We start from the raw sequence: 144,179 nt of genomic DNA on the forward strand, positions 1-144,179 counted from the left end.
TACCTCGCCTCAGTGGGCCACCACATGCACTACAGGCACCCGCCAAGCGGGTGGCGGTCTCAACCCCCCCACCCCACCCCTCACTTGCGGGAGTCCCCATTTCCGGTTGCTCAACCGCGTGCCGCTCCCACAGCACCGCCTGTGTCTTTCGCGACAGTCTCTCGCCCTGTTCCGGAAGCGGGTCGTTTCCACTCATCACTCATCACTCACGGTCCAGTTTCCGGGCCCCCCTCATGTGCCATCCATCCGCCTGTTTCCACAGTACCGTCTGTGCCTGCACCACCATCTTTTCGTGACATACAGTCAACTATGCCAGCTGCTGCTACTACGGATTCACTCACCTGGTTTAAATCCGGGCCTACTGCACCAGCCTCTGACTTAACCTCAGTTCAGCTGCTACCCCAGGAGACACTGAAGCCACTGTCGTCTCCCCCTCCCAGCCACCTGCCGAAGCTATCGCCCTTATACGAGGACAACCAGGTATCATGGTTTGCATTCGTTGAGCATCTGTTTGAGTTACATCATGTGTCTGACGACAACTCAAAGTTTCTCTGCCTTGTCACACACCTCCACAACCACTCGGATTCGATTTGTGACCTGTTCCTTTCGCCGTTGCCTGCACCAAAAAATGAGTTTGCAAAGAAGATTATAATGGAACTACTTGCCCGCTCGCCACAAGAGTTAATAAGCAAGATTCTCTATGAGGAGCATCTGGGGGAACACACACCCTCACAACTCTGGTGCCACCTTCGATTGTTCGTGAACAAGCATACCAAGCCTGATGCCACACTGTGGGCTGTGTGGTCTGCCAAACTACCTACTGATCTACAGACCCATCTGTTACCACACTCGTTCGAGTCCATTGGCTACCGCCTATGCATTGCTGACCAGTTGTATTCATTGCTGCAGCAACATCAGCCAGTTCATTCCACACCATTCATCAGCACAGCCACCCCAGCAAACCGACCTACAGCTGGCAGAGGCAGGGCTCACTCCACCATCACCTCATCTACTTCTCCTGGCAGCGCTGGCTCACTCTCTCGGCTGTCCAAGCACTCTAGAATCACCCACACACGTTACGTACCAGTCTAATTACCAGAACAAATCAACGAGGACAAGCCACCCCCACTGTCGCAATCTCCACCTCCTCCTCACCCTGCTCACCCTTTCTGCTGGTACCACAAAGTGTTCGGCGACAACGCTAAGAAGTGCAGGTTGTGATGCCAACACCCAAACGCCGACCACAGGAACTAAGAGATGCCGAGTCTGTGGGAAACCTAACAGGCGTCCTCTTACATTACACTCCATCCGCCTGGCCGAGTTATTGTCTCTATGTGACTGACTTTGCGTTAGGTCTAGCTTTTCTGGTCGACACTAGTGCTGACGTGTCGATCATACCTACCTCGAAGGCTCCACCCACTTCTTCACAGACGAAGTCACTTCTATGAGCTGTCAACACAACGACATTATCTACCTCAGGCTCAGTAAAGGTTACGGTGACCCCATCTCCTTCTCTACATTTTCTGTGGACGTTCTATATTGCCAACATCGATGAACTGATCCTAGGTATGGAATTTTTGTCTCATTACAAACTATCTCCGAACGTCATACAGGGTTCAGTGCTCCACCATTCTACAAACACTCACATACCGTGCACCCACACCTATGTCCAACGCTCTGTTTCCACCACAACATACGATATCATATGTGAGTGCTCCACCCTCACGGGCAACATTATGTTCTGCGTTACTGACCTACTGTCAGAATATGACTCGGCGATGCATCTCCACCAGGACAACGAGAAGCTGAAACAATGCATCTCATCCACTTACAGTGAGCTTGTCATGGCTCAAAAATGGGTCAAATGGCTCTGAGCACTATGGGACTTAATATCTGAGTTCACCAGTCCCCTAGAACTTACAACTACTTAAACCTAACTAACCTAAGGACATCACACACATCAATGGCCAAGGCAGGATTCGAACCTGCAACTGTAGTGATCGCACAGTTCCAGACTGAAGTGCTTAGAACTGCTCAGCCACTTCAGCCGGCTGTCATGGCTCATACCTCGCTTCTGCAACTGTAGTCCACGGCGCCGCCACCTAAACTAGAAAACTCGGCCAAGTTTCAAACAGTGCTGCTAATGACTGTCGCGCACATGGTACAACCATGCCCATCTCTAGGACAGCTACCACGCATGTTGATAAACATTCCCACTCTTTCACTCACCGGCCACATGACCCGGCGGCCATTGTGGCCCCACGCCAGCGCTGCTCTCGCCCACGCCAGTTATCCAGCACAAGGTTCACAGCGAATAGTCACCGCCCGTTCCCTTTCGCTCGCCGCTGCACGCGCTCCCACCCCTCCCACACAAGCGCACGCCGCGCTCCCGTAAGCAACATGTGACATCCGCGCTAACAGCTACACCTCGTCGCGCCCTACTCGTCCAAAGACCCAGCGCCAGGATGTTAACCAATCTCATGTGCAGTTCACAGTTTCTTCCGTCACTGATGGAATGACACACGAGATAGTTACCACTGCCAGCCCTCCTATTAGGGATAAGGTACGATGCCTCAACCCTATCAAGCTGCTCGTCACCTGGCAGTAGATTAATGAACTTTTGGCAGCAGGTGTTCTGCAACCTTCAGACAGCAACTGGTCTTCACCAATCCACCTCGTCCCCAAACACGACAGATCTTTTCGAATGTGCAGCTATTACAGACGCTTAAACGCTCGTACCATCATGGACAATTACCCAGTGCCGAACATCAATGACTTCACTCATATGTTATCGGGCGGCACAATTTTCAGTGTTATTGACTGTAAATGTGCCTACCACCAAATTCCCGTGGCGCCAGAAGACATTCCTAAGATGGCTATTATCACGCTGTTCGGTTTATTCCAATACCACTACATGTGGTTCGGCTTAAAGAACACGGCGCAAACGTGGCAATGTTTCTTTGACTCTTATCTTGCGACAGTTCGAGTTTTGCTTTGCTTATCTGGACGACCTTGAACTCCAACGGTGTCGAGGTCAACAAGGACAAGTTTCAGTTGCGCCAGGCGTCAGTCTCCTTCCTAGGTTACACCGTCTCTGCTGAAGGAATACAGCCTCCCAAATCTCTTGTGCAGGCTATCACGTCTCTGGCGCCCCCGGGTACTTGAGCTACGCCGTTTCCTTGTCACCATCAATTACTATCGTCGGCATCTGCCTTCCGCCGCCACTGTTCAGGTGCCCCTGACAGATGCGCTATCAGCAAACAAACTTCCGGTATCAAACCCGTCTCTCGGACTGCTCTGATGCTAGAGGCCTTCAAGGCTCTGAAGACTTCTTTAGCTCAAGCTGTGACACTCGCCCACCAGACCCCTCGGCCCAGCTGTTCATCACTATGGACGCCAGCAACATCGCGGTGGGGGCAGTGTTGCAACAACACAAGGGAGACACGGTTCCTCCCCTTGATTTCTTCTCCAAGAAACTATCTACGGCTCAGAGAAAATATTCTGCATTCAATAGAGAGCTCCTTGCTGTTTACGAGGCAATTAAACATTTCCGCCCCGACGTTGATGGACGCTCGTTTTTCGTCCTCACCGATCACAAACCACTGGCAGAAGCGTTCTGCAACCCCCTTGAGGACCCATCCCCTCGACGTTACCGCAACTTTGACCTGGTTTCTCAATTCACAACAGACGTCTGTTACATCAAAGGTGCAGATAAAGTTGCTGCGGATTTCTTCTCATGGATCAGTGCTGTTTCCCGCATCATTGATCTTTCCAATCTAGCCTCCCTCCAAGCTTCTGATGAACATTCTGAAGCTCTCCTACGAGACCCACAAACATCACTTGTTTTCACAAAGGCTAAATTTCGTGGCGTTTCCGACGAGGTGTGGTGTGATTCTTCGACCGGCACCCTACGCCCTTTACTCCCACCTGGGCTGCGCCGACAGTTTTTCAATGCCCTGCATAATCTAGCCCAACCAGGTGCTCGAGTCACCACACATCTCGTGTCAGAACGTTTTGTTTGGAAGAATATCAAACGAGACTGTCAAACCTGGGCACGCAGCTGCATCACTTGCCAGAGCAACAAGATCAGCCACCACACCTCCCCACCTCTGGGCAAGTTCGACAATCCCGCAGGACGATTCCGTCACGTACATATTGATCTGATAAGGCCTCTTCCTCCTTCGAAGGGCCGTAGATATATCTTATCAACTATCGACCGTTTGTCTCGCTAGGTCGATGCTGTTCCTCTCCCTAATATTACTGCCGAGACAGTAGCCAAGGCTTTCATTGGCTCATGGGTCGCTCGTTTTGGGTGCCCAACCATTATCACCACCGATCAGGTTCGACAGTTCGAATCCTCCCTTTTCACCATCCTCTGCAATATATGCGGTATTAAAAAATTACACACTACTGCCTATCACCCACAAAGCAATGGGTTGGTGGAGAGATGGCACCGCACCCTCAAGATGGCCTTCGATGCCATGATTGTCTCTGGTCAGAAGCTCTCCCGTGGGTGCTACTTGGCCTATGCTCGACCTATAAACTTGACCTACAGGGGACTATATCCGAACTTGTTTTTGGCGAGAATCCGGTCTTACTGGGAGAACTTATTCTTCTCCCAGTTAGCGAGGATCTTCCCCCCTCACCAGGTTTCATTAGCCGATGTGCACGCACACGCATTTTCAACAAACGCGTTTGCACCCGCCCATCAGTCACTCACCGCCCAAGACTTATGTTCCCACTGCACTCTCTGAGTGCTCCCACGTCATGCTGCGTGATGATGCGGTTAGGCAGCCTCTTCAACCTCCTTATCTTGCCCCCTACAAGGTCCTGCGGCCGGGGGACACGACTTTTGATATCAGGATTAAAGATCACACACAGACAGCTTCTCTGCATCGCTTGAAACCGGATTTTGTCGACCCTGATGGTCTCACACAGCCGCAGTCGGACTCTGCAGATGATCCACCCTTGATCGAGAACAAATACGTGCTCCCATCAACCTCATGGCACACCTCTTCAACTGAAGACTGTTCCCCACCGTTCGCTGGTTTCCCAACATCGCCCCCTGTTTCACCCTGTGTGGGTTTCGCGCCCTCCACCTCCAATGTCGGAGACACTCACACCTACTATCAGTTTGCCCTGCAGCGTTGCCGCACCAAGTGAATGATGTTTCTATAGTGACGTTCGATGACCGAATGCTCATTCTTTTGACAGATACCGAGGTCCCGCCATCGGACGGTCCCATACACATCAACATTACACACAACCTCACACTCCTGCGCAAGTGAGACTGGGCATCTCTACGTGCTTTCATTTCTACAGATGGCTCAATCCACTTAAGGGCCACACACGCCTCCACCATGCCGTTGACTGCCCCGCCCGCTTAATCCTGGGCTGGCCGCCATCTCATCCAGCCACGGTGACTGACTGACTACGAAGTGGACCTGCCTCTCGCCACTCAGCCTGCACAACCCACCTCATTCGAGATGGAAGTACCTGTGATGCACCTGCCTATGTGCATGATTTCCACCAATGTCGAGGACCACATGCCCTCGCACTTGGACATCTGTAGTACTCTGTAATGCAGAGGGAGGGGGGGGGGGGCTGTGTGGCGTCGATAGTTCGTATCGACCACGAAATTTAATATCTGTGAACTCTAAGTGCTATGTCGAGCCTCCATCTTAACTTTACTTATGTCAGTTCTTTGTTATACTGCATTCTGTACAGACAGTGTCAAGTGTAAATATATACGAGCTACGACATATATGGGAATTAAGTTTTCTATATCCTGATTACCGATCCCGTTCCCATAAATGAAAGGAGACAATATCGCTACCTTGGAAGAAAACCGGCACAACTCGAAAAATGCCGATTTTTCGCTCATGTCATCACCAAAACGATAAAGTGGAATACTTTTATGTGGAAGAGTGTCACAAATGCAACTGGCATATTCGGCCACTAGAGAGCAGTTATGTCAGTGTTGCATTAACAGAACCTATTCCGACAATTGGAGAAAGAGTGTCGCATTGTCACTTGTACTGCAGCGTTCAGCCAGTGCTCATGCAGATGTTGGAAGAAAAGGGTCACGTTTTGAATTATGTCTTGTTCTCCATGTGAAAGTACGTAGGCACAGAACATTTATATGATAAATAATGTCTTATTTTGAGATGTGACAGTTTCGTTTACAAAATGAGATTAGATGCTATTTCCTTTCCTGTTTTATTTCGAGATGTGCCACTCTTCTCAAAAAATATTCATAACCTTTTTTCGAAACTGTAATGTCATGCTATAATATTTTGTCTTGTGCCACTCTTGAACAAAGAAGTACATATAGTGATGAATCTGTTTTAGTTACAACAATGTTGGCTAGTTCACGAATCCCACTAACTGTCACGTTAGCTGTCAAACGAAATGAGAAAAATGCTACAATTTGGGAGCGTCAGCGTCCAAACAATACCGAAGAAAATGCATAGCATATTATGACCAGCTCTCAAGGTCGGTTCTGTGCAATGATAAATCACGTATTATGTTAAGTACGTTTTATGCAATTCACGTGAAAGGTACATACTTATTTTGTTTCTTGCAGCTGTTCCGATACGCTGTGGTGACATTGAGGTTTTACAAGTCAGTAGCGTTTTGAATGATTCTGATGATCAGAATGATAACAACCTCAGCACATACACATCTGCTGTATTGTATTGTATTGTATTTTTATTGATCCAGGCAATCATAGTATTGTCCAACTGTACATATGATATTGGACAGGTCAAGAGAGCTATTTACAAGTAATTTTTACAAATTGATTTTTACATTATTTTGTAGCAATGAAATTATCTATCTTAAACAAAACAGTTAATACAAATCATAGAATTGTAAGGTTGTACATATGATATTGGACAGGTCAAGAGAACATATTTGCAAGTAACTTTTAATAAATTGATTTTACATTATTTTGTAATGAGGAAGTTAGCTATCTTTAACAAAACAGTAAATACAAATGTTGTATGGTAAAATACAAACAGCCAATACAAATTTAATAGTAAAGTAGTCCAGTGTATTTCATAGACATGCGCAGTATATGATAATCCAGTATATTTCATAGACACGCACAGTATATAATTTTCAGACCTAATTGAGCATTTATCATAAAATTGTTTACCATTTTAACCCCTTTCAAAAAATGATCAACTGCATAAAAGCAATGGTCCAAGAGATATTTTTTTAACTTATGTGTGAAGGCTCTTGGGTTCTTTGTTGCTTTGATTTCATTTGGTGAATTATTATTCATTTGTACTCCAACATTTAAAACACTTTTGGTAGCAGGTAGTTCTGGACTGAATCATATGTAGGTCAGATTGCTGCCTTGTTGCATAGTTATGAATATCTCCATAGAATTTTAGTGTGCAGTCATTGTTTAACAGGTATGAATTGACAAATGAGATGATATTATACAAATTTTGTGACTGATTTTTTGAGTATCCTTAAAATGTAACACACAGTTGATAGCTTTTTTGAGATATAATTTGTGTGAGTCTCCCACTTAAGATTTTCTTCAAGCCATATGTCAAGAAACTTGACAGAGTCCAGAGTCTTGGTTATTTAGAATCACATAAGGCATTTCTTGTTTTTGGGATGAGAGTCTGAAATTGATGGACGTTGTTTTCTGTATATTTATGATCAGTTTGTTCTCGTTGAACCATTTGCTGAGTGACAACATAAGCAGTTTAATTTTTTGGTTGTGGCCCTCTCTATCAGTACCTGTTATTAGTATGCTCGTTCATCGGCAAATAATGTGGTATGTCCTGTAGCAAGCTTCCTGCTTATATCATCAACGTATAGCAGAAACAGTATGGGTCCCAGGATTCAGCCTTGTGGCACACCATATCTAATAGGCATTGTGTCAGAGGAGTGGACAGTAGATTGATGGGTGGTTGTATTCTTTTTTTCAAAATTAATCTCAACTTTTTGAAATCTGTTTGACAGGTAAGATTCTAACCATTTGTTTGCAATTTCTTTTATACCTTTATTTGCTAACTTCTTAAGGTGTATGGTATGGTCAATTACATCAAAGGCTTTGGATAAATCTAAAAAGATACCAGTAGTGATTTCCTTACTATTCAGTGCTTCTAAGGTTTTGTTGAGATACTCATAAATAGCTGTGGTAGTTGTCTTTTGCTTTCTAAAACCATGCTGGTGTTTTGTTAATAAGGATAGTTTATTAGTAAAGTCTTCCAATCTGGTGTAAAATAATTTTTCAAATATTTTTGAGAATGAGCTCAGTTGTGCAATGGGCCTGTAATTGGCTACATCATTTTTAGGGCCCTTTTTGTGAAGTGGGGTAATTTTAGAAGTCTTTAGTAGGTCAGGGAAAACTCCATTTGTAAAGGATGCATTTATTATGTAGGTTAGGGGTTCTACAATGGATTCTCCACATTTCTTTACAATTAAATCAGGAATGTTGTCACTACCACTGGAGTATTTATTCTTTAGTCCTTTTATAGCTGTAAGTGCTTCAGTATTGGAGACTTTGTGAAGAAACATTGATGCCTGTACTGGTATGGTTTCTATTAGTGTTTGGTGTTGAGTATTCGGTTTGTGGCAGTTGTTCTTTATGAGGTTTTCTGCTATTTTGCTAAAATAGTCATTAAAACCATTTACTATTTTTTGGGGATCTGATGTGACTTCATCATTTAGGTTTAGTTTTAATGTTTTGTTTATAACATGCTGCTTACTGTTTGTTTCATTTTGTACAACTGTCCACAAGCCTTTTACTTTATAGTTAGATTCCTTTATAAATTTATCATTGTATAATTTTTTTGCTTGTTGGATTACTTTTCTGTAGATTGCAAAATAGGTCTTACAATATGACCTAAACTGATCATCGACTTCATGGTGTTTCATGTGATTTTTTAAGTCATGCTTTTTTTGGCTGGAAATCCTTATCCCTTTTGTTACCCATGAGTTTGTGTGCTTGTTTCCGATTGTCCTGGATTTCAATGGAAATGCAGTATTGAAATGGTGGAGAAATGCTTCATAGAAGGAATTAAATATGTAGTTTACATCATTTTCTTTATAGAACTCTGCCCAGTTTTCAGCCCTTAACAGATAGTTAAAAAGCCTTACATTATCATTATTAAATTGCCTTTGCATTTTAGTTATTGTGGGATATTGTCCTATGTAATTTAAATTCGCCGTTTGTATTTGGGCTTCATGGTCACTGTAACCTGTGCTCATGACTTCGACTGAGTGGTGTAGTTTCCCTGTGTTTATGAAAATCTGATCTAGAGCTGTTTTTGAACTTTTTGCGATCCTGGTTGGTGTGTTTACAGTTGGGGATAGGTTGAATGAATTTGCAATATTCAACAATTCATCTTTGTTTTTTTTCAGGTGCGAGGAAGTCAATATTAAAATCTCCACTTTTTAATACATTTTTATTTAGTGAGTGAATTTTTGTGAGTAGTTCTTCGAGGGAGTGTTTGAAGGTTTGGATGTTCCCATCAGGGGCTTTAAATACATTCAGTATCAATAGGTTACAGTCTGTTAAGATAGTTAAGGAGAAATCAAAGTCTGTTTCTATTTGCATATTATTGTACTTTGTGAGGCTTTTGTATCTTAAATTTTTTTGACATAGATTGCTGTAACACCTCCCTTACTTTTGTTCTGACAAGAATAACCAGCTAGAGTAAATTCGCCAAGTGGTGTTTTTTTAATTTTGTCTTCTGTTAACCAGTGTTCAGTAATACAGAGAACATCTAAGTGTGACTTTGTTTTTTGGAAGAGAACTATTTCTAGTAACTTATTAAACATTGACAGTACATTATGGTGTAATATTTTAAAGGAGTGACTGTTTTCCAATGGAATGATTTTTGACACCACTCACCAGGTGGTTTTCTTGTAGTTTTGGTTCATGAAGATTTTGCTCTGCATCTGTTTTCCTTTGGTTTGCTGCTAGCAGGGAGCTACTGGTGTTCTTGACCATAAAAAATCCTGGCTGTAGGCTGGAGGTCGGCGTTTTCGTGTTGAAGATCTTGTCACAGTTTCCAGTGGTACTGATTTGGAGTGTGGCTGCACATTTTTTGCTCTTTCCACTTGGATGTCGTGGGCTGACTGATTTGTGGCACTTGATGAGATTTTTGCATAGGATGTTGGTGGTGACTTGGTGCTGACTGTGGATACCTTCTTCTTTTCTAAAACTGTTTCTGATGTTTTCCTTGATGACCCTGACTGCATATTCACTTTTGTTGTTGTTACTGATGGCTCTTCAGCTCCTGGTGTTGTTGTTGGTTCAGCTGCAGTATTGCTCATTCTTCTGAGATTGTCCACCAAATTAGCTTCATTGGACCACAAATATGCTTGATGTCCTAGTGTAACTCGTTTTATGGCACTTCTTGTTACCAGTGGACTTTTGATGGCATTCAGCAGATTAACACACAGTTTCTTTTTCCCATTTTTATGTAAGTGAAGCCCATACCTAGTGAAGTCTTTCCTTTGGAGGAAGTTATTTACATCTAAAACTCTGATGTGTTCACTGTAAGATGCCTTTTACATCAAGTAACTGTTCATTTGGTAGATTTTGCAGTTTTAATTTGACATGTTATATCTATATGCTATTGTGCATAGAATTAGTTGTGTGTGCCTAGTTTTTGCGATGGTTTCATCTAGTGATATCAAAACCACGTTTTGATCCATTAATATCGTTTGCACCAGCTAAGACGACAACACAATCATTTTGTCCTAGACTAGACGTTTTGTTTTGTATATTGCATGTTGTTTCTTTGAATATAGCATTTGGCTTTATCAAAGATGTAAATTTATAGCTGGTTGTTGAAATTTCGTTCAGTACTTTTGCACAGTTCGTACCGTGACTATCTGAAAGTAACAGTACCTGTTTTTTGTTATTCGTAAGCTGACTCATGTTCGTGTTTGTTTTCAACTTACTGCAGTCATTTTTCTTAACCATTTTTAAATTACACGAGAAGTGTTCAGAAGCACTTTGTATGCTACCTTTGTTTACTGTTTCACATTTTTCATGTTCACTCTTACCTTTGTTTACTGTTTCACATTTTTCATGTCACTCTTCTTCAATGGAGCGTCATTTCTTTTGTTAGTACAAATATTTAAAACAAAATCACTGTACAAATTTCGAACTTTTTCCTTATGTGGCGGTTCAGAAAGGTTTTTGATCATGCTTTCCAGTAGCAGAGCATGTTGTCTTGTGGCTTGGAGTTCTTTCTGCAGTGTTTCTAATACATTGGTTTCGGGATTTTCACGATACATTCCAGTCGCATCTAGATAACCGTTGCACCTTGTTCCACAAGCACACGATATGTTTTCAAGATTTTGTTTCGCAAAGCAGTGTGGATGATACCACATATGCATCACTGGGCATATTCTAATACCGCTTTTTACTATTTTATCACACGATATGCACTTTGTAGACGCTAAATAGTCATAGTTTACCGAGCGATTTATTACTACATCAACACGCTGAAAACGATTGTAGTGATCCAAGTGAAAACAGTACCTCCACGTTTTTGATGAGTGTTGCAGATGAACTTTTTCAGGATTTTGATTCCGACGACACAGATGCTGACCATAATTTTGTTGCCTATTCTAGTGACTCATCATCCATTTCAAATTCACAATCTGCTCAAAGAATTACAAAGTCTAAAGAAGGGGGAAGGAAAGGTAAAAGAAAAGTATCAATTCCACGTAAATCTGAGAATAAACTTCGAAAGAGAAAGAGGAAAAAAGAGGAATGTTGACAAATGGCAAAAAAACGAAAGCAAAATTCTAAGGAACTGTGGTAAAAGTTATAAGTCTACAAAGAAAATACAAAGTGGCGATGGAACAATTGAAAGGACTCTAGTAATGAGAGAAGCTCCGAAAATAATGCCTCCATGTGGGCAAAAGTGTCGGCTTGGATGTTCAAAACAATTTTCTGATGAAGAGAGACAAAATATTTTTCAGGAGTACTGGAAAATGGGAGATTTACAGAGGCAACATGATTACATCGCTGCTAACGTGACAACTGTGCAGTGAAGGTACCATTATCAGAAGGAAGATAGTCAGCGTCATCTTAAAACTTGCTTCTTATTTTGATGATAATGGTGAAATAGCAAGAGTTTGTAAACAGTTTTTTACTGCTACTTTAGGTATAAGCGGACGAATGGTTCGGACTGTTGAGGAAAAGAGAATTTCTGCTCAAGGAGAAGTTATTTCCACTGATTTATGGGGAAAACATGGTAAACAACCGACTGTGTCAGCAGAAATAAAAGAAAACATATCAGCTCAATTCCAAAGATTCCTAGTCACTACTGCCGTGCCAGAACTGCTAAAGAATATTGAATGTGGTAAAACAATAAGTGACCTTTATAGAGATTATAAAAAGATGTGCGAAGAAGAAAAGTTGGAGTATCGTAATTATCTCATGTAGTACACAATTTTTACCAAAGAATTTAATCTGGCTTTTTTACCCCAAAGAACGATCAGAGCGAGCTCTACAACAAGTTTGAAAATGCATCTAATGAAGAAAAACAAAAATTTGCAGTTCAATATGAGAACCATTTGAAAAGAAAGATCTATCACGAATTGAGAAAGAGAAAGATAAGAAATCTAGTAATATAGTAGCAGTGTATGACTTACAAGCTGTATTACCATGTCCTGTGGGTGATGCCTCAACGTTTTACTACCTTTCCAAACTGAACATTTTCAAGTTCACTATTTTTCAGCTTAACACAAATTCAGTTAACTGCTACGTTTGGCACGAAGGACAGCAAATCGAGGTTCTGTCGAAATTACTTCCTGTGTATGGCGTTATTTAGAACAACTGCATCAATAAAGGGGTAATGAGTCAAGCAACAAAAACAAAATAGAGGTCACTTTTTATTCAGATAACTGCACCAGTCAAAATAAAAATAAAAAGTTTATTACTATTATACCGTAAAGCTATACTGACTATCAAGTGGATTAAAGTCATAACACACAAATATTTAATCTCTGGACATACCCGAAATGAGGGAGACTGTGTACATTCTAATACTGAGAAAGAGATCAGGAAAGCTCAAAAATCTGGTCCTATCTATGTTCCTGATCATTATGTGAGCCTAATAAGGTCGGCAAAAAAAAATTGGCGTGTCATATACTGTGCACAAGCTTTGTTATGACGATTTTTATGACTTTCAAAATGAAGGCTTGGAGATCAATAAAAGGAATACTGACAAAGAAACATTCAAGATTTCTGAAGTTAAGATTTTTAGGATCAACCGAGATAAATCACATGAGTCGACGTACAAGAACTCTTATAGTGAACAAGATTTTGAAGTAATATTATTAACTAATAATCGTAAAATAACTTGATCACAAACATCTGAAACTGGCAAGCAGAAGGTGTGTCTGGCAAAAGCCTATACTACTAATAAAAGTGTAGCAGATGCTAAAAAGGCCTAACTGTTGCAGTTAATACATAAAAATATAGTTCCAAAATTTTAATTTGGTTTTTTTCAATAACTTGTAGGATAATTTTCCTGTGCTAACTATTTTACGTAAAATCTAAAACAAACCAAAAGAACTGAGTTGATTAATTTCTTGATTTGATTCAAATAATTTGTGGATTGTTATGTTATATTTTTTATAAATAAATATTTTCTTATAATTATTTCTGTATTAAATTATTTATTTCATACCCTGCACAGATATAAGAGGTGAAATTTATATTTTTGTGTGTCACAAGTCAAAGCCCTTTAACTAAAACTGAAGTAGTTTTCTTTGTAGAAAAGTGTCACATATCGAAGCTCTTAGGGTTAATTTATCACTCAGAATGAAAGAAAAATATGTAAAAGTTACCTCTGAGTATGTACTACTTACAAAGAAAAAGACAGTGCTGATGTGATTTCATGGAGAAAAGTAATGTTGAGTGAAACTTGTTATCTTTAAGTGGAGTTTTCTCTAAACTAGTGGTTTTAGAGATGTGCCGGTTTTCCTACAAGGTAGTGATATGTAGAAATCAGAAACCCAAGGATTCTACCAATTGCAGGTCAGATACCTAAACATAACTTGTAGTGTCCCATAGGGGTTTGTTCTTCGCCCAGTCCTTTTCAAATTGTTCGTCAATGACCTCCCAGATAAATTCCCTAATTCTAATTCTTTTTTGTATGCTGATGACACAAATATTTTAATATAAAACTAACATAAATTTTAATATAATATATATACTGTCACATAAAATCTTTGTTTGAGACAAACTGACTGCTAATAAACACTCAGAAAACTAAGTAGATGAGGCAGAATGTTGCCCTCTTCAGGGGAGAGATACACATTGACAAAGACGAAATTTTCAGTGTGCAGAACACCAAATTCCTTGGACTGATCATCAGCAGTACTCTAAACTGGGGCCTGCATGTAGAGATAGTTGCAAAGAAGTTCAGAAAAATGTGATACCAACTCAGATCAGTAAAATATTCAGCCAACACTTTTAAGCTCGTATACCACGCTCTCTTTGAATCGATTACGAGCTACGTTCTAATTTTCTGGGAAAATCGTTCTGAATCCAATACAGTTTTCAAATTACAACAACTAATGGTCAGAATAATGGCATCAAAAAGCGGAACTGAACATTGTAAACCACTGTTTAAAGCATTAACAATACTGCCAATGCCATGCTTTTATATAATGGAACAGGGTTGTTTTGTACCTCAGCATTTAGCTGCCCTATGCACAAATCTAGATTGCCACACACACAACACTAGAAACAAATCTCAATTAAAAATTATAGCACATGTGGTGTCACCGCCAGACACCACACTTGCTAGGTGATAGCCTTTAAATCGGCCGCGGTCCGTAGTATACGTCGGACCCGCATGTCGCCACTATCAGTGATTGCAGACCGAGCGCCGCCACATGGCAGGTCTAGAGAGACTTCCTAGCACTCGCCCCAGTTGTACAGCCGACTTTGCTTGCAATGGTTCACTGACAAATTACGCTCTCATTTGCCGAGACGATAGTTAGCATAGCCTTCAGCTACGTCATTTGCTACGACCTAGCAAGGCGCCATTACCTGTTACTATTGATGCTGCAAAACATGTACCGTCAAGAGCGATGTTCACCAATTATGGATTAAAGTTAAGTATTCCAGCAGCTATGTACGTTTTTTGTTTGTCTCATTTCCTTGACCTGTTCCAGACCTCACGCCAGCCTGCGTGAGCTAAAATGCGTGCCTTTCGGCTTCCTCTCATAGTGGGTTGGTTGTCTTGCCAATCCACAACAGCATATAGTATCAAATTACATGGTGATGGTTTTAAATATATGGGCATAAAAACTTACAACAATCTTCCACAAGATTCGGGATTGCAGCCGGATCTCGACTTCTTACCACGGTATTTCGGCTGACAACCTTACAGCCATCTTCAGACGAGTGTTTGACACTGGAGATTGCTAGTGCAAGTCGCTCTATTTATACGTAAAAGTGCCGCAGGCGCGCATGCGCAGGTTACCGTAGCATGTGCGCCACCTGTCGATTCCAAGGCCCTCTACAATATTACTGCATCTATGTAGCGCAAACGAATGCGTGAAAAAAGTAAAACATACACGCAGACGTGTCCAAAACAATAAAATGCAAAATTTCAATATTAAAATTAAAATTACTTGTCGCTCGACATGTCAGAAGCCATAAAAAGTTTTCTTTTGGTTGAAATTAAAGAAATCAACGGGTCCCAGGCCTTATTCAATAAAAAGCGAAAAACTTTACAGCCGATATAACGGCGCTGTTTCACCATGCCCTGTCCTCTACTTACTTTCTATTTAATAATGAATATTTTGAGCAACTTGACGGTGTTGCCAAACTTTTATATGGAAGGCTTTGAGGAGAGGGCTCTCGATTCGGCGATGTTGAAACCAACAGTCTTCTGGCGGTACGTGGACGATACCTTTGTAGTGTGGCCTCACGGTGAAGAAGAGCTTTCAGGGTTTTTACAACATCTGAATTCCATCCACACAAACATTCAGTTTACGATGGAAATTGAAAAGGATGGTTGCCTACCATTTCTGGACGTCATGGTTAAACGCAGGGTGGATGGGTCATTGGGGCATTCTGTCTATCGAAAACCCAAGCATACGGATCTGTACCTGCAGGCGTCAAGCTGTCATCACCCGTCACAAACTATGGGTGTCCTTCGAACGTTGGTGCATGGGCACATGTCGTGTCTGATAAAGACAGCCTTGTAGACGAATTAGAGCACTTGAAATCGGTATTTCAACATAATGGATATTCTGCACATCAGGACAGTACTGCTTTAAGGAGGAAAAAACGTGACCACCCACAAGATCAAGAGGATAAGGAGGTGTTTAAGTCCAGAGCATTTCTCCCATATGTCGGGAACATTTCATCGAAAGTAGGCAGAATTTTAAAGAAACATCGTGTGAAAGCAATCTTCCGGCCACCTACAAAGACTCGTGCTCTTCTGGGCTTAGCCAAGGATGATCTGGGATTATGGAAGGCTGGAATTTATAAAGTACATTGCGATTGTGGGAAAGCCTACATTGGTCAAACCACACGCACAGTACACGACCACTGCGTTGAACATGAGCGCCACACTCGCCTTTTACAGCCCAGTAAGTCGGCCATAGCCGAACATTGTATTTCCACAGGACATACTATGGATTATTCGGCCACGAAAATCTTGGCCCCATCGAGATCCTTCTAGGATTCAGTTGTGAAGGAATCCGTGGAAATACGTTTAGCGGAAAATCTCATTAATCGTGATGGCGGCTTTTTATTGAATAAGGCCTGGGACCCGTTGATTTCTTTAATTTCAACCAAAAGAAAACTTTTTATGGCTTCTGACATGTCGAGCGACAAGTAATTTTAATTTTAATATTGAAATTTTGCATTTTATTGTTTTGGACACGTCTGCGTGTATGTTTTACTTTTTTCATGCATTCGTTTGCGCTCCATAGATGCAGTAATATTATAGAGGGCCTTGGAATCGACAGGTGGCGCACATGCTACGGTAACTTACGCATGCGCGCCTGCGGCACTTTTATGTATAAATAGAGCGACTTGCACTAGCAAGCTCCAGTGTCAAACACTCGTCTGAAGATGGCTGTAAGGTTGTCAGCCGAAATATCGTGGAAAGAAGTCGATGAGATCCGGCTGCAATCCCAAAATCTTGTGGAATATTCGATACGCTGGGAAAATTTCAAGAGTCATTACAACAATCTCTCATCAGAGATCAATACAATTAACAACTTGAAGGAAATGAGAACTGAACTATAACAAATTTGTATTAAATCACTGTTTTACTATGTTACTATGTTTCTTGAGACAAAATTCTAATTTCTCCTTACAGCTCATCTCCTTATATACAATGTAACTTTGTTTAGCTTGGTACTTTTTCTGTCCATGCTCTATGCGTTTGTGTGGAAACCTAAACTTTTTAATATGGAAGTGAGTTTTCCCATTCGTAAAGTATTTTTAGTGTATACTTTTGAATTTTCATGTTATTTGTTCTGTCCACGTTCTTTACTTTGTATGTAAACCTGAACATCTTCATATGAAAGTGTGTCACCTTCACTGTCTTTCTTTAGTAATGAATTAATGTCCATGGAACTTTTGTATTTCCATGTTATTTGTTTTTTTAATGTGTACTTTTAAATTTTCATGTTTCTTACTCTGTCCATTTTCTTTACTTTGTATGTATACCTGAACACTTTAATACAGAAGCGTGTCACCTTTACTGTTTTACTTTAGTAATGCATTTTAATGTATATGGTACTTTTGAATTTCCATGTTATTTGATTATATGTTTCTTTCCCTTAATAATGTGAACTTATTTAGAAATATTGTGCATTTCTGAATTTTTTTTGTAAATATTGTGCATTTCTGACTTTTTCACAAGATATCCACCTATATGCTTTTCTGTTTCTTGGCATTACATATGTATTATATGAACATTTGTATACTTATAATATCAGTGTCATAATCATTTTAACCATTTATCATCTCAGCTCCATTCTTGACTTGTTCTATATCATCATGTGCTTCTCTGCTCACAATCTACGATCTACAGGGTAAATAAAGTTACTATTACATAATACAGTAAGTAAATGACCTCTTTTTGACAGTTTCATTTAATTTCAATATACTTGTAGTACTTCCAATGATACTAAAGTGTGGTTGCAGGCTGTAAAGATCAGTTCGCCTTCGTGTTGCGCGCAGCTTAAATATTACTGAAATTCGTATGTCCCGCCAAAGCTTGGTTCGCTTACTAAAAGGTCGACTCGCTTCGGAAACGTGGAGCCGCAGTTGCATGTCAGGCGCTAGACACAAATATGGTGCTATGGTATGAGAGCGTTATCTTTGAAATTCTGATTAGAAGTGTGTTATGTGACGTGACAGACGGAGGAGATGTATGAACTATTTTTGTAGTAGAAGTATCACTTTTTTTTTCTAAAAGAAGAAAGATAATATTGCATCTGCAAGGACAAGGGAATAATGTTCTGTATGACGCAGCTGTTGATTGTTATGATTGTTCAATGCAAATGTAGGTTATGTTAAAAGGTCCATCTGGATGCTTATGTTGTTATGATACTTATCGCACGTAATGGTTTCAAGAAAGGACACAAAAGTTTTTGTATGGTCCATGGATGTATGATTGTGTGGCTAAAGTGAGATTCAGTTATGAGTAGTTTCGGATGATACTGTAATAGCTGAAGATGTCTGCATAATTAAAGAGTTTCAATTTTACGTATTTGTTACACGGCTTGGATTGTATATACAAACAGGTTATAGTTAGCAAGCGATGGCTGTCGTCGTGGAAACTACCATTGGGGACTTCACAGTTGACCTATTTACAACAGAACGGCCAAATAGTAAGTATTGTTGGTAAATTGTTTCCTTATGAAATTTCCCCGGTTGCTCCCCTGCCGTCCCTTTCATGTTGGTGTTGTAACCTACTGTTTCAGTTTAAACGTGGTTAACAATATATGTCATTACTGTACGAAGCATCCTTCAGTTTCGTGGCTTATTTTTTAACATTGCTCTGGATTTTAGAAGCATTTTGGAGGCATTTTCGTTTTTCTCTTTTCATGTTAATTTAGAAAAGTGTATGATGCTACACTTAATTATTTTGTTGAGCCCATTACCTGCCATATGTTCAGTATTATATTCCAGGATCTATTTCAATCTTTGTTGCAGCATGCTTGAACTTCTTGAAACTCTGCCGAATAAAATACTACAACTTCTGTTTATTTCATTCAATACAACACAACTTTATAGCCCAGACGGGGGATCCGACTGGGTCTGGAAAAGGTGGAGAATCTGTTTACAGGTACAGTTGTTATAAATTTGCAGCATAATAAGCAAGTGAGGTGAAAATCAAATATTCATGTTGTATTTCGTTTTTAGCAAAATTCACGGAGAAAATGCCAAGTATTATGAAGGGGAATTAATGCCTAAATTGAAACATGATAAGGCAGGTTTGTTGTCAATGGTCAGCTGTGGAAATAACATGTAAGTATTATTTGTAATAGGCTGTGTAAACGCTGTAGGAAATTGTGTGATATAGTCTTTTAACTGAATGTGATGTTGAAGGTAAAATCTGTGGCAGTAGTAATAATATGTGCCAAAAAGATGTTAATTTCCTATGGTAAAATGTCTGATCTGTTAGGCTGACAATTTAGATACTTCTCTAAGTGGTGTAAATCAAAATTTGTCACTCATGAGACTAAAAAGAAATTTGTGCACTCACTTGCTAATTTCAGAAAGTGGTAGGGGTAAACTTTTTTCCCTCCTTGTGGAATATTTCGAAATATTGCAGTGGAAATTCCATGATGGTTACAGTAAACAAAAACATCTGAAACTATCTACGTATCAATAAGTAACTCATATCATGTACGTAGAAACGTGACAACACAATGAGATTATTGTCTTTCAAGCTACCACCTTTTTTCTAGTGAGCCTCTTCTTTTTCCAATGTCTTGCATCCTTCTGTAAATGTAGTTTAGAGCAAGATTCTCCCGGATTGTGATAGCCCTGTACAGTTTTCTTGTATAATTGACTCAGTTTTCCCAGTGCGCACACACACACACACACACACACACACACACACACACACACTCTCTCTCTCTCTCTCTCTCTCTCTCTCTCTCTTTCTCTCTCTCGCTCTCTCTGCCTCTGCCACCTTGTGGGGTATGCTACAGAGCAGTAAGTCACAACAAATATTTTATTTTCTCGTTTGTTGGCTTAACCAACTTTCAGCCAAATTATCACCCTCCATCCTAACTTATATCTCGAGGTACATTACAAATCCGCAACTCATCATCGCAATCTATATTCCCAAAAAACGTTGGCACAAAAAATTATGTTGCCGGTGTTCAGTTCTCTTCTAGTTGTTACATGTGCAAGGTTACATGCCACAGCATTTCATTCGAAGTATAAAATTTTAACAGCAGAAGACAAATCAGTAAGAGAGGAAAAAGTGCAGAAACTTGGGAAGATTTTGGTCAACTGCTAATCTGTTGATATGTGAGCTACAGAATCGATGAAGAAATGTACCACAAAATTTAACTGTCAGTATCACCAGTTAGAACAAACGCTTGTTATGTGGTAAAATTCTTGTGGTGTTCAGTGACTTGATCAGTAAAAATGAAAAGTTGCAAAAAGAACTTAAGGCCGAAAGACAGTGTCAAGAACATGAGAATTATCCAAGGCAGGTTGGAATACATCCCATAATCAATAGTAATTTATATGGTTAGCGAAAAACATTGACGATCTTACAGTTCATTTTTAAACTGTTAGGTAGTAGCAGTTTCAGTTGATCAAAGAAATTGATTTATGACATAGTCTGAGTTTTATTTTAGTTTGAAAGTTTGCAATGCACTAAAACTGCTAGGTAGACTATAAATTCAGTAGCCACACCATTGTAAGTGCACCATATTTAGAGAGATTGTGTACAGTAACCTGTGGCAGTTACTCAAGAGGTGTACATCGTTTTGACTGTCTAGTCTGAAATTTAAATTAATTTCTTGTGTTGTAGTATAACAACAACATTGAGCTGTGCAGTATATTCTAAGCAAAGATCAAATGCTGAGCACATTCCAGCATATAGTAGAGGAAAGGAGTCTGAGCTAGAACTATCCCATTTTTTAGCTATGGATTCTATGGCCTTATGATCACCGTATTGCAAGGTCAAAATCGTATTTTAGCCACACTGATTAAGTAAACGATGATTTCCTTAAATTGTTATGGGAAAATTTCATAATGCTTCCCACAACAAAGCTGTCAATAGACTTTAATATGGTATCATCTTGATCACACTGTGCACCTAATGGATAACATGGAACCAGTTATGTGGTTTACTGTTATATCAGCTGTGGATCACAAATTTCCTGCTCAATTTTTCGAAGATTAACATATGGATCTACACGAATTAATGCAGCCTCAACAGACATTCTCTCATCACTAATTATCATTGACAAATCAGTTGACGACGTCTGGTGGACATCTGGAACCCAGAAAAATGCATTGAAATATCTACATATTTAATCCCCGAGACATCTTGTACAGTGTGTGGTGGTGGCTGCTTCTCATACCACTACAATATCCACTTTTCCTGCCCCATTCATTAATAGTCCATTGAGAGGGACTGTTGATAAACTTCTGTATGAAGTCAAATATCTCTGATTTTCTTGCCTTTATAATTTATCGAGACATATGGGGGAGGGGGGGGGGAAGTAAATTATCCACTGTTCGTTGTTGAAACCTGTGTCATGGAATTTCAGCGGTAAACCTTTCCACGACAGTCTATACCTCTCTTGCTGTGCCTGGACTGGAGGTTGTTGAACATCTCCAAAACCACTTTGCCCTTACTTAATGATGCAATGATGAAACCGTCCCTCCTTCATTGAATCTACTCTATCTCTGAGTTAAGGTGCATCCACACGATGCCTTTTTTTGTGTTCAGCTGTGTGCATATGCATAAATTTCAAACAGCGCAACTATGCTGCACATGCTTCTCGCTTTCAGTGGAAATCTATATGCGTTTTGGCATTACATATGAACAGCAACTAACAATTTTGGATTACATAATTTCACAAAAATATATTAACCTCATATCGTATAATTTAAAAAATAAGTCTATAAATTAATATCTAATTTGTCGATCCATTCAAGGGCTGCCTCTGTCACTTCAAAGAAGTCTTCCTAGTGCCCATGGTAGGCTCTTCTGCAACAGGTTGTCACAATGTGATGGATCGTCTGGTATTCATTTCCACAGTCACAATGAGAAGATGAAGCACTTCCCCATTGGTAGAGGTTTTCAACACAGATGCCATGGCCTGCGCAGATCCGATTAATTGTTTTCCAGGCACATCACATTAATTCCATACCGGCTGGTCTTGTCAGGTCTTTTCAGGGTCTGATGATCCTCATGGGCAATTGTGTTCCACATTTCTGTTCACTTATGTTGATACTGAAAGTAGGTGCCTGTGGCGATTCCGCCAATAGGATAGATGGTTGCCTAGATGCCAATCAGTTCATTTGGAGTGCAGGAACATCAGAGTGCATTGAAAGCTCAGGGATTTTAAGTAACTTTGGGTATTGCTTGAGGAGGGTGTTCTGTCTTCGGAGGTGTGGTGGCGCAGTGTTGCTTAGAGATGGTAACCATTATAGAGGAGCAGAGTTGATGCACTCTGTTATTGTCCTCATTGCTGCATTTAGCTCTACATCAGTTTTTCTCACATGTGTGCAATTAAGCCACACTGGGGCACGGTATTCGGCAGCAGAATATACCAGCCCTAAGGTGGCGCATCACAGTGTCGTAGCTCTTGTGCCCCATGAGGTGCCACTCATCTTCTGTATGACGTTTTTGGGTGATCTCAGCTTTGCTGCAGTGTTTTCTATGTGCTTCCTTCAAGAGAGGGTTCTATCAAGAGTCACTCCTATATATTTTGGAGAGTCTTACTGGTGAAGGACCTGACAATTAAAGATGACATTCAACTTCGCATTAGCAGCTTACTTCAGTCTTCGTTGGATTTGGTATCAGTCTCCACTTTATGAAGTATTAATCTATTGTGATCAGATCTGTGGATAGGATCTCCTCGCCAGCTTCAAGAGTTCTCTGTTGGGTGGCCAAGGCCAGATCGTCTGCATAGATCAACTTCCTTGACTCTATTTCAGGGAGGTCAGATGTGTACAAGTTGAACAGGATTGGTGCCAAAACTGAGCCCTGAGGAAGACAATTATCAAGTTTCTTCTGTCTGCTTAGTTGGTTGCCAAGGTCTACTTGGTAGTACCTTTGATAGCATGTTGTTTATGAGCCTGATTGTGGTTTGGCAGTGTATAACTCTGGTGAGTTTGTACAAAAGTCCTTGTCTCCATACTGTATCGTAGGCAGCTGTAAGATCAGGTCCGAATCCTGCCTGTTTGATGGGGATAACTTCATGAATCTTTGGAGTGATTCGGTTGAGGATGACTCTTTCCAAATGCTTGTAGGAGCAGCTCAAGAGGGCAGTTTGGCGATAGCTAACAGTTTTGTTCGCTTGTTTACCTGGCTTCAGTATAGCTATGATCTTTGTTCTTTTGAATGCTTTTGGAATGTTCCCTGATAGCATAATATTGGTGAAGAAACATACAAGCCATCTAAGAGTCCTATTTCCACAATTGATGAGGTACTCTAAATGTATCCCATCAAATCCTGGAGCTTTGCCTTTTTTCATTTCTTTGATTGCTGCAGTGAGCTCATCTACAATGAAGTCTCTGGAGTATGGGTGCCTTCTGCTTCAAGTTTCAAAGCTTTTTCTTAACCATTCTTGTGTGTGGCTTATGTGAGGGTGCTTTGACGAGAGAACTTATTCTATTCACAATTTGGTCTGGTGTTACTGCAGAATCTTTTCGGGTGGGAGGTTCAGCCGTCATTGGTGGTTCAGTAGGACTGATACAGTTCTTCACATACATTACTCCAGCCTGGGATACATTCTCTCTGGAATTCTCTAGGCATGCATTTTTTTTTTTTTTTTTTTTTTTTTCTGTTGTTAAAAGTGCTACGATGAATCTTTCATAATTTTCACCTAGTGGTGGGATCCATGTGATCACTTTATCAAGTTCTTTGGAGAATTTAGTCCAGTTTGCTTTTCTGAAGGTCTTTCTTGGTCTAGGCATTGATCTGATTACAGGAATTTTAATTCCTACATCTAGAATTACTGGCTGGTGTTGGCTTTTTGGAAAACCTCCAAGGACTGACCTCACTGGATGTAGAAGTTGTCCCTGAGAGTTCTGTGTTACAAAACATAGGTCAGGCTTGGAATCCTTGTTCCAGGCTGCAGATTTAAATGTTCCCTTGTCCTTTGAGCCAAAAACTAGGCTGAGGTTGTTATTTTCAGCCTAATTTGCTAGGTCCTCATCATTTTCGTCAGTATTGCTGTATTTACAATTGCTGTTGAAGTCGTCGATATATACACTTGGATGCAAGGAAATGGGAAGAACATGAGCAGGTCAGTTATCTGCTGGAGGCTTCTAGTCATTTTTTATAGTAACATCTTCAACTTTAACTGACACATTCGCAGTATTTTGCATGGAGTTTGCAGATATCAGATGCGCATTTTCAGTGTTATTGCATATATAGGTAGCACAGGCTTAGGTCTGGTGGTATGTAGTTCCACGGACTTTGTAGCCACCTACATGTCCTCTTGAATACAGTCTTTGCTCATTGTTCTTGAATGACTGCCACATCTACATTATTTTCGAGTAGTGTAAGAGAGAGATGTGATTTAGATCGGTTGAGCCTTCAAAATTGAACTGTAAAATTTGAATGTTATGGCTCAGGTGTCTGGTTGGTTGGCTCTGAGAAGGACCGTTATGAAGTAGTTTAGCGTTCATGTTTAAGCCAGGAGATCTGTAGTAGATAAGTCTGTCTGCCAGCTCTGATACTCGTTTAGCACCACCCAGGGGATACGTGCAGCGTAAGTTGTGCTGCAGACACAAGTATCTTCATCCCCCATAATGTCTGTTGACTCCGAAGGAAGTGTGCGTGAATTTATAGATGGTTACAGACAAGGAAAAATTGTATGGAATGCTACATCGAAAGATTATTTGAATAAAAAATTGAGGTGTGATGCCGTGAGTGTCAAGTATTGAAGAAAATGTCTCTGACCATATTATTGTAAAAATAATGTGCCATAAGGACAGGTAGGAAAATAGTGAATAATAATTTAGAAATTTATAAAAAGTGTATTTGAAAAATGTAGACGAATATTCATGCTATGGTGGCTTAATAACACAACTGAGGAGCATGACATGTGAAAAAAATTAAATGATGGGCTGTCAGTAGCTCCTCAACAAACTACTGGAAAGACAAGTGAGGTACATTGATGATGTAAAAAGTATAAAATTTGAAAACACAACCTCCCTTCCAGAGGATATTGACACCGATGAAGTCCAAGGATGTTAATCTACATATAATCAAAGTTGTTTAAACAACTCTTTTATTAAATTAAATTGAAAGTTAATTAACCCTCACATAACGACTAAGCGTCTCCATTGAATATTTCTGAGTTTCAGGAATAATTGTGGAAATTCTTTGTTTTGAAATGCAAAATAAATATTTCAAACTAATATGTAAGTTGCTGGTTACTAGCTAACAAAATGTAATGTGCAGTTTCCCAAGAAGAAAATCTGAAATTTCGCTGTGACCTTTAAAATTTGGAAACAAATTGTTGTCATCACATTGTATTTATTGTACCTCTATCATTTAGATAATTCTTTACCTGTAGTCACTTTTGCCTTGTCTTTTTATTGCAATAAATACAGCACAAGCTCCCAAGAAAAGAAGAGGAATGCGTAGCAAACATCTTGCGTATTGAGGCAATGTGTAGACATGAGAACACTCACAATGGTCACTCCACTTTAGATTCGCTGATAACTTCGATGTTGAGCACCTGCAAAATCCAGTCCTTCCACTTTAGGTTTCATACGCACTGTTTTATGATAGCTTTTCCTTGCTTCACAAGTGCCTACAATTTTCTTGGGCATGTAATCAGAAATAGCCTTCTGCGCAAGAGTCTAGTCTGTTGGAAACTGAGGTTAATTCCAAGCTACAACTCCAAAGGCTCCTGGTTCAATCACTAGCTGGAGTTGGAATTTTTTCGGTCACTTATTATTACTTTCATCTCTGGCAGTGATTATTAATGTGAAAATTCTGAAATTTTGCTGGTAGTCAGAGTCTATGTTAAATTGTATGTCCCCAAATAAGTGACAGAACAAGTCAATTAAAAGGTCAGAGGAAGGCAGGGGCATCAGACATGGTCATAACTATTACAGCAATGCAGTGTTCCAACCAATATTCGTGTTGTGAACAGCTGTACTGTTAATAAAAGATTAAAAATTATCAGTGTTATTATTTGGGACCATACCAGCGAACAGAGCCACTAAAAATGTATAAAGTTTGTCTCACAAAAATGTTTCCTGGAAAGTGGTTAGCTGTGGAGGAGCAATCACATCTTTAGTCATCATACACAATTTAAATAGGTGTTACTGTTATAAAAATGGTGTAGCTTGTATTTTCACCCCCTTTGTCTTCAAAAAGTTTTCTCTGAAATCTTTGTCTCATCGAACGTGCATTTTTCAACATTCTTCTTTTTCTGAAATGATTAAAATCGGATAATTTTCTACATACATCATCTGGAACCAATTATATCAGTTGCAGGACATGATTTTGCCAGATAACTACTGAATCAAAAGCAGCTGCACTTGTTATTCACTTTGATTGGGAGAAAGTACGTTTTAGAAAGTTTAGTGGTAACTTTAACTTAGTTGTTGGTTTGCTAATACTTACAGAGAAAAATAATCAGATTTTTATATTTTAAATTTTGATGATATATTTTTTCATAGGTATTTCATCTTGACTTTTTGTGCCACAAAGGTGTGCATGTTCAGTTTTGTGATTTTTAAGGTTTGGATCACAGTTCTTCATAACCCTCGCAAAGGATCTTCAGTCCCTGGATGGTGAGCACTGTGTCTTTGGAGAGATAGCAGAAGGTCACGAAATTCTTCTAAAGTTGAATGAAGCAATTTGTGATACCGAACATAGGCCTTACCAAGATATAAGGTAAGTTTATCAGCAGAAAGGCTTCCCCACATTTGAATCTTGCTTTCACTTGCATTCCTGTGTCTCAGTTGTGCCTCTGTACCATAATTGTTCTAAATAAATGTAAAAAATAAATAATTGTTAAGAAGAGAAGCAGCCACATGACAGTCCCCAAAATGGGAACTTGACCAATGCTGCCCCCCCCCCCCCTCCACACACACACACACACACACACACACACACAAAAACTAGCATTAACATTGTCTTTCAGATTTTAGAATCTCATTCATCAGAGTAAAGATAGTAATACAAAATTGTGTGTGCACAAATATGCAAGGGTAGGAGAAATCGTTCTAAACTCTGAACAAGAGATTTGAAATGAAGAAATGATCTCAAATTAACAGTAGAGGTAACAATATTCAAAATTGAGTCTACAGGTTGTAATAAGTGACAGATAATTTATGAATCAAGGATGAGACTTAAAACTAAATCAAACTGAATTCAAATCTCCGGTTGCAAATGCTTATTAACGAAAATGAAAAAAAAACGAAATATAATAGGAGGAAAACTTGGTGAAGGATGAAGAAAAATATTTTAAAGTGGGAAAAGAGGGAAGAATAAAGGACCACAGGAATGTATTTTTCAAACACAAAATCAAATGAGCAAGCATAAGTTGGGACAGCCGACGATAATGCTGAATATAGCAAAAATATATGAGTGAAGGCTGTTAAGAGAAATGTAATAAAAAGAGACTGGGCCAGGTAGACGGTGAAGCAAAGTACAGTTCACGAACTTTCTATTGGGACAGCTTCAGATTTTTGTGCATGAATTATGGAATACGTAGCTCTATTCCTCATGTGTAATGCCACAGGGAGAGGAGAAGCAATGTTATCCATAAAAGAATGACATGTAAAGCTGTACAAGACTGAAAATGAAAATGCTTTATGAACCAGAAGTTGTTTGTGTTGGTATATGTTCCTACTTCATGGTTATCATTTTTCACAAAAATCTGAGATTAAAAATATATATCAAGTTTCAATGTGTGCTTTTGATTGGTAGCAAAATTTCCTTATTTAAAATTGTTAAAATAAAAAAGAGAAGCTTGTGGCACGTGCAACTTGATTGAACCTGAAACTGGGGCTGAAGGTAATGACTTTGAATGACTCTTGGGAGCTCACTGGGAGAACTGGATTTTGGAGGAAAGGTTGAGGTTTGTCTTGAGGTTGTGAATTGCCAGTGTAAGGTCTTCTTGTTTTTTATAAAATAATACTACGGGAAATTGAGCTGTACCTGCTACGCTTGGCAAGTTTGGAAAATGTGGAACTTGTTGAGGGTTAAGAACAAGTTTCTTAGAGAAGTGGAGAGGAAAACTAGTTCGTGGTATCGCACAAATATCTAAATGGTGTGCAGTGTGTTTCTTGAGTTTGCTGCCAGACATTTGAATAATGTGGTTGGCAGGTAAAGTGCTGATAGTAGCAAGATATGGTGAGCAGGGAGCAGCTGATTAGTGTGGAATTGGCAGGTTAGTAAAGTACTTGAAACAGTAAAGAAACTGTGTAAATTGGAATTTAGGGAGATGGCATTTGTACACGTGGGAGCATAGACAGGCAATCACGCGTGACCTCATTACCATTCGGAGATGAAAAGGTTGAGAGAATTGAGAATAACCAAATGTAATTAGGAAACCATGAAGTGTATTACAGCTACATTTCACTGTGGTGTCATGTAATTTTAAGTTAAACTTGAGGTAATTTGTGAGAAAGCCTCTGTGAAGCATTGTGTTAGCAAACTTGCATACCAGTAAGTGCAGTGTAGCAGCATATTGGTTAAAACAACATCTGCACAAAAGGATTGTGAGGTGGGCTACCTGTGCTCAGCAAGGCAGACAGACCAAGCGCTGGATAGTAGTGTGACAAATACTCCTTGATCCATATAAAAAGCTGTGAATTCTGAAGCAGATTAATTCGGAATCCAGCAGCAGCACCACAGTGCCATGGTCATTGCTGGGCAAGGGGCAATCTTCACGTCACTTAGCTCCACGGATGTTGGAACGATTTTCGCTCAACAATTGGGCAGGCATTGTGGGTGACCATCTGATTGGGGCGGTCCATCTCTACCTTCTCAACTTACTGGAGCAAATTATCTTTATGTTTTGCAAGAAACTCTAACCAGTCTGCTCGAAGATGTTCCCCTGGACATACAACTACCCGTGTGGTTGCAGCATGATGGGGCACCCGCACGTAACAGTCGTGCTGTGTGTGGATATTTAAATGAACTCTTCGACAGCCGGGTAAATGGCAGAGGTGCTCGTAGGACGTGGTTCCCACGATCACCAGATGTCATGCCACCGGACTTTTTCCTGTAGGGATTCGTCAAGGTTCTAGTTCACCCACCCAGATGGGAACCATCTAGAAACGAAGAGGAATTAACAGGTCGCATTCAACATGCCGCCAGTCACATCAGGGCAATGTCAGGAATCTATCAAAGAGTTCGGCAAAACACCGTTCAACATTACCAAGCCTGTGTCATGTCAGAGGGTCGCCAATTCGAGCACCTGCTTTAAGTAAACAATGTCCTAGCTACAAAAAAGGCACTTTTCAGGGCCGACACAATTTGTAAAAGACTTTCTGTATGTGAACTAACAGCTGTTGATGGGTTTGTGGTTTGTTCCTGGTAGGTCTTATGATAAAACTACACTGGATGTGTTGGGACCCCAGCGGATTTGCCCCCAGAGTGGAAGGCTGGTGCGAATGTGTGGGCTGCCTTGGGTGCATCACGATCTCTGGCAGGCAAAGCATTGTTCCAGAGCATCCGGCAACAGGGCAATCGGAACACTTTGCACAAAGTTTCCATGCTTTAAAAATTGTGCATTGTAAACCTAAGCAACTTTAGTAATTTTGGCTCATACTGGCATCAGATATCCAGTTTTTCTCCACCCTGTATAAGCGGTGAACTGAGTAATGATTCAGGAGGGGAAGCTAAGTTTAATCATTGTTTCAATGTGTAGTAGTAAAAATGGGCAGCCACTTAGGCAAGAGTAGTTAAGTTGTGGTAAGAAGTGATACGATAATATTACATTTAAGTGTTTCCTAATTTGATTTTGTGCAGAGCAAGGTATATGGTTCATTAACTAAGCATTCTCATTTATATTTGCGTAATTTGTAAGAGGTAATCATTTCGTGGTCAGTACGATGAGAAGCAGGGTTTTTGTTAGTGCAAGAGGCTACCTACCACAGAGAGGAGGTATACAGAATTTAAGATATGAAATAGATAAGGTGCTGGTGGACAGTGCCAAGTGGTCTAAGAGATTAGGGGCACTTGATGCTGAGGTGAAGGAAAGAACTTATCACAAAACTACAGAGTGTAAGGAGAAGTTGCGGAGAGAGCACACTGACTGTTTGATCGAAAACAGGCCTCATGTGAGGAATATGTTGATTACGAGGAGAATGAAAATAAGGGAGATAGAGGAAGGAAAAGGAGGAAACTGAATAGGAGGAGCAGGCTTGTGGATTGTTTATCTGTTCCTGCAGGACGGCCGACTACCACTAATGTAGGTGAACCTTTCGGTCTTGTGAAGAGGAGGGAAGAATGTTGTGGGCGGGTGGACAATCGTTTGACTGGGAAGGTTAAAATAACTGTAGGTAGTGTCACAATAAATTTTGTGGGAACTTTAGTGAGGCACTGAGTAATGATGATGATGAAGTTAAGGTGAGTAATGTAGAAGTGCCACCTCTGATACCAAGTGTAATTGTGTAGTCTGAGGTAGCAGGAATGAATATGGACTGTACTGAAGCGATTGTGGGAATAGCAACAGGGTTGATTTTAAGTTCAGTGTCACATTTGGTGATAATGGGTGTTGTGTTGAGGCAACAGAACCTGTGCCAAATACACAGGGCAGTATAGGTGCTGGTGATTTTTGCATTGTGCAGAGTGGAATTGCAAAGAAAGTTGTTTTAGGTACTAAACAGAATGCACAAGAAATTGTTGATATTTATGCAGATGTTATGGTAGAAATGGTAAGGGAACATATATTTGCTCAGAAACAGGGTGAATGAAAGAAAATGAAGAGATGATGAGTTTGTAGAGTGGATGATGAAGTTAGCAGGGCTGAATCTGCTGAAGAGTACATCCCAGTTCAGTATGTAGCACAAGCACAGGTAGTGGGTCACAACCTTGCGGGGCAAGCATTTGACATGCACAGTGAGCTGTTTACAGCACATCCGCAATCTGATGTGCACGATGAGTATGAAGTGGGTTAAGGGTAGAACACAAGCCTAAAAGTAATCATTCTGACTGAACATCATGCCAAAGTTAAATTTCAATTGCAGATAGTTTTTGTCACTGTAGAGCTGTCATGAGGTGTGTGTGTGTGTGTGTGTGTGTGTGTGTGTGTGTTGTAGTGGACAAACCAGTTTAACCTTGTACAAATTCACATGGAACAGTGCAACCAGGCATCAGGAAGTTGTATTCATGAGGTGTGTGTGTGTGTGTGTGTGTGTGTGTGTGTGTGTGTGTGTGTGTGTGTGTGTGTGTTGTAGTGGACAAACCAGTTTAACCTTGTACAGATTCACATGGAACAGTGCAACCAGGTATCAGGAAGTTGTATTGTGTGGACATGGAGACCAGGAAACCAAGCATTTTAAGGGGAATTTAGCCTTTAATGGGCACTACATTGGGAGGAATAAGTGGGACTACTTGTTTAAGGGGGGTAGGACATAAAAAAAATTGATTAAAAAAATTAATTTTTCAAAAATATGCTTATTTTGTAGTGCACATCTTCCTGAATAATTTGATGTATAGAACATACATACTTTAGGAGTTATAAGGTATGTAATTTTGGTCTTAAGTGTATGAAGGTGCAGTGCCACGCCCCTCTGTACAGCATTCTTCTGTCATACCTAAGTGTATTTCGCTTTGTAGAATTCGAATGTAATATTTGTGCCAAAGATAGTCATACATGAAACAAAGGACTATTGATATCGGTACTTTCTTTGCTGCTCTCAACCTGCATTGTTTTGATCACTGGTTTTGTTTGCTCTATGTTTTGAAAGGCGTGCAGTGTGGTGCTGTGATCTTCGACACCATTTTCATTTTGCTGTGTTGTTTTGTGTTCGTTTGTGGCATGTTATCGCACAGGATGCCTAGAATTCGTTGCTTCAGTCGTAAATGTCACCACGGCAACAGATACACAGTAAAGGGTGTTACAACAAATGTTACACCAGTGGCTCAAGACTGCAACCTCCCAGAGCCAGTAGACAATTCACCACCGAGTACTTCTAGAAGGAAACTTGTTTTTGGTGCTAATGAAAATGGAGGCTGTGAATCCGAAGGTTCATGTAATATTATCGTTGATGGTAACATACTGTCACAATTAATATTGGACAGTGTTATGTGCTTTGGTGTTCAGTGTGTTTCTTTGGTGGAAGATAAGAATGCCAGGAAAGGCCTTGCTATGAACTTATCTGTGATACGCAGCAAATGCAACGTTGGTGGGTTTTGCAGGAAATCTAAAATCGCAAACAAAGGTTATGATGTAAATTTGAGGGTAGCATATGGCATGCGCTGTATTGGTAGGGGACAGAAGGCAGCAAGAACACTTTGTGCAGTTGACACTGTTAAGGTACTAGATGTTGAAGTGCTGAGTAAATTTTATCATAGTTGTGTGAAAGGGATTGCAGATCATGTATGTAATATGAACTATAAAGGCTCAAGTGGAGGTATGGAAGTGCAGGGAGTTGTAAGCTTGTTTACCAGATCTGTTGCCTCCCGTGGCCTGCGTTTTGTGAAGTACCTTGGTGATGGTGACAGTAAAGCTTTCCTTGAGTTTCAAAAGTGTGCACCATATGGAGCTGAGACTATTGTGCAGAAGTTAGAATGTGTGGGATATGTACAGAAAAGACTTGGCACTAGACTTGGAAGACTGAGACAAGATTTGTCGGGGAAAAATTTATCTGATGGGAAGGGAATAAAAGGGAGAGGGCGACTGACAGATGCAGAAATTGACAATCTACAGACATACTATGGTTTGGCAATAAGAAGGAACACAGGGGACTTGAAAAATATGAAGCAAGCAGTTTGGGCCTTATAACTTCAACAAAATGTCCACAGACAATAACCCTATCCACAACTTATGCCCAAAAGGAAGTGTATCATGGTGTGGCTACCAAAGGTCAATTGCTGGTGGTGAAGAGTATCATCATAGGAATTCTCTACCAACTGCTGTAATGGAAGCCATCAAACCTATATTCAGGGACCTTGCAAATGAAAACTTACTGAAGAAATGCCTTCATGGTGGTACCCAAAACCCAAATGAAAGTTTTAACCAATGTGTATGGGAGAGATTGCCAAAAACTGTGTTTGTGGGAAGAAATGCACTTGCTATTGATGTTTATGATGCAGTTTCATGTTTTAATGACAGTGTGCAAAGCAGGAAATATGTATTAGAGAAAATGGGAATTAAGCCTAGAGTGAACTGTATCAAAGCTTTGTGTGCGATAGACAGAGAGTGTGTAGTGAAAGCAGATAAATCATTTTTGGAGGTCATGAAATCAAGAAGAGTGCATCATGGGAATGTGAAGAGGAAGGACACTGATATTGAAAACGAAAAAGAACCTGCTTATGGTGCTGGACAGTTCTAAAACTATGCCAAATACAAGCAGAAACTTTAACGGCCATTTTCCGCAAAACACAATTTTGTGTACTTGGGTACATGTAGCTTCCAAAATAAATATCCTATTACTATCAAACATGGTATGCTTATTAAACACAAATTCCTTAATAGAAAACTCTAGAATTTTCCAAATCTATTAAAAACTGGGATAATTAACTATAAAATTTGAGTTTTTTCTAAACATTAAGTTTAAAATGTAATAACTCAGTCATTTTTTCATAAATTAAAGGAGTATGAAACTCTAGAATTTATTTAAGTATGATTTGTATGCTGTGGAAAATTCATTGGAGAATCTCTCTTACTTACGAAGAAAAGTGTACCTAAAGCAATTAATGCAGCCAATGGTAATGGAAATAATGATAGAATTTCACATATAAAAAAAATTGCTTTTGTTATGTTTTTCAACGTCCACTACTATCAGGGTGAATCCTGAATACTTCTTGGTCATGCTGACAAATTTTTATGAATTTATTTGTAAAAGTATAGACAGTGGAAATTAAAATGTCCTGTGGTGCCTCTCCTGCTATAAGGCGGCCTGTTTGACATCCTACCCCCGTAAGTGCTGTGAATGGTAGTGATGTATGTGGTTTTCTTGTGAGGGAAGGTTTGGTAGTATGTTTTCTTGAAGAGTCTAAGAGGAACTGTTCGTGCAAGAACAAGTTGTTCAAAACAATGAGTCAGAACCACAGGACAGACAGATGGAATGCCAAGCGAAAGAGCTTTGAAGCTGATATGTTAAGGTATGTGGGTAATATTATAGTTCAAATATCAGAAAGAAATGAATTTGTTAGAGCTTAAAGACGATTTGAAGCATGGAGAAAACTATGTGAGAACAAAGTTGTTCCCACTGCACAGATACAATAATTATAGATGTGTTGAAAGATTTGCAAAGGAGCAGTCGTAAATTTAATATAATAAATGTGTAGGGTTTTAAATTGCTAGTCTAGTATGATCATGAGGTGTGTCACTTGTTTCATAAAAAAAATGGTGGAAGTAGTCGAGGTGGGGAACTGGTCCTGAGCAAGACACAAGAGGCCGGGCCTTCCCCGTGAACAGGGGCACTGTAAAGTCACAATCTAGTTTTAAATGAAACCTGAAGGAATTTGTAAAAAATCCACTGTGATGCATTGCCTTAGCAGGAAAGTGCAGTGTGGCAACATATTGATTATGACAACATATATGCAAAAGAATTGCAAGACGAGCTAGCTTTGCTTGGCAAGGCAGGTAGGATTGTGTCATCACAACAGGGTGAGACCCATGTTGCGAGCTACATGACCAGGGGCGGATAATAGTGCAACAAATGCACCTCGAGCCATATAAATAGCTGTGAATTTTGATGCAGATAAATTCAGAGTCCAGCAGCAGAACCACCATGATGCCAGGGCTACACTAGATGATGATACAACTGGGCATCGCCGGCTGCAGTCGTGGGTTTGAGACCAGATTGGACAAACTGCCTCCTGCACTGAGTGTCCTTGTGGACTTGGTGATACAGTGCTGCCCACAGCTGCCATTGCCAGACTCCTTCCCAGAGGCAGCGGGTCGTATCCCCTGCACGGCAGACTTGGTTCACCACCGCGGTGGACACAAGCCAAGTCAGATTCTCTGTGTGCAGCTGTTCCACAGCAGAATACAGTTGCAACAAATAGAAGAAATGCATCACTGATATTGGGACCACGACTTACTGACAGACTTCCGTCCACTACCCGGCTTGACACCAACAACACAGGGCACCAACACCTATGGGTGCAATTTTCACCAGAGCAGAAGCCAGCCACCTGCTAGACATTGTCAGTCTGAGTCGCTGGAGTGGGGTGTGTTTGTGTCACATTGCTAATGACATGGTGTGTAATTGAAGTGAATAAAATATTTCTCTTGACCACCAGTGTGTCACTGAGCCCTAGGGCACTCACTCCCACATTCTACATCACATAGTTTATGTTACTGTACCAGTTCTGAGTATCAGTAGTTTCCAGGAGTCTGTGGAACAATTTTTGGCCTAAGGCCACATAAAAATATGTTGAGGGTCACACTGTTTTGGCACAATCATAGGCCAGGCATGTTCCAGGGGCTGTTAAAAATTAGCTGACATTCACTATAACTTTAACTCTTCTTTTGCTCCAGTAACAATGAGACTGGGGATCTGCCTCATGCAAACATTTTTGTTTATTTGCTTTCCCAAACTAGTTTCAGTGAAATACTGTCATCATCAGTGGGTTTCTTTATTCAAGTCATTGCTTTCCCCCACCCCACCCCCCTCCCCCCCTCCCGCGCCTCCCACCCCTTCCAAGAATACAGCATGTCATGTTAGTTGACCATCTTCAGTCGCACAAATTACACAGAAAAATCATAACTTTTCACCTTGGCAGTAATTGAAATATTTGAGTGATTGCCAAGGCAAAATGTAATGCTTTTTCTGCATTATCTGAGCAAGTAAAGCTGACCAACTAACACGACATGCTGTGTGCTGAAGAACAGCAACAAACATATCAATTATGCAATGACTTTAAAATAAAAAGAATAAACAAATCTACTGATGATGGTGGTATTTTGTCTAAACTAGTTTGGGTAGCCTAAATAAATAAAGAAAAGTATTTGCCTCAAAGTGGATCCACAATCCCATATTAAAATTACTGACCAGTCGAAACTGGTACAGACATATACATATTTTATGTAAGTATTTCACTGTCATAAACTTTTAAAATGAAATTAAATGAGCGTATGATATTGAAGACCAGAAGTCACCACCTGTCTAAGTTCGGCTGCCGAGTTGTAAGCCTTTTTCAGTTGACGCTGTATTGGACGACTTGCATGTCAGTGGTGACAAAGTGATGATGCTGACAACACAACACCCAGTTTATGAACAGATAAAATTTCCAACCCAGCCAGAAATCAAATATGGGCGTGCTGAATGGCAGTCAAATACACTGACCACTCAGCTAAGGGGGCACTTTAAATGCCATTAAAAATGTGCGCATTGCATTCTCCAACAGTAATATGGGAAGCATGAACACATCCATTAGAGACATCAGACACCAGGACAGGATGAAAGTTGAATCAACAAGTGCCAGACACTGGAGTAAGTCCAGTCTGGCGAACGGCCAGAAGTATCAAGATATACTTAAGATGAAATTATCACTATTTGTAGACGTGAAGTTTAAAATGGGGTGAAATTAACTTCTCATTGTGTATAATACTCAAATTTAAGTTTCAAAATGTCTTGTCTAGAATGTCCGGTTGCACAAAATTGCAACATTGGCGATAAGCAGTTCACACAAGAAGAGAACACGAGCATAAGAGCTAATGAGAAGTTACTGAAACAAATTAGGGGAAAAAGAAATTCGTGGCACAATTTGACTAAAAGAAGGAATTAGTTGATAGGACACATCTTACGGCGTCAAGGAATTGTCAGTTTAGTAATGGAAGAAAGTGTGAGGGGTAAAAATTGTAGAAAGAGGGATGAATACAATAAAGACTTGGAAACAGATGTAGGATATAGTAGTTTTCCAGAGAGGAAGAGGCTTGCAGAATGTAGATTAACATGGAGAGCTGCGTCAAATGAGTCTTCAGATTGAAGACAGCAACAGTATATGAGTGATTTTTTTTTAGAAAGGTTTAAAATGAAAAACTGGCCATGGGTGAGGAGGACTCACACACTGAGGGTTCGTACAATCTTCATTATGTATATAGACAGTTCATCCATTCTGGTAAGACTTTCGAGAATGTTTTAATTTAAAGTTTGTGGTCAGACAACAAATGACATAAGTTTTCTTTCTTTTCTTCCCCCCCCCCCCCCCCCCCCCCTCTCCCCCATGTGAAGTAATTACACAATGAATTTTCTGATTTTTATTTCCCCCCGTTACTTGTCCAGTTAAACCTTAATTCTTGCCAAATTTTCATGATTGTAGGCCAGTGGTACATACAATGTATGTTTTGATGAGTGGGTTTGTATCAAAATATGTGACACAAATGGCCGGTATCTTTTGATTGCGTTGAACTTCGAAGCTAACGTTTAATACACTGCCGAGGGATGATAGGAATTACTTCGTGACATTAATTTCAACCTGATACGTCAACCATTCCTGTGAAAAGGGGTTCTTGACAGACAGTCAGATAACAGGCAACACCTTTTTCACATGTTATAATTACAAATCAAAAATTTATGGTTTTTTCATTTGGTTGTACTGCGAAACATTATTTCTTGCTTAATTTCACAGTTCTAGGTCAATGGGAAATACTGTGAGTGAGTTTTGGAGTATCAGAATATGTGACAGAAAAGGCTTTATCTTTTGACTACATTGGCCTAGAAACTTAAGTTTTATACAACATCAAAAGATAATAGACCTTAGTATGTGACATAAATTTCAACTTTATTTGTTCACCCTTTCCTGAGACAAAGGTTTTTAACAGTCAGATTGACAGGCAACAGAGTTAGTCTATAAAGGGCCGATTGAGATACGGAAGCTTAAAATAGAAACTGTATCAATCTTTGTGAATGTAATGTCATAGAGCCAGCAGAGATTGGGCTTTAAAAAACTGGGGATCCCAGATTTGAATAAGTTTTCATCTTTGGGTAGTTTGTAGTATCAAAGCTGGATATTGATATACACCCTCCCTCCATAACAGCCTCCTCATTAGGCTATTTGATATAACTTCCCTCATAGGCATGTCGGTAGCTTAGCTTACTGCAAAAAGACTATCGAGAAACTCATTTGCTGTATGTTGTTTCAGCTCCCTCACTCAAAAACTTAAATGTGAAACTGAAAGTAGCAGAGTGAACAGAACTACACAAATGTAAGTTATCATCTAGTAAGCAAATGATGCACTTTTATTGTGGGGGGGGGGGGGGGGGGGGGGGGACAGACAGTCTTAGAGGTGACACTTCGGATGAATTTGAATACACAAACATTCTGTTATGTGCCAGAAAATATTCTCATGTGCAACACAAAAGACTAAGGTTCTTTTCTTACTAAATACACCATACTCTCTCCTAACCTCAGTGTCTCATAACTCGGGATTTTTCAAGTTGCTGTACAATATATTGAGTATAAAAATAACAATTCCTCACGGAAATCTGTAAATTCACAGAGAGACAAATGACATGGCCAGTGTTTACCTTCAGAAGGTACAGGTACCAGTACATTCATTATTATACTTAAAAATAAAACAACAGTACTTCTAGATTCAGCTTTTGGTACCACAAGTGAGAAAGTAGGAAATATTTGTGACATGTTGGAGAGTATTGCATCTCACTCAGAACACAAGCTAAGAGGAACCCACCTTGTATTAGAAGAGCCTTGCTTCTTCTTTGTACTAGCACATTACTTCGTAGTTTGAGTTCTGAATGACTACCTCTCCCTGTCAGTGTTTCACCATTCTCCTCCTCCTCCTCCTCCTCTTCCTGTTTAAGTATGAAGAAGGAGCCTTTGGTACCAAAAAGCAGAAATGCTCTTGTTTAGTTTTGTGGATTTGAGTTGGGTATACTGGTTGGTGTGTCTTCTGAAATATGTATTTTCCTTCTATCATTTAGCAAACAAACCTACACTGGTTTTCTCCCAGAAACATTTGCATTATAATTTTCTGTCATCTCTCCCGTAATCCCCTTCCCCAATTTTCCCCACTTTGTTTATCCATGTCTCTATGAATGTCATATGGTCGTAAATATGTCTCTTATTCTTACTAATGCCCACCTTCACTTCAGTTTGATGCATAGTTGTTTTCATTCTTTGTATCTTCCTTTTCATATACAAAAATACAATCCACTCCTAAAGCTCTTCATACCTCACAAACTGGTTCGCTTCCCATCTTTCACGCTCGTCCCATTCTCTCTTATCTATCTTTGCACATAATCCACCCTGTGAGTGCTGCTGTCAATGTTAACTGCCTCTCATTTTGTCCTTACTCTCCAATTTGCTCACTGGTTGATCAGTATGAGCTGGTTTGCTCTTTTGCGAAACTTCTCTGCTTCTGTCCTAGCCACTGAATTTTCCATTGACATAGTGTTCTTAGTGGATATTGATATTTCTTTACCTTTCCTTGAATGTAAGGCTTCCTCTTTTGTCTATGTAAATCTGCCCAGTATGCAGTATCTTCATTTAAATTAATAAAAATATGAGTACTACCACTTACCTTTAGTTTTCCCATACTATGTTTTTTACTGTTGTTATTAACTGCACTGTAAGGTGAACAATTCACCAACATGACTTGTTTGATCTATCAATTACGAGTGCAGTGACATACTGTGTGACATAGCCCACTGTCAGTCAAGCTAGGTGCCCATGCTGAGGTTAGGGGGCTGACTTTCCATCTATGTATTTTAAATTTTGTAAATTGGCCAGACAAAAAGAAAAAATGAAAATAACGAATGTATGAAACTAATATTCCACATGCTCAAGGATCTCTGCCTAGTGGGTCCTGAAGTGAACAGTGTATAAATTCTGTTGTCCCATGTAACATAGGATGTATACAGCCTGGGAGATCTGGGAAAAACACGGGAATTTTTTAGGATTTCAGGAATTTTTCATTGTTTTAGTTTTCAGTTAAATTTTTGTAGGATTGACTTGTAAGAACTGATAAGCTAACAAAGAATTTTACTTTAGCCCACTACTGCTGAATAATACTGCAGCAGTGAAACATAAATCAGAGAATAACACCAACATAAAACTTTAGTTGCAAAGAAAATGGATTATTTACACAGTGTGCACACAAGTCTGCTGACGCCGAAGTGTTCAAGGCTTTCGGACAAAGATTATACGTGCTTTTGATGTGTGTGATGTTTACATTTCTCACAGGTCACAAGAAAATATTATGAAAGGTTGCTGGGGAAGTGTTACTTTCAAAGTAAATTTCCTTGCAAGATGAATTATATTATGTTTGAGAATGTGCAGTGCATTTCTTAAATCACATAGCATTTAACTCCATTCAAAACTTACACTTTGAGAATCAGCCATTTAAAAAATTTTGGACCCAGAAGGCAAGCCATTTATGCCATTATTTAAAATTTTACTGGCTCATTTGTGTTTGATATGACTTAGCAGTATGATGGCAAAAGTATAATTATCTTTCAAAATAGTGCATTATGAGTTATTGAGCAATGTCACACGTAGTCATCTTTTCTGTAGAAAAGTCGAAGTGTTCTGGCATGCAGAGAGATATGTTGTGATAAGAGCAATACCAGTTCACTTCTTTTCTACTTGTTTTGCCAGTGAATTGTCTCTTGTTCTCCAAACAGCTGTAACATTCACTACTGCTTCTTTCTAAGTAATCTTATAAATAAGCAACAGAAGGGGCAGCACCAGTCAAGTGACAGGTAGCGGAATGTCCGTACCTTGCACCCGTATGAAATTAGTACAGTTTTAGAGCTAAAACCTGTGTCAAGTGCAGCTACTATATTCGCTGCTCTAGAATTTGCTTTCAGTAAGGACAAGTGTGTCTTTTACCTCTTTCATTCCTCAGTTTTTCTGATTTTAATTATTATTTATATTTAAATACAAAAACTTGCCATTTAATCATTGTTAAAAGACCCTCAATTACTGTCTTTCATTTTAGAATAATAAGAAATTTTCTCCATAAAATATTTTTCCGATTTTTACAATCTTTTCTTTACAGATTTTCATGTTTCTAAATTTTACCTCTGGTCATTCTTTATTTTAATAATTAATTTCTTAAATTTGGTTTATTTTTCAAATATTTTTTAATAATGAAAGATACTGTTTAAAATGTATATTTAAACGTCTTTGGAAGTTAGCAGTTTAAAATAAATAACTCTTTCACATTCATTTGTTTTAAAAACATTTTATTAAAGAAACCTTTTATTATTAGACAGTACAACAAATAATTTAGAAGTAAGTACCATAGTTTAACAACAGATAGTATAGTTTAGGAATTGACTTTGGAGAATAACTCACTTGGAGCTCTTTGGGAGAGCACTGATTCATTCGTAATAGATTCGTGCTGTATCTGAGCGTTTTGGATGGTCCTGTCAAGTTTTGCATTCTCCTCTTTAAGATCTCTGATTTCTGCATCAGCGATCTTCCTTTTAGTCAGATCATCCTTCTTCCTGGACGACTCATTGTTTCGGTTTTTTGAGGTCTTCAGTGTGTCGACCTTTTGAGTTTCTTCCATAGTACATACAGTGAAACCTCTATATAACGATTTCAAGGGACCACAAATTCTGAACACTGTATAGAGGAAAACACTATAAAGAGGAAGGCTTCCAAATAATAATTGTAAGTCATTACTAAAGATCGGAATACCACTAATCAGCTTTGACAAATGGTGCCATAGATGACATTTTAAATTTTTACAACACCAGAATATGTTATTCATTGAAAATGATCAATGTATCAAATGATTAGTTTTTTGTAATTAAAACATGGGGCCCGGTAGGTGGATGGGTGAAAGTAAATGGATCAGTTTGTACTGTAAAAAGTTATATCAGAGTCTTAAGATCCAAGGTGACAGGTGGTATCCCATTCTTCAGTTGACCCACTTATAGAATATGAGCCAAATTTTGCTTATGATATACTGAACAATTACAAAAAAACACGGTAAATGGTACAGATTAAAAAAGAATTGTTACAAAAAATTATTTTAATAATTAAATTATGAAACGGAACTTAAATTTGCACAAAACTCTAGGAACCCATGCACTCTGAAAATCACATACCTATGATTTTTTTAAATATTGAAGCAAGCATGTTTGTTTTCTATTTCTCCTAAGCACTATGGTAATCATTTCTTGCTCAAAATGAGAAAGTTGAGCTACTGTTCTGTTCTCAAGTCTGTGGGCCATCATGTATCTCCTGAACGTTTCAAAGGCTTCAGCTGCCTTAGTATATGAGGACACAGGGTCATCTTCCTTGTCACTGTCACTTTCACTACCAATATTATTCTCCAAGCTTCTCTATGCAGTCAGCTCCTCAATACTTTGTACTCTTGTGGTTCCCACGTTGTCATCCACAGACTCAAAAGTTCTCAAAAGTGACAATCACTGCCTATTAATTCCTGAAACTCTTGCAAATCACTTGCAACATCTTCCACAGGAGCTGCCATCTCATTCTCACAGAATCCCACTTTTCTGAAACAGGTTTTAATAGTTTCAGCACTGACTTCCCTCCACGAGTACTGAATTAAATTCATTGCCTGTAAAATATTCAGCTTCAGTTGTGAGGTCTGGTGGCTTCCCGGTTTTCTTTGATCCATCAAATTCAAGGCCTTTTTTAATAACAGAAACCTTCTCTTCCACAGAAATGTTCTTCCAATTTTCACTCATGTCATATCGAAGACACACTCTCACTAGACACACGAACTGTTTGCTGCTCAACTCACACAACACGCTATGAATACAAAGCATCGACTGAAATGGTGCCAAAAAGATTGCAAGCAGAATGTGCGTCACATGTCACGTGACCGGCTCGTGCCACTGACATATGAAACACACTGAGCGCGGGCTTTCTGAGCCGGTGCAAACTGTGAATCCGCGGAACGGAAAACTATACATCTACATCCAGTCACTTAAATGTTATAAAGAGTTAAATAATTGACCAGGGTTCCAAAAATATGAGCATTACATGGGAGAAATTGTAATATAGAGGTAATGCAGTAAAGAGGAAAATGTAACATTGTTTATATGGGCTTATAGTCGGGACCAAAAAAACGGACGTAATATAGAGGAAAACATTATATGGAGGAATGTTATAAAGAGGTTTCACTGTAAGAGACTTCGTTATAGGCACTCGGGCTTCGCCATGTGTCTTGACTGCATCATACACCAATCTTCTGCTCACTACAGATTCTTCCCCCATGTTCTCAAAGAGGCACTCTTTGTTCAGTGAGAATCCTCGTTCCACCGCTGCTTGCCCTGCGACAAAGTGAGCACGATATCTGTTGCCTTCTGCAGTTCATGGAACTTTGAGTTCTGGTTCTTGAGACATTTTATGCAGAACTCATCCAGCCATTCCCCCTTGTTGAATGTTTCGAATTTTGTCTTGCAGTTCTTCTTTACAACAGAAGCTTATTGTGCTTCTGCTTTATCAGCACATCCACCGCCTAACCAATTGCTCTCCACCAAAATCTGTAGAAAGGAATTAAAACATTTGGGACCAGCATCCCTGCATGCTATGGTGGGATCAAAGCAGCTTACAGCTTTTGTCATCCTAAAGTCTAGGGGAGATTTCTCCATCAACTTTGACATGAGCTTAATCATTCCTCTTCTGCATTTGTTCCGGAACTTACTGATTTCAAGGGCTTTTGGAGACATGCACTTCGAAAACTCATTTTTGACGGTGAACCCAATCTTAACACAGTTCACACCCAAAAGATTGAATTCTTTGTCCAAATTAACTGACGGGGAGACCTTCATCGGCTTGACCAATTGTGTCATCGTTATCTCCATTATCTCTGTCATAGCAGAGTGGAGTAATGGTGCTAGCGGCCAATCAGATTGTAAATCCTTTAGACAAGGTTTCAAGTCTCCAGCAAGAGCCTTGAAAAATGCAGTTTTCCGACTGAGTAGCTTGTCCTTGAGGTGATCTTCCACTACCTTGTAGCTAGCACATTTTGGTTTGTTTTTGTCTCCCAGCTTTGCAACAAATATTTACAGAAATGGAAGCATTACTATAGCTCGCTCAGCAACTTCCACATTCTCCAGCCATTGGATTATGCAAAACTTTAAGAGAAACAGTTATGATTCAATTGTCGAAATACACAGAGCTCTTCTGGCAGGGATATCCTTAAAAAGATTGTACACGGCACATAAAAACTGAATTATCATCCACTGTGTTTCCTGTATTGCAGACTGGAAGGCGCCGTGAACAACATGGAGCCCGCACATTCCAATTTCCAATAAAACTGTGCATACCCCTTCAGCTTCTTTCAAACAAATTTTAAGTTCCCTAAAGAACGTGAGGTTGATGTTAGAGCCGTCCATTGATATTTGTAAAAGTTTTTTCATTGTTTCGCCAGGAATCTTTTTCATGAAGGACTCTAGTAGCTTAGCTGCCATCGAACTGCCTAGAAAAGCTGATGCATAGTAACGGATGCACACTAGATTTGTTTTTGTCCCAATAATGCACTAAAATATCCTTATGTATTCTTTTGCTCACCTTGTTCAAGAATTCATCAAAACAAACAACAATCCGTCATGCATTTACGAGGTCAACTTTAATATCAGACTCAAAAAGGGGAGCAAGTCCATATTGCACGATCTAACCGATTTTGCCCATTTGTAAACGCATGCTCATGGCCACTTCACTGTCGGGGAACATTGCAGGGAAAAGTAACACATCGTCCGCAGAACTACGCTGTGACTTGTGTGAAATGATGCACTCCAAGCACCACAGTATTTCCGCCTTTGTTACTTCATCTGATCAGTTCCTCTTAGTTTATCCCTGGGTTTTGATGTTGCAGTGAGCTCCTTTTTGATGTTGCGTGAGCTCCTTCTGCGGAGGCGCAACAATTCGTAGCCACGCTGCTGTTGTTGGTCTGGCTGAATCCACAAATGAGGTAGTGGAAGTAGAATCTATCTGCTGAATCACTGTGGGTCATGTGTAGACATACAAACTTGCTGTGATTCTCATGGCAGCTGCTTTCGCAACATGCTGCTTGGATTTTGTCATGTGACTTGTAAGAGCTGATCCTCGTATAGTACGGATATTAATGAGGGTCCCTGGAAATAATCCATACCTAACACTATAATGGTCTGCGGATACTTTCACCAATCAGTACTTGAGTGCTGGATCTGACCGAAGTTCTGAAGGCTGGGCGACATATTCGTTTGCCACCTTTTAGGTCTAGCTCACTCCTTACAGTGAGGCTCCTCCTCTCCCTCTACCTCTCCCCCTCCCCCTCCCCCTCCCCCTCCCCCTCCCTCTCCCTCTGTCTGTCTGTCTGTCTCCATCGGCTGCTATTCGTTACTTGCTCTCAGACAGTTTGTTGTACACATACTGATTTTAATTTATAGCCTAGATTCTGCACCAATGTACATGTTGATTTACTTGTAGAGGAATGATTTACCTGCTTAAGTTTAAAATATGGTGTTACTTCAAATCCAGTATATTGATCAGGTCACTTTTTACGTATTCGTCTGTACCTAAAAACATAATAAACGCTCTTCAGGTGTTATTGTGTTCATGTTAAGTTTGCTTCCTGTCTTTGATACACTTGCAATCCCCCCTCTCCATATTTTTCTACCTAATCAAGTACTACGCAGTAGAGGAAACGCTCTGGATGACAATTCAGTTTTTATGTGCCATGTAAAACCTACTTAAGGATTTCCATGCCAGAATACTTCTGTATATTTGGACCACAAAATAGGAATGGTTGCTCTTGAAATTTTGCGTGATCCAATGGCTGGAGAACGTAGATGTTGCGGAGTGTGCTTTACTAACTGCTTCCATATCTGCAAATGTTTGTTGCAAAGGTAGAGTAGAAAAACAATCTGAAATGTGCTAGCTACATGATAGTCAAAGATCATCTTAAGACCAAGAAGCTCAGTCAAAAAAATGTGTTTTTCAAGGCTCTCGCTCCAGACTTTTCTTCTTTAATTATTGACCAACTTACATTATGTTATTGTTCGCACTTCCCCATGCCAGCTAGTATTTTCCTATAATACTCTCTCTACATATACCAAGTTTTTGGCATCAGGTGTATAAACGGTAATTGTTTTGTTTGTATTTAATCCCATTCACAGTGACTGTATGATTATGGCATTTCATGGTATTGTGATTTTGTGCAGACATGATGTTATCTGCTAAAAACAATGGCTTATCTCATGCTACCGATTGCTGGCTCGCTCACTTCAACTCACCATACCATCTCAACTTGCAGCAGTCTCTCTTCCCCTTCATCCAGGCACTGGATCTCGTTGCATTGACCAGCTGATGCCATGGTGACTGCTCCTATTCTGTCCCATCCTTCATTGCCCCTCCAGTCCCAGCCAGGCAGAATGCAGAATGCTCACAAAGATTCCTAGACCTTGCTGTGAGTGCTCACAGCCGTACATCAGTGGGTGTTTAAATATTGTGCAGTATATTCAGAATTTTGAATAAAAACAATGTAAAAGTTGTTGCATCACTCTTCAAGAAAACATGACACCAACTGCAGCTACTTCGTAAAGGTTCTCCTGAATTGCCACAGCCTTGATCATGAAATAAAAATTACGTAAATTGTGTCATTGGAAAATGGCTTATGGGAAGGTTACAGGTTTTATACTTCAGAGCACTTTAGGAAATGAAACCCAGCAAAAAACAACGCATTTTGGAAAGATCTTTGATTCGCATTGGCATTTGAACTGCATGTTTGTGTAATACGAAAGTAGAAGTACGAATTACACAAAATACAGCAGTTTACTTTGCAAAGCACTTTTCGGTTCCTTCGTAACCACATTCTCCAAGGAAAAACAGAAAAAAATTGTAGATGCCCAATATTATATGTGAAAGTTTAGCTTTTCGTGAAGCTATACTGTACTTACAGTACTTTAACCCATTAACTTTTCCTCTTTATATGGTCGCGCTACTTAACCGTTATGTTGCTATTGGCTGATTACATAACATGTCGTATGCTCTGAATAGCTGCTGTCATTGGCTGGTGAGATCATGTGGCATGAACTGTGATTGGCTGACAAAAGCACATCGTTCATTGCAATCTCTATTTCAGAGCTCTGGAAACTATTATGCTGTAATTGGTGGAATTTATATATATATTTTCGCAATACTAAAAGAAGCTGTGCGCATATTGTTGCACATCAAAGATCTTTCCAAAATGCTTTGTTTTTGCTGTATTTTGTTTGCTAAAGTGCCTGGAAGCTCTACTCCGGTTTAAGACCTTTACCATTTAAAGGACTGATAGGTTTTACATCTCCGAGGGAAAGTATACTGTCGCTTAACACGGATAAAATTTATTTTCATCTGCTTTATAGTGTAATTTCATCCAGGGAAAAGTGTGTTTTGGATCGAAACTAGTGGCTAGAAAAGACAAAAAAAGTTGCATCTTAAGCTGTGGCAGCTCCTGCACTGTTTCAAGATAGGATTCATGAAAAGTAAGTACAGAATTAGGAGAGACAGAAAAGGGGAGTCCCTCAGAACAGCACATCAGGAGGTTTCATTGTATCTGCCTCTCTTATCAATGTTGAATAATAGATGTGCAATTCAAAATCTGTGCCTCCAATCAGTATGTTCATTTAATTGATCCTATCTTCTTGATTTTATCATGTATTTAGGTGTTTCTCCATTAGCTGAATTCAATTTCCATATTTACTCTAACCTTTTTGTGGAGTAATTTAAATGTCAGTTCAGTGTAGAAGCCGTAATGACCACTCAGCCCTTTGAAGTATAAGATTGTGAATACATCAATGCTTATAGTTATGTAACACAACACTGCACTCCATAACTTTCATAAGTCATCTACACTTTACCATTACACAGCTGACACACCAATCAGCCAGAGATAAACAATAATAAATTGCCTTCCATGTGATGGAATGGGACATTTGCATAAAATTTTAACTTGCTTCACACTTCAAAATTAAATTTCTGTTGAAGCTGGAACACACTTTCTCTAGTCATAAAATGGTAAAGGCTTAAATATAATTTTGCTAAAATAAAATTACAGAAATGTTGTTATTTAAATAAGTAAAAATAGACATCTGGTGGAGTGGGATTCAGGATATAAAATCCATCGTGGTAACACACTGTAAAAAATTCTATGAAATTGCACCCAATTGGATTCTGAAATTTTTATCCTTGTAAGTATGAGTCTATAGTTCAGTCAGCATTAATATTTTTTAAATTTACATATGTGTTTTTTAACTTTACAGTTATTTCTTCAACTGTTGAAGTGGGTCCAGTAAGAAACACCTTCATTTTGACCTGTTTTACTTTTGAAAATATTGGTTTGCAACATAAAAAGTGTACAAACTGTACGTATCATTGATATCCAAGCCAGAGAATGAAAATCTTCGTCGATAGTGAATATCATGCATATCAAGAATTTGAAAAACATCAGACCACAGAGCCCGCACACTACTATCAGCTTTAAATGTAAATTTGTGTGATTAACTAAAAGAGTTTGATACTGGTCTGCCAGCTCATAACAAGGTAGTCATCTTTTAATAAAAGCTAGGTGTCAGGCTACACAACAAATCAGCCTGCCACCACATGTACATCCCAAAACACTATTCAACATTTCAATGACTGATTCACAGCCTTTGTCCTTCCCATCAATATTAGCTTTTCTGAATTGCTGAGTCGTGCACATGGAAACTCTCCCTACAATATATCCTACGTTCCTGTAACTCTCTTGGCTTCAACCTTCTTTAGTTATTGTCCTTTAACCACCTATGCCCTTCTGTGTTCCCATTCCACCAACACACCCACAGTCTTTTTACTTCTCTCCTTTTCCACTCCCCCACCCCCTCCCCTTCCCTCACCCTCTGTCTAACCTCCTGACTGCACTTAGCTGCCGTACCCTCTCCCCACCTGTGTACCGTCATCCACTGCTACCCTGCTATCCCACTCCCTCACCGCTGCAGCCTCCTCCTTACCCCAATCTCCAGTTTGTGTCTCCCATCATACACTACTGCTTGCAGTCTAGCCTTGGCATCCAGAGACTATGGTCGTATGTGTAAGCTGCCATTTTGTGTGTGTGTGTGTGTGTGTGTGTGTGTGTGTGTGTGTGTGTGTGTGCGCGCGCGCGCGTGCGTGCGTGCGTGCGTGCGTGCGTGTGCGCACGCTTCTATTCTGATGTAAGCCTCTTTGGCCAGCAGCTTTGTTTGACAGCCTTTTTATTGTGGCTATCTGCGACTCAGCATGTCTGCTATATGGTGAGTAGCAACTATCCTTTTCATAATGTTGTCATTAGCCCATCATGGATTTTCCATTGTTTGATTGTTCCAATAACTAACATAATGCCAAAAAGTATTGTCAGTCTCTCTTCCTATTTGTTCACAAATTACTTTGTACACCAAGTTACTATATTATTATTATTATTATTATTATTATTATTATTATAAATTATTCATCTAGGGATCATCTTTCTATGATAATGGATTTGTGATCATAATAGCTACAAAATATACATACATATAGAATATATATGTGTGCTTTGTGAGGATAGGACATGGGGTCAACTGTGGCCTTGATGAAGGAACCATCCTGGGATTTGCCTGAAATGATCTAGGAAAACCTAAATCAGGAGGATTGGACGGAATGAACTCCATTGTCATTCAGTTGGTACCTGTTGTATCATATTCTTTGTTATAAACATAGTTTTTCTCTTCATTGTTGCACACATCAGGTACAACTGCTGGTGACTCCAGAACTGTGAACTTTCTGCTGTGCCCCTTACAATAACTCAAGTCCATTCAGAGAGCTTACTCAAGGCTCTTATTGCCACTAGTGACTTCTGAACCATATACTTTCTTCTGTGGCCTCCAGCCTCTACACTAATTCATCTGTTTGGAAAGATGGCTGTAGGCCTGTACACGTGTCCCTGTTCTATGTGCATGTCTTCATGTCCTCCCTTCAGTCCACTCAAAAAACTGACTCAACCCCCTCCCTCCCCCCCCCATCCCCCCTCCTCACCGATGAGTGAGATACTGAACTTGGGAATGACAAGACACTACTATCATGCACTATAGATCTTGGTACATCGAATTCTTGCAAAAGCATCACAATGTTGTAATGCAATAAGGTGTTTTAGTTATATCCTTTTCAGCTCTAGTAGCTGTAGATGTAGGAAGTATGCAGCAGACCTCAGCAGTTACGGTGGCTAGGACAGTTGCAAAGTCTAAGAGAAAGAAGAAGGTTCTGCTGTTAGGTAGTTCTCATGGTAGAGGTGTAGGCCAGCAGTTGCAGGAAGTTTTGGGGAGTGAGTACCAGGTCACCAGCATTGTGAAGCCTAATGCAGGATTGGCTCAGGTGACTTTTAACATAGGGGGGTTATGTAGGGATTTTACTAAAGAGGATCAGGTAGTGATTGTGGGTGGGGCTGGTAATAGTATTGATAGGGATGGGGAGTATGACATAGATGGTGACCTGGAAAAGATAACCACTCAGACTGGCAACACGAATGTGCATTTCGTGGAACTGTTTCAGCGTCACGATCGGCCTCATCTTAATACAGCCGTCAGGCGTAATAACATGAGACTTGGGGGTGCGCTGATGACAGAAGGCATGAGTCAAATTTCAGTGGTGTTGGTGGAGTCTATCAGTAGGATGGGTTTCACCAGACTTGGCCTGCACCTCAACAGGTATGGGAAGGGGAGGTTGGCAAAACTTATAGGTGACAGCATAGGTGGGCGTGGTGGGATCACTCATTGGAAAATTCCGGTAGTTGTGGGTGTTAGAGCTGTACCTTTTTTAGATTGAAGTCAGCTGATAGGTATTCCTGCTTAAGGGAAGTCTCTCTAACAAAGAAACCACTTTCTACAAAGCTTGGGTATCCGATTAATGAGGGAATTAGTATATTTCATCAAAATATACAAGGTATTAGAGATAAAGTTAGTGAACTGCTTATAGATGTTGACTCTGAAATTATTGGTATATCTGAACACTTCTTAAATAAGGAGATAATTCAGAGGCTTCCTTTACCAGGATACAGGTTGACTGGCAGCTTTTCTAGGAGCTCTTTGCGGTGTGGGGGAGTAGCCATGTATGTGAAAAATGGTATCCCATTTGAGTCAATTGATGTTTCAAAGTACTGCACTGAAAAGGTGTTTGAATGTTGTGCAGGTGTGGTTAAATTTAGTGGAGCTAAACTTCTTACTGTTGTTATTTATAGATCCCCAGACTCCGATTTCACAACATTTTTGCTAAAGCTAGAGGAGGTTCTTGGTTCACTTTATAGGAAATACAAAAAGTTAGTTATATGTGGTGACTTCAATATTAATTGTATAAGTGATTGTGCAAGGAAAAGGATGCTGGTAGACCTCCTTAATTCATATAATCTTATACAAACCGTATTCTTTCCAACGAGAGTGCAAGGGAACAGTAGAACAACCATAGACAATATTTTTGTTCATTCGTCATTATTAGAAGGGCATTCTGTTAGCAAAAAGGTGAATGGCCTTTCAGATCATGATGCACAAATTTTAAGTCTAAAAGATTTTTGTGCTGCAACACATGTTAAATATAGTTACCAACTTTTTAGGAAAGCTGATCCAGTTGCTGTACAGACTTTTGTAAACCTTATCAAGGAACAAGAGTGGCAAGATGTTTATAGTGCTGATACAGTAGACGATAAATATAATGCCTTCCTCAAAACTTTTCTCGTGCTCTTTGAAAGTTGCTTTCCGTTAGAACGTTCAAACAGGGTACTAGCACAAACAGGCAGCCTGGGTGGCTGACTAAAGGGATAAGAATATCTTGTAGAACAAAGTGGCAATTATATCAAAACGTTAGAAACAGTCAAAATCTAAATGCAGCAGCCCATTACAAACAGTATTGTAAGGTGCTTAAAAAAGTTATTAGGAAGGCACAAAGTATGTGGTATGCAGATAGAATAGCTAAGTCTCAGGATAAAATTAAAACCATATGGTCAGTCGTAAAGGAAGTGGCTGGTCTGCAGAGACAGGTCGAGAATATAGAATCGGTGCGTAGTGGGGATGTCTGTGTTACTGATAAGTCGCATATATGTACAGTACTTAATAATCACTTTCTGAATATAGCAGGTGAACTAAATAGAAACCTAGTCCCAACAGGGAATCATATAGCGCTCTTAGAAAAAAGTGTTCCGAGACTGTTACCTGAAATGCTCCTCCATGATACTGACAAGAGGGAGATTGAGTTAATAATTAAATCACTAAAGACCAAGAACTCTCATGGATATGACGGGGTATCTAGCAGAATACTGAAGTATTGTTCCACGTATGTTAGCTCAGTACTTAGCCATATCTGTAACTTTTCCTTTAGGAGTGGTCGGTTTCCTGACCGATTAAAGTACTCGGTAGTGAAGCCACTTTATAAAAAGGGAGACAGGGATAATGTTGACAATTATAGACCTATTTCTATGCCATCGGTGTTTGCTAAAGTTATCGAGAGGGTTGTATATACAAGGTTACTGCAGCATTTAAATTCACATAATTTGCTGTCAAATGTACAGTTTGGTTTTAGAAATGGCTTAACAACTGAAAATGCTATAGTCTCTTTTCTCTGTGAGGTTTTGGACAGATTAAATAAAAGGTTGCGAACGTTAGGTGTTTTCTTTGATTTAACGAAGGCTTTTGACTGCGTTGACCACAAAATATTACTGCAGAAGTTGGAACATTATGGAGTAAGGGGAGTAGCTTACAATTGGTTCGCCTCCTACTTTAAGAACAGAAAGCAGAAGGTAATCCTCCGCAATATTGAGAGTGGTAATGATGTTCAGTCCCAATGGGGCACTGTTAAATGGGGCGTTCCCCAAGGGTTGGTGCTGGGGCCACTGCTGTTTCTTATTTATATAAATGATATGCCTTCTAGTATTACAGGTGATTCAAAAATATTTCTGTTTGCTGATGACACCACCTTGGTAGTGAAGGATCTTGTGTGTAATATTGAAACATTATCAAATAATGTAGTTCATGATATAAGTTCGTGGCTTGTGGAAAATAATTTGATGCTAAATCACAGTAAGACTCAGTTTTTACAGTTTCTACCCCACAATTCAACAAGAACTGACATTTTAATCAGACAGAATGGGCATGTTATAAGCGAGACGGAACAGTTCAAGTTCCTAGGCGTACGGATAGATAGTAAGCTGTTGTGGAAAGCCCATGTTCAGGATCTTGTTCAGAAACTAAATGCCGCTTTATTTACCATTAGAACAGTATCTGAAATAAGTGACATTTCAACACAAAAAGTAGTATACTTCGCATATTTTCATACGCTTCTGTCATATGGTATTATTTTTTGGGGTAATTCTTCTGATTCAAAAAGGGTATTTTTGGCTCAAAAACGGGCTGTTCGAGCTATCTATGGCGTAAGTTCGAAAACCTCTTGTCGACCCCTATTCAATAGTCTGGGAATTTTGACATTGCCCTCACAGTATGTATTTTCTTTAATGTCGTTTGTTGTTAGCAATATTAGCTTATTCCCAAGAGTTAGCAGCTTTCACTCAGTTAATACTAGGCAGAAATCAAATCTGCATGTGGAATGCACTTCCTTGACTCTTGTGCAGAAAGGAGTGCAGTATTCTGCTACATCCATTTTCAATAAGCTACCACAAGAACTCAAAAATCTTAGCAGTAGCCCAAACACTTTTAAGTCTAAACTGAAGAGTTTCCTCATGGCTCACTCCTTCTATTCTGTCGAGGAGCTCCTGGAAGAGCTAAAAAATTAAGCAAATTCCAGTGTTACATTCTTGATTTTCTTTATTTAAACTAACGACTTGTCGCCTGAATATGTTTCTTATATTTCATTTTATCTGTTTCTACAATCGTGTTATAATTTCATGTATTGACTCGTTCCATGACCATGGAGACTTCTCCTAAACGTGGCCCCACGGAACAATAAATAAATAAAAATAAAAAAAAAAATAAAAAAATATTAACTACTACTCGAATCCTCCAAGTAGTCTTTGACTATGTAGTATATGTTACTTCTGAAGAATATATTGGCAGCCTTTTTACACGGATATATTTTAGTAACCTTCTTAATCACCATGGGTAGTTTATTGTAGAGTTTTATTCCCTGATAGAAAATGCTGTTCTCGGTTGTTTGTTTGTTTTTCCTTTGTAAATGTCAGTTGTCCAAACTGGCTCTTGTTCCAAGATTATGTATGGGACTATTAATGAAATGGTAATGTTTTTCCTGATGCACAATACAAATTGGTAGGTGTACTCTCCTGGTGCAGTAATGATGCCCTTTTTTAAATAGTTATTTGCAATGAGGCCAACTACTGCATCTAATACTTAGTCTTATGGCCCTGTTCTGCAGTTTAAAAGTTATATCCATGTTCTGTGCCATCGATTCCTAGAAAAGAATCCCATCACTAAGATTTGAATGTATGTATCAGTAGTATGCCACCACAAGATGTTGCAATTAGTAGACTAATTACAAAACCCAAAGAGCAAAGTGTACCAATGACATTCTTCTTACCAGCATATTTGTGTGTTCAGTCTGTGTTAATTGACAATCAGTATTCATCCCTGAAAGCTTCGTGTTTGCTACACAGTCAATAGATTTATCATTTATGTTTATTGTGAAATTATTGTTTGCACTCTTAATGCTGAAGTGTGAATTGTGTGTTGTTTGTTTTCTTTATGTTCAGTGTTAATTTGTCACATACATCTGACCTTAAATATCCTTGAGGGTTTCATTTGCTTTCTCTAATAGGAGTTCTGGTGTTGTATCAGTGACAATGATGTTATCATAAGCAAAGTGAACTTTTTCTTCATGTCTTATTCTGTCTGGATCCATATGAGCCAGACTGCACCTGTGGCTTTCCAAGGCAGACTGTCAGACAAATTATGGAAGTGTACCCTCTTATTTTGTACCCTGTAAACACCCCAGACATCTTGAAGGCTACAGCGGATTATAATGTATGTAAATTTGTAAATTATGCATATAATGTTTTATATTGTATTTGTATTTGAGAAGTGGTGTATAATCGTCATATGATTAATAATAATGAAAATAATGCCTAATAATACTGTCTGGAAAGTCATTGATGTATATTAAGAACATAATTTATCACATTACACTACCCTGAGGTACACTTTTATTTGTATCTTTCTTGACCGATAGTGGTTTTACTAAAAAAAATTATCTACAGCAGATGGGTGTACCCTCCCTACCTTCTGCACCTTGTTTTTCATGTAAGACTGAAACCACTCATTTGCTAATCCTCTTACATCATCTAGTGCTTCTAGCTTGTTTAATAGTATTTTATGATTAACAGTGTCAAAAGTCTTTTGAAACTCTAAGAATATGCGTGCAACAGAGTAATCCTTGTCAAGTGCTTCAAATACCACTTTCGTGAACTGTGTTACGGCATATTGTACTTCTCCCAATTTGGAAACCATTTTTTGATTAGTTCTGTATGGTTTAACCATTACTTGTGGTTTCATTGTTCAGTACTTTTAAAAAATTATACAACTTCACTATTATCAATAGAGGACACCACAAATCTCAGACGTCATGGTTTCTTCCCATTCAACCATGTAAGCAATGGCTTCAGTTCATGTTAGACTGTAGTATTTTCTACATCAATAAATATTATGTACTCTGTGACACTTTGGACGAATGGTACTTGTTGTTAAATGGTATGTAACAATGTGGTACTTACATTCACACTTACAATACATTGTTACCCATCTTACATTTGTTCCTGATTCCTGTTTTGTAAATTTTAGCACTAGGGATGAATTGTAATAGATGAAATCTAGATCTGCTGTTCTTTTTTCCATTGTCTGTGTTCAGCAATTACTGGCCACAATGGCATCATATGGATTCCAGTCGAATTAAGCTATGCTTCATTATAAAGATTGTATTTATTGATATATAACTCACTAATCTATCTTTCATGGTTGATTCAGTTATTTTGGAGAATGCAGGAAGTAGTAAAACTGGCCTGTGGTTTTCACTATTCTCCACATTCCCTTTCTTTCAAGGGTACCACTCGTTGATCACCTCTGTAGCCAAATGGTTAGCATCACTGCCTTCAATGTGGAACCCTGGTTTTTTGCTACCTCCTCAATTTTTTCTGATATAGGGAGGTCTGGTACAGGGTCTACTCAGCCCGTGTAAGGTCATATGAGGAGCAACTCGAATAACAAAGCATGGAGATCATCTGGATTCATCAACTGGTAATAACAGTTGGAGGGATTGGCAACATGCTGATCACATGTCACATGATCATAAATCACTCCTTGTACTGCATTGTAGGGAGTAATCCCCCAGCTGGAACAGGTCTAAGGTCTAATCCGGAGTGATGTTCTGATTTTTTACATGTCACATAGGTTTGTGTACTCTGGAGAAATAGCTGAACTAAAGAACTTGTTTATTTTGTTTCTTAATGGGACTTGTATGTTCTCTGTGCATGCCTTCGGAACAGAGACTTGAACCTTATCTAAATGTGCTGACTTCATGTTTTATAATTTCTGTATTGGCTTCCTGACATCTTTCCATTACAGGGTGAAGCTGACATCCAGTAATCCCCCTCTCCCCCTCTTCAAGAAGGTCGCTTCTTGTTAGTCATTATCTACTGTTATGATTCGTCCAATGAAGTGCTTAATTGAATTTTTGGTTGCATGTTTATCAATTTTTTCTCACCTATTTGATTATTAATTTCATTATTTAGTGTGTGCTTAGAAATAACTGTTGCAAATTTCCCTGAAATAAATTCGAAAGCATTTTTGATGATAGAATGTTCTTCATAAATTATTGTGCACGGGGACAGAGCTTCCACGTAGTGAACAGAGTGAGTGTCATGTATTGCATGGATGTAATGAATAACTGCTTGAAGTAAAAACTTAAGACTGTTCAACTTGATCCTTACGACAACTCTCTCTCTCTCTCTCTCTCTCTCTCTCTCTCTCTCTCTCTCTCTCTCTCTTTCCCAACTATATAAAATGACACTGCATTTCTCACCTGATATTTTATATTTTCCAGCCAAAACCACATGCCATACCATTCAAGTTCACCACCAATCCATCAACACTGGCTTTCCCTGAACTTCATTATTTATTATGCTTAGCATAAAGAATACTTCAACCACACCAGGACTATTTATACTTGAAGAAATATTAAGAAAAACAAACAACCTAGTAAATATCAATCTTTACTAAGTATATAAAAATTTGAATCTCTCCATCTTTTCAGAAAGTTTTTTTAAGTTTGTAAAAAATAACTAGAAATTCATTATAATTAGGGAATAACTAGCCAACTAGAATTTCATTAAAATTAGGGAATAATTAGCATTTTTCAGTGTCTTCAAACAAGTCTTTTTAAGCTGTGACACAGTGGGATGACTAATAAGAAATATGATTTGATTTTCCATGGTATTTCTTACTGATTAAATATATTGCACTGAATATATCATTAGTACTTTTTTACATAACATAAACATTAATATTTTACTGTGACCGAATGGGACAATAAAACGGTACATTTTTTGATTACATTAAAAGTTATGATGGCACAACAGTTGAATTTTACATATTAGTAATAGAAGTACTAAAGAATTTATAAAATACACACAACAAATTAATCATTCCTTACCTTCTGAAACTTTTGTTCAATAGTTTGCTATCCTACCAACGGATACCTAGATTCATATCCACATTTACAGATAAATTTTATTTGTATCTTTCTTGACTGATAGTGGTTTTACTAAAAAAATTATCTACAGCAGATGGGTGTACCCACCCTACCTTCTGCACCTTGTTTTTCATGTAAGACTGAAACCACTCATTTGCTAATCCTGAACAAAGTAAGAGCATATGGACTATCAGACCAATTGTGTGATTGGATTGAGGAGATCCTAGATAACAGAACGCAGCATGTTATTCTCAATGGAGAGAAGTCTTCCGAAGTAAGAGTGATTTCAGGTGTGCCACAGGGGACCGTTGCTGTTCACAATATACATAAATGACCTGGTGGATGACATCGGAAGTTCACTGAGGCTTTTTGCAGATGATGCTGTGGTGTATCGAGAGTTTGTAACAATGGAAAATTGTACTGAAATGCAGGAGGATCTGCAGCGAATTGACGCATGGTGCAGGGAATGGCAATTGAATCTCAATGTAGACAAGTGTAATGTGCTGCGAATACATAGAAAGATAGATCCCTTATCATTTAGCTACAAAATAGCAGGTCAGCAACTGGAAGCAGTTAATTCCATAAATTATCTGGGAGTATGCACTAGGAGTGATTTAAAATGGAATGATCATATAAAGTTGATTGTCGGTAAAGCAGATGCCAGACTGACATTCATTGGAAGAATCATAAGGAAATGCAATCCGAAAACAAGGGAAGTAGGTTACAGTACGCTTGTTCGCCCACTGCTTGAATACTGCTCAGCGGTGTGGGATCCATACCAGATAGGGTTGATAGAAGAGATAGAGAAGATCCAACGGAGAGCAGCGCGCTTCATTACGGGATCATTTAGTAATCACGAAAGTGTTATGGAGATGATAGATAAACTCCAGTGGAAGACTCTGCAGGAGAGATGCTCAGTAGCTCGGTACGGGCTTTTGTTAAAGTTTCGAGAACATATCTTCACCGAAGAGTCAAGCAGTATATTGCTCCCTCCTACGTATATCTTGCGAAGAGACCATGAGGATAAAATCAGAGAGATTAGAGCCCACGCAGAAGCATACAGACAATCCTTCTTTCCACAAACAATACGAGACTGGAATAGAAGGGAGAACCGATAGAGGTACTCAGGATACCCTCCGCCACACACCATCGGGTGGCTTGCGGAGTATGGATGTAGATGTAGATGTAGAAATTACTGTGTTTTCATGTGTGTTTTATACAATGTAAGCATCTTGAACTTTGCTCCAACAAATTTACATACAATAATCAAGGATTTAATTTTTTGTGAATTTGGTTTTACTTTTGGTGGAATGGCTCTCCACTAAGGCACTATCATTATTCCGAAATTACTTTCAATTGTGTCGAAGTGGAGTTACCCATTTTTCACCAACTTTATATGAATAACATTGAGCAGCACTTAACTTAGTGTGTAGCAACAGAAAATATTTCTCAATTTGCAGAGTGTAGTAATGCTTTCACCGTGAAAGTGCATATTGATTGAGTATAAAATTGGAAAGACTTTGCATGAAGTTTGATTAGTGCAAACATTAATATGAACCTACATCCCCTGATCTGTTGCTTATTCTGAACAACAGTACTTATTATCCTCTTATTTTTCCAGATGAATTGATCACTTATTGTGTAGTCAAATTTTTATGCAGACAGTTCTGAATTAGTTGTGAAAGACAAGCACTATTCGTATAATGGCTGCATTTATACAAATGAACAGACTAGAGTGGAAAATATTTCATAATGAGTAATACTATACTGTATGTAAGGTTGAAATATGTCTTCTTTTTTAGGATCACTCATACTGTTATTTTAGAAGATCCATATGATGATCCTCCGGGACTAATTGTGCCCGATTCTTCTCCTCTGCCAACTAAGGAAAATCTACAGGTTAGTGCTCCTTGGTAACTTTAGTTCCATATTTTCCTATAATTGTTTCATTTTATCAGAATTTTCTTTGTATATGCTCCTGAAATTATTACGAAGTGTCAGTAATGTAATACATTAATGATTTTGTCACAGTTGTTTCCTGTATATAAAAATCGTCTTGTAGATAGATGCATTTCTAAGGGATGTTCTCATTGCGTGAAGAGGACATTCAACAACTTACAGCATACAGTTCATTGTCAACAGCTGTCAGTGTTTCTACTGTGATTGAAAGTGAAGAAAATCCTGTTTCGTGCTGTTATTAAACATTTTCATTGGATGGGTTGGACTGCCAGCAAACTCAAAACAGAATTGGGTGAAGTTCACATGGACTCTGCACTATCATTGAAGACCATTTACTTTTGGATTAATGAATTTAAACATAGTCGGACGTGCCCAGAAGGTGAAGCTTGCTCCAGCTGTCCAATTGAGATCACCACAAAAGAAATCATTGACAAAATCTGTGATATGTTAATGCGAGACCATTGAATAAAAATTTATGAGATTGCTGAGACAGTGGGCATTTCAGCTGAGCGAGTACATAATATCCTGCACCGATAATTGGCTATGAAGAAGCTGTGTGAGTGGTGGGTGCTGCAGTTGCTCACCGTCAACCAAAAGCACATCTATTACAGCATTTCGAAACAATATCTGCTGTTGTTTAATTGCAGTCCGCAAGACTTTGTTATGCTGATTTATGACTGTCTACGAAAGCTTGATCTGTTATCAGACATGCGAGGCAAAATGGCAGTCAAAACGGGTCAGCGGAAGCATCCATTTCTTCTTGTCTGCTTTGACCCATGATGTAAGGGTGCCATGGTGTGTGATGTCATTAACCCTGCTGTTCTGTTCGGGTCTATATGACCCGAAACGAATATGAACGTTATTTTACATTATGTAAATACCAATATATATTTATGAAACTTTGTGACTTTGTCTGAAAATGGATGAGCAGCATGTGTTTTAAAAGGTTTTAAAAAAGTTTAAGAAGTTTGGGCTTCAACTGTAATAGTTGCATATGTAATGTTCGGGTCATAATGACCCGACACAAATATGTTTAGTGTAACTCGTATTTATTTCTAAAATCTGGAAATGGCGAAAATTATTTTTGTTGTGTTGTGTGGGAATAGTGACTGCATCATTCCAACTTACTCTCAACAATCACCTAAAGCTCCATGCGTTCACAACAATGGGCTTGTTTGTTGCTTTCCCCAGGAAATAATAATTGGCAGTTCTCAATAATTGGAATGCTTTGTTTCTGCCCAGTTTGACTTGTGACACCATGGCGATGAGACCATTGAATGATCGTGAGTTGGAAGAAATAGTAAATGCCTCACCAGATGAAGGATCACTTTCTGAGTTTGAAGATCACATCAGCAATGCATCTGAAAGCGAGTGTTCCGATGACAGTTACGACAGTCCACAGCCCATACAAAATAGTGTAGAGACTTTTCTTTCTAAAAATGGGAATATAGAATGGCAGTTGCATCCACCAGCACAACATGGTCGCCTACCAGCTTCGAACATCATCAAGAGTACCCCAGGAGTTACCAGGTATGCAGTCAGCAGAATATCTGATGTAAAATGTTCATTTGAAGCAGTATTTCACACAGCGCTTCAAAATGAAATAATAGAGATGACAAATATTGAAGGGCAGCGAGTTTATGGTGAACAGTGGACAGATATTGATGGTTCTGTTTTCCATGCATACTTAGGACTCTTACTCCTAGCGGGTGTATATCGATCTCATGGGGAGTCTACAAAAAGTTTGTGGGATAAAGATACTGGGCGAAACATATTTCGAGCAACCATGTCTCATGAAACATTCTGTAAGATATCACGTGTCCTGCGATTTGACAAGAAATCTACTAGAGAGGAAAGACGACGTACTGACAAACTTGCCGCAATTCGTAGTATTTGGGAGAAGTGGGTAGAGGTCCTTCCTAAACTGTATAATCCAGGAGAAAATGTTACTGTTGACGAGCAGTTAGTAGCATTTAGAGGTCGCTGTCCATTCAAGCAGTATATCCCAAGTAAACCGGCAAAATATGGGATCAAAATATGGACCATGTGTGACAGCAAAACTTCATACGTACTGAAAGCCCAAATTTATACAGGAAAGGTGAGTGGAGCGGCACCAGAAAGAAATCAGGGAATGAGGGTGGTATCTGATCTCACTTCTGAGTTACGTGGTCAGAATATCACGTGTGACAACTTTTTTACGTCGTACAATTTGGGGCAGCTGCTTCTGAAAAGGAAATTGACTATGTTGGGAACTATACGGAAAAATAAGCCGGAGCTTCCACACAAAATGACCAACAAGGAGGTACACAGCTCTTCATTTTACTTCACAAATGACACTACTGTGGTTAATTATATTCCTAAGAGACACAAGAATGTTGTACTTATGAGCACTCTCCACCATGATGCGGAAATCAGTGACAGGGCTGATAAGAAGCCAAAAATGATTTTGGACTATAATTCAACCAAAGGTGCTGTAGACACGCTTGATCAGTTATTAGGTACATATACATGCAAACGAAAAAGTAATAGGTGGCCAATGATAGTTTTCTACAATATTCTTGATGTTTCTGCTTATAATGCATACGTTTTGTGGATTTCGGTTGACCCTAATTGGAATGCAAGCAAATTGACTAGAAGGAGAATATTCTTGGAGGAACTTGGAAAGTCACTGATAAAAGAACATATTGCATCAAGAACGCATTTCCCAAGAACAGAAGATTCTTTGAGAATGGTCACAAGCATCCAAAACCCGAATGATGTGGGTGGTGTGTCAGAATCGGTAACAACAAGAAAATCTACAAAACGTGCACGCTGTAAGTTCTGTCCATCAAGTAATGACAATAAAACAAACATGGTGTGTGGAAAATGTAGTAAACATATTTGCAAGAAACATGTAACCTACTTGTGTCCACAGTGCAAGCAGTAAGAAAAGAACTGTAGTATTTTATAAGATGATTGTATTGAAAATTCTGTTGTTTCAAATTTATGTGAATACTTGTGCCTAAACTACAATCAGTAAGAAGAGAGGATTCTAAAGTTGTAGTGCTTTCTATGTTGGAATGTAATAAAAAAACTGTAGTGTGTTCTGTACTGTAGTGTGCTCTAAGATGAATATCTGTAATGACAACTGTCTGTTGTTAGAAAATGTCAATACTTACGTCTAAACTGTCAACAATAAGAATAGAAGTATGGAAAAACTGTAGTGCTTTCTAAGTTGAATGCCTGTAATGGAAACTGTCTGTTGTTTCAAATTTATGTGCATATTTAAATGAAAAATATCCCTCAATAAAGTTGTATGCATTGTTATTATTATTATTATTACCATTATTATTATTATTATTATTATTATTATTATTACTAACAAGGTACTGGAATAGAACAACAATGTCGATAGCTAAAACTGTACCAAAATTTATGTTTCTAAAGCATTTTGATATGTCGGGTCATATTGACCCGAACAGTATATATGTCAAGTAAAAGTGAACAGAACAGCAGGGTTAAGGCACAGAGTTTGAGTTTTTTTGTTTTTGTAGATGTTGTCTTATTGTGTTTGATGGCGCTGTGTGTGTGTGTGTGTGTGTGTGTGTGTGTGTGTGTGGGCGCGCGCGCGCGCGCGGGGAGTAAGTAAATATTTTTTTGTCTATTTTTTTCAAGTTGTAATGTTTTGTGTATTTATTGTTCATTGAATGTGTTTTAATGTACGTAGTGATGTTTGCCTTTTTAATTTTTGAGGTGTTGTGGTTTTGTTTTTCGTAGTTGTAGGCGTTGGTTTTTTCATATCAATAGTTGTGGTTGATCTATATAGGTCAAGGGCAATGACCGATTCCAATGTTCATAGTTTTAAATGTGGGTATTGGTGTTTTGGTATCGCCAGCTGTGGTTGACCTGTATAAGTCAAGGAAAGTGTCCGATAACTGTAGATTTTGTATTATTATTATTGTGTGTGTGTGTGTGTGTGTGTGTGTGTGTGTGTGTGTGTGTGTTCTGGGATCATGGTGGTGGTGTTGTCCCCCCCCCTCCTCCCTCCCCCCGTGTTGTATTTAGCTTGTCCTCGTCATAAAACCCCCAATTTCCTGCAGTTCTCCCGTTAGTTTGATTGTATTTTTGGAGGGAGATGTTATTGTCTTATTTATATATATTTTCATGTTTGTTGCTGTGTGTATGTATTGACATCATAGACGCCATATTGGAGATGCTTAGAATACCCATTTCTGCCATATTAATGACATCATGGGTCAAAGCAGACGGGTGGAATCGGACACTTCTGTAATCCCATCAAAACAAGGGAGAAAGGCTGCTGAAAATGCACTGAAGAAAGCAAAGGCCATTTTATCAGGTGGTAAGGTGTTTTGAGATCCCCAAGGATTAATCCTCAGAGATTATGTGGAAAAAGACAGAACCATACTGGACCCTATCACGTTTCATTGTTTGGAGCATTTGAAACTAGTGTTGCTGAAAAAAAGACCTGGGTTGGCACACAAAAAAGGTGCTCTTCCACCAGGATAATGCACACATCAGTGATAGAAATGGCAAAAGTGCACAGATTGGGCTTTGAATTGGTTCCTCATCCACCCAGTTCACCAGATTTAACCACAAGTGTCTTATTCCTGTTCCCTAACTTAAAACTTTGGCTTGCTGCAAAGAAATTTTCATCGAATAGGGAAGTGATAATTGCAGTCAATAAATATTCTGCAGAGTTTGATAGAACCTGTTTTTCTGGTGGGATGAAAACTCTGGAGGATCGCTGAGCCAAGTATACGAGGGAGGACCCAAAAGTAATCGGAATCATAATGCTGCACATTGTGTACTTGTAGTAGCAGGTTGTGCCGCCAGAGGGTTGTAGTAAGAGCTCTGCCACGCGGCGTCACTCAACAGTGAGAAGTGTGTTTTTTTGGCAGCTCTTTGACTGTGTGTAAAGTGCAGACGTGACACAAGGAAATGGGTAGTTCTTACGAACAACCTGCGGCAGTGAAGTTTTGTTTCTTGCTCAGCAAGAACGCAGCAGAAACTGTTGTGATGATTCAGACAGCCTACAAAGACCATGCTCTTAGTAAAACGCAAGTGTACGAATGGTTTTCTCGGTTTAAAAAGGGAGAAATGGTGGTTGAAGATCAGCCCCTTTCCGGTCGACCTTCAACTGCTCGAAGCGAAGACAACATCGACAAAACCCGAGATCTCATCAGTGAAGATTGACGCAGGACAATTGACCAACTCGAGAACTTGTCCGGGTTGTCCTGGAGCTCAATTCAGCGCATCTTGACCATCGATTTGGGGATGCGAAGAGTGGCAGCAAAATTCATTCCGTTCTTACCGGAGATCAAAGGGATCATCGTGTTCAAGCCTGTCTCGAAATGGACGCGTTCAGAGATGATCCACATTTTTTCAACAAAATCATTACAGGTGATGAGTCATGGTACTATTGGTACGATCCAGAAAGTAAACAACAGTCATCACAATGGAAGTCAGCTGGCTCATCTTGACCAAAAAAAGCTCAACAAGTGAAATCGAATGTGAAAACGGTTTTTTTTTTTTTCCATCAAAGTAATCGTACACTCTGAATTTGTCTCTGAAAACCAGAAGTAAACAAACAATTCTATTTAGAGGTTATGAAGCGGCTTCGCAGAAGTTTGTCGCGAAAACCTCTGGCTTTGTGGGATTCTGTCGTGTGGTTTCTGCATCACGACAACGCTCCTGCGCACACGGCTCTCAGCGTTCGCCGGTTTTTGACCTCAACGAAGACGACTACCTTGACCCACGCGCCCTATTTGCCGGATTTAGCACCCTTGGACTTCCTCCTATTCCTGAGGGTGAAAAGAGACTTTGAGAGGGAAGCGTTTTGCGGATGTGGAAGACGTAAAACGCAATGTCATTAAAGTGCTAGCAGGTATCAAAGAGGACGAATTCGAAAGGAGCTTCGAACACTGGAATGAACGTTTGACAAGTGTATTAATGCTAATGGAGATACTTCGAAGGAGATTAAGGTTGTATTTTAAAACAATAAAGTACGTGCTTTCTAGAAAGAAATTCTGGTTATTTTTGGGTCCCCCCTTGTATACCCTCCAAGGAGACTACATTGAGAAGGAAGGTGAGTTGTTTCAAAACAAACATTTTTATTGCATTTTTTGTTAGATTTAACAAACCACCCTCATAAGTATTTGGCAAGTATTTGTACATAGTTTTTGTAAAAAGCCAGTAGGATGAGTTTATTTCCTTGTCTGTTAAAAATTGTGCAGGCTTGTGGTGTGGTGCAAAATTGACTTCTGTTCAATACTCAGATGTATTATTATGGTATCAAGTGTTACTGGAGATTTCAATTATTCTATGGTCAACAATTTTATGTCTGGTTATGCACTTCGAAATTCTCTGAAAAATAATACCAGTGCAGATATGTCCTATGGGTCCTACTTTAAGCACTGTAGCACCTTCAGTCATCAGCTGAACAGAAAATAAAGAATGAGCCACAAAATGAAGCGCATGTTTACATTAGTTAACAATGCTCTTCTTACCAGTGGTCAATGCAAGAGAGAGCTAGCGGACAGATTCATCCTGTCTTCTGAATGGCTGGTAGGAATTAAGTGAAAATGAGAAAGATTTTACTGCCTTCAGTTATGTGCAACATCAGTTTCATTTGATATTATGGAAATATGAGATGTTTTCAAAGAAAGACCGAACTTTTGAAACAGTGCACCAACCAACTGAATCAGCATGCTGCAGCTCCTGAATGCATCTAGTGTCAGTTTACACAACAAACTGCCATTACGTCTGTTTAACTCAACTGTTAGTTGCCGAGTTGCAGTCGCTGAAGTGATCATTGGATTAGTGACAGTGTAAGAGCTTGTACAATGTGTGTATTTTAAATTATGATACAAGCGAGGCAAAATTCTTACAGAGGCAGTTTGTTTGCGTAGTCAGGTCCACAGTGAGGCTTGTGTAAGTCACACACACAGTGCTTTGGGTGGTTTAAGCATTTTGAACTAAAAAAAAGGCACACAAGTTGGCCGAATATCGAGGGGTGGTGATAGTTCCATTTCTGGAATTGTGGGAAAACTGGTATCGTTACAGTGCACTAGCTCTCTGGCGAAATATCAGACTCCTTTTGGGCCCCATACACCCTGTTGCTATTCACCGGACCTAATCCCAGCAGACTTTTCCCTGTTTCCCAAACTTAAAATTGTGTTGAAAGTACATTGTTCCTAAACAACACTATAATAAGAGACCTATTCCAAACAAGAGAAACTTCAGCATTGGTCGTATAAATTTGAAACCATTTTTTGTTATTGCGGATTGATTTCAATCACAGAGTAATCATCCTCATTGCTAAAATAAAATAAAAACACGTGAAGTCAAACCTAAATGTTCAATTCACAAACATGTATGTCAGTTTACAGTAGAGAACATTGAGTTTCACAAGGTACGATACGTACCAAGATGAAGTCCAGCTCACTCATATAGTCATGCACCAAATATAATTTCAAACGTAGGTGTTAATAGTCAAGAACTTGCCAACTAGCAGATATGATTCAAATTGAGTAAGCTGCTTATGAAAACCTAAACAGCTAAGCTCAGCTCCATGTTTATAATGGTTGTCATCAGCATTCTTTTTTTATTGAATAGATTTATGATGCAGAGTATTTATTTGCACAGTAGGAGACAATAGGGACAATAGGTTGTACAGAGATTTATATTAAATAAAGTACAGAATCATAGAGTTAAAATGTATTGCCATAAAAACATAGTGCAAGATAATATGACCACAACTAGTGATAACTAGATTGTTGAATGGAATTACAATCTATTCCAAATTGCTTATGTACCAATAGAATCATCTTTCCTAGAAATATGTGTTGAAACCATGATACCAGTAAAACTGTAGCAGACATTTAAAGTACATATATTTCTTATTAAAATATCTTGTGCACATGGAACCGAAAGACAAAGCAAGATCATACAACTATGCTCGCTGGCATATCGAACCCAAACAAATCTGTTTCAATGTCATTTCATAAATCGTCTACATGTTAGTGTGGAAAAATTGTAGATGCAAGACATTTTATTCTTTCAGTAAACCAGTGTTTATATTATGTACAAGCTGTTGTAATATATTTACTTGCAGATGCTGACCATTAGATGTATTGATACTGTGCGGTTTTCATGATGTTAATATCAACTTTTTACACTAAGAAATTTACATTATGAAAAATGTTGTAACATAGTTTGATGTTTCGAAACATTAGGAATATAATGAAGACCAAGTTACCAAAAGAAATGTGTACAGCCAACTGTATGGAAAATATTCTCATATTAGGAGCAACTATCGTGGACCCATATAAGCATTCACCCAAAGTTACATTTACGTGTTCCTGGGAGATTTAGAGATGTTTCACCTTGTAACTTGGGGAGCCAGTCAGCCCATGAACAACTTCCAAAAAAGAGTGCTTGGGTTTCCCTTGTTTGCAATACTTGTTGTGTGGCCATGGTGCACAAAATTCCTAATGGGAGAAAATGCACAGTCCCAGAAAATGCATTCCAGGAGGCTTTGCAAAAATTGAGAAAATGTTGGGCATGTTGTATGCCTCTGGAGGGGACTACTTTCAAGGGACAGAGTGGAAAATGTACTACAGTGAGTGCTAATGATAAGGCAGATTAACCAAGACAGTATTAGATTTTGTTGTTGGTATCAGTGGAGATTCGAAATCTGAGAAGTCCAGAGAGGATAGCAGGCTAGCCAGAGATAAGAGTAAACACATCATATACAGTCCAAGGAGAAGCATATGGAGGGAAAAGTGAAAAGAGAGGAGGGAAATATATGTAACTAATGTATATGCTAGGCACTGAAGTCTTGACTGACATGTTGTGCATTATGCTCTACAAATAAATAGCCTGCAATAGGATACTTCATGGTGTTGTCTTCCAGAAAGTACAGACGTGGTACATAGTAACGTTTGTGAAATGCATCATTCTTGTTATATTGAAGATCAATGTGATGATTCTGTTTCCTGTATTACAATGCTTATCATGCTGCAACACTTGGTCAGAATATGGCTGTAGATTGCAGCTGAAACCAGCAATATAAGTAAAACATGTGATAGTTCCCAAGTTAACACATTAGCCTTTTGTAGAGCATACTGTAGAAGACAACAGCCAGGACTTCAGTACCTCCCTCTCTCTCTCTCTCTCTCTCTCTCTCTCTCTCTCTCTCTCTACCTCCCTCTCCCCCCCCCCCACCTCCCTCTCCCCCCCACCTCCCTCTCCCCCCCACCTCCCCCCACCGCCCTCCCTCCCTCCCTCCCATTCGTGTTCCTCAAAACTTGGCAGGTGGGAACTTAGGGAACTTACTGTACAACATGTGCTTCAAAAAATGCAGCCATAGTCTGACAAACGTAGTGAAGCTCATAGCTGAGAGCACTTCCCATTGTGTCATATATTAGGGTTCCTTCCCATTCCATTCAGATAAGGAACACATGAACAACTGCTTAAATGGCTTCATAATAACTGTAATCTCATCTTCACAATCCCGGTGGAAGTGATAAGTTGGAGGCTGCAGTCTATTCCTGGAATCCTCACTTAATGGTGGTTCTTGAACCACTGTAAGTAGCCTTTCATGGTGCAGTTTATGCCCATTGTCAAGTGCCTGCAAGCTCGTGCTTCACAGCACTGTCTCAGCCTTCTCACATGAGTTAAACAAGCCTGTCACCATATGTGCTGCCATTCTTTGTATACATTGTGGTTTGTAAGCAGTTTCCTTTGTACACTGACTGCATTTTCGCAGTATCCTACCAATGAACTGAGTCTGCCACCTACTTTACCTACTGTCAAGCTTATGTTATCACTTGATGTTATGTCCTTCGATATTGTTATGCCAGGGGGCTTGTATTAGTTCAGTGATTCCAGTTGTGACTTATTAACATTGCAGTCAAAATACATTCCATTTTTGCATTCCATGAAGTGCCTGCTTTTACATTTGTGGTCATGTAACAAGTTGCCAATCTTCGCATCACTTTGAAGTCTTATGTAGATCGGTCTGTATAGATGATTGCATCATCTGTAAAAAAAAGTATGAGGTTACTATTGATATTGTTGTTAATATACAACATGGACAGCAAAGAACCCACCCCACTCCTCTGGGGTACACCTTAAGTTAGTTCTACATTTATAAATGCCAATTCATCAAAAATTATATGCTGCATTCTCACAGCACAGAAATCCTCAATAGTTTGGTACCCCTCACATAATTAATAGTCTCGTTAATAAACATTAGCTGTGATCCATGGCTTTCAGGAAGTCATGTGAAAAAAGTGAGAGTCTTGTTTCACGACATGTCTGGAATCAGTGGTGGTTGACGTGGAAGCGTCATTCTATTCAAGGTATGTCAATACTAGAGGCAGGAAAAATCAGTTAACTGTGTGACTGAATTTTTGTGTTATCTTTTACCAGTGTTGGTGGTGTTTCTTCCAATGTTTGTATTATTTTTCTGCCAGTTTCTTTGTTATTTTTTACCAATTTCTTTGTTATTTTTTACCAGTTTCTTTGTTATTTTTCACCTGTTTGTGTTATTTTTCGCCAATTTGTGTTTCTTTTTGCCAGTTTGTGTTAGTTTTAACCACTTTTGTAATGTTTCTGCCAATTTGTGTGTTTTTTTTCTCCTGGTACTATTTTTTCATGGTGTCTTTGAAGCTCTGCATGTTTGTTAGTTTCATTTTTCTATGTGTCCTTTGGCATTACAGTGAAAATGAAAATACATCTTACAAATTTAATTATATTTACATTGCAAACCACATTACTTCCTGGGCAACCTCGTATATTTAGTCAGTGAACACATGTACTGTGAGACTAGCTAATGCTGTCAATTGCTTAAACAGCTGCATGCAAGAGGTACATTTGTGGATCCCATTCCTTAATTCTAATGCTTTCTTATGCACAATGAGTACTTTAGTGTAAATGAGGACTACCCCAAAATATCATCCTGGAGGACATTATCAGGTGAAATATGTCAGTATACTGATTTCTACACCCACATAGTAAAGATTGCTGTAATTACATGGTATTGTACACACAGGCTGAGATTTGTTGCTATATGGGTCCACAGCCTTCATGTAATTTTTAAACATTGTTGTATACGTGGGGGGGGGGGGGGGGGGAGATTGTTGGATTCTCTTTACGAGAACAGTGCACAGGAGGTCAAGCAGTCAGGACCTGTAAGCTGGCATCCAGAGCAGCTGTTAAATGACAGAACAGGAAATTAGGTAAAATAAAGAAAATATATTTCAGTGTACGGTATACAAGGCACCTAGGGTCAAAAGTTACAACTTTTAGGCCAGTCTAGGAGGTCGAACACTCAATAAGTAGACAGTGGAAGGGGAGGTAGTTCATGTAAACATGTTGGTGGCTGGGCATGGAATGCAGAGCCAGAGGCTCTGCCTTATAAGAAAGACGTCTCTTCTGCTTGAGGTCTGGATCATGAGAGAGCAAAGCAACTGTGTTCTGCACTGCAGAATCCTGCAGAGTCCACACACGCCATTGGCTAAAACCTATGGCATGAACTCGCTAGCAGTTTCAGCAGAGAGCTCAAGGCTTTTATTGTCAGCAGCTGTAACTGAACAGAACTGCCTCGATTCTGAAAGGCAGGCAGCTTGTGTCACATTGGCACAATGGAAGTTGTTCTGTGAGATAACTTGTAAAGAGCCTTTGAAACAGTTCTTTTTAAACCAATTCCCTAAAATATTCCTTGACTGGCTGGTAGCATGTACAATTATCTGTGCAAATTTCCAGCATGCTGTAATTATTGTAGGTTAGGAACTTCAGTTAATCAGTACAACAGAAAACCAAGCAAAATTGCAAATTTCACTTTTTTTATTCACTCAGTGACTAGTTTCGGTCCAGTGTCCATTTTCAAATCATCGTAACTCATAATCAGATACGGTATTTCCAAAAATGTGCAAACAAACAGCTATAGTGCTTACAGTTTCAACACGGTTTTTAATTTTGAGAAATAACCATTTTTGGCTATCTTTTCTGATGATTTGAAAATGGGGTCACCACATGAAACTAGTCATTAAGTGAATAAAAAAGTGAAATTTGGTGATTTGGTTGGTTTTTGTTGTACTGATTGTTGTTTTTGCTTACAGCTGTCAAATAATTTATTTTTTATTTATTGCAATTGCAATTTTGAGTATTACTACACATCATCAGGCAGAAGTCACAAATACAAGTACCCACATAGCTATAAGTACAGCTGCTAGTCCAAACATCAAGTGAATAAAAACAATGTACAAGTCATAAGATACACAAATAATCACAAAACCATAAAAATATCATGACAGTAATATATTTCCTATGTTTGTGTGGTCCCACTTGATAGTTGTGTACCAAATGTCATATTGGTAGGGGGAGGGGGAGGACAAGTAGAGAAGAGGAAGGGACAATGTTGGTACACTGGCGGGGAAGGAGACATGCAGGTGGAGGACAGAACAAGTGAAGTTGGAGGCCAAGGGGTTACTGCTATGAACGCTATGTCACAGGGAGAGTTAAAACGTTTACAATTCAGAATAGATGGTATCTGCGGGAAGAATCCATAATTCTCGCCACCAACACCAGCTATTCTGAATTGCAAAATTTTGAACAATCCTGGGTCTTTCTGGATTCTTCCCGCAAACACCGGGTGTTGAGAACTCTCCCTGCAACATATCCTTCATTCCTATACCCACCCTCACTTCAGCCTTCACGAATGCATATCCTCCAACTGCCTATCCCCTCTCTTCCCACGCTCCCACTCCAGCACTGCACATGCCTTCTTTCTCGTAAGTGCACCTACATAATCCTTACCCTTCTCTGCTTCTGTCCTCCCAACCTGCCCCTTCCCGCTTTCAAGCACAGTCTCCTGATGCTACGCCTAGCAGGTCACCATCCATCCTGTCCCCACCACATCACTGCACACTCCCACAGGCAGCAGTATCACCTCGCCCCACTCCTATCCTGCTACCTCTCCCGACCCCACTTCTTTTCTGTACCCCCGTGTAAAGATCACCATTCACATCAGACACTGTTGCAGTCAGGCCATAGTGCCAGGTGATGACAGTCGCCATGTGTGTGTTTTTTCTTTTCGTTTTGTCTATGTCTGATGAAGTACTTAGTCCAGCATCAAACAATGGAAAATCCAAGATGGAATGTTACAATATTATGAAAAGGAAAGTTGCTACTCACAATGTAGTGGAGGTGCTGAGTTGCTTAGTCCAATAGGTAATAATATCTAGCTGCCTTTTTCATCGTGCCTATCTGGTCACACTCAGTGCATCCTCTATGTGGTGACTAGCAATCCATCCTTCTCATATGGTCATTATTTCATCCCAGATTTTCCGTTATTCAAAGCAATGGACATGTGTTCAAATCTACTTGTTGCATTCAAGCCTTGGACTTTCTCTCCCCAGTTCTGTTCAGTACCACCTCATTAGTTAACATGGTTTACCCATCTGATCTTCATACTGGGAGACTTCAATGCCCATCATGTTTCGGGAACTCGACCTCTACTTGCCCTCGGGGTCGACTTTTGGAAAGCCTCTTGATGTCTCACAAGCTTTGCATCCTAAACACAGGTACTCACACTCACTTCTTTACTGCTACTTTGTCGTTCTCAGCCATTGGCCTCTGTTTCTCCAGCCCTCACAGACTCTGTTCAGTGGGAGGTCATTGACGACCTCCATTCCAGTGACCACTTTCCACTCTGCATTCACCTACTTGATGGAGCACTACATGAAGAGAAGCTACTGACATGGCTGGTCAGCAGGGCTAACTGGTCGCTGTTCAGCCAGCTAGCTGTGTTCGAACATTGCAACAGTGTCCAGGAATAGGTGGACCATATCACACAAGTGATCCATCGTACCACTGACTTACCCATCCCAAAGGCCTCAGGTCATCTTCCGAGGCAACCTGTGCTTTGGTGGATAGTTGAGTGCCATTCAGCCATTCGGAACAGGCGTGCAGCTCTTTGACAATTTAAAAGCCACCCTACGGCAGACAACCTTATAGCCTTTAGAGTCATGAGAACAAATGCTTGGCGTGTGCTTAAGGAGAGCAAGAAAAGATCATAGTAAGTATTCCTGGACTCCATCAACCATTCCACTTGTTCTACAGGTATGGGAAGCCATCAGGAGGATTTCTGGTGAGCGCAGTCGTTCACCAATAGCTGCAGAGTTGACACGAGGCTGTCTTCAGACAGCCACTGGAGACATCGCTCAGATGCTGGTGGAGAACTTTGCACATACTATTGAAAATGCCAGCCAGGCTCCGGCGTTTCGTCGCTAGTGTGGAACTTGAGAGAGGAGAAAATTGAACTTTGGTTCCATGATTCCGAAACTTAACAACTACCCTTTCTCCCTGTGGGAGCTGGAATCAGCCCTGTCTGAGACTTGTGAATCTATTCCTGGTCATGACCAGATCTGGCACTGCATGCTTAGATGTTTGCCAGCAGTGTCGAAAGAAATCCTCCTGGAAAGTTATAAATCTTATATAGCAGACAGGTAACTTCCCCAACTCGTGGGGAGAGGCAATTTTGATACCTCTCCTCAAACCAGTAGAGGACCACACATGTCCCAGTAGTTCTCAGAGTGTCACCTTAACGAGCTGTGTAGGAAAGAACCTGGAGTGAATGGTTAACTATCATCTGACCTGGCTGTTAGAGACCAGGCTTAACGAGCTGTGTAGGAAAGAACCTGGAGTGAATGGTTAACTATCATCTGACCTGGCTGTTAGAGACCAGGCAACTCCTTAACCGCTCTCAGTGTGAATTCCGAAGGTTTTGGTCCACTGTCGATAACCTGGCCCTGCTAGAGGCAGCTATTCAGCAGGTTTTTCTATGTAGACATCACTGCGTTGGAATGTTCTTCGTGTATGATCCTACTTGGCGACACTGTATTTTTGCTCAACTGCATCAATGGAACTTTTGTGACCACCTCCCCATCTTCATCCAGTCTTTTCCTGTCTGCGCTGTTTTATGACCCACGTGGGTAACTCATTGTCAGATTGTTTTGAGCAGGTGTCCCTCAGGGCAGTGTTTCAAGTGCTACCCTCTTTGCCATAGCCATCAGCAGTATCACATCTACTGTAGGGTGTCCAGTACAGTGCTCCTTATTCATGTACAGTTTTGCTTCTTTCTGTTCCCTCTCCAGTGTTGCATCAGCGTGGTGTCAGTTGCAGCTTACAGTGCAGATGTTAGAGGAGTGGACTGCAAAGACAGGTTTTCAGTTTTCTGCAGATAAGTGTGTGTGTGTGTGTGTGTGTGTGTGTGTGTGTGTGTGTTCATTTTAATCATTCACATCATATTTTTAATTTACCTGCCTTGCATATGAGGGATACCATCCTAAATTTTAGAGATTCAGTGCAATTTTGGGGCCTCATTTTTTACTTCAAATTGTCACAGTTGCCACATCTGAGAGACCTTAAAGCCAGAACCGTGAGGGCACTGAATACCTTAAAGTGCCTTAGCCACAGGTCTTGGGGAGCAGACAGGGGCGTCTCCTCCAGTTTTATAGGGCTTTTGTGCGTTTATGGCTGGACTAAGGGTGCTGCACAGTGTATGGATCAGAGAGGCCTTCCTATTTGAAGTTCATTGATTGTGTCCACTATGAGGGACTCGGGCTGGCTACAGGTGCTTATAGGACCAGTCCCATGCCCAGTCTCTGTGCGGAAGCCGGGAAACTGCCACTTACCATCTGGTGACAGCTCCTCCTGGTGCGTCAGGCATGTAAGTTTCTCGCAGCTGCGACTTCACCTGCACACCATACTGTTGCTCATCCGCCTCTGGACTGTCTTATATCAAACTGTCGATGAGCCACAATGCTGTTTGGGTTCCGTGTGCAACATGTACTGAAGTCCCTCAGTGCGGAGCCAGTACAGCTCCAGACCCAGGGTTTTAACCGCCTGCTGCCCTGATTACTGGAGAGGCTCAGAGTGATTTTAGATTTGTTGGGGTACAAGAGAGATTGCAGTCCTGCTTCCGTTTTTAATGCGACATTTTCTGGCATGTTATCTGAGCACCACAACTATGTAGCTGTTTTTACAGATGGGTCGAATAGGGGATTCTGCTGGTTGCTCTGTTGTTTTCCTGGATCGTTTCCTCAAGTCCGACTCCCTCAAGCATTTACTGTCCTTTATGCATAATTGTCTGCGATCTTGCGGGCACTGTAGCTGATGAGACATTCTTCCGGTGCTAAATTGCTTGTGTGTTCCGATTCTCTAAGTGTGCCCTTCACTCGTTGAAAGTTTGTACCCAGCAGATAAAATAGTTAATACCATTTAGGATAACCTCCTCCACTACAACAACTGAGGAAGGAGGTGGCTTTCTGCTGGGTACCAGTGCACATCAGGATTGCTGAGAATGAAAGGGCAGTTCTAGCAGTCAAGGAGGCATGTCTTGATCTGCAGATGTTTCAGTGTGCTATCCCCCTGCATGCTATAATCTCAATGTTGATCTCATAGAGTCTTGGGTCAGTGGGAGGATGAGTGGCTGGTAGTAAACAACAATAAGCTCTGTTTAGGAACGCCCACAACACGGATGTGGTGTACTTCCTTCCAGCCCCGTAGAAGGTTGCAGCTGCAACTCCGACAGTATAATAAAAACAATGGTAGTACCTTAATGTACAGACTTCACACTTTGTGTTCATACATTGTGACTTCATTAACTTCACATGGCTACATAGAACAGATGTTTCTGTACTTGCCATTGCTTTCAGAGCTAATTTTATACGGTGTTTCTATTTTTCACTGTAGTCATAATTACCATGGCTGTTTACTGGATCTTTTAATTTTACACACACCCTAAAATTATAGCCCTCTTTAATTTTCTCAGTGTTTGAAAATTTCCTTTTTACCATTACACTTTATTTATTTTAAACTAATGAAATGGTTTTGGCTGTTGAAATAAAAAATTTTACTCTCTCCTGTTTCAGAATAGCCGCATTGCACCAGATGAGGAACTGGATGAGACGAAGGGTCGTTCTGCCGTAGAGATCGAGGAAATCAGAAAGGAAAGGGAAGCAAAGGCTCAGGCAACTATACTGGAAATCATAGGCGACATACCTGATGTTGATGTTGCCCCTCCTGAAAATGTACTTTTTGTGTGCAAGCTAAATCCTGTGACCACAGATGATGACCTTGAAATCATTTTCAGCCGATTTGGAAAAATTAAAAGGTAGTTACTAATATCGTGCAGTTAGTTGATCTACACAGTTTGCTGTTCCTTACATTTGTTTGTTAAAATTCACAATATTGTAAACCTAGGCAGTGTTGTTCTAGATTTCATTCAGTCATAACCACTATACAAGCTTTTTAAACATGAGATAGCTGCATAAAGTTGTGTATAAATATTTCAAGTTCTGTGTCCCAGATACACTGTTTGCTACCATAAGTCCGTGCATGATATCAGTATGTTCCAAAAAGCTGCACGCAAAACTGCCATTTTTCGGGGACTAATATATGGGGTTTCTATTGATAACAGAGATAAGGGGTAAAATGTTTTGGCGTAGCAACCATTGGTACACCTGTCACAGGAATGAGCACTATCCTACAGTACAGAATCAAAATTTCGACATTACACACTTCCTCCAGCTCAGGAAAATTGAGCAAATCAGTTGGTTTCATTTGCATTAGGTGTGGTCTAGGTTGGACCTTAGGCAGTTTATAAAAGCACCATTTATTCATGGGTGTTGCTGAGAACCCCCCTCAAAAGAGAGAGAGAGAGAGAGAGAGAGAGAGAGAGAGAGAGAGAGAACAGTTTTTCGGGTATGAAAAGTACCAACTGAGGGGATGGCAACTTCTATAATTTCTGTTTGACATATCATTGAAATTTTTAATATGGTGTTAAGATGATATTGTCACAGAGCTGAATAGCTCTGTGCTCTAGTAGTTATGATACTACACTGTTGCATGGAGGGTCGTGAGTTCAAAACTCATCTGGACTGTACAGTTTTAATTTCTATATTCGGTCCGCGTACACTCTCCAAGTATCCACAAATGTCAAGAATCATTGTACTGGAATGTTCTGTAGCTGTATATATACTGTATGTGTTCCGGCTGGAGGCAGATTACTCCTTGCTCTTGCATGTGCAAGTACTGAAAAACCTTCGGTAAGTGAAGTTAGTGTTCGTCATTCATCTAATTACACCTTCTTCTACGTGACATTATTCTGATGGAGGTGCTGGGTATTGGAAATTGTGATAGCGAACATTATCGACGACACAATGGCTCCCATTAGGGCACGACAGAGCCGCCGTTTACGTGGCGAGAAACCTGAGTTCGAGCCATATTCAACAGATCGCAATCTATCGGAGACGGAAGAAGAAGAGGGTGTTACCATGACAGCAACTGTGTGCCACCAACTGAGACATCTTTCCGGGTTCTCTGGTGAGAATGGCCAAGGTCCAAACAAGTGGCTGAAGGTATATGAGCGGCATATAGCCAAATTAACAAATGGGATGTCACCGTGTGTTTGGCTAACGTATTTTTCTACTTGGAGGGCACTGCCAAGCAATCGTATGAGGACGAGGAGAAGTTCACAAGCTGGGAAGTATTCCAGGCGGAACTGCGCAAGTATTTCAGCGACACGCGACAGAAGTGCAAGGCTGAAGATAAATTAAAGTGCAGAGCACAGTGTCCAGGTGAAATTACAGCATCTTACATTCAAGAAGTCTTGGAGATGGCTCCTAGAATGAAGGAGGAAGATAAGGTTGCACGTCTCATGAGGGGTGTTGCTGAGGACATGTATCAAGCCCTACTCCTGAAGAAGGTTTTGACAGCAGACGACTTCATAAAATGGTGCCAGTATATTGAGGTAATGTATCAAAACAGAATTACATGCAAGAAGTTTTAATGGCTTCCAAACGTCGTATCGATGTCTGTAATGGAGGAAGAAATTAATTTCACAAGTGTTTGTCAGATAGTGAGAAAGGAAGTTTAGAAGGAACTTGGATTACACAGCGACCAAAAAAAATTCAAGAGGTCGTAAGGGAGGAAGTGGGACAGAAATTGAACCCAATCTCTCATCTTTCATTTCCCTTTAAAACGGTGAAAATTCGAGACCCAGGCAGAGTTCGTTCCTACAATGCCGCATGAGGAACCTGTTTGGGCACCAAGGAAGACTGACCTCTGGAGGACCCAGGATAACCAGCCATTATGTTTCCACTGCAGATGACCAGGACATGTGGTGCGCTGTTGTCGAGAAAGGCGGCAGATATTTGATGACGCCCACATCATAAGACAGCAGACTGATCTTAGCCAACTCCAACTCCAGGTCGACAAAGGTGAACAAGAATATGTGGGTGCAGGATGGCGTAGTTCACCATCGCCGCAAGCTAGCCACTGGAGAGGACGCTCCCCAACATGCCAATCACCTAGCTGCCGCAACCTGGAAAACTAAAGGGTGCGACTTTCCTTGGAGTGAGGCCACCGAAGAGAAAAAGCACTACAAAAATGATAGGAAACTACATCGATGGGTGGCCGACCAACCCAAGCTCTTGTGGACTCTGGAGCATCATATTCAGTCATTTCGTAGAAGTACCATTGCCAGTTGCAGAAAACAGTATTCCTCGACAACAAAACATCTCTGCTGAAGGTGGCTAATGGTAAATATGTAAAACCTACAGGAAGATGTACCATTCGTGTGGGTGTAAGTGGCCATACACAGCCCTTAGAATTCATCATTTTACAATAATGTAGTCATGACGTCATTCTCGGATGGGACTTTTTGAAATCCTATCAGGCAATTATAGATTGTGGTCGCTCGAAGTTTATACTAGACAAGATGAGATACAGTGGATAGGAAGATGCACATCTGAGAGTGTGGAGACTTTGTGTGCTGGATGAAGTGATCATTCCTGCAGTCAGCGCTAGAAAGGTAACTGCCACGTGTCATGCCATGCATCAACCCATGGATCTTGTAGTGGAATGTAAGAGAAGCATAGCACTGAAGAATAACTTGGTCATTCCCGGCCTCTGTCATCTCATTTAAAAATGGATTCAGTGAATTGTGGATAGTTAACTGTCGCCGAGAAAGCAGATCCTTCCAAGATGCATGTGCATAGCAAACACTGAGCCATTAATTGAAGAACAGCTGAGCATCATAGAAACCTCCCATGCTGAGTCTGTGGGCGAAATTAGTGCTACCACTACGAGACAGGATCTAGCTGCAGATCTCACTAAGGAACAACAGAAGAAGCTACTTACCATTCTTCAAGAGTTCTCTGAATGTTTCAATCCACAGGTGGAGAGCAAATTAGACAAATCAACGGTGAAGCACCGGATTAGCACTGGAGGCCATCAACCAATAAGCCAGAGAGTATACCGTGTGTCAGCAACAGAGCGTTGAATAATTCACAACAAGGTAGAGAAAATGATGTAGAATGACATCATGCATCCTTCGTAGAGCCCATGGTCGTTACCAGTGGTCCTTGTCAGGAAGAAGGATGGCAGTTGGCACTTTTGTGTTGATTACGGGAAGCTTAATAAGATAACTAAAAGGTCGGTTACCCTCTTTCACGAATTGATGATAAACTAAATTGTCTGAAGGGGGCTAAGTTTTTCTCAGCTGTGGAGATGTACTTGGGATACTGGTAAATCGAAGTAGATGAGATTGATCGTGAGAAAACTGGATTAATCACCCCTGAGGACCTGTATGAGTTAAGGTAATGATGTTTGGTTTGTGTAATGCAGCAGCAACTTTTGAACTGATGATGGATAATCTTCTAAGACATCTGAAGTGGACAATGTGTCTTTGTTATTTAGATGACATTATAGTGTTCTCAGATACATTTGATGAACATATAAAAAGACTTAGGGCCGTTCTTAAGTGTCTCCAACAAGGTGGACTGAAGCTTAACCCAAGAAAGTGTCTCTTTGGAGCATAAGAAATCAAAATACTTGGACATCTTGCGTCAAATGAAGGCGTGTGGCCAGATACAGAAAAGGTGAGATCTCTAATGGAATTTCCTACTCCTAAAAGTATTAGAGATGTGAGAAGCTTCCTCGGATTATGTTCTTATTACCATCGTTTTATCAAAAACTTTTTTACCAAAGCCAGGCCTCTCCAAGAGTTGTTAAAAGCTGATGCTAAATTTATCTGGGGTGGTGCTCAACAAGATTCTTTCGATGTCGTGCGAAAAGCTCTGACAACTGACCCTGTACTTGGTCTTTATGATGAGAGAGCACCTACTATACAGAACCACACACAGATGTCAGTGGGTATGGGATTGTTGCTGTACTGGTACAAATTTCGGTTGTAAAAGAGAAGGTTATAGCTTATGCTTGTAGGAAACTTACGAAAGCCAAGAGAAACTATTCAGCTACAGAAAGATAATGTCTTGCTGTGATCTGGCCCATGTGCGGATTTCAACAGTATCTCTGTGGAAGGCCATTCACAGTTGTTGCAGACCATCATTCACTTTGTTGGTTGACAGGTCTTAAGGATCCAACAGGACAACTCACCAGGTGGGCACTATGTCTTCAAGAGCATGACATTACCATAGTGTACAAAAGTGGAAGAACACACCAAGATACCGACTGTCTCTCAAGAAACCCTGTGTGAAGACAGTGACTGTCTCACTGCACTCCAGTACCCCTCTGCTGAGCGGAAGAAGGGTGCCAAGAAATCTCAAATTATGCTCGCCTTAAATCAGTCAGAGGATGTGAAAGGACAATTTAAGGTAGTTAATTGATTACTTTGCAAGAAAAACTTTGATCCATTTGGAAAGAGGTGGCAACCAGTGATTCCTAAACACGTGCGCCTAGATGTTCTACAGAAATTCCATGGCACACCTGAGGCCGGATATTTAGGATTTATTAAGACACACAATAGAATCCACTAGAGAATTTTCTGGCCAGGTGTATTTAGGAGTGTCTGTCACTGTGTGTCGCACTGTCAAGAATGCCATAGGAGATAGGCAGTTGCTCAGATGCTACCTGGCCAACTCATACCAATTCCACCAGCCGAAACGCCATTCCCGTGTGTTGGGATTGACCTCCTCAGACAATTTCCAATGTCAGCTAGTGGCAATAGATAGATTATTGTTTGCACTGATTATCTGACACACGATGCCATTACAAAAGCTGTGAAAACAGCCGAAGCATCCGAGGTAGCCAAATTCATCATGGAAGACAGTGTATTAAAACACGGTGCCCCAAGGTCGTTAATTATGGATCAAGGGAAAGTTTTCACTCGAATCTTGTGACAGAGATAAACTGTCGGTGCAACATTACTCATCACATGACGACTGCCTACCATCCACAAACTAACGGTCTTACTGATTGCCTTAATAAGACCTTGGCCGACATGCTATCAATGTTTGTCAATGTTGAGCAGAGCAACTGGGATGAAGTGCTATCTTTCGTGACATTTGCCTGCAACATTACCAAACAAGACACCACAGGATTTACGCCATTTTTCCTGGTGCATTGGCATGAGGTGACTATGACGATGGACACTGTGTTTCCTTTACATCCTGATGACATGGACGGCTACATCGGCCAGGTGTTGACCAGAGCTGAGGAAGCTCGGCAGTTAACTTGACTCTGATCGTCGAAGGTATGACGCGAGCCACCGCCCTGTTGTCTACCAGCCTGGTGACCTCGTCTGGATCTTCGCTCCTATTCAGAAGGTTCGTCCCTCTGAATAGCTCCTCAGGTGCTACTTTGAACCTTATAAGGTTGTAAGACAGTTGTCTGATGTTACTTATGAAGTTGAAGATTTCAACCCCGACTGAGACGAAAGATCAGAGATACGGTTCATGTCCTTCGAATGAAGCCCTATAAGGATCCTGCAGCCTAGGATAAATTCAAAGTTCCAGTGACAGGCAACAAGCGGAAAGGTGACGAAGAGCATAGCGGCAAAAGAAGTTCGAAGAAGATCACTGCCAGAGCGAGAATCAGTCATCAGGAGTCAGAGTATGCAGGACCGATGACTCGTTCCCATACCAGGAAGACGTAACACCGAGACGCTGTTCTCTTAATGAGGGAGCAATGTTGCAGAAGAAGCTGAGTAACACCGTGGTGTAATGGTTACTATACTAAACTGTTGCATGGAGGATCGTGAGCTCAAAACTCATTGTACTGGAATGTTCTGTAGCTGTATGTATACTGTGTGTGTTCTGGCCGGAGGCAGTTCGCTTCATGCTCTTGTATGTGCAAGTGCTGAATAAACCTTTGTTATGTGAAGTTAGTGTTCATCATTCATCTAATTACACCTTCTTCTACGTGACCATATTTTTATGCAATTTAGAAACTTTTTTTTATGTCGTTATCAGTTACCTTGATCCACAGGTTCAAATTTACTTTAATGCACATAAGGTATGCATGTAATATCTGGTGTGAGGCATAAATGTTGTTTTAACTGACTTTGTGAACTCATGGCAAGGGTTCTAGGGTCATCGAGGGATTCTGAGGTCACAAAACTATGGTTTGTCACCATTTTTCATCAATAGAGAGTTATGGCAAGCTGTCTGTGTATAGTGGGCACTTCACATCTGTAAGAATATGCCCTAAGTGGTACTGCAATGGTAAAAAGCCGGCTAAAAACATGCCTGAAAAACACTTAAATTCCTGCAAAAAATTTTGTAAAACTGGAAAGACTGCAAATCCAGTAAAATATGCCTAACAACATTTTTATTCTTTTAATATGAGCAAAAGTATCCAGAAAAAAAGTAAAACAAACCATTTTGTGTTAAACTTGTATTATACGTAATTATTTGTTTTTTGTATGCGTCAAAGTATGTAAATGTGTCAAAATATATAAATAAACTGACAAAACTTAATTGACCTGTAGTATTCGTCTTATATAAGCAGCACACTGTACTGTAGCAAGAAAAGAAGGGAACCAGCAAAAAAAAAAATTCCCCTGTCAGACCACAAAAAAGGCAAATACGTTCCTCTTTTAAAGACTCTGACAGAACAGTGGGAAACCTGTTGCCTTGATCCTCATTCCCCCTTCCTCACCAAAAGTTTTGGAATGAAATTCCCCCTTCCTCACCAAAAGTTTTGGAATGAAACATACTTCCATTTTTTTGTTATGAAAGAGACTAACAGAGAGACAGTGACTGTGGAAGAGAGAGCAGAAAGTGTCAGTGGGAGAGAAAGACAAAGGAGGTAGCGACGGTGTGAGAGAGAAAGTGACAGTGAAAGAGAAAGAGAGATGAAGACTATAGCAGTGGGAGGCAAAGAGAGGGGAGATATTGAAATTCAGTTTTGTGAGAGATAGTGGCAATAGAAGAGAAAGAGAGATGGGTGGAGACAGGAGCAGTTTGAGCAAAAGAACGAGGAGACAGTGGAAATGAAAAACATAGTTGGGTGGAGCCCCTACATAGGCTTCAGGGGTTCTGGTACCTCCCAAACTGGCAAACTTTAACATGTAGGTATAGGGGAAGGCACATTTTAGACCGAAATTTTAAACACTTGGTTATAGGGGAAATACCCTTGTCAGATCCTCCATAACTTTTGAGCTACCTTGGTATCGTGAAGATAGTGTTAGTGGGTAGAAAGACAAAAGTAGACAGTGTAAGTGAGAGACAGTGGCAGTGGGACGTCCTATAAACCAATGCCAGGAGGAGGAAACAGTGAGAGAGAGAGAGAGAGAGAGAGAGAGAGAGAGAGAGAGAGAACAGCAGTGAGAGGCAGATGCCAAGTATGAAGACTCAGCTACCAAGCGAGGCTGGGTAAGAGGATGTAGAATGTTCTGCATTAACACGTCAAAGACAATATTTAGTTTAGTTCTTTAATAGCTGACAAATTTTAGAATAATAATGGCAAAAAAAAAAAGAGCGAGATGAGTTATTGAACAATTTCTTCCTCTTTAGCTTCCAAAATTTCCTGCTCACTCATCAAACATGATGTGTTTGTAGCAGAATTACAGCAAACTGTGACACCTAACAAGTAAATGCACAAAATTAAACATCAGTGTGATTGCATATAGGCTCAGCCATTCACAACAGCAGCTGATGTTTCTTTTGAAATAATTCTAGGAATTGACAACAGAAGGCAGTTCCTGTCAAGTGGCAGGTAGCGAGATGTATGTACATTGTTATTATGTAAAATGAGTCTTGTTTTCAAGCGATAGGTGACTCACGTGTTAGAATATCGTGGTCCGAGCTGTATGTGGGTATGGTCTTATGAACACATCGATGTGTCTCCAAAGTGATGACCGAGCGAGGTGGCGCAGTGGTTAGCACACTGGACTCGCATTCGGGAGGATGACGGTTCAATCCCGTCTCCGGCCATCCTGATTTAGGTTTTCCGTGATTTCCCTAAATTGTTTCAGGCGAATGCCGAGATGGTTCCTTTGAAAGGGCACGGCCGATTTCCTTCCCAATCCTTCCCTAACCCGAGCTTGCGCTCCGTCTCTAGTGACCACGTTGTCGACGGGACGTTAAACACTAACCACCACCACCACCATCCAAAGTGATGAAAGAACACAAATATGCTCGTGTGCAAATATTTTTGGTGAAGTACACCCACCTTGTTAGAGTTTTTTAAAGAACATATTCACCTTTTCCGCTCTGATGGGAGCATTTTTCCACTGGTGAAATAATCCTGATGACATAGTTTGTTCACACAGCTGTTGTAAAAGATGACCCAAAAAGCAGCATTTCTCTTCAGTTTTTGCTTTCCTTTTTTACATTAATATTTTACAAATGTGTTACAAACTCATGATTTATGTTTGCGTTAGTAATATTGACCGTGATCATAGTCACAGATGAAATTATTTTTTATAGCAGCATCATGATTGTAGTGTTAATATATGAAAAGTCACTTCAAAATATGCTGCCTATGTCATTCGGTTTCATAACAGTACACCACACACTGTAACAAGTGGAAACGGAGGAACTCCATCTGTTTAATGCAATATTTAATATTTTTTGCTAGGAAGTAATTTGCTTATGTATTTTTCATTTTCAGCTGTGAGGTAATACGTGATAAAGTGACTGGAGACTCTCTGCAGTATGCATTTGTAGAATTTGAAGACCGGAAATCATGTGAGGATGCATATTTTAAAATGGACAATGTTTTGATTGATGATCGAAGGATACATGTTGACTTCAGCCAGAGTGTGGCAAAGCTAAGATGGAAGGGTAAAGGTGAGTATTGTTTGAAGAAATTAAATACACACACACACACACACACACACACACACACACACACATACAGTGGAGAGGGGAAGGGGGGCATACAAAATCTGAGCATCTGCTATGCCACACAGGTTGTGTGGATTGTCCCACCCAATACTAGTTTCCTTAAACTTGCCCTCTGACACATCCTCCCTCTGTTAAAACATTCTCCTCTCTTTTTCCATTATATTTTTATTTATTATGTTTCACTCAAGTATTTTCTTTATTGCTTTCACTTTAGATCTTCATTCACTCCTTCCCCTCTGTGTTCTTTTTTTCCAATCTCCTTTTTCTCCCCGTTCTTAATTGCACTATTCATTCCACTTTCTCTTAATACACCTTTAGTTCTTCCTCTGGCATCTTCTCTGGACTGAAGCTAATGCAGTGCTCATCAATACACTATCTTTGTCCCCCCCTATTCTCCCTGATTCCTCCCCCTTTATCTTTGTCTGCTCTAGTCCTCACTGCAGGACACTCCCTCTGATTCTGGGATCTGAGTGAGCTGCCCATCCTTCTTAATCTTCGCCAACCTTTCCCTTTTTCCTCACCAAGGAAGGAACTAATTGTTCCAAATGCTAGGATAGTGTTATGTCCTTTTTATATGTGTGTATTGTTAGTAAAGAAGTTTTTCCTTCATGAAGGTATGTGTGTGTGTGTGTGTGTGTGTGTGTGTGTGTGTGTGTGTGTGTGTGTGTGTGTGTGTGTGTATATATATATATATATATATATATATATATATAAAAATAGAGGGAAACATTCCACGTGGGAAAAATTATATATAAAAACAAAGATGAGGTGACTTACCGAACGAAAGCGCTGGCAGGTCGATAGACACACAAACATACACACAAAATTCAAACTTTCGCAACAAACTGTTGCCTCATCAGGAAAGAGGGAAGGAGAGGGAAAGACGAAAGGAAGTGGGTTTTAAGGGAGAGGGTAAGGAGTCATTCCAATCCCGGGAGCGGAAAGACTTACCTTAGGGGGAAAAAAGGACAGGTATACACTCGCGCGCACACACACACATATCCATCCACACATACAGACACAAGCAGACATATTTAAAGACAAAGAGTTTGGGCAGAGATGTCAGTCGAGGCGGAAGTGTAGAGGCAAAGAAGTTGTTGAAAGACAGGTGAGGTATGAGTGGCGGCAACTTGAAATTAGCGGAGATTGAGGCCTGGCGGATAACGAGAAGAGAGGATATACTGAAGGGCAGTTGGTCCCTATGAAATCCCCAAACCACCTTCCCTACCCTCTGGCTCCTATCCTTGTAACCGCCCCCGGTGCAAAACCTGTCCCTTGCACCCTCCCACCACCACCTACTCCAGTCCTGTAATCCGGAAGGTGTACACGATCAAAGGCAGAGCCACGTGTGAAAGCACCCACGTGATTTACCAACTGACCTGCCTACACTGTGATGCATTCTACACTCCTGGAAATTGAAATAAGAACACCGTGAATTCATTGTCCCAGGAAGGGGAAACTTTATTGACACATTCCTGGGGTCAGATACATCACATGATCACACTGACAGAACCACAGGCACATAGACACAGGCAACAGAGCATGCACAATGTCGGCACTAGTACAGTGTATATCCACCTTTCGCAGCAATGCAGGCTGCTATTCTCCCATGGAGGCGATCGTAGAGATGCTGGATGTAGTCCTGTGGAACGGCTTGCCATGCCATTTCCACCTGGCGCCTCAGTTGGACCAGCGTTCGTGCTGGACGAGCAGACCGCGTGAGACAACGCTTCATCCAGTCCCAAACATGCTCAATGGGGGACAGATCCGGAGATCTTGCTGGCCAGGGTAGTTGACTTGCACCTTCTAGAGCACGTTGGGTGGCACGGGATACATGCGGACGTGCATTGTCCTGTTGGAACAGCAAGTTCCCTTGCCGGTCTAGGAATGGTAGAACGATGGGTTCGATGACGGTTTGGATGTACCGTGCACTATTCAGTGTCCCCTCGACGATCACCAGTGGTGTACGGCCAGTGTAGGAGATCGCTCCCCACACCATGATGCCGGGTGTTGGCCCTGTGTGCCTCGGTCGTATGCAGTCCTGACTGTGGCGCTCACCTGCACGGCGCCAAACACGCATACGACCATCATTGGCACCAAGGCAGAAGCGACTCTCATCGCTGAAGACGACACGTATCCATTCGTCCCTCCATTCACGCCTGTCGCTACACCACTGGAGGCGGGCTGCACGATGTTGGGGCGTGAGCGGAAGACGGCCTAACGGTGTGCGGGACCGTAGCCCAGCTTCATGGAGACGGTTGCGAATGGTCCTCGCCGATACCCCAGGAGCAACAGTGTCCCTAATTTGCTGGGAAGTGGCGGTGCGGTCCCCTACGGCACTGCATAGGATCCTACGGTCTTGGCATGCATCCGTGCGTCGCTGCGGTCCGGTCCCAGGTCGACGGGCACGTGCACCTTCCGCCGACCACTGGCGACAACATCGATGTACTGTGGAGACCTCACGCCCCACGTGTTGAGCAATTCGGCGGTACGTCCACCCGGCCTCCCGCATGCCCACTATACGCCCTCGCTCAAAGTCCGTCAACTGCACATACGGTTCACGTCCACGTTGTCGCGGCATGCTACCAGTGTTAAAGACTGCGATAGAGCTCCGTATGCCACGGCAAACTGGCTGACACTGACGGCGGCGGTGCACAAATGCTGCGCAGCTAGCGCCATTCGACGGCCAACACCGCGGTTCCTGGTGTGTCCGCTGTGCCGTGCGTGTGATCATTGCTTGTACAGCCCTCTCGCAGTGTCCGGAGCAAGTATGGTGGGTCTGACACACCAGTGTCAATGTGTTCTTTTTTCCATTTCCAGGAGTGTATGTGAGAATGACCAGCAACAAACTGTCCATTCGCATGAATGGACACAGGCAGACAGTGTTTGTTGGTAATGAGGATCACCCTGTGGCTAAACATGCCTTGGTGCACAGCCAGCACATCTTGGCACAGTGTTACACCGTCCGGGTTATCTGGATACTTCCCACCAACACCAACCTATCCTAACTCCGGAGATGGGAACTTGCCCTTCAGTATATCCTCTCTTCTCGTTATCCGCCAGGCCTCAATCTCCGCTAATTTCAAGTTGCCGCCACTCATACCTCACCTGTCCTTCAACAACTTCTTTGCCTCTACACTTCCGCCTCGACTGACATCTCTGCCCAAACTCTTTGTCTTTAAATATGTCTGCTTGTGTCTGTATGTGTGGATGGATATGTGTGTGTGTGCGAGTGTATACCTGTCCTTTTTCCCCCCAAGGTAAGTCTTTCCGCTCCCGGGATTGGAATGACTCCTTACCCTCTCCCTTAAAACCCATATCCTTTCGTCTTTCCCTCTCCTTCCCTCTTTCCTGATGAGGCAACCGTTGGTTGCGAAAGCTAGAATTTTGTGAGGTGACTTACCGAACAAAAGCGCTGGCAGGTCGATAGACACACAAACATACACACAAAATTCAAGCTTTCGCAACAAACTGTTGCCTCATCAGGAAAGAGGGAAGGAGAGGGCAAGACGAAAGGAAGTGGGTTTTAAGGGAGAGGGTAAGGAGTCATTCCAATCCCGGGAGCGGAAAGACTTACCTTAGGGGGAAAAAAGGACAGGTATACACTCACACACACGCACATATCCATCCACACATACAGACACAAGCAGACATATAATTTTTCCCACGTGGAATGTTTCCTTCTATTATATTGATATCTCATATATATACTGGCAGGTCGACAGACACACAAACATACACACAAAATTCAAGCTTTCGCAACAAACTGTTGCCTCATCAGGAAAGAGGGAAGGAGAGGGAAAAATATATATATATATATATATATATATATATATATATATATATCACACACATCAGTTTAGGACTGTAGAAACGTAGAAACATGCAACACTATTCTGGTACTATGACTTAGGTTAAAGAAAATATAAACTACATTTATAGCATTTGTGGATTTTAAGAAAATGTTTTTGATCTACACTCTTTGAAATTCTAAAGGTAACAGGGAATAAAGTGGAGGTAAAAAGATTTTTCAACTGCAGTTACAAGAATCGAAGGCTCTCAAAGGGAAGCAAAGGGAAGACATTATTCAGCCTGCACATTGAGCAAGTTGTAAAGTAACCTCAGTAGAAATTTATAAATGGAATTAAAGTGCAGTGAGAAGAAATAAGAACTTAGATGTTTGCCAAAGATATTGTAATTTTGTCAGCAATGGCAAAGGATATGAAAAATCTGTTTATCTTAGTGGATAGTATCTTGAAATGAGGTTGTAGGATGAACATCAGTGAAGGGAATGGAATGGAATGGAATGGACTGGAACTAAACAAGCTGATGCAAAGAGAATTAGATTACGAAATTAGACACTTAAAAAAGTAGATGAGATTAGCTATTTGAGTAGCAAAATAATTGATGATGGCCAAAATCAAAAGCATGTATTGTTTGGTGCGTAAGTTCTTAGCGATTTTCCGTAAGTTTAATAAACACAGCAGATACATCTAACAGAGACTTTAGTCATCAATGGTCAAAATCAAAAGCCAGTTTTGGGCTGGTGTGTAACTTTGTAATGATTTTCCATAAGTTCATTAAACACAACGGGTACTGATAGCAGAGTTTAGTCATCAGTAATATAAATTCTCTTTCAATATTACGATAAAGGATAGTTGTTGCTCACCATATAGCAGATATGCTGAGTTGCAGATAGGCACAACAGGAGGATTGCCAGGCAAAGCTTTCGGCCAAACAGGCCTTCATCAGAATACACACACACACACACACACACACACACACACACACACACGATGCACGATGGTGCATGTGCAGTCGTAACTTACATCTTACATTCACATGACCACAATCTCTGTCTTTGTTTGACAGTCTTTTTGTTGTGCCTCTCTGCAACTCAGCATCTCCACTATAGGGTGAGTAACAACTATCCTTTTCATAATATTGTCATTATTCCATACTGGATTTTCCATTGTGTGATATATTCTCCTTCACATTTTACAACAGTCTGCCAATGCCGGTGTAACTTCTCAGTTCTGCAACTGTAGAAATCACTTGGTTCTGAGGTAAAGAACTCATTGAACCATGTTCAGAGCACATTTTCATCCTGAAAGGAGGTTGTTTGGTATAGTGGAAAAGTACACAAGATCAGATGAATAAGGTTGGTGCAGAATGACTTCCCAACCCAACTTCTGTATAGTATTTTTTGCCAGTCTTGCAGAATGTGGACAGGCATTATTATGTAGTAGCATCACCACATACAGTCTTCTTGATCATTCCTCTTGGATTACGTCTGCAAGACGTCTCAGCTGTTGACAATAAATTTCAGCAGTGCTGATTACACCTCGGGGGAGCAGTTCATAATACATAACACTGCCACTGTTCCACAAGATGCATAACATTATTTTTTGTGGTTCTGCTTTGATTTTTGTACAGGGGGTTGCTTCTTTGTTTGGGCTCAACTATTCCTTTCTTTCCCTTATGATATCATAAGGACAGCCTTTCTCTTCACCAGCAATGATAAATGAAAGGGATGCTTTGTATTGTTCATGAGCCAATTGATGATGAGTAAGCAGAGATGCACATATGACCCCCTGCTGATTTTTGTAGATTTTGGCTTACAGCATGCAGTACCCATACACCCGATCTTTGAACCTGCCCCATTGCATGTGAATGTTGCACGATGGTGGAATGGAGTACACTGATGTAGATCATTCCGCAGTAATGAGTTTAAACGATCTTTATCAAACCTCGAAGGTCTACCTGAACGTGGATAGTCTCTAATGTCGAAACAATCCTCCTTAATTCATGCTATGAATATTAACTTGTCTTTTTCTTTTCTGGTAACTGTGATATTTAGAAGCTTTTTTGTGAAGCTGTACTGGGAACATTGAGCAAATTTAGGAATTCTGTTGGGAAGTTTATGCCTTCACCTAGGCTATCATTGTATCAATTGATTTAAATATTTTTTTTTTTTTTTTTTTTTTTTTTTTTTTATTCCTGTGGTGTGTGCTGATTCTTTTTTGGTGTCATTTTTCTGTTGCTAAAATGGTTTACATATTCATCCATTCTATGTTTATGTAGTTTATCTGTGTAAGCAAATACACTTTTTCAATTAATATGATGGCCATTGAAGAAATAATTTTATTTTTTACAGTTGTTGATAAATATAAGGTAACATCCTTTTAGGTGCTTCAAATTTTATGTTTTTCTGCATGTGTGCAAAGTTTTGAACAATCCTGACAGATGGAAGAGCTGCAGCAAACCATGAAAATGTTGTCTGTGTAAGACACTCATTACAAGCAAACCAATGTAGTGGAACTCTAGGTTGTGTATGAAGAACTGTTGTGAATATCCGTAAACGTTTCTGTACCGTGTATGGCAATTATGCAGTTGACAAGAGGACTATTGAGTAATAGTTAAAGAGAATTGAGGCATAAGGAAGTGTAGAAACAGTTGCATCCATAATTAACCACATTCAGTATGTTTTGTCACAGCCACTGCTGGCAACATGACTATTGTGTGGATGCCGTTATTTGAGCTGACTGACTCATTACGACTCATTTGGCTCTACAGCCGAGTGAGTGAACAATTATTGAGACACTCGTATATTCAAAAGTGTGCTCAAGACATGATGTTCTGTTTCCCAGAACTATCAGAGAAGTATAAGACCAATGGAGAGACCTTTGTAACATATAGTTACAGGTGACAAAACATGGGTGCACCACTTTGAGCCTTTATCAATAGGGGATACATGCTCTTATGCAATAATACCGCAAGTCCATAGAACATAGGAGGCTGTGTAGAAAAATAGTACATGTAGAAGAAACGTTGGCTGATATTGTCACCAAATTCTAACTCTTAAGAATAAATATGTTCTGAGGAAAAAAAGTCAGGCATTATTTACTGAACAAGCTTTGTATATATGGGCTTGTAAACGTAAATCCCAGTTAATACTAATTTTTGTATTAAACAAGTTTGTAAGAAGTAATATGGGACTTGTTCTGTCTTTTGGAACTGTGTAAAGTCTTATTTGGACTAGACACATTGATCTTGATTTAAAGCATCTACAGTATCTATTTCTTGGCTTCTACATCAATTCCCTGCAGTTTTCTATACACAGGTGTTCGATATTTAGAACACAACACTGCACTGACACACAGTATATGAGCAGATTAATACTAGTTATAATTGGTTGTTTGTGTGGTTTACAGACCTAGCCTGCTGCTTCTGCCAATTCATATATAATTTGACTTGTTCCAGATCTCAGAAAGCTACTTCATGACAGTCCTTATGGAAGATGATTTTGTGAGAATGAACGAATAGATAATTGTGTGAATGAATGAATGGACATTTAATTAAAAAAAGTAATATGAGGAAGAACTACTTTGCAATATCACATGCAAGGAAACAATATACCACTCACAAATACAAATTTCTATGATGTTTGGCATTTAATGAAGAGTATCCATAAAGAGTTAAATTGTGCTTTGAAATGTACATTACACACTGTCATGGGACAGTCGACAGAATAAGTTTAGTTCACCATCTTGGTTTGGCCAACAAAAACTGCTATGGTTTTTTCAACAGTAGTTGTGACATGTAAAATCAGTAAGTGTCATGGACGGTTGTAACTGGAGAAATGTTCAGAATGGTGAAGGTTAGATCATTCAAGGACAGCAGCTTACAAAAATGTTAAGAATTGTGAAGGTTAGATTATTCAAGGACTGCAACTTACAAGACTTTAATTTTATTGAAACAAGAGTGACTAATTACATGAAAAACCCAGATAAATAAAGGCAAAGTTAAACAGTTAAGATGAATTGTCACAATTAAATTCCAACAACATAAGATTTTAAAATCTGACACACCAAAAGTACAAGAAATATAAAAACAGAAATAAAATTCATAATATTTTTATCACTTGTTGGAGATGAGAGAATGCTTGACCAAAAACAGAATCCATAAACCTGCTACAAAAACAAATTCTACTGTTATTCTTATACTCGTGTACTAAAAGTACAATAGCTAGAGAGTACCTTTCAGAATGTGTGCCTTTTGTACTCCATTCTTGTTCCTGTGCTCCAGGAAATACTGGTCACTTTTTATTTGGAAAATCTAATTTTCCTACATGTTGTAAATTTCATTGCCCTTTACTGAATCTTTTCATTACTGTTCATTTTAGGCCGTGGAGTGGAGCATTTGGATGATGAGGGTAATCCAAGGAAAGATGGTGATATTCATTACAACAACTATGTAAGTAAACAACTGTTTTCCTTTATGTATTAATTCCTGATCTTAATTTTAACTCTACTCAGTGAGGTGTGTGTGTGAGAGAGAGAGAGATCTCTGGAGGAGGACTTTCCTGTCTTTTGGTTTCATACTTTCTGTGTGCCTGTCTGCTTCTCTTAACACCTCTTCTGTCTAGTATGTTACTTGAAAGTAATACACAAATTTTAGCTGGTAACAGAAGTGTGACTGTTGTGATTTAGCAACAGTTTTATAATTGTTCTTACTCTGAGAATGCTACACAGATATTTCTGCTATCCCAGATTTAAATTTTATTTTTTCCTTAACATAAGTGCTAAAGATACATAGAACAGTCGTTGGAGTCCCCTTAACGTTCTTCCTGATCCACCTTTGACTATTAGAGTGGTGTCAGAAAAGTTTAAGCATCCTGTCCTTTTGTGCAACATACACACACAGTTTAGAAGTAATTATAGCAAATAAATAATCTCTATTGTTGAGGCAGCATAAGTTGATCCCTGAGAGCTGGAGTGGGTTGCATACAATAATTTGTGGGCCTACCTCAACCTGTAACATAATACAATTTTATAAACATCTCTATGGCAGCACCTCAGTGTTGTCACAGCTCTGGTGACAGCTGTTGTTGTCACCTGTAACCATTAATGCTTCACAGTTGAAAGCTGGCAATAGCGCTGCAAGCTGTCTGAGACCTTTCTAAAGCATCTTGACTGGCAGTTTTGTGTCACGTGCGACAAGTCAGAAGAAAATAGCAGTAGCAAAGAGACTAATGTAATAGATAATGTCAAGTCTGAATCAAGGTGATGGTGAACTACTGAAGCTAACAAGTACCTGTGAAAATATTGACATTGTCTGTTCTTCTCATCGAAGGCTCTGTTTGGGAACATTTGAAGATTGACAAAAAATTTGCTGATACACTCTTAATAAGCATGGTAAAAAGACTATTAAGAAATCGGAAAGTTGTTTCCTTAACCATGGCAAGTAAATATAACAGCAGCACTTTACCGTTCCCTACCGCTACCCTGCTATCCTTCCTCCTCCGCACCCCAGCCTCCTCCTTACCCCACCACCCAGCTTGCTTCTCCCTCAGGTGCACCTTGCTCACAGTCAGCCAGAGACTGTGGTCGTGTGTGTGTGTGTGTGTGTGTGTGTGTGTGTGTGTGTGTGGTTGGTTGGTTGGTTGGTTTTGTCTATTTCCCGTGAAGATCTTTTTGCCCAAACACTTACTTGTTTGACAGGCTTTCCTTGTGCCTGTCTGTGACTCAGCATCTCCACTATGTGGTGTAGCAACTATCCTTTTAATAATGCTCCCATTATTCCATCCTGGATTTTCCATTTCTTGATTTTAAATATATTTCCATCTCTTGATTTTAAATATAAAAGTCCTGGATTTATGCCAGGTACTAATCTTTGTACACTCCTGGAAATGGAAAAAAGAACACATTGACACCGGTGTGTCAGACCCACCATACTTGCCCCGGACACTGCGAGAAGGCTGTACAAGCAATGATCACACGCACGGCACAGCGGACACACCAGGAACCGCGGTGTTGGCCGTCGAATGGCGCTAGCTGCGCAGCATTTGTGCACCGCCGCCGTCAGTGTCAGCCAGTTTGCCGTGGCATACGGAGCTCCATCGCAGTCTTTAACACTGGTAGCATGCCGCGACAGCGTGGACGTGAACCGTATGTGCAGTTGACGGACTTTGAGCGAGGGCGTATAGTGGGCATGCGGGAGGCCGGGTGGACGTACCGCCGAATTGCTCAACACGTGGGGCGTGAGGTCTCCACAGTACATCGATGTTGTCGCCAGTGGTCGGCGGAAGGTGCACGTGCCCGTCGACCTGGAACCGGACCGCAGCGACGCACGGATGCACGCCAAGACCGTAGGATCCTACGCAGTGCCGTAGGGGACCGCACCGCCACTTCCCAGCAAATTAGGGACACTGTTGCTCCTGGGGTATCGGCGAGGACCATTCGCAACCGTCTCCATGAAGCTGGGCTACGGGCCCGCGCACCGTTAGGCCGTCTTCCGCTCACGCCCCAACATCGTGCAGCCCGCCTCCAGTGGTGTCGCGACAGGCGTGAATGGAGGGACGAATGGAGACGTGTCGTCTTCAGCGATGAGAGTCGCTTCTGCCTTGGTGCCAATGATGGTCGTATGCGTGTTTGGCGCCGTGCAGGTGAACGCCACAATCAGGACTGCATACGACCGAGGCACACAGGGCCAACACCCGGCATCATGGTGTGGGGAGCGATCTCCTACACTGGCTGTACACCACTGGTGATCGTCGAGGGGACACTGAATAGTGCACGGTACATCCAAACCGTCATCGAACCCATCGTTCTACCATTCCTAGACCGGCAAGGGAACTTGCTGTTCCAACAGGACAATGCACGTCCGCATGTATCCCGTGCCACCCAACGTGCTCTAGAAGGTGTAAGTCAACTACCCTGGCCAGCAAGATCTCCGGATCTGTCCCCCATTGAGCATGTTTGGGACTGGATGAAGCGTCGTCTCACGCGGTCTGCACGTCCAGCACGAACGCTGGTCCAACTGAGGCGCCAGGTGGAAATGGCATGGCAAGCCGTTCCACAGGACTACATCCAGCATCTCTACGATCGTCTCCATGGGAGAATAGCAGCCTGCATTGCTGCGAAAGGTGGATATACACTGTACTAGTGCCGACATTGTGCATGCTCTGTTGCCTGTGTCTATGTGCCTGTGGTTCTGTCAGTGTGATCATGTGATGTATCTGACCCCAGGAATGTGTCAATAAAGTTTCCCCTTCCTGGGACAATGAATTCACGGTGTTCTTATTTCAATTTCCAGGAGTTTATAATGTGCTGTAAGGACATTTTATCTCCTACATTATATAACTTGCAAGGGTGGAAGAATGTGAAGTTGAAGATCTGGAATATACACCAGATTGATTGACGCCCTTGAAAAAAATAATGAAAGTAGTGTATTAATTGAAATCTCACTACTTAAGGTTACCAAATGAACACAAGAGAGGCTCCCAGAATATTTTCGATCTGTGTTGCGTCACATGGCATTAAAATTCCAGTGAACAGCATCAAAAGTACAACAGTTCCAGTAGAAAATATGTCTGAAGAACATGACGATGCTAAATGCACAGATTGTAATAGTTTAATGCAAATAGTTCAATAGAAGTTTAGCAGAAATTGTGTTCAAGAAAATTAGCAACCACTTACCTTAACACCAACTTCATGGGTAAAGAAAAATCCAAATAGTTTTTAACACAACTTAACGTATGGTAAAGAAATTAAGGACATTACTAAAAGAAGACAGTATTTTGTCAAGAAGGAGCTATAAAGTGGGACACAGAATAGGTATGGAATGGCTTTCCAGACTCTTTCTACTACAGCAATGATGTAAGTCGAATTTCTGCTCATAAGAGATTGTCTATCTGCTGCTTCAGAAAATGGCAAAAGAGTGTGTAAGACAAAAGCACTCATTTTATGTAAACTGAAAGATGTATACTTAGCTTTCAGAGAAAATTTCCTTCCAATAAAATTGTTTTTACTAAATTTTGTGAACTTCATCGAGAAGAATGTGTTACAGTGCTCTAAACAGTCTTGGAATGCTTAATGCATGAGTGTGCGTGTATCATCACAATATAAAACTGATGATGCATGCTTCACACGCAGAAGTATCAATGCTTAACTTTTACAGGAACATGCTTGCAATCTGGAATGGCAAGCTTCTGACATACATTGGATACATTAATGAAGACAGTTGATGAATTTATTGAGTATCTCGTCCAAAAACTTCAAAACTTAATACAACATTATTACATATTGAAAGCTCAGGATTGCTACTTATAAATCAAGCGAGCAAACACTCCCTGACACTTCTTGCATTATTATAGTGGATTTTGCAGAAAACTATACATGTTTGCTTCAGGATGCTGCACAAGGGTTTCAATGGCAGAACATTCAAGTTACCCATCAGCCCTTTGTTGTGCGCTATACAGCAGAGGATGTCATTGTGTTATAGAAGCGATTGTTTGCAGCATGATACAAACACAGTCTATGTTTTTCAGAAATAATTCTCAACTATACTCTGGGACAAAAGCCACACATCCAACACTTACTTCAGTGATGGCAGTTTTACATCATATAAAAAATTTAAGATCTTTGTAGATTTGTGCCATCACAAAAAGGTCTTGAGGTAACTGCAGAAAGGAAATTTTTGTCACTAGCCATGGCAAAGCAACAAGAACAAGTTTACAGCGTCCATATGACAATCACTTTTTAAGTCCAAAAGACCCATTTACATTTGCCACAACTCATCTTCCAGGAATGCAAACATTTTGTGTTAAAACAGAGGAGATGACAAAAATTATCGAATATGTTACAAAATTGATATGAAAATGGTTTTGCCATTCCTGGGACAAGACTTACATCATTTTTTCAAACCACTGATGGAAGGAGATTACTGATAAAGCATGTATCATCAACTTATTAATTAATGTGAGTTCATCTTGGGTTTCAAAACCAAGTCTCCATCATTATCAAAGATCACTGTCAAAGAAGAAATGTTCATCAAATCTATCCACTGTAACAAGTACTGGCAATATTATGAAAAGGATAGTTTGCTACTCACCATATAGTAGAGATGTTGAGTCGCAGACAGGCACAACAAAAATATTACTAAACATGTAAGTTTTCAGCCAGAAGGCCTTCTTATGAAATAGACAACACACACACACACACACACACACACACACACACAGCCCTCTCACACATGTGACCACTGTTTCGACCCAGCAGCCAGAGGACTAATATTTTACAATTGGCTGTTTCTTGTGATCTATTGCCACTGATTGAACAATACTGGAACTTCTCACTTTTTTATGCAGAATATTTTAACATTAATGTTGATTTACAGACTGACTTCCACTTCCTCTGCAGAGTATCAATGTAATGTTTCTGCAGTTTGCTGTAATTTTATCAGTTTACTACTTTAGTGTAGAAGAGCATAAGCTGCTTACAGCTTGATGTTTTGTTTACATTGTTCACCAGACTGTACATTTTTTAGTAGTAATGATCCTACAACATTCCCTGATGTACCCTCGAAATGACTTCATGTTTTTCCCTGTGAAAAAGAATGTGCGGAGTTCTGTCTGTTAATAAGTCTTAAGTCCAAACTCAAAGCTAGCTCAGTATTTCATAAGATAAATTTATTTTACTAAATGAAACTGCATCTTACACCTTCCAGAAGTCAAGGAACATGGCATCAACCTGCATGCTTCTATCTATGGCATTCTAGGTTTTGTGGACAAACAGAACAAGCTGAGTGCCATAAGATTGTTGTTTTCTGGAAACCAAGTTGTTTCCAATAGAACAGTTTTTATCACTTGTAATATGTCATAATATTTGATTTATCACTACATCTACTATACTTCAGGTGTAAAGAGGACTACTTATCAACTGGCAGAAGTGTTGCGTTGTCAACAGGTACACATAAAAGTGAAAGAAAACTTGCTAGCTTACAGAATAAATCGTACCTCGAGCTAGTGTGTGTGTGTGGGGGGGGGGGGGGGGGGGGGGGCAGGCAGGCAGGCAGTGCACACACACACACACACACACACACACACACACGCACTCTGTGCCCCTATGTCGTGCCAGCTGGAAACACAATTACTCTGAAAGCTAGCAAGTTTCCTTTCCCTTTTGTGTGCACCTATCAACAACTCAACACTTCTGCTATTCAATGAGTGGTCACCTTTACTCCTAATCATTCAAATTCTACCTGGTAAAGTCAAGACTTGCAGAGAAAGTCGATAGTTGACTACTTCCTGTATGATAGTGAGATGAATAGGAACATCATTGACGTTAAGATAATACCATCAGAGGGCTTGGATAGTGACCACCATTTGTTGGTAATGAACCTGAGAGGGACTAATGATAATAAAGGGACAGAAGACCAGGAAAAGGAGGAAGAAAGCTGGCTACAGTACCTTTAAGTAGTAAAGGAAAGCATCCCAAAGGATGAACCAAAACCAAAAACTGTAGAAGAGGAATGGGGTAGATTCAAGGGAACATTAGTAAGTGCAGCTGAAGCAACATGTGGGAGGACAAGCAACAAAAAGAGATGGACAGAAACACCCTGGTGGAATGATAAAACAAAGGATGTAGTACAAAAGAAGAATGGAGCCTTTATGGTATGGTTCCAGAAGAGAACAGTAGAGACAAGAGAAGAGTATCAGGCAAGCAAGAAAGAAGCAAAAAGAATAGTGGCAGAGGAAAGAAGAAAGTGGATGGAACAGTGGAGCAGAATGATGGAGGAGGATAGCGAAGGCTCAAAAAAGGTGTTATAGGAGATGATTAAAAGTGAGAGGATGAATGGTACGACAGATTATGCTCGAATGGTGAACGAAAGTGGACAAGATGTAGAGAATAAGGAGGAACTCAAGAATATGTGGAAGGAGTATTTTGAATAACTCCTGAACCCGAATGAAGACCTGGATGAGGAGGAACAAGCCGAGGAGAAAAAAGAGAAGGAACAGCAAATAGAAAAAGACCTTACATGGGGAGTAGTGGAAGACGCATTGGAAAAGATGAAGGGAGTGAAGTCACCAGGTCTGGGTGAGCTAAGTGTAGAGATGGTGAGATCAGCAGGAGTGGTGGTGGATACAATGGCTATATCGAGTAATGAAAATTGTGTGGAGACAGACGATGATCCCAGATGGGAATAATAGTCCTGATCTTTAAGAAGGGAAATAGAAAAGAGTGCAAGAACTCGGGAGATAACATTGATGAGTTATTGTGCAAAGATTTTTTAGAAAATTGTGGAAGCACGAATTCGGGCAAAATTAGAAAGAAGAATCAGAGAAGAGCTACATGGCTTCAGAGGAGGAAAGTCCACGGTGGATCTAATTTTTGCTGTAAGACAACTGCAGGAACAGCAAAGTGTGGAAAGCCCTGGAGAACAGAGGAGTAGCAAAACATTATTTGGAGGATAAGGGAAATGTACCATGGAAGTGTGAGCTGTGTGAAAGTGGGAGGAGAGAGATCAGCTCGGATTGAACAGAGGAATGGCTTTAGGCAGGGAAGTGCACTTTCACCATTACTCTTCATTGTTGAGATGGATGATATAATGAGTACAGTAGCACAAGTAATTGGTGAAAGGAAGATGAAAGCTGTGGTGTTCGCAGATTATCTGACGATTTGGGGGAATAAGGAGGAGGAAGTACTAGAGCAGTTGGGCGTATGGGAGTGAACAGTACAAGAATACGGGATGAAATTTAGTATAAGTAAGAGTGAGATGATTACCACAACAAGAAAGAACGAGAGAGGAATAACGGGAATAACAATTGGTGGAGAACAATTGAGGAGAGTGGAGAGTTTCAAGTACGTAGGAAGCCTGATACAGGAAGATGGGAAAAACCGACAGAGAAATAAATGAGTGGGGGAGAAAAGCAGAAGAATTTCGGAAGAGTGTCAGAAGCCTGATATGGAGCAAGGATGTACCCCAAATCAGTAAAAAGGTTATATACCAGACATACTATGTCCCGATCCTGACATTTGCATCAGAAAGCTGGGTTATCAAAGGAAGAGAGAAAAGCAAAGTACAAGCTCGTGGGATGAAATTCGTGAGAAACAGTATTGAGTGCCAAAGATAGACAGGTTAAGAAATAAGAGGATCAGAGAGTTAATGAAGGTGGAACCATTACAGGAGGAGATAGAGAAATCAAGGCTGAGATGGTACGGAGAGGTTAAGAGAATGGAGGAGAAGAGGATACCTGGGAGGATTCACGAGATGAAACTGGAAGGAAAGAGACCCAGAGGAAGACCGAGAGACAGATGACTGAAAGGAGTTAGAGGAATGAGTCCAGAAGAAAGATTGAAATGTATACCGCGGAGACAGGCTGGACAGTGAAGGGGAGGCATGTTTTTAGGGATAAGAAGTGCAATAGTATCGAAGGAAATTTGGGTGAAGGTCATGGTTAAAGCGGGCTCAGACATGGTAATCGGATATCTCTATAGGCCGCCTGGCTCAGCAGCTGTAGTGGCTGAGCGCCTGAAGGGATAATTTGAAAAATATTTTGAGTAGATTTCCCCACCATGTTATAGTTCTGGGTGGAGATTTTAATTTGCCGGATTTAGACTGGGAGACTCAAACGTTCATAATGGGTGGCAGCGACAAAGAATCCAGTGAAATTTTTTTAAGTGCTTTATCTGTAAACTACCTTGAGCAGTTAAACAGAGAACCGACTCGTGGCGATAACATATTAGATCTTCTGGTGACAAACAGACCCGAACTATTTGAAACAGTTGACGCAGAACAGGGAATCAGTGATCATAAAGCGGTTACTGCATCGATGATTTCAGCCGTAAATAGAAATATTAAAAAAGGTAGGAAGATTTTTTCTGACGGCTCAACACGAAAGTTTTGTGTCATGTACAGATAGTGTTGAGGATCAGTGGACAAAGTTCAAAACCATCGTACAATATGCGTTAGATGAGTATGTGCCAAGCAAGATCATAAGAGATGGAAAAGAGCCACCGTGGTACAACAACCGAGTTAGAAAACTGCTGCAGAAGCAAAGGGAACTTCACAGCAAACATAAACATAGCCAAAGCCTTGCAGATAAACAAAACTTAACGCAAAGCGAAATGTAGTGTGAGGAAGGCTATGTGAGAGGCGTTCAATGAATTCGAGAGTAAAGTTCTGCGTACTGACTTGGCAGAAAATCGTACGAAATTTTGGTCTTACGTCAAAGCGGTAGGTGAATCAAAACAAAATGTCCAGACACTCTGTGACCAAAATGGTACTGAAACAGAGGATGACAGACTAAAGGCCAAAATACTAAATGTCTTTTTCCAAAGCTGTTTCACAGAGGAAGACTGCACTGTAGTTCCTTCTCTAGATTGTCGCACAGATGACAAAATGGTAGATATCGAAATAGACGACAGAGGGGTAGAGAAACAATTAAAATCGCTCAAAAAAGGGAAGGCCACTGGACCTGATGGGATACCAGTTTGATTTTACACAGAGTACGTGAAGGAACTTACCCCCTTCATTGCAGTGGTGTTTCGTAGGTCTCTAGAAGATGTAGCATTCCAAAGGATTGGAAAAGGGCACAGGTCATCCCCATTTCCAAGAAGGAATGTTGAACAGATGTGCAGAACTATAGACCTATATCTCTAACGTCGATCAGTTGTAGAATTTTGGAACACGTATTATGTTCGAGTATAATGACTTTTCTGGAGACTAGAAATCTACTCTGTAGGAGTCAGCATGGGTTTCAAAAAAGACGATCGTGTGAAACCCAGCTCGCGCTATTCGTCCACGAGACTCAGAGGGCCATAGACACAGGTTCTCAGGTAGATGCTGTGTTTCTTGACTTCTGCAAAGTCGATACAGTTCCCCACAGTCGTTTAATGAACAAAGAGCATATGGACTATCAGACCAATTATGTGATTGGATTGAAGAGTTCCTAGATAACAGAATGCAGCATGTCATTCTCAATGGAGAGAAGTCTTCCGAAGTAAGAGTGATTTCAGGTGTGCTGCAGGGGAGTGTTGTAGGACCGTTGCTATTCACAATATACATAAATGACCTTATGGATGACATCTGAAGTTCACTGAGGCTTTTTGCGGATGATGCTGTGGTATATCGAGAGGTTGTAACAATGGAAAATTGTACTGAAATGCAGGAGGATCTGCAGCGAATTGACGCATGGTGCAGGAAATGGCAATTGAATCTCAATGTAGACAAGTGTAATGTGCTGCAAATACATAGAAAGAAAGATCCCTTATCATTTAGCTACAATATAGCAGGTCAGCAACTGGAAGCAATTAATTCCATAAATTATCTGGGGGTATGCATTAGGAGTGACTTAAAATGGAATGATCATATAAAGTTGATCGTCAGTAAAGCAGATGCCAGACTGAGATTCATTGGAATCCGAAAACAAAGGAAGTAGGTTACAGTACACTTGTTCGCCCACTGCTTGAATACTGCTCAGCAGTGTGGGATCCGTACCAGATAGGGTTGATAGAAGAGATAGAGAAGATCCAACGGAGAGCAGCGCGCTTCGTTACTGGATCATTTAGTAATCGCGAAAGCGTTACGGAAATGATAGATAAACTCCAGTGGAAGACTCTGCAGGAGAGACGCTCTGTAGCTCGGTACATGCTTTTGTTGAAGTTTCGAGAACATACCTTCACTGAGGAGTCAAGCAGTATATTGCTCCCTCCTACGTATATCTCACAAAGAGACCATGAGGATAAAATCAGAAAGATTAGAGCCCACACAGAGGTATACAGACAATCCTTCTTTCCACGAACAATACGAGACTGGAATAGAAGGGAGAACTGATAGAGGTACTCAAGGTACCCTCCACTATACACCGTCAGGTGGCTTGCAGAGTATGGATGTAGATGTAGTAGACTGGACCAAGGTGAAGACGGAGAGAAGGTGGCAAGACAGAAGATGGTGGAGAGGCCTATGTTCCATACAGACTCGGCCAGAGGCTGGAGACTGACCAAGATAGTGACAATGATTCAGTACACCAGTCTTCTCTTTGTTATTGTTAGATTACTTTGGTTTCAATGTGATCACTGAGTGACTGTATGGATGACAGTATTTTGACATTACATAAGATGAAAACTTCTTAGCATTTTTTATCAGCTTATCGGATAAAATTTTACTTCAAATTCATCAACAGCTACATCTGCATGACTACTCTGCAATTCTCACTTCAATGCCTGGGAGAAGATTCATCATACCACTTTCAAACTATATCTCTTCCGTTCCACCCTCAAACAGTGCGCGAGAAACACAAACATTTGAATCTTTCCATGCAAGCTCTGTTTTCTCTTATTTTATTATGATAATTATTTCTCCCTGTGTAAGTGATGTCAACAAACTATTTCCTCATTCAGAGGAGAAATTTGATGATTGAAATCCATGAAAAGATCTCGCTGCAATGAAAAACGCCATTGTTTAGTGGTACTCATTACTTGGTGTGAATAAAAATCCAACTGTGTTTCACAAGAATGGTATTTTCTGAATCAGGCTGGCTCTATGTTAGTAGACCACTGTCTTTGAAATGTTGCATAATGCTCAAACACAACATATGTTCCAAAATCCTTCAACAAATTGAAGTTAGTGATATGGGTCTGTAATTCAGTAGATTAGTTCAGTTTCCTTTCATGTGTATTAGTGTGACCTGTGTGACTTCCTGGTCATTAGGTACAGATCTTTTGTCAAGTGAGCAGTTGTTTATGATTTCTAAAAATGGGGCTGTTAACATACTTTGGAAGAAACATAAATGGTATACAATTTGAACTGGAAGACTTACATTTATTGAATGACACTATTGCTTCACTACACCGAATTTATCTACTTCGAAGTTACTAATGTTGGCAGCTGTTCTTGATTCAAAATCTGGAATATATACTGCATGTGCTCTCGTGAAGGAATTTTGTAGAACCGTGTTCAGTAACTCTGCTTTAGTGACTTTGTCATCTGTCACTATTCCTCTTGCTGTCACACAGTGAAGGTATTGATTCTGTCTTCATAGAACTCCTGTTGCTTTCCTTCTCTTATGCTTATTTTTGGTTATATTCAGCTTTTGCTTCTCAACAAGGCTTTAATGCAAGGAGTATTAAGAATGTAAGCAGTTAGAAGAGGGTGCTAAGAGCAAAGCATAAATGAAAGCATAAAAAAGATGAGTGTATCATTTTCCAGTAGTGAACTAAACAGCTACAAGCCACTGATTTGAAATTACACTTACTTTTATCCAAACACATCTGCTTAGCTTACAATGCCACTATATGACAAAATTACAATTCATTAAGTCTTTCGACTCTCATTCCATGCAAATTTGCTGCTGCTTTTCCTCATCTCATTCCTGTCAGATCCCTTTAAAAAGTAATGTTTTGCCCTCCCTTCATTTGCAGAATGGTTGTTAAATAGTTTATTGTCAAGATTGCAGGCAACTTCAAATTCACTGGCACTGCTGCCCTCTCCCTTGGAAATAGTATTTTTTTATATATATATATAAAGCAGTTTTATTGGTCTTGCTTTCTGTATAATTTTTGTGTGTAGTTGGAAATTATTTTTCTTACATGATTCCTTCTTGAAGTGTGCATTAAGTGATGGTATGAGAGTTTTTATTGTTAGGAGTGTGGTCATAAGCTCTCGTGTTTTTTGACCTTTCTATCTCAGCCAACATCTGCTTGTTTCATTATTTGGAAAAGTTATTCTCATTACAAATTTTCATGTACGGTGAAACCCTGATTTGCCAGACCAGGTGAGATTGTAGATCATCCGGATTGTCAAAAATCTGGATAATCTAGATGTTCAGAAAAAACTGAGATACATGGATTGAATGCCAGAAACACAGACATTATATCTATTTTCACATAAAACACAAATTGTACACTGTTTTAATCTGAATTGTGACAAGCTTTACATGCTGAAATAATTGGTAAGTTTCTTTAGAATCAGATTCATGTCATATATGTGCAGCATGATCACACAAATGTTTCACCAGCAGTATTTCACCCTAAATTGTGGCAACATGTTGTAGATTATACACTATGATACTTGGGCCAAGGAACGAAAATACTTTTGTGGTTTATAGTGGACCTGAATATGGCATAAGTGTTGCACAGAGTCAGGTCATTTGAAATAAACTTCTTTGATGATATGGCTGTTGTGTTTCATTTTCTTTACTTATATCGTTAGCCACTGTCCTACATCCGCGAGAACGATGGACTTTCAGAAGCAAGTTCTTTCTGGCTCATGTTCCAAATAGACCATTATTTTGTCCAGCTGGGTTGTTCCATTTGTATGTGTCATCATCCATAATCTCTTCAGATTGAGCATCAGCTATGTCAGGTAATTGATCATCACAGTTGTTGCTGTCTGCACGTACAGGAACTGTGACAGCTTTGTCATCAGAAATCATACTGTAGCTAGTGTCATTGTCATTTCCCAGCCAGTCATTAACATCTATGCCTGAGCTTTCTGCAGGATTTGCAAGGGCTTCGATGAACTCTGCACCGATATTGCCACTAATTTCTAAATGGTTGGGCATATATTCTTCCAGTACATTGATTTTTGACTCTACACTATTATACTCTGTAAATTCATAAATTTCAATAGTGTTAACACACCATTTTCCCCTTCTTCTTCAACAAATTTTGTGAGCAGCTGCCTCTCATGCACATGCTTAATATTTTCCAGGAGCCCCCTGTGCATTGGCTACAACATTGACATTTTGTTGTGAGGCAGTAATTTTACTGACCAATTCTCTACACCAGGATGGATGGAGCATTGCACAGCCAAGAATATGGCAGTCAGATGCAGAACTTCTTCCTTTAGAAATATTGTTACACTTGCCACAAAAGCTTCAAAGAATTATCTTTTAAAACAGCAGCCTGCCTATCCACATATTTTTGTGACATAAGATACTGGTGAGGAGGGATGATTCACATTTATGAAAGTATGGGGATTGTTTTATTTCCCCATTAACAAAAGAGGGATTTTGTGTTTCCCAGATACATTACTGGGAGCCATAATTGTGACTCTTTTCTCCTTATTCTTTTTCTAGCATTTGGAGAAGTGTCTAATCAGGAACCTTATGTCTTGTTGGATAGCATCTGACAGGAAAGAACTTATTGATTGACATTGTGAACTTGATTTAGAGTCAACTTATCAAATGGAATAAAATTTCTGAATTTTTTTTTAATTTTCGGGAGCTACTGTGTCTGCTGAAATGCATTTACCAATCATTGACTGCTACCATATCCTGCATCGATGTTTCCACCTTTGAAACAAACCTTGGCTGGCTGAGAAGTTTGGATCACTATTAGAAAGCTTCATGTTTAAACTTATTGCTTTTTCGTACAGTATGGTGCCTGACACTAAACACCACTCTTCCTCTTTGCACTAAACCACATTGAAAGGATGCCCTCTAGAGTTCTATTCTTTGTTTTCGTTACTGTCCCATTACTCTAAACCGTCTTTTGACATCAGTTTCAAACAAAAGTATTAGTTTTTCCAGTTGTCTTTCCAATCTAAAACCGTCAAATTTCAAATACCAAATTCAGCAAGAATGCTGTTTAGCAATTCTCCTTTATCCATCCTACTCAATGTATCTAATTTTTTGTCTGTGGATGCTGCTGTCTTTGTATGTCATTTTGGACGCTCAATAAATGGGAACAATACATGTCGTGTTAAAGCGTTACCTGACACTTTGTCAGAATTGTGTGTGGCAGCTGGCTGAATCTGAAGTTAATGATTGCCACCATCAGTTGTTCTCACAATTACTTTTGGAGTATCAACTGTACTACAGTTACTATACAGGAGCAAAATGTTCCAGATGAATGAGGGATCTGGATTAATGAAGCCAGATAACTGTTAATAGTTCTTGACAGTTATGTGAACTATTCAAATCTGAAGACTACTGACTGGTGCCCCATAGCTGCAAGTTTTCTTTTCCTTCTGTATGAAAATATAGGCAGTTTCTCATAAAGTTTCCTTATTTTTTCAGCAAATATTTCTGAAAAGAAACTTGGATCATTCCAGATAACACCAGTGAAATATAGTTCAATAACTTCTTTGTATTATGATTACATATTTATGGCATCACAGGTTCTTCTTTTTACAGAATATGTAATAATTGCTTGTGCATCTGTTTGATTTGCAGAGACCTGACAATGACAGGAACTCCTCGAGACGGGAAGATATTCGAGACCACGGAAGACGGGAGGACGTGCGCGGTGTTTCCGATACCCGGAGTTCCGAAAGAGACAGAGAACGAGAACGCCGCTACTACAGTGAGAGAGAGCGCAGGCATGGTGGAAGTAGTGGCAGCCGTGACAGGGACAGAGAGAGGGAGCGAGGTAGAGATAGGGATCGAGATCGGGACAGGGAGAGGGACAAAGGAAGAGAGAGAGACAGAGAAAGGGACAGGGACAGGGACAGAGACAGGGACAGGGATAGGGATAAGGACAGAGACAGGGAGCGGGACAAGGACAGGGACCGCCAACGTGACAGAGAAAATGATAAAGATAGGGACAGGGACAAAGGTGGCAACAGAGACAGAAACAGTGATAAGGATAAGGATCGTGATAGGGAGGAAGATAAGGACAGGGAGAAGGAGAAAGATAAAAACAGGGAGAAAGACAGAGAAAAGGAAAGAGAGAAGGACAAGGAAAAGGACAGGGAAAAAGAAAAGATGAAAGAGAAGGAGAAGTTGAGAGAAAAGGAGAGAAACAAGGAGAGAGATAAACATCACGTGAACAAGGAATACATTGAAGATGATGTTGGAGATCATGCTAAGGAGAGAGATTCTCAAACGGAGAGTGGAAGGATTGGTGGGAAGACGTCCAGTAAGGAAGGATGGGAGAGAGCTGATGAGGAGCGACTGCCCAGGGAACCGAAGAGAAGTGATGGCAGGGAGAAATCTCAAAACGTAGAAGGTGGAAGTAACGTGAATGGTGCACAGCTTGCTAGGAGAGACAGCAGTGGTTCCAGTGAGGAAGGCACCAGGAGAAGAGGGGCAGAAGCTGTGGAGAAAAACAGAAGTACAACTCCTAAGACAGTAGCTGTCCATGGATCGGACAATGGTACTGAAAGAGTCAAAGCACACCACAGCAGAGATGACTTGTCAGATGGAAGAGACAGTGACACACAAAAGGCCAGAGGGAGTGATTCTGCCAGAAGAAAAGAAAGGCCAGGGACTCCTTCTGGCAAAATGAGCAGGAAAGGGGGAGAAAATAGTCATCAGTCTGGTGCCAACAGCAGAAGCAAAGGACCAGGAGATGCGACATCGTCTGGCGAGCATAATGTGAAGTCGGAAAGTCAGCTCCAGAAGAGACCGAGAAATGCTGCTGCCACAGAACACAAAGATGGTGGTGCCTTGCAGAACAAAGGTAAAGAGAACTCTCTTTCTGAGCCTCAGAAGAAGAAAAGAAAGAAGAGTGAAGATAGTTCTACAGACAGTAATTCAGAATCTTCGAGTGAGAGTGACAGCTCATCTGATTCATCAGAAGATAGCAGCTCAAGTTCAGAGGTGCAAAAAGGAAACATGCATCACAAAAAGAAAATCAGACAAAAGAAGCATGCAGTAATCGCAAAGAAAGTCAAGAAAAGGAGAAGAAAAAAGAAGAAAATTAAAGGAAAGAAAGGAAAGATCCTAGATAAAACTAAGAAGAAGCCTCGCAGAGGTGAAGATGACTCGGACAGTGATCGATCCTCATCAGAAGACGATAAAGTTTTGCGTGCAGACTGCAAAGCGAAGAAGCGCAGGAGGAGAGACGTCAGCAGTTCGAGCGGTACTAGTAGTAGCAGTAGCAGCAGCAGTAGCAGCGACAGCAGTGTGTACAGCAGTAGTTCCTCCTCGAGCAGTGGCAGCAGTAGTGGGTCAGACAGGCGGAAGAAACAGAAGAAAAAGATCAAAAGAAAACACAAAGACTCAAAGAAAAAGAGGAAGAAAAAGAAGAGAAAGATTGTAGCTACACCAGTGAAACGTCGCAGGAAAATCATACGAAGTCGTCGCAGTTCTAGTTCTGACAGTGACTCAGATGTTTCTAACGCTTCTTGCGGAAAGGATCCCGATGCCATTGCTCGGAAGATCAGACAGTTACAAAAGAAACTACAAAAGAGTGAAAATCACTCTGCAAAGACAAAACATCACAAGGTAGTGACTAAGAATGCAAATGACTCAGACTCATCAGTTGAGAGTGATACTGCAGCCTCAAAGGAGATACGTCAAACAAAAAAGAAAACTAACGGGATTGAGAACCACATTCGAAATAAAAAAAAAGATCACCACAATCACAGAGGCTCGACAGCCAGTGACAGTGCGAGAGAGTCTGCCACTTCCCGCTCAGCTGATGCTTCATCTGCTACTCCTCGGCCGAAGAAGTCAGCTAGAGCTGGCTCTCGCTCTGATGTGTAGTCACCCTGCATTCAGGATACACCATCCATTTGTGCTCATTGGTTTCCATTTACTGGATGCATTTGTGATCTCCCTGTGTGTGTGTGTGTGTGTGTGTGTGAAAAAACATTGCACTGAGGTTTGCAAAGATGATTTGTAACATGGCATTAGCATTCATCCTTTCTTTCTGTTTTTGAAACTGTTGCATTATTTTCAGTTTTATTTTTGATTAAAAAGAAAAAGGAACCTTACTCATGATTTTCTAATATTTGTTGTGTTTGGAAAAACTCATTTAGTCTCTTAAATGCATTCCACTTTAAGAGAATTTAACTTTGTTGATCTATTTTTATAGAGATCTGTGTTAAAACAGATTGAATATTTATTTATATTGTTCTTTCTCTTTCTGCTGTGCCTTAAAGAGAATACACCTCATTTGAACATTGGATGAATAAAAACTACTTTCATATTCAGATAATTATTCTTGTGTTCCTGTTTTAATTATATGTAGCCAGTCCAAGCAGCCCATATTTGTCATTTTTGTAGCATCCTGGTAATTTATTAGAGTCCAACACCTTAGTTAAATATTCTCAAGCATTTAATTGGATTAACTTTTCTGTGTTGAAGTGCACTCTAAAACACATTTTTGACTCACTTTTTTTTTCAAACACTTACTTCTCGTGGGTGTATTTGAAAGCTTACCATCACAATGAATTCATTTAGTTCTAAATAATTACATGGAGGGAGCTGTTCCAACCTCAGTGTCTACATAAGATGCTTTTTTTTTTCTGAGCTGAACTTGCTGACTTCTCAGCTTGGCTTTCATATTGGATTCTCCATAAAGAAACCTATACAATTCCTTGCCACCTGATACCTGCCAGAACTAAACAATAAATATTGTGGCTTAAAAGATTTTGGATCTACAAGCAAGCTGTCATTTCATCTTCACACAATATTTCAACAACTGGTTAGTTACTTGACGTGTTGAACAGATATTGTTGCTCACTGTGTCAGCTACAAATGAGCTTAAATTTCTTGGAGTGGCTATACATCCACATTTGAAACAAACTAAATACCCATTCTCATTTTTATCAGTTTGGCATCATCTGCTTTGTCATACTACTTCGAATTACCTTTTAACTTCAAATATCTCAGGCTAACTTTGTTTTTTCTCAAAAAACTGGCAAACATTGGTAATTTGTGTGTATACTGGCAGCATCAAGTGAAGAACCTAATCAAAATATGTATAAACTTTTCAATGCAGATAAAACTGCACAACCACTCAAAACATTTTTGTCTACTCACAATAACCTCTTGTTGCTCACAAACGGAATGTAAATCAATGCTATTTCAGCAGTTACAACCCGAAGATTATGTAGTAAACTTCAAAACGCACACTGGTTAACTAATAGAAATGGTGAGTTGCGCTGGGATTCTGTACTTTTGTTCATATTTCAAGCATGCAGTCACAGCCCCCAAAGACTAGTCCAGTATGGACAGGAATATTTTTAAAAACTCGTGCATAATAATGACGACTTCCAAGATGGTAAAGTAATTTTCTGCCATTTTATTTTTACAATATTTTATTGACATTTCATTTCTACATTGGTGTCATTTCCATTTTATTTTTACACTGTTTTTGTTGACATTCTACAGTTGTAATGTTTTCACTGGCCTTTAAATAAAATTAGCTTTGTATATAGTTGTCTTGCAACTTTACCTGTTCTCAAAAGATCCAGATCTATGTAAGTGATTCATCATGTAGATAAAATAATTCTTGAGGTACAGGTTCGTGATTCACATAATCTAGTGGTTCCCCAAATTCAGTCACTATAAAAGGATGCCACTGTTTGTAAATAGGGAACTTCTCATAATTGCAGTGACTTGCTCTTGAGTAAGATAACTTCACAAACTGTCATAAGTAGCTATATGCCTTTGCAGAACAAAAATGTAGGTTCAGAGCTAATTTTCTTATTTGCAAAGAATATTGTGATACTTTACCACTGGCTTGAAGCCCCTAAAGCTCCTTCCACAGATCTGTTACATTTGCACATGTCAAAAACTGAACAACATTCTCTCTCTCTCTCTCTCTCTCTCTCTCTCTCTCTCTCTCTCTCTCTCTCTCTCTCCCTCTCTCCCTCTCTCCCTCTCTCCCCCCCTCTCTCCCTCCCTCCCTCCCTCCCCTTCTTTCTTTCTCATTCTCTCTCTTTCAAATCAGCATCTCATCAAGTTTCTAAACTCACTGTTGTTCTTTTGTGTTTCATCCTAAATCACTTCATATGTTGCTTCAGTAGCACATTCATGTATGTACTATGTCAGCCTTTTTTTGGTTTTGAAATAACAGTAACTGATCATCATGGACAGGGGTACTAGGCACCAAAAGAATGAAATTTCACCATAAGATGATAATAATAATAATAATAATAATAATTTTACTGCATAAAATAATACAATTGATGAGTCTGATTTTAACTTGTTGGGCTCCTCGTAATGATCTGCCCACTGCGTGAATGACAGGGAATGCTGTAACTTGAGTGTTAGTTACTCTATGAAATTTTAACTCATTCTTGGGATCCAGACAGCAAGCTACAATATCTGTGTTCAACAAGTGACGAAGGCAACTAGGGAAGTTGTTGAAATACCACATGAAGATAAAATGAGAACTAGGCTGCAAATCCAGAAACAAATGATCAGTTTCACCCAAAAAGTCTGAAGGGGTCCCAAGAAAAATTATCCTGTTTGTATATCCTGAGATCTTCCCAAACCCTTCAATTGTGTTAATCATGTAACTCTACTTGAAGAACTAAAATTCGATGTTTGTTTAAGCACTGCTTCTTCCCAAGTGTTCAGCCACGTAAATTCGCTGATACTGCATGAATTTTTGACAATGAGACTTGCCGTTATGGTCATGTGATCACATAAAATGTTGATACCACACATTTATCTTGCAAGATTTGAATCTTACCTTCACAACAGGGGACAGGTGATCACATTGCCAGACTGTGTCAGAGAATTGAACCTAATCACAGAACATAACTGGTGAGGTCCCACAGGGATTGATATTGGGTCTATTCTTACAATTCAATAACTATTATGTTCAATGTTGGCACAGACTTACTAACTAAGGGTCCAAATTCAACCATACCAGAAGCAGCTCAGAAGAGAATTTCATAGGCTTATGAATGACACACAGCAGATAGTTTAAGCCTTAATCTCACTGAAGCTCATATGCAATTTCGAAGCAATCAAATGAGGCCTGAAGAACCAGAAGTAGACATTAAAGGTCATGCAGTAAGCTGTGTAAAATTCCTTGTGGGCCCAAAATGATAACAAAGTTGAGTCAAATGCATGGATGAACTAATCAACAGGTTTAGTTCAACGTGTTTATGTTTAGATGTATCTGTCAGGCATGCTGACTTCCTGTCGTTGGGAAAAATCTTTTCACAACCCCCCTCCCACTTTATATATGTTATTTTAATCGTTTTTATCAGAAGTAGCAACATGAAAAAAATAATTACTGTCATTTCGGTTTCCAACACGGAAAGGCATGGGACATTAAAGGTTATTCACACAAGTGTACCTCCGGACCTTCAGAAGACAACTGCATAAAAACTACAAAACCTACAGAAAACGCACGCACACTGGTGGACGGAGCCTCTCTCTGAGTTACACTCACATCACAGGTGCTCAATACAGCACCATTTGGACACAGCAAAAATTAAACATGCTTTCAGTTCACTGGCCCAAATTGTCTTGAAGGCCCAACAGCAGCCCGATATAAAAATCTGTTCATTTTGGTTGCCTATCTGCAGGAATGAACTAATTTAATGTGATGATACAGAGCAGAGGATTCTCAGCTAAACTTGAAGACAGCACAACACAATCTGTAATTATGATAGTCATTCAGTGAGTCTGTGGAAAAAGACAGAAAAACAGTGTTTTGGGAATAATTCCCTTTATTTTTTCAACATAATACTGTTTTAACTCCATACACTTTTCCAAGCATTGCTTCAGCCTTTTTAAGTCTTCTAAAAAGTAGACTCTCAGAAGGCCTGCAAAATAGGAATTTTTGGCCAACAGTATCCTCATTCAATGTAAATCATCAGCCACAGAGCCCTTTTTTGAGTTTGGAAATTTAAAAAATCGCATGGGTCCCACATCTGATGAATACTATTGATGCTGCAGTGATTCTAAGTTTAATTCCATAATTTTGGCCACTGAACTGTGCAGATATGCACCCATGAAGTTTTATGATGGAAGAGGATCTTTTTCAAATGAGGATATTCTTGCTTGATTTCTTTGCTCAACCTGCTTATTACTCTACAGTTACTGTTTGTCCTTTTTTCAAATAATCGACAAAGATGTTTCTGCTTGCATTCCAAAAAACTGTAGCCACCACCTTGCCAGCTGATTCCACAGTCTTTACCTTCTTTGTAGTCCACTGACCTTGAAAAATCCAATCCTTTTGGTTGTCCCTTAGTCTCAGGAGTGTAGTAGTGTAGCCATGTTTCATCTAGAGTTATGTATCAATGCAAAAACCCAACATGATTTTGACAGAAAAAAGGCCTCATCACCGACCACATGATAGTGTTTATTCTCCATGGGAACAAACGCAGCACCTGTCTTTTCATGCCCAATTTTTCGTGTAAAATTCAAAACACTGTACCTTGAAATATGCCAGTGGCCTTAACTATTTCACCCACTTTGGTTCGTCAATCACTCAAAACCATGCATTTTGTCAACTTTTCTTTTGTGGATGTAAGGCCATGTTTAAACTCATGTACCCAATTGTAAACAGTTACAAACAAAGGAGCAGAGTGCCATGAACTTCATCCATCACAGCTATGATCTTTTTTGGTGTAATGCCTTTCAAATAGTAATATTTAATCACTGCTTGAAACTCAGTTTTCTCCGCATTGTGAAATACATCTGAAACTTGTTGCTTCAGTCAATGAGTACAACAAAACCGTGTGACATATACAGCTGAAACTTCACCTGCTCAGTAGTGACAGATGACGCTTATTACCAACAAACTGTTTCGATACTACAAGCAGCAGCTCTTGGGTTTTCTAAGGACCTATTGAACGACCCTAGTATAATAATTCTGCAAACCATTAACAGACTTCCCTTTACCAGTGGAACACTGATACATAACAATAACATGCAGCAAATTGCTGCTAGTTCTCTGATAACCTTTGAGGGACACATACATCCCAATAATAGTGAAAGAGTTAAAGTAATTAGTGTGTTTATTCAGCAGAAGTGATCTGTAAGAAGCTGTGTAAAGTAGGTAGCCACACATCTTGCAGAGGCCTTTTTTAAGGGTTGTGAAATTCTTACTCCTACCTAATATATTTTCTCCTTAAAGGGGAGGTAATGCAAATACGTTTCTGCAGAAGTATTATTTACACAGTTGCAGTACAAGACAAAAAACTAATTTTGGTCTATGCTTGGTCTCATTGTCTGTTAAAAAAGGAGCTACATTCCGTTATCCAAAGGTTTTCAGTAACTTTCCATATAGTACAGATCAGCAAACTGAGAATCCTTGCCAGTCCAAAAGAAAATTAAAAACCTATCTCATTAGCCACTCATTCCACATTACCTTGTTTTCTAGAGTCAAGGATTGAAAATACCTATCAGCTGCATGGAAAACAACAATTATCATTGTCAAGGTCCATAGCTGAGTGGTCAGCATGGCAGAATGCCATTCAAGGGATGCAGGTTCAATTCCCTGTTGGGTCGGAGATTTTCTCCACGCTGGGACTGGGTGTCGCTTTGTCCCCATCATCATGTTGTCCTCATTGACACGCAAGTCTCCGAAGTGCCATCAACTCAAAAGACTTGCACCAGGTGACCAGCCTAGCCGACGGGAGGCCCTCGCCACACAACATTTCATTTCATTCCATCATTTTCAAGTTGCATGGCAAAAGTAGTAGTGTACTGCAAAGAGACCTCTGTTGCTTAAGATGTGAGGAATTATTTTCTTCAAAAAGTACCATTGTAATCAAGTAAACAACAGCTGGCCAATAGAAAATTCAATTATAATTTCCATCATTGAGGCACAAAAATGGGTTACTTCTCAATGAAATTTGTGAAGATGCAACTTAGGCAAAATTGTAAACTAAATACTAAAGATTATGTTGATCTCTCGTTATTGTGTGTTTTCTTCTGCATCTTAGGTTGTCACCTGACAAATAGCAAAGAATGAATTAAGAACTTAACCACTTTTAACTTAATTTATCTTGCAGTATAATGTGTCTCACCATATGGTCTTTGTGTGTTATGGAGGAATTATTTGAACTGGCTGAGACTGATGTTTTAATGTCATAAAACACTCATGTATTGCATCAAAACCTCAAATACCATATGTATCAATTTTACCTCTTACCACTTGTTACCTTTTTGTCAAGCTGTAATATTCTTTCATGCTTTTTTTCTGTCCAGCTATGACCGTACTGTGTTGTGTAGTGTGAGGCGTGTGTACTGCTGTTGCATGTTTTATCTGTACATGAGTGGATGACACAAAGCAAAATGCCAATAGTATCTTGTTGCTAGTTCCACAACAAAGTCCGAAGTTTACAACTGAGTCCTCACTTCCATTCTGTAATACAGAGTAATGGGAAAGTTTGAAATGAATAGTGGGAGCCATGGGCAGGTGGCAGCACTGTGGGTTCATGACAGTTAGCAAGTAAACACTCTGCCATTTCAGTAATCATGGGTCAGTGGAATGTACAGCAGTGTGCATAAGCCATAAAAATGTTTTATAAAAACAATGATAGTTTGGTAGCATGGCAGAGGGAGTCTCAACATTTTTGTCATTTAGGATGTCATGATGCCGTGCCTTCGAAACGCAATAAAATGGTGGATTAATAACTTTGAAGAAACTGGATGTGCCCTCAAGGAGAAACTAACAGGACAACCAAGAAGTGTGCGTTCTCCAGCAAACATTGATGTTGTACACAAGTCTGTCTTATGGAGCCCACAGCGTTCAATTCATAAGCAGGCAGCAGTGGTTGGAATGTCCCGGGAGTGTGTTTGCAGAATTCTTCAACTTGATTGAAAATTTCACCCACACAAACTACAGATGGTGCAACAATTGAAGGACAATGGTTACCATTTACAATTAGGATTCTGTCAACAAATGACAACAAAAATAAACAATGCCAATTAATTTCTAAACAAGTTGTGGATGTCAGATGGGGCACATTTTCATCTCACATGTTATGTGAATAAACAGAACTACCCTTACTGGGCAAACACAAATCCTAATGTGATTGTATCTTTACATGCTAGTAAAGTGACAGTATGGTGTGGTGTTTCATCACATGGGATTATCAGACCGTATTTTTTCGCAAATGAACAGGGAAACACAATAACTGACAATGCCTATCGTTACATGGAGATGTTACTAACTTTCATTATACCTGCATTGAACAACTTTCCAAATGTTCAAGAAGCCTGGTTTCAACAGGACAGAGCAACATCACACACTGTACGGCAATCAATGGCATATGTGCGAGAACGTTTGGCAGCCGTGTAATCTCACGATTCTATAACATTCTCTGACCCCCGAGACCGCCAGTTTTATCCGTTTGTGATTTTTTTTTTTTTTTTGGGCTACCTCATCTGCAATGTTTACACAACACGACCAAGAACTGTGGATGAGTGAAAACAGAGAATTCAGGATGCAGTTCACAGTATCCCAGCTGATCCCAGCTGAGATGTTGCAGTGGTCAATGAGGAATCTCAACAGCAGATTTCACGAATGTATTCGTGCAGGACGACGGAATCTAAAGGACTTAATTTTTAAAAAATGATAAATGCCATCAATGTTTAATAAATGGCAAAGTTGTAAGGTTTCAACGACTATGAATGCAATATCTTTCCTTCATCACTTCTAGTTTTATTGGATTGTGGAAATGTTCTGTGTCACCCTGTACCTCCCCACAGTGATATCAGGACAGTTAGTTCATCATTTTGACAAAAGGTAGAAGAAGTAGTGAAATTATTTTCCATGGTCATTAGACACTTGAGCAGTGGCTTTGCTGAACGAAAATGGGGAAGAGGAATTGGTTGCAGCCTACAGTTTGAAGCACACTGAAAAAACTGTGCACTACTTTAGGGAAACTAACTCATTGATAGCCACAATTGAAATTCAGATTGATCCAAAAGGCTGGCACATACTGGAGGAGCTAATAATGGAGTTGAAATACAGCTACTTTGGAACAAGAACTTAGGGTTTTGGAAGTAAGTTCAGCAAAGAGAAAATACGGTTTAATCAACAGTGTTACACATTAAAAAAGTTGTTCAGAATGGCAACACCACATTCAATTCAGGCATAACATCTTTGTAGAAAATTATACTGCACTCTGCCAACTATACGAGGTATCACGCAAACCTCTCCAGGCACTGCGAGTATCCTGGCAAGACATTTTTCTTCATTGGGAGCTGGTGTCCTGTACACCAAGCCTTTGATCTATCCTCACACAAAAAATTGAGGTGCATCAGATCAGGGGAGCAAGGTGGCACACTGTCGGACCTCCCATTCCGATAAAATATGTGCCATATGTGGCACTGAGCGTATCATATATACTTAACAGAAAAGTGTGCAGATGCTTCTTGCATCCACCTTTGACAACACATGTGAAGTAATACATTCTCCAACAGTTCTGGAAGAACTTATTCAGTGAAGACCTTATATCTCTCTCCATTCAAACATACTGGCAGGAGGTATGGTCCGATCATGGGATCGACAGTAAACCGCTGTTGGGGGTGGTGTGTGAAAATGTCACAGCGATTGTGCCGTGCGCAGATGTGGCTGTTAAGAAATAAAAGAACCATTTCTGGCAGATGGTGCTTCATCTATGACCAACATGTTAATTAGCACATTGAGCTTATTCTCATGACAGTGAACAATTCTTTCACAGAGCAAAGTCTTTGTTGAAAATCATCCACACCCAAATCGTGAACTTGATGGTGGTGATAAGGGGGCAACTGATTATCATGCAGGACATGCCACACACTACTTTGAGGTATGTCCAAAATGTGAAAGGTGGTTTGCTTGCTTGTTGATGGCTGTTTACACTTGTGCAGGTACCTCCTTTTCCATATCAACTTTTCAAGGTCTCTGTGGATGGTCCCACATGATGCACTACACATAAAAGACTTGTCTCCCCATGTCAGTGGTGAATGATTTGAAACATCCAAGGTTGTGATTGATGTCTGTTTGAATATTGAATGTGATACAGGCATTGAACTTCATGTGCATTTACAGTGGCTCCACCAAACATAAAATGCATGTCTCACAGTTTTGTGAACATCTGCTGTTCCATTTTGCAAAACTACTGTACATATCACGAATACCACTGCAACCTTTAGTAATGCTGCAGTGTACGCTACCAATCCAGAGCACTGATTGAAAAGCATATTGTAACAGAGCAAGTTGGGACTACCCATCTCTTCTAATACCATTCCTGTTACTTTAACTGATCGTGTTTTATAAAGAACACACGTGAGAGAATTATTTAAAGTAGTTAATTTTGTGCCGCATTGTCTGAGGAGTCTTGCCGCAGTTCGCTCGGCTCTCCCCATCAGAGGTTCGAGTCCTCCCTCAGGCATGGTTGTGTGTGTTGCTCTTTGTATAACTTAGTTTAGTTTAGATTAAGTAGTGTGTAAGCCTAGGGACCGATGACCTCAGTTGTTTGGTCCCATAGAGCCATACCACAAATTTCCAAATTTAATTTTGTGTTCAGGCCTTTTTTCATGACAAAGATTCAAGATACAGTTTTTTAATTGGTAACAATAATACTACAGTAAAATTACATGGCAATTATTTACATAAAGAAATTTTTGTAACTTAAGGTGTTTCATGAACTTGTTGCCATTGAATTTGGAGTGAGCTAAGAGGTGGTTTTTGACTGAGGTATTGTAACAAGTTGTAAAGCCATTTGCCCCTCTTCTTTGTAAATACCTTTTGATTATTTCCATAATTCAATTTCAAAGTTTTGTAGCCGTAATTTTTGTAATTTCAAAGACGACCACTTTCTCTAGGAAAAACTTGTCAGTTGACCGATTGTTCAATTTAGAAAATTTCATATAATTAACAATATCCACACACCAGTTAGTGCACATCAATATGGGGTGCATCCACTCTTCGCCTTTGACAGCTTGAACTCTTCTGGGGACACTTTTTGTGAGAGGTCTGAACGTGTGTGGAAGAATGGCAGCTCGTGCTGCCACAAGAGCCAAAAGCAGAGAAAGTAGTGGTGTTCTGAGGTTTGGACCAAGTCAACATTATAACTTTCCAGAAATGTGTTCTATTGGGTTCAGATCATGACCCCAGGCAGTCTATTCCATTTCAGAAATGTTGTCCACAAGTCATTGCCACGCAGATGCTGGCTCATGACAGTGCATTATCGGTCACCATCTCTGATCTGTTCCTCTTCCGCACACTGTAAAATGTGTCTGTATCCTTCCACATTTAGTGTTTTCTTAAGCAAATAAGGGAACCACACCCTAATAATGGAAACAACATCATTGTAAAACACCACCTCCTCCGCACGTCAGTATTGGCACTGCAAACAATGCAAGGTAACATTCTCCAAACCCAAACCCTTCCAACAGATTGTCACAGGATGCAGTGTTATTCATCAGTCCAAATCACTCATTTCCATTAGTGTCACTCTTTGAACTACCTCAAGTGTTGCTTAGAACTGAAAGCAGAAATGTGTGACTTACGAGGAGCTGCTTGATCATTGTTCCCCATTCTTTTTATCTCTCTAAGCACACTCATTATTTTATCTGGACTTCTGGTAACACTTTGGAATTTGAGTAATTCCTTCCACTGATTTTGTGCAATTTTTTTACAACCACCCTCCATAATGCTTAGTGTCCCTGTCCGTGAATACACAAGGTCTGCCTGGTCGTGGTTTAGCTACACTTGTCACTTCACATGTCCACTTCAAAGTCACAACACCAAAAGCCGACTTCGGCCGCTTTAAAAGATTTGAAATGTCCCTGACAAATTTGTTATTCAGGTGACATCCAATTACTAATCCACATTCAAAGTCATTTAGCTCTCCTGACTGACCCAATCTACTGCTGCTGCTCCTTTAGTACTTGTGGGTCCAACTCTCATGATATCTAGTGGTGAATTCCACATTACATAGGGGTTTCCAGATTCTTTTGATCAGATAGTGAAATCGTACAATTTAGTCAATTTCCCATTTATCCAACCAATAAGAAAACAGGCTTAGTTTTTTGTTCATCATACATACAAATATTTTCAAAAAAGGTTTCCTGACACTTGAATCTATACTCGATGTTAACAAATTTCTCTTCAGAAACACTTTCCTTGCCATAGCCAATCTATATTTTATATCCTCCCGACTTCGACAATCATCAGCTATTTTGCTTCCCAAATAGCAAAACTCATTTACTATTTTAAGTGTCTCATTTCCTAATCTAATACCCTCAGCATCACCTGATTTAATTCGACTGCATTCCATTATCCTCATTTTGCTTTTGTTGATGTTCATCTTATATCCTCCTTTCAAGACACTGTCTGTTCTGTTCAGCTGCTCTTCCAAGTCCTTTGCTCTCTCTGGCAGAATTACAATGTTGTTGGCAAACCTCAAAGTTTTTATTTCTTCTCCGTGGATTTTAATTCCAACTCAAAATTTTTCTTTTGTTTCCTTTACTGCTTGTTCAGTATAGAGATTGAATAACATCACGGATAGGCTACAACCCCATCTCACTCCCTTCTCAACCATTGCTTCCCTTTTATGCCCCTCAATTCTTATAATTGCCATTTGGTCTCTGTAAAATTGTAAATAGCCTTTCGCTCCCTGTATTTTACCCCTGCCACCTTTAGAATTTGAAAGAGTATTCCATTTAACATTGTCAAAAGCTTTCTCTAAGTCTACAAATGCTAGAAACATAGGTGTGCATTTCCTTAACCTGTCTTCTGTGAGTAGCCATAGGGTCAGTGTTGCCTCACTTGTTCCCACATATCCCTGGAATTCAAACTGATCTTCCCAGAGGTCGGCATGTATGAATTTTTCCGTACTTCTGTAAAGGAGTCATGTTAGTATTTTGTAGCTGTGACTTATTTAAACTGATAGTTTGGTAGTTTTCACACCAGTCAGCACCTGCTCTCTTTGGAACTGGGATTATTATATTCTTCTTGAAGTCTGAGGGTATTTTGCCAATCTCATACGTCTTGCTGATTAGATGGAAGAGTTTTGTCATGGCTGGCTCTCCCAAACCTACCAGTGGCACTAACAGACTGTTGTCTACTCTCACGCTAACAGACTGTTGTCTACTCTCATGGCCTTGTTTGGACAACATTTATATGACAGAAATACTGTGTCAAAAAAAGTAACACACTAATTGACGTGCCAATAAAGGAATTGGCCTAATCAATGACAGCTGTGTATGCAGATATACTAAGGTAAGTTGTGAATTTTATTTTTTTAATCTTTTGTGCATGTGAAGAACATTTAGCCGAAATGATTTCTTTAGAACCAAAGTTGGAATCAGAACTACTGAGACATAATGAGGAAGTGTCTCACATGGGGGACTTAAATGTAACAATCAAGAAGAAAGGTGAATAATTTGAACCAACAGAACTGAGGGAGGCGGACCAAATAAAAAAGATGAGGAAGTGTGAGACCCAGCAGGCGAGAGAATGTCAAGGACAGAAATTATGTTGGCAAGGATATATCAGTTCTTGGAATATTTTCGGAACCAAACTGCACATCATCTAACAAATTTGGAACAACACATTAAATCATTACACAGTTAATTGCACATTCTCATAACTAAATTGGTTATGTGGAGCAAAAGAATCTTCATTGTAGAATAAAAATTGAAAGAAATAAAATCTAATCTCAGAAGTTAAACAAAAAATTGGAACTAATAGAAAGAAAAAACATTGCTTTCAAAATTATTCATACAGTAATTCAAAAGGCCAATGAGAATCTAGAAAATCTAAAATATCTGGTATTGAAACAAATGTCGACACGAATTTGGCAGCTACCAAAGTCGATTTTGATGAGAAAGTAAAAGTGGTTTGTCAGAATGCAAACTCAAATGAAGTAGCCAGTAAAAATATTACGTTCAACTTAGACAGAAGTATTTCTGTACTTGTTAAAAAAAGCTGAAGACCTTGTGCTGAGCACAAGTCAACCACCATCTCTGTGAGCACTAACTTATTTGACTTTCTCTCAGTGTGCTCTTGTTCAGCCATGTTGTGTGTCTTTTTTTTTTTTTATTTGACATGATCTTTGTGTAAAAGGTCTTCATTAATGAACTGTTTATTATTTAACAGTATGTGTCTAGTACTTCCGACGATGCTGTAGTTTTGGAGTGCCCACATGTGCATCATGTCGCATTGACTTTCACAGAGATCATCATCATTTGTGTGAACAATATTTCCCATAACCAGTGCTTCCCTGTCATATCTCAAATGGACATCGCATGCAAACCTATATATTCGAGAGTGCTACAGTGTGTCGTCACGAGTACATCGGACACCACTTTCAACTAAGCACTTATAGTTCCATATGCCACCTTCACATCCCCAAGTTGGGTTCCACAGCACCTCCCCTCCCCCCCACTCTCAGTCAACGGCAGCCATTCTTCTGGGCACTTCAGGCTATAGTGCAACAAATGCCCAGCTCATGGTGATCAAACAGGAACCTGGAGTCTTGATCCCACTTCAGACTGTGCAGCATGCAAGAATCTAACCCTTCCAACCTGTGTCGTTTTATCCACCTTCAGGCAGTGCCACCCCGTCCAGTCAGTTCAAGCATTCCAGACTCTTCCATGTTACAATGCCCGTGGCTGTTCGTACTGCACTGGTCGTGTCATCTGTGCCATCCACATTCGCACCCATGTCATCTGTACCTGCTGTGATGTGTGATGTCCCAAAGGGCCCTCACTACTTCTGAGACGTTGGGCACTGTACCATTGTTGCATACTGCCCTCACTCTGTCAAGTGTGTTGCACTTTTCTAGTGCACGGTTTTGTGTTCTGGTACTGGCTTAAGTCACCCCACCTGGCTCCTTCCCTTTAACAAGGATAGCCCTCTCACGTGGTTTGCCCTTCAGGACTCTGTTCTGGACATTAGCGGCATCACAAGTGATGATGCATGCTTTGTGTGCCTCATTGGACACTTACACATTGATATGGAACTTGTCACCAATATCATCCAGACCCCCGCCCCCTCCTCCAGCACCTTAATGTGAGGCAGTTCATTGTTGAACGTCTTTCTCCCTCACTGTAGGAAGCGCTACATTATGTAATTTAAATGGAATAAATTTGTGACATGATGCCCTCCCACCTCTGGTGTCACCTACATGCCATTGTCGATCCTAACAGCCTGCTGGACACTAAGACCATTTGGATCATCAAGATTCCATATGACATCCAGCTGCAGCTCTTATCTTTGCAGAATTATTGAAACATAGACTTCGACATGTGAATTGCATGTATCAAGTCATGGCACTGCCAGCTTGTCATTCTCTGAGGACGGACTCTGCCAGCTACATTGGCAATCCTGCTGCAGATAAGGCTACGCCACCTCCTCACCTACCCAGAGTAGGTCACGAAAGATCTCGCACATCACGAGATGGAACAGTGCAGTCATCTAACAGCAGCTTAGCCGTACTACTGACATTCCCTGCCCCCCTCTGCACCTTCTACTCTCGATGGGTCACAACACATCATGATGGCAGACATCAGAACTTTATGTCCTGCTCCTCACTCCACCTACCTGCTGCATTGGATCCACAGGAACTTTGAGGATGCCGCTTGTAATTGCTGCCGTCCATGTGTAATGGAAAACTCACTACGTGGGCTGCAATAGGTGCCATGTCCCACATCCCTTCTCCACAGCGCCAGCTCCAAAATCAATCACCATACAACGACCATCTCGCATCTGGATGCCTCTACATGCTCGACACATTAACCAACATATGCTTCCTAATTAACATCAGCATGGATGTATTATCCCGCCATCTTGTCCTGGCCTGGTAAAGTACGTGCAGCTAATAATTCAGCTCTCAAAGTCCACGGCACTGCTGTGCTACAGCCTCAGCTCAGTCCTAACCTGCAGTTCCGATGGATCATCCATTTGGTGGTTGTTGAGAGTCCTGTTCTCGGAACTGGCTTCCTTAAACAATTCGGCCTCTGGCCAGACATCCCATGTGCTGCACTGTTGCATCATATCACTGGCGCACATATACTAGATTCCTTCATTCCATTGGCTACAGCCCGCATGTCTCGCTGTGACTCGCTTGTCCATCCATCATCTGAATATATACAGGGTGTTTCAAAAAGGACTTAACAACTTTGAAAATTCATATAAATTTATTGAAAGAAGATATAGAACTGGGTTTAGTGTTATTTTGTAGGGAAGCACATCAAGTTTTTTTTTTTTTACCTTAAACTAAAGAAATTGTATGTGGCTTCTGTTGTTTATCCCGCCCACATCGCATCGGAAGTCAATTTCTTCCCAAACTCGCTGTAGCATTGCTGGTGTAACTCGCTCAGTGGCGGCGTAAATTCTTGCTCTAAGTGCAAGTAGAGAAGCCACACTGGAGGTACAAACACAATATCATTGATGAATTCCCATAAAAAAGAGATCGAGTGTTGTCCGATCTGGGGAATGTGGAGGCCATGCGATTGGCACATCACAGCCAATCCATTGACCTGGAAAGAAGTCACTGAAAAAATCCTGGACTTCAGCCAGTTAGTGGGGTGGTGCACCATCTTGCATGAAGTAAACATTTCGTTCTTGGTCATCCTCGTCGATCTGTGATTTCAAAAATTGTTGTAACATATCCAGGTTCACTATCCCGTTGATGGTTCTCTCATGGAAAAAAAGGGGCCATACACTTTGTTCTTGCTCAGTGCATGAAATACGTTCAGTTTAGGGCTATCACGAACTTGTTGCAATGATTGATGTGGATTTTCACTGCCTCAAATCCTACAGTTGTGTGTGTTAACCTTGCCACTTAAATGAATAGTCGATTCATCAGAAAAGGGTGGGAGAGATTGACTTGTCATGTCTGTGGCACAGCAGTGTGTGTCATCAGCCAAAGTTTCTGCTGGCAGTATTGTGGTGGGAAGAACTGCTGCAACCGACACTGCTGTAACCGACACTGTACACTGAACTGCTGTAACCGACTTCGATTATTCAAACCAAAACACATAGCTAGCACGCTCGGGTCCAATGAAGCAGCCATCTTCAATCCAACTGCCACTAGCGCTCCTGACGGTGCGATTCGGCACTAAGGAACTACACGAGACAAAACTTGATGTATTTCCCTACAAATTGACTCTACAATCACCTCTGTAAGTACTATGAATTGATTTATATGAATTTTCAAAGTTGTTAAGTCCTTTTTGAAACACTCTGTACTTCTGACAATTCAGCTCACCAAATACCTCACAGAACTCTTACTCTATTGTCGTGACATTGACGTCTTTCACGCCAGGAACAACACGACCTGCCAGCTGGCATGGCAGCTTCCGACAACCTGACATGTGCATATCCTGTGGTCGATGCTCTTCCCACCACAATACTGCCAGCAGAAACTTTGGCTGATGACACACACTGCTGTGCCACAGACATGACAAGTCAATCACTCTTTGTGTATCAGTTTTGCATGTGACACTCCCATCCCCTCTTTACGCCTCATGGCTGTTTCAAATGGTACCTGCCATAGGTTAAAGACCATGGAAGGCCCTCCAGTCCGTTACAAGGCAAGGTGCCTGACAACCAAAAAAGTGCTCCATTCCAAGGCCACTGTGCAGGGACTGTTAGACACAAGTATAGTCCACCCCTCTTCTAAATGGTCTTCACCTACCCACCTGGTTCCTGAAAAGGACAGTATGTACAGGTTTTCCACACTTCCAAGACTTGGCGCAGCAGCTGTACGGCACCTGTATTTAGCAAGGCTTACCATTAAATCCCTAATCATGCTAATGATATCCCAAAATGAGCCATCCTACACTATTCAGCCTTTTCAAATATTATTTCATGCATTACAGATTGAAAAATGCTACCCAATCCTGGCTGCACTTTATTCATTCTCTATCTTTCCCGCTACCATTCTGCTGTGCATATCTGGACGACATCCTTATTGTTTCCTCTTTCAATGACAAACACAAGAAACTCGTGTGTTACAAGTCCTCACAGACAATGGTGTCAAAATCAATCATGATAAAAGTGAACTTTGCCATGCTAAAGTGAAACCTTCCTTGGTCATGATATTACTGCTGAGAGCATTTTCCCAGCTTCCGATTATGTTGCCTTCATCTCCAACCTTCCAATACCTGAAACCTTCTGTGGTCTTTGAGTGTTTAAGTGCATGGTAAACTTTTTCAGGCACATGCCGCCTCACCTGAGGCCCCCTCTCTTGGACACTTTATCAGGTGAGAACACTTTCAGATCACGTAGAGTGAACTGGTCTAAAGCTATTTTACAAGCTTTTGAAAATCTCAAGGTCACACTCTCCAATGTTGTAACTCTCACAAACCCTGTCACCAATGCGCGCCTCTCTGCCATGGATGCTAGTTACTCCTCTACGAGTGCCATGCTTCAGCAACATATATGTGACATCTCACAGCCTCTTTGCTTCTCCTGCAAGAAACTGTAGTCCTCCCAGTGCAAATGGCATGCTTTTGACAGAGTTATGCAGCATTTATGAGGCAGTGAAATACTTCTGAGAAGACATTGAAGGCTGCGAGACTACCATCTTTACGGACCACTGCCCCCTGTAGATGCATTGTGTAACTGTGCTACTGACCTCCCCCTCATCATTTTCGACATATGGACCTTATTTCTCAGTGCTGACAAAGTCATTGCAGACTACATGTAGAGCATTAATTCCACTATTTCATCCCTTGACCTGTACAAGCCGGCTGGCTGGCTGTAACAAGACCTCACTGTACAGAATTTGTTACAAGACTCGATCTATGTCCTTATAGTGGAATCCTATCTGCATCAGCCACTTCATTGTTTGGTGGCACTTGTTCCACCAGGCCACATCCCATACTTCCTTCTGGCCTGCAGCACAGTGTCTTGAAAGCCATCCATGGCCTGGCCCATCTGGGTATCAGAGCACCAGGTACTTGCTTACTGAGCGCTTTGTTTGCCCGAATGTCAAAAGTGACTGCCACACCTCTGTACATTCCCTGCCATGCCTGCCTTCTGCTAGTGACTGGGCAGAAGGTTGCTGTGGGTCATCTTGTGCATACGTACTACCGTCAGAGAGGATCTTCAATCATATTCAGCTGAGGTACTGTATGGCGAACCCCCCGCCCTACCCACACTAGGTGAGTGCGTCCATTCACCCATTTCATGCATCAGCATGCCCCCTCCCTATGTCCACACAGCTCCATGCACCTTCATTCACAGTGACTTTGCCACCTGCGACTGAATCATGCTCCATGACAACTCGGTTGGCACAGCTTTGCAGTCCCCTTATTCAGGACCTGTTATTCTCATCAATGGTAAGTCACAAATAGTATTCTTGCAAAGGCTAAAACTGTCGTGGACAATTGAAGACAGAATGACACAAGACCTGTCACCTAGTAAACCCGCTACAGTAAGCGTTGCGACTCATTGTTAGATCAAAGTGCACCAATTCTTGCATCCTCTTCTGACCCCCCCCCCCCCTCCCTCCCAGTGCTGCAGTGATTCCCCCAGTCTAGTGCTCGGAACAAGTGAATTTCGTGTCCTAATTACAACAACTCATCTCTCACCAGTACTGCTGAGTGTCACAACTATCTCCATCAATAACTCCCTGTATTCTGCTGAAGATTTTTCGATACCCTCTTGGTTCTCCATACCACTCCCTGCTCCTTTGATGATGCCAACACCATCCACATTACCCTTCTCAAACATTATCCTTTACCTCCTTTTGCAAACAAGGTCGACATTACTACCTCCATTGACTCCTCCAGGAGGCTTAGCATTACATCCCCTCTTCACTCCACTCCTAAACCCATTACTCCTCTCTCCCCCCCCCCCCCCCCCACACATTCCATTATCAGTCACAAGTCATCCCCTGCACCCCCCTCTTTGACACTGAGATTATGGGCTTTCCTCAAATTTCTAGCAGAGCAACATCCCAGTCTCATCTTCCCCCCATGGCAGCTACAACATTGCTGCTCACACCACCTGTCATCACATGGGGTGGTCCTCTGTCCTACAACCTCCCCAGTTCTGCACACTACCAGGGCGGGGGGAGGGGGGGGGGGGGGCTCTGTGGCAACAGTCAGCTCAGTAGGAGTCAACCACCACTCCTATGAGGAATAACTTCTTTGACTTACTCTCAGTGTGCTCTTGTTCAGCCATGTTGTGTGTAATTTTTGTATCCAGTACAATCTTTCTGTAAAAAGACTCCATTAATAATGTGTTGATTAATTAACAATGTGTCTCTAGTACTTACAACTATGGCGTAGTGTTGCAATACCCACAACCTTAAAAATGACATACTTTGTAGAAAACTTGTTAACAATACTGATGCGATGTGTTGTGACATTCCAGTGAAAAACATTTCTGATGAAGGTAGTTTGCAACTAATTGATACTTTACAACAATATAAAGGCAAGTTTGTACCTAAAATGAGTGACAGTATGAAAGCTGCTTTTGTCAAAAAAGAATTTAGGAGGTGAAGCATCCTAATGGGCTAATCAAAATTTATCTGTGAATACAGGAACTGAGCAGGTCAGAATAAAAAGTGAATTTCTGGATGTGCCAAGTCCAAGATGGCCGCCGAGTAAGTGACGCCAGAAACCATTTCCAGAAAGTTAAGTGATTTAGACAGGAATATAATTTAGTTTAACGCCGACAACAAATTAAATACGTGCATTAGTGTATCGTTTAGTCTTGCCATTAAAGGTTTGACTTTTCTTTGCGTATTTTTTTAGAAAACACGAAAAGATCGTAACTTCGCGAAGTCGCGCTTAGGCTTAAATTTTGTAAACGTGTTTGTTTCTTGTTTCACGGTAATTTAACTAGTTTCTCGGTAACAAATAAGTAAACTACCGTAAATAGCGTATAACTTCATTGTTTTTATACAGATTTCAGAAAAACAGCGTAACTTTATATCAGAAACTTGCCTATATACATTTGTTTTATAGGCCTAATTCTCGTAACGTTTTTGGAGAATCAAAGTTAAAGTATCTCGTTTAATTGTCCTTTTTTTCATTCCATCGAGTGAAATATATAATAAATAGCGTATACCTTCATTGTTTTAATACAGATCTCAGAAAAACAGCGGAATTTTAAATCAGAAACTTGCTTATATACATTCGTGAATAGGCTTAATTCTTGTAATGTCTTTTTTGATTTTCGGTAATTTAACTGATTTATTCTAGCTAAAGTATTATTTTTGCCATGAGTGAGAAGTGCCTGACATGCCGTAGAATTGTTAGTTCCGGGGTTTGGTGTGATGGATGCAGTAGTTTTTTTCACTGGGGGGACTGCAGTGGCGTGGGTGTTGGGAAAGTGGATCAGGCTCATCAGTGGTTATGTAGGATTTGCAGCAGAGATAGGAAGATAGTGGAACAGGAGGGGAAAATTGCTGCCCTTCAGGCTGAGCTAGATCAGGCTAGGGAAGATCTGGACAGGTTAAGGAGGGAGAAGGGCAAAGAGAGGTGGGAAGTGGCAACAGGTAGCAGAAGGAACAGGCCTAGAACTAAGTCTGACAGTTTTGTGGTGAATGTCAAAAATAAGTTTGACCTGTTGCTTCAGTTAGAAACTGATGAGCCTCAAGCAGAGGTAGGTGTAGACAGGACACAACAAACTTTCAATAGGAAATTGAAAAAGAATGTAGGAAAGTCATTGAAAAGGAAGAAAGTTTTGTTGTTAGGCAGTTCTCATGCCAGAGGTGTAGGCCAACTTCTGCAGGAGGAATTAGGACCAGAATACCAGGTCACAAATTTTTTCAAACCAAGTGCTAGTCTGGATCAGGTGACAGAGGATTTAGGTTCACTCTGTAAAGGATTTACCAGGGAAGACACCGTGGTTATTGTGGGAGGGCCAGGGAACTGCATCAACAGAGATCCTGGGTACAATATAGAGTGTGACCTGGTAAAGATTGCGTCGGCATCGAGACACACCAATGTTGAATTTGTATCTGTCCTGAGACGCCATGACCGGCCTCATTTGAACTCTTCTGTTGGGAGAGTTAATTTGGAGTTGGAACGGCTGCTTGGGTCAGGTGCGGGGGCTCATATTGGTGTGGTTCCTGTTGATGATCTCAGTAGGTGGGACTATACCAGGCACGGCCTACATCTCAACAGGAAAGGGAAGGGGAAACTGGCTGGGGTAATAGCAGGAAATTTAAGGGGGGGAGGCACTGCCATGAATGGTAAAATACCAGTGGTTACAGGTGTTGGAGCAGCACCTTTTTTAGGATAGGTAAGACAGAAAGATGTCAAGTTCTACGAGAGGTCAGGATTGAAACAAATCTTCAGTTTAGGAAAGAAATTAAACAGCACAATTCTAGCACATTGGATCACCAATCACAGCTATCAATTATAAATTTTCACCAATCACCAGAAATTTTATCTCCACCAAGTTGTATCTCAGTCCTAGGTAACTGCATTGATGAATTAAAGTCACCCAACCCAGTTGACATAATCTGCCTCTCTGAACACCGTGTGACCACTGGTATAGGAACTAGGCCTAAGCACAATGAGAAACTCAGACAGGAGAGTACTGCAAATGTTAGAATAAGGAAAGGTTCTCAGAAAAGTATAATTAAAAATAATGTAAGTATATTTCATCAAAATATTGGGAGTTTAAAGAATAAAGTAGATGAGCTTCTGGTTTGTTTAGAAGATTTAGAAGCTGAGAATGAAATAGATGTACTATGCCTGTCTGAGCATCACATTGTTACTGATATGGATAAGGTAAATGTAAGTGGATATAAGCTCTCTGCACATGTAATGAGAGAAAATATGGAGAAAGGAGGAGTTGCCATATATGTCAAAAGTTATCATTGTGCAAAAAGTATAGAAACAAAAAAGTTTTGTGTAGAGAAACATATAGAAGCATGTGCCTGTGAGCTTAAATTAAATAAAGGCACATTTATAATTGTAACTGTATATAGGTCCCCATCAGGAAATTTTCATCTATTTCTGAAAAATTTGGACTCCTTGTTGTGCTATCTGTCAGACAGGGGGAAGCAAATTATTATTTGTGGGGACTTCAATGTAGATTCTCTGAAAGAGGGTAATAGGAAAAATGACCTTGAAGTATTACTCGGTTCTTTCAATTTGACACCCGTTATTGATTTTCCTACTCGGGTGGTAAAGGATAGCAGCTCACTGATTGATAACTTCTTTATAGACCAAGATAAGTTTAACCAGATAAATGCTCAGCCTGTTGAGAATGGTCTTTCTGATCATGGTGCACAGCTAGTTACAATATATGACATAGCTCCATTCATCAATACTAAACAGTCCTCCAAAGTAGTACGTTCAGTCAACGATTTAACAATTGCAAATTTCAGGGAAAGCCTACAGCAGATAGACTGGGATGAGGTGTACCATGAACCTGATGCCAATTTAAAATATAATTTATTTCATGACATTTTTGTAAATGCATTTGAAAACTGCTTCCCCAAGAAAATAGTTAAATATACTCGTAAGAAACCTTGTAACAAACCATGGCTTACTAAGGGTATAAAAATATCTTGTAACCGGAAAAGGGAAATGTATCTGACAGCAAGAAAGAGTAGTGACCCGGAAACTATCAAAAATTATAAAAACTACTGTGTTATATTAAGAAAAGTTATTAAAAAATCCAGGAGTATGTGTATCATGTCTGAAATCAGCAACTCTGATAATAAAATTAAAACAATTTGGAATATTATTAAAAGAGAAACAGGTCAACCAAGAGCAGAGGAAGACAGTATTACCATCAAATTGAATGAAAACTTTACGAACAAAAAGTCAGAAGTTGAAAATATTTTTAATAATCATTTTTTAAATGTTGTGGATATAGTAGGATCCAGGTGTTCATTAGAAGATGCTAGGCTGTTAATGGAAGAGGCCATACCTATGCAATTTGATACAATTGAAATCTCACCCACTTCTCCCTCTGAAATTAGGAAAATAATAAACTTGCTTAAAAGCAAAAACTCACATGGAATTGATGGCATTTCCAGCAAAATACTAAAAGCTTGTTCTCAACAGATAAGTAAGATTCTCAGCCACCTGTGTAATAGCTCTCTGGAACAGGGCATTTTCCCTGATAGACTGAAATATGCTATTGTTATACCTTTGCATAAAAAGGGGGATAGATCTGATGTCAACAATTACCGTCCAATCTCCCTTCTAACAGCTTTATCCAAAATTTTTGAGAAAGTAATGTATTCAAGAGTAGCTTCACATATCTGTAAAAATGAAGTACTAACAAAATGTCAGTTTGGTTTCCAGAAAGGTTTTTCAACAGAAAATGCCATATATGCTTTCACCAGTCAAATTTTGAATGATCTGAATAACCGAACACCACCCATTGGGATTTTTTGTGATCTCTCAAAGGCTTTTGATTGTGTAAATCATGAAATTCTGCTAGACAAGCTCAAGTATTGTGGCATGAGTGGGACAGTGCACAAATGGTTTAATTCGTACCTAACTGGAAGAGTGCAGAAAGTTGAAATAAGTAGTTCTCGTAACATGCAAAGATCAGCACATTCCTCAAACTAGGGAACTATCAAGAATGGGGTTCCACAAGGGTCAGTCTTGGGTCCTTTGTTGTTCTTATTATATATTAATGACTTGCCATTCTATATTCATGAAGAGGCAAAGTTAGTTCTCTTTGCTGATGATACAAGTATAGTAATCACGCCTGACAAACAAGAATTAACTGATGAAATTGTCAATACTGTCTTTCAGAAAATTACTAAGTGGTTCCTTGTAAATGGACTCTCACTGAATTTTGATAAGACACAGTACATACAGTTCCATACAGTGAATGGTATGACGCCATTAATAAATATAGACCTTAATCAGAAGCATATAGCTAAGGTAGAATATTCCAAATTTTTAGGTGTGTCCATTGATGAGAGATTAAATTGGAAGAAACACATTGATGATCTGCTGAAACGTTTGAGTTCAGCTACTTATGCAATAAGAGTCATTGCAAATTTTGGTGATAAACCTCTTAGTAAATTAGCTTACTACGCCTATTTTCACTCATTGCTTTCATATGGCATCATATTTTGGGGTAATTCATCACTGAGGAATAAAGTATTTATTGCACAAAAGCGTGTAATCAGAATAATAGCTGGAGTCCACCCAAGATCATCCTGCAGACATTTATTTAAGGATCTAGGGATATTCACAGTAGCTTCTCAGTATATATATTCTCTTATGAAATTTGTTATTAACAACCAAACCCAATTCAAAAGTAATAGCAGTGTGCATAACTACAATACTAGGACAAAGGATGATCTTCACTATTCAAGATTAAATCTAACTTTGGCACAGAAAGGGGTGAATTATACTGGCACTAAAGTCTTTGGTCACTTACCAAATAGTATCAAAAGTCTGACAGATAACCAACAAGTATTTAAGAAGAAATTAAAAGAATTTCTGAATGACAACTCCTTCTACTCCATAGAGGAATTTTTAGATATAAATTAAGGGAAAAAAGAAAAAAATATTTAAAAAAATTAAAAAATTAAAAAAAATAAAGTTGTTATATTAACTTAAGTATGTTGTTAAATTAACCTAATTATGTCATGTATTGGAAAATTTGACTCGTTCCACATCATTACGAAATATCGTATTCATGATCCATGGAACTAGTATTAATCTAATCTAATCTAATCTAATCTAATATGGAGGGACATGGTAGAATGAAACATTTCGGCAAATACCAGATAAAGAAGTTAGCATACTTAAACAAACTATTTGACGAATTGACACAGAGAGATATTTTCAAAAGGAATTTTGCCAACTAAAATACAATGGGACTTAGTTAGATGACACAACAGATCAGTTTTTGAATACACAGATAAACTAGACAAACTTATGAGAAAAATAAGTTCACAATACCACTACAGTCACAGTCACTTACAAAGGGAGGTAATAAAATGCTAACCGTAACAGATGGTGACACAATTATTAAAGTGGTACTAATCTTCATTCACGGCACCACAATAATATTAACATTAATAATTTTCAACTGAGGGGTCACTACAGAAATGGCCGGCACAGAAATCTGAATAGTGACTTTGACAACAGAAATAGAAGTTGGCATGTACCCAATGACACAAGGAGACAAGGTAATGCATCTACTCAGGAAATAAATAACTAGCATGCACTGCATTGTCAGCCTGCAAAGTAGGGATGGATAAACCGAATAGTAAATGGACCAATAATAACATTACACACCATAAAAATTCCTGTCGAGTAATTAGTAACTATTTTAAAGATGTGTACTATCCTATCAATATAATTTTGGTTGAAAAAGAGGTTGTCAACCAATCAAACTGAAGGATGAAGATAAGAAAATGAACACATATATATTATACATATTCATAATTGCTCATATAGGCCACCATCAGCCGTAGAATGGAATAACGACAATGAAAATTTGTGCTGGACCAGGAATCAAACCTGGATTTTCCACTTATTATGATCCTTACTATTTGGCTATCCTCATGATTCATGGTCAGACCCAAACTTGCATATGCCACCAACCATGCATCTAAAACCTTTAGTCATACATCCATGATGTATATTCCTGTGTAGGTAAGGCGTTTTACTTGAAAGTCACTTGCCCAGTGCACGCATAAATATGTTAGTGCAGTTCCTGTTTTATTCTGGATTACGATGCAAAGCTTCTTTGGTCAAGCAAGTGCTCTACCAACTGCCCACACTTGCCCATAAAAAGCAAAGTTCCTGAGCTCAAATCTCAGACTGGACTCAGTTTTTAACTGCTAGGAAGTTTCATATCAGCACACACACTGCTGCAGAACGAAAATTTCATTCTGGAATCATCCTCCAGACTCTGGCTAAGCCAAGTCATTGCTGCATCCACTCTGTTAATGATTAAGGAAAACCACCTCAACATTATCAACATTATTTAATATCCTTTCATTTAAAAGTGCTAGTCCCACAAGTTTCACAGGAGAACTTCTGTGAAGTCTGGAAGGTAGGAGACAAGGTACTGGTGGAAGTAAAGCTGTGAGGATGGGTTGTGACTGTGCTTTGGTAGCTCAGTTGGTAGAGCACTTGCCTGTAAAATGCAAAGATCCTAAGCTTGAATCTCGGTCTGGCACTCATTTTTAATCTACAAAGAAGTTTTCCCTTGCAGTTCTTACAAAAAGATACCTTTAATACCTGAATCCAGAAAGTACACTGTTTTTCTTTACAGTGTTACCAATATTGTGTAGTAACTTTTGTTTTAACTCAGGTGTAGCAAAATTTATTAGTGCATTATATCATATACCGGGACAGAACATTCTGTCTAAATTAACAGTTTATGTTGATGACATTTTTGGTAAGTGGCAAGACTGGTATGAACACAATGAATTTCTGAGACAAGCCTGTGAAAAACTTATCCAAGGATGAATGACAATGTAAATGTAAATTTGTGGTACTTGAGTTAAAATTTTTAGGACATGTGATTACTAAAAAAGGAATTTTGGCAGATTCATGGAAAATTACAAATATTTCAGACTTACCAGCTCCACATAACAAAAAACAATTGATACCATTTTACAGTTTATGTGGTTTTTACAGAAAATTCATAAGTTGGCAATAGATATGCACCCTCTGTTAGTAATTTGCTCTGGAAGAACTGTTTGGGTATGGAGAAAAAAATGTCAAGAGGCTTTCGGAAACATCAAGAAGAAATTCAATGACCAAAATTTATTGCATAGCCCTGGCTAAGTTTACTGTTTTGTTTATTTATTGACAGTAATGATTTTGGTTTGGGTCCAGAATTATTACAGGAAAGAGAAATTGATTGTATTGTATGGTATTGTATTTTTTATTGGTCCTGTTGTCTACATAGCAGCTTATGCATAAGACACTGGACAAGTCAAGTTATAAATATACAGGCTGAAAGTCATTTCAAGGCATAAATATTTAAGGTTACAGTAATACACTTTACACATAAGTATTTATATAACACATTTCATAAATTTAAATATTCTTCAATGGTGTAAAAGCAGTGATGCTGTAAATAAGACTTTAGAGATTTTCCAAATGTATTGACCTCAGTGATAGCTTTTATGTTTTCAGGAAGTTTGTTATAAAGATTTTATGATGGCTTTCTTATAGTTGTTCTATTATCAGTGCTCCTTAGGTCGAGAAGAATCATGTAACAGAAGAGGATATAATCCTGTTACGTGGAATGTAGAACAAGTGACTGCTGCTTCTTCGTCTGGTGAAAGACATAAGGAAGTTGCATCTGATGGAACAGTCTGGATAGAAACACTACCTAATTCGCAAGGTGGGCGTATTCCTAATCAAAATATTTTGAAAACAATCTCCTGGACCTACACTACATGCTAAATAAATGTAAGTGATGAACTTGTATCAAGTGCTTGGCACTTGTTCATATAACCAAACATATCTTGAAATGTACTATACCAGAGGCACACAGTGCACTAGGAAATGTCAGCTGGTCAATGACCACGGAAGAACTGGAATAATTTATTGCAGTTATTGATGTTCATAGTGTGAGTGGTTGCCGAAGTATAGACCTTCACAGCTTATAGTCAGATTCCTGGGGAATGTGAAAAGTACCTTTTTTGCACAGTGCTGTGCTGATTTGAGTCATGTGTAAGTTTCTGTTTTGTCTGGTAAAGTGATCATGTATATCACAGTTTTTTTGTAGTCTCCAGTCCTTGCCTATTACATTTAATTTAAAGAACAAAAGGGTTTCCACAATGTATACACGTGGTAATGGAGGAATACCAGATGTCTTAAACTGGGGTTTACAAGAATCTCTAGGCTTGCACCCTAACAAGATTCTAATGGCCCTTTTTTGTAGTTTAAAAGTGCTATTAGCTGTTTTAGAGTTTCCCCAGAAGGTGACCCCATATCTAAGACGAGAATGAAAGTACGCATGATATGCATTCAATACTGTTTCCTCACAACAGCAAGATTTTAATGAACAAAGAAGGTAATATGTTTTGCTCAGTTCTGAATTGAGATATTCAATATGCTTATTCCATCTGATGTTACTCTGCAGCCAAAGTCCTAAGAATTTGGTTTCAGTATTGTTACCAACTGGTTCGTCATTGATAGAGACTGATGGGATAAACATGTCCTTGTTAGGAACATTGTGGAATTTTAGAGCAATGGTTTTCTTACTGTTTATTACAAGCTGATTACTCTGTGCCCAGCTGCTAAGTTGTTTCGTGACCGTGTTTACTGTCTGCTGTAACTGTTCGTCGTCGTCTCCTTTTAGTAGAATCGTGGTGTCATCTGCAAATATGATTGTTTTGTGTGCATCAACATTTAAGCTTAGATCATTTATTTACAGAAGAAACAGAAGTGGTCCCATTACTGATCCTTGGGGTACACCACATTTAATTTGTTTATAGTCAGATAAGTGATTAGATACCGTTTTTAGTTCAATATTTGTGCACTTGATGCACACTGCCTGCTTACGATTAGTCAGGAAGGAACTGATCCACTTGTTGGACAGACCTCGAATACCATATCTTTCAAGCTTTGATAGCAGAATTTTATGGTCCACCATGTCAAAAGCTTTTGACAAGTCAATAAATACTCCTATTGTTTCCTGTTTTTTGCCTATCAGGTTTAGGATGGAATTGATGCACTCGTAGACAGCAGTTGTTGTTGACCTCTTATTTCTGAATCCATGTTGTTCATTACATACGATGCTGTTTGTATTTATAAATTTCATAAGTTTCTCATACATAACTTTTTCCAGTACTTTAGAGATGTAGGAGGAAATTGTGATGGGTCTGTAGTTATTTACTTTGTCTTTATTCCCTTTTTTATACACAGGAATAACTTTTCATTGAGAAATTATTGACTGCAAAATTGCTTTCACAAGCAGAATGATTTTAAAATGTGAAAAATCTTAAACTGTTACTGAAAAGGAGTTATTAATATGTTGGGCATTTACAAAATTTAGAACTTATGCACTGGGGTGCAAGATAAAAGCACATTCAGATAACAAAGCCTTAAGGTATCTTCAGGAATGTAGACTTTGCCATAGTAGATTAACTTGATGGACAATGAAATTACAACAATTTGATTATGAGATAAAAATATATTTAAGGCTCTGACAATGTTGTTGCAGATGCTCTGTCAAGAACACTAATAGGAGGAATTCATGTAACTTCTGATTATAGAGGAAAAAGAATTTAAGATGAAAAGTGTACATAATGGAAAAAATTATTAGATCCCAATTAGGAGAAATCAGAATCCAACTGGAGATTGGTAAAAAGCTTTTTAGGTAAAAATATGTGTGAGAAATTAAACAAATATTATAAGGTATTCAAAGGAACACTTTTTAGAAGAACCAATTTAAATTTTAATAATTGTAAACTACACTGTCAATAGGGGAAAGCAGAGAGACTAATTAAATACATATATGAAAGCTATGGTCAATGCTGTATTCCAAAATGTATGCAAAAACTACAGGGAAATTTTTAGTCAGGGTAAATAATAGGACATGTCAACCAGAAATGCAAAACATTATTCTGGAAAAACCTTTGGGTTTGGAGCTTTGTCAAAATGTAAAAGTGCGCACTGCTATATTGCTGTTATGGTAAATGTCTCATAAAGTTGTACCCTATCAGGAAAGCTACCAGCATTAAAATTATTTCAAAAATTTGCAAAGACTATTTCAGTAATGTAGGGTAACCAATAGTTACTTTATCAGGCAATGGATCACACTTTCTATCTAAGCACTGTAAATCATTTATAGAAAGATCTAAAATAAAACATGTTTTAATTTTTCTATGCAAACCCTCATCGACTACCACAGTCAGATATATGTGTGAAATTGGTTGTTTGTGTCGTATGTGTTGTAGTCATGAATGTCCTTCAGTAGACAGATGGTGTTAAACTGCTTAGTACTGAGAACAGGGTGGCAGAAAAAGATCATGGTGGGGTGGTTCTTCTCCACACAAGGCTCTATTTCAGTTACAATGGAGCATTTCAACTTGCAACATAGTGTGTGCATTTGTGACTGTTTAATTTGAAGTGGTAAATCTGTTACGGCTGCGCTCTAAGTGTTTCATGTACCATAAAACTGGGTAATACCAATAATTTTTGGTTGTTTTTCACTGATACTTCCTATGTTATTAAAACCATATTTACATAATTTTATATTTAAAATGTGTGACTCTTTCTAGTCCATCTGATAATAATAGAAAATCGAAACAAGTGAATACATAGTCAGTATGGGAAAGAAATTGCTGATACATATTAGTCAATGGTATGGTGTAATTCTGATCAAGAGTTTATTTTGCTTGATTATCAATGTTACACTTTCCATAGGTTACATTGATAAAAATTTTACGTTTTTAAAAAAGTACAAACACTACTGTAGTTACAAAATAATTAAATATATGAAGAAGACAAATCAAAAATTTTAACACATCAGATTTAAACACTTGTTTTATTACAATCAGTCCTACTCCACATCGCTAACATCAGTGTCAGAGAAAATAAACTTCCCTTATTGCAAGATACAGGCTCCATCTCTGTGACGATTTGTTCTCTTCATATGTGTATTGTGTCTGCAACATTTGCGAATACAAAAAAGGTTGTGGCTCCTATGTTTCTTTTTCACATGAAATTAACTTCATAGAGTCCCAAACTTGTCTTCCTTATTATCTGACCAATGAAATGTCAAATTGTTTTCTTTCCTGGTAATGTAACAAGAACAACGGCACTACTCAGTAGCTGCTGTTCCTTTCCTTTTTTGATTGAAGTTGTTGCAATATAGTGCCTATATGTCAGCTCTGACTGACAAAATAAATTTCGCTGCCCTGTGCTGTAGAGTGAATAATAATATCTGTGATGGTTTAGTATGTGTCAAACATCTGGCTGGTGTAGACCGCAACGTAATGCCGTCTAAAAATTAAGAAAGGAATTGTCTACCACGCTCTGTGTACCATTTATTACATATGCACTCCCTCTGGTACCGCATTTGCTACAGTGGTGACCCCATCTACCACACTGTGTCATGATTTTGTGCAAATTTTCCGCTCAGGGTAGGTACTTGACAATGCTGCCATTGTTCACCTCACCACATCAATGACAGCACTGAGGATATTTTGCAAACAGAGCCACAATGTGATACAAACATTCCATGTGACAATAAACAAAATAGTTTGACCTGGACTAGAGGAATTTCAGTGCAGTGATTTAGACAGAAACAATGCCGAATGGAATAACGAATAATAGCACCCTGTTTGTCCTGCAACTGTTACCTTTTGTGCTCCTAATTTTTCCTCCGTTCTGGCTCCCTCACCTACCCGTGGACATCTGAACTTTTCCAGGGACTTTTCGAGCAACATTCTCCAGCCACAATGCTATACAGACGCTCCTAACGGCACCTTTCCAACACATCAACAATAGACACTGTCAAATAATCCTGCCCTTATCTCATTTACTACTCTGATGTACGGAGAGCAGATTATGTTGGCCAATCCCGCCATGGTGTCTGAATCTCAGTTCACAACATTTCCACTCAAAAGTGATCCCAGTGCATTGGACAATGACATCACATTTGTTCCAGCCGTGCTTCATGTGCTGTGTATCACGTTTAGCCTAACTACCACCACACACCTCGCGTCCCACACCTTTGAGATGCATTCTGTGTATGGTACTAACATGCCCTAGAGCATTTGCAATATTTGTCACTTCAAGATCTGTCTATATTGCAGCAACCCGTCTGATGTCACAGATGCGTCATGCATTTTCAACCTCTTGTATGCTGCTCAGGGTGATGGGATGCATCCGTTTGAGTGACCGAGCATTATAGATCCCATGCTTGCTGCATTGGTTTTCGAGCCACACAGTACCGTGTAGTGATGTCTGCGCCATCTGTGTCATGTGATTCCACGTTGCCATCAGACTGGCACTTCCAAGAGATCCAGCGCTCCTGTGCTGGCCATGTCAGTCAGTACCATGCTCTGACCAGTCCCATGGACAGTACCCACACCACGTGGCCTCATTTTCAACTGCTCCCATTCTGTACCGACATTCAACGAGTGTTTGATGTCCACCCACGGGATTATCGATGACGACGCAAAATTTATGATGTTACTCAGCCGTCTTGGCAATGACATGGACATAATCAGTGACTTATTCCTGGCAGAACCCTCTCACAACATGTACGAGACTATTAAGGCCTTGCTGCTCCAGTATCTCTCATGCTTCCTGGAATAGCAACTACAAGTAGTTATGCATGAAGAAACCCTCAGAGACAACCCGCCATCCTCACTTTGGCGATGCCTACAGATGCAGGTCGATCTTACACAGACGCCTAACCACATGCTCTACGCTCTGGCTATTGAAACGTCCCACGCACATCCAGACTACAATGCTGTTGCACAAGGATGACCTCCTTGATGCCAGGCTTCACCTCATGGACCCAATTCACACCCTGTTGCAGCATTGTACTCTCATCAACAGCTACTCTGACATCATCAAGGCCATCGCCCCACTTGGCTATGAGGCAACCAAGGCTAACTGACTACCCCAAGCTGGCCTGAGCTTCCCCACTTGCTATCGGCTGCCACCACTGACTTTGCTCCATGCAGCCACAACATGTCTGAGGCCAGCCAACTCCAGCCGATCTGGCGCAGGCCACTTCCACCACCATGCTGCACAACCTTCACAGTACCG

General features: G+C 40.0%; 1 protein-coding gene across 2 annotated transcripts; it reads left to right on the plus strand.

Moving 5' to 3' along the window:
* Positions 1–18,357: 18,357 nt before the first annotated feature.
* Positions 18,358–111,550, plus strand: LOC126458170 (zinc finger CCCH domain-containing protein 13). 2 transcript variants are annotated; one of them, XM_050095037.1, is made up of 9 exons: positions 18,359–18,867; positions 19,193–19,325; positions 19,403–19,507; positions 26,943–27,098; positions 59,786–59,882; positions 76,883–77,124; positions 85,869–86,047; positions 94,290–94,360; positions 109,065–111,550. In XM_050095037.1, the coding sequence occupies exons 1-9, from the start codon at positions 18,798–18,800 to the stop codon at positions 111,318–111,320; spliced, it is 3,309 nt and encodes a 1,102-aa protein (XP_049950994.1). In that variant the 5' UTR covers positions 18,359–18,797; the 3' UTR covers positions 111,321–111,550. The 2 variants fall into 2 exon arrangements, with proteins under 2 accessions (XP_049950996.1, XP_049950994.1); XM_050095039.1 differs by lacking the exon at positions 26,943–27,098 and having other exon boundaries at positions 18,358–18,867.
* Positions 111,551–144,179: the final 32,629 nt, after the last annotated feature.

This window comes from Schistocerca serialis, chromosome 2 (genome assembly GCF_023864345.2).
Source record: "Schistocerca serialis cubense isolate TAMUIC-IGC-003099 chromosome 2, iqSchSeri2.2, whole genome shotgun sequence".
Taxonomy (NCBI): Eukaryota; Metazoa; Arthropoda; class Insecta; order Orthoptera; family Acrididae; genus Schistocerca; species Schistocerca serialis.

Excerpts from the sequence above, each read along its gene's own strand:
- LOC126458170 (XM_050095037.1), top strand. The coding sequence starts at position 18,798 with ATGGCTGTCGTCGTGGAAACTACCATTGGGGACTTCACAGTTGACCTA. Across the intron at positions 77,125-85,868 it reads CGATTTGGAAAAATTAAAAG|CTGTGAGGTAATACGTGATA; the intron begins GTAGTTACTAAT and ends TTTCATTTTCAG. Across the intron at positions 86,048-94,289 it reads GCTAAGATGGAAGGGTAAAG|GCCGTGGAGTGGAGCATTTG; the intron begins GTGAGTATTGTT and ends TGTTCATTTTAG.